Genomic DNA, 144,179 nt, shown 5'->3' with positions numbered 1-144,179 from the left:
TGAAGAACAGAGTTCTTATCAGTGGGTAAGGACACCGACTTAAGGTGGTTTGTCCTCCAACATATCAAAATTAATATGAGAGGTGGTGACATAGGCACAGTACTGCATCGTATCGAACAACGATGGATCCATACTTTGGACACGTTCCTGAATGGGCTCAATATTTCAGTTGAATGGAACGCTCTCATTACAAAAAACTGAGTGAATATACATGGCTCTTTGTATCGTCATCCAAATGGTAGGGGTTGTCATTAGAAAATGCTAAATTGATAAGTCAACAAGTCTAACTAACTCCTATTGGCGACATTTTAAATATTTTCAACAGTGCTTTGACATGCCATTATGTACCATCAGGATGGAATATATAATCTGTAAAGATGTTTGAATAAGTAACACAGCCAACAAATATATTTTATTTAGAGTTGAGTCCCTCTCAATTGTGTAGTGAAGAAGTCGGGAGATCAAAATTAACTAGAATACAGACATGTTATCTAGTAGCGCCTCAAAGACCCTAGGGTGCATGTTGTGCCATATGGGGTGTGAGAGAAGTAAGCTTGAACTGAGTTCCATTTTATATGTCTGTCTTTGGAACTGAAATGTACCGAAAGAAATTTCGCTTTGCGATCCTATTATAGACACACAAGAATAGAAACAAACCCTAGGACATTAATATGTAATTCCTTGAAAACATTACGAAGGTAATGGTGTGCCTTTGCCCATGGCATCTAATAAATATTTCTCACAATTTTTTCACATCTCTCGTGTGGGATCCACTTTGGGGGTTCATTTCGAATCCAACACATAGAGGACTATAGTCCTTCCTTTGTGTTTACTGTGGACGGGAGGCAAATATAAACAAAGTCCTCTGTTTATTGTCACAGAAAAAATAAGGTGCCGACTATAAGCTCTGTGGTGTTCTATAATGAAATAAACACTGATTCGCTCCTCATTACAAATATGCGAGCGCTGAATGTTACACGGCCACTGTAGTGGCCGTTTAGTTATGGTTATATTGCTAATCCCATAGGAACAGCACTTTTTGGGCGGCTTATAACTTTACTCTCCCTGGACGAATCCTCACCAAACTTTGCAAATATGTACATGGCCCACTCTGACTTTTTTTGCAAAGTTTGGTGAGGTTTGGTCCAGGGGGGGAAACTTTATAGGGGGGGTCCCAAAATGTCTTTTTTTCCCATAGACTGAATGGGGAAAATCTTTGTGCACCCCTACAGCCCAAACCGCTGGACTGATTTTCACCAAATTTGCAGCAGGAGCAGCGGCTTAGTCTCAAAAGCGTGCTTTTGTAAATTTGGTGAAAATCTGTCCAGTAGTTCTTTTTAAACCAATCACAAAGTAGGTCTGACAAAATTAGTGACATCTATGTCCGCTTCGCGGACACACTTCCCTGTTAGCTCCGCAGGACAGGACACCGGTTGGCTAAACGGCTCGCGTCATGTCGGCAGACACGCAACGTGTCCGTCGATTGGCTGGAGTGAGGAGTGATGTGTGTCAGATTGTTCCGATGCGCTCGCCGACGGAGTGTTTTGGTGTGCAAGAGTGCTTGGGGAGGTTTGGGGAGTAAGAGATGGGTGAAATACTGTATTTGTTTAGGTGGCAGGTGCTACTGATGTATTTGCCATGCCCGCGCTGTCCGGGATGTTCGTAATTAGTGAAAATGAGGGGTGACCTAAGGATAGTATTCCCGTCCGTGCTGTGCGCAGGGAGGTTGAAACTGTTCTAAGGACACGCGCGGTGTCAGCGGACATAAAAATTGACCATATGCCGCAGTTGAAATGTTTGATTCTATGGGTCTGATAAGCTGCCGTGGTTGTGGCCATGCACACTGGACCGAAGTTATAAGTACTGGAGTTATTAGCCACCATGGGTGTGATATGCTGCGGTGGTTGTGGCCATGGCCTAGAGCCTTGGGTGCATGGCTGTCGGCCATGCAGCCAAGACCGAAGTTATAAGTACTCAAGTTATAAGCCACCATGGGTGTGATATGCTGCGGTGGTTGTGGCCAGGACCTAGAGTGGCCATGCACCCAAGACCGAAGTTATAAACACTGAAGTTATAAGCCAGCATGGGTGTGATATGCTGCGGTGGTTGTGGGTGTGATATGCTGCGGTGGTTGTGGCCAGGGCCTAGAGTCTTGGGTGCATGAGCAAAGGCCATGCACGAAAGACTGAAGTTATATGCACTGAAGTTATAAGCCACCATGGGTGGCTTACAACTTCGCTCTCCCTGGATGAATTCTTACCAATCTTTGCAGAAAGTGTGATATGGGTGGGCCCATATAGACAGGTAAAATGTTTGATTTTATGGGTGTGATCTATGGGTGTGATATGCTGTGGTGGTTGTGGCCAAGGCCTAGAGTCTTCGGTGCATGGACAAAGGCCATGCACACAAGACCAAAGTTATAAGTACTGAAGTTATACGGCACCATGGGTGTGATATGATGCGGTGGTTGTGGGCAGGGCCTAGAGTCTTGGGTGCATGGCCGCAGGCCGTAGGCCTCTGGCCACAACCACTGCAGCATATCACACCCATAGAACACACCCATAGAATCGAATATGTATCAAATGTTTGAAATCTACAGTTTCTGTACTGTTTGATTTGAATAGTTTGTATGTGAAGTTTTGGCTATGCCATGTCATTAAGATAGCAGAGTTTGGTAACAAGCACTGTAGTATAACATATCCATGGAGGTGAACATTTTGTATTGTGGTGTATGGTTAGATGTTTGCTTCAATGGTTCTGTTATGCAGCAGTATTTATGCGTTCTATTAGAATATACTTACTGTTTGATTTTTTGATTTTGGATATATTTTTTTGATGAGTTTGGTAACTTGAGTACATATTCTTTTTCAATTGATGTGATAAAAGAAAAGAGTGTGTTAGTGTATGTATTTTATAAAGACTTATTACATTGCATAATAGACATTTCAGATTTTTTTTTACCCTCATATTTAATAGTTTACAAATCAGTTTCTGTGTTTGTTTTTCAAATCATTGGGTCAGTGGGAAAAATTAATTAAAATTTTCTTTTTGTTATGCTACAGTCTATTTGTTTGTTTGTTCTCAGTGTTCACTTGTTGTTTCTGGCTAATGTTCTATCTGTTGGCTTGTTGCAGATTTTTGGAGCAGTTAGATACCTGTTGGCGTATTCTAACTGTCTATTTTCTGTTATAATTTAGTGGTATCATTTATCTGTTGGTTTGTTATAGAATCTTGGGGCAGTTAGATACCTGTTGGCGTATTCTAACAGTTTATAATTTTTTAATTGAAGTTTTGTTAGGTATGGATACATATATGAAGCGCTCATTAGGGATTTGTTCCTGTGTCACATTGTTGCAGAGAGTGCATGTTTGTTTCTACATGTATGAAATCTGGAAGATTTCATTTATAGGTATGTTTTTGTTTTCCAGTACTTGTAGTAAGTTTACTTAACTGCATCAAAGTTGATTAGAAATAGACCGTCAAGTGTACGTAAACATGATAGTGCTACGTAGCTCATGCCTTCTTTAAAGACTGTGTTACCAATATCTATCAATTCTTTGTCTACGGTAAGACCTTGTGATTAATGAATGTTGACTGCATATGCTAGAGTTAGACGAAATTGTTCTCTGCGTACATACATGTCTTTGAATAGAAGGAATCCAGCTGTTGAGCGCCCTATCCTTTTCACTTCTGAAAGTTTGTCAAAGAGAATATTGACAAACTGAATGTTGTTGTCACGTGGGTATGTTTGAAAGCCAACAACTGTACCCAGTGCTCCATTAACTAGTCCTTGCTCCACATCAAGGTTACGTTTAAGCATTACTCTACAGTTTAAGGATCATTTTAATATTTTCTCCAAACCAGCTGTATTTTCTAAGGTATTTAGTCTTGTTGTGGCTTGTTGACACATGGGTAGTGTCATACCATGTACGTCCAGTTTGTCTGTGGAGCAAATTTTAATTATTGGTTGCATTTCTTTTTTCCACATTGTTTCATTGAATTTGGAACAGCTTGCAAGAGTTGGCATTAAGGACATACAATTGACATTTGTGTGCGCTAATTGTTCCATAACATCAGTAGCACATGGTTTATCGCCATAAAGTGCATGTAGGTGCCAGGTTTTTAATATTTCTTGTGCTTCTTGAGATAGTACACCAACGCTAATACTTTTTAAAATGTTGCCATAAGTGAGGTCTGCAGATTGGCGCATGTTTTCTGTTAATTCTCTGTATTGGAAATGTTGCCAAAGGTTGACATTTCCTATGCTGCCAACAGTTTTACGGCAGAGTTTGCGTCCTAAGTTTTAAAAATAGGTTCACCTTTCACTGGTGTCAATTGAAGAAGATCTCTGAAAATAATAATGTGTTTTCCTCCAAAGATCTCTTCGTAGTTTGTTTTAAGTACTTAAGTAGTTTGGAGACCATGCTCACTTCATCTATTAGTAGCATTTTCATTTGTTTTAACACTCTGTGTAGTTCCATTGCTGCTTCTGTAGAACGTTTGTAATAGTCTAATTTGTTTTGGTGTTCTACTGGAAGGAGTAGTAATCCGTGTAAAGTGACACCGCCTAAGTTGTAGGCAGCTAAACCTGTGGGGGTAGTTAAAATAGCTGACAGTTTGTTGTTTGTCAATTGTTGAAGGAACTTGCTGATGATTTCGATTAAGAATGTTTTGCCTGAACCATCTTCACCACTGACGTATAGTAGTGTAGGTTTGTAATTTTGGCAGGTACATTCCTTATTTTCATGTTGTACACATGTGCAATTTCTTTTGTTACCTCTTGAAAAATGGTGTGCTGCTCTTTGTTCAGTTTTGATTGTAGTACAGTTAAGTCTTCTGAATCTTCTTCATAGTGACACATGGTGTTTTCTACTTCTGTCATAGTTAATTCTGCCTCATTTTCTATTAGTGGTTCTCCCAGTGGTTTTTGTCTTCCTGTTACAGAAGGTTGACTAATGTCAGGTGTGTCCTTATCTAGTTGGGCCTGGAGTTCTTCTTCGTGTTACTGTTCATTTTGCAACACATTGTTTTGTACTGCGTAAAGTTTACATCAGTGATAGTGCTTTCATTTGCTTTGAAAGCGTCTTCATGGGAGTCATAGTTATCTAATATCTCTTCTCCATGGTTTAAAAAGTTGTAGCAGGGACATGTAAGCTCTTTCTGTTGAGGAGTTTTTAATAACAATTTTATATGATTAATTAAGCTTCATTTGGTAAGTTTCACTAAGCTGCCTTCACAATCTGTCACTCTATATCACCTTTTTTTTTCATCAGGTTTTACATTATTTTAGACCCCCTTTTTTAACCCCCCCTCCCACTTCCCTCATTTTGATGGCAGACAGTGCTGCCACTGTAGCTGCTGCTGTAACTTACGCTCTCACCTGGCTGGCCGCTCTCCGTACTGAGCCCTGCCTTCCCATTCAATAGTGGCCATATTTTGACAGTCGTTTCTTTCTGTGAATAAGACGCCGTGATGCAAACCATTCGCGGAAAGAAAATACTTTCAATTAGCCCTGTCCTGCACTTCGGACGGGTGCTAATAGTGTTGACAACCCATTCCAAGAGCTCGAACGGATGGTAACACCCCGGTGCCCTTGTTAAATGCCCCCATCTGTTCCAGCCCTCGGAACTGGTTATCACACCCATCGCCCTTATTGCTTCTCTTCTGGCACACTTGGCCCCATACCCAGTTGTGGTGTTATGTCGTGTGGGATATTTGGCCTAAAGTGTCCTTTGCAAGGACAACTGTCACAGTGTTCCCACTGACTATTTTAATTTAATTTAATTGCACTATATTTTCATACTTTTTAACAGAGACAAATTAGTTTTGTTTGGTCCATTTCTATTGCCTGAATGCACTTTATTTTATAGTTGGTTCTGTTACTGGATTATTTTATTTTATCTTCTTTTCCTTGTATCAGTCCCCCTAGGTGCGATTGAGAGTGCATGGCATCACCTCTTGGCTCATTCCCGTAATTGTTATCAGCCTGCTTCAATTTCAGACTCGCACACGGCTGCCTGCAGAATGTTCTTCAGTTCAATTGCAGCCTGCTTTAGATTGGACATTTCCAGCTTTTAGCTGGCACTTTGTGCGCTCACAGGGATTCTCCTTTGCAAGGGCAGCAGTCATGGTGTTCCTTCTGACTAGTTTAATTTTATTATTTTACTCTCATGTTTTTAAATGAAATTAGTTAGATTTGTTTGGTCCATTTCTATTGCCTGAACACACTTTATTTTATAGTTGTTTCTGTTAGTTAATTGATTTATCTTATCTTCTTTTCCTTGTATCTGCCGCACTAGGTGTGGGTGAGGGGGCCTGGTCCATCCGGTGGAGGATTAGCAATTCTTTTTCAGCGCAGCCTGGTCATGTATCTGACTACCATTTCAGCATAATAGTCAAATAGAGATGCTATTTGTATGTATCAATCTGTCTGCTACTCAAACTGCTTATGTCATGCTAGCTTACCACCCTCTGACTCACAACACAGCTTTTCGCTTTCTATTTTCAGACCTCGCAGTGAATTATAAGCATCTATTATCTGACTTGATCATTCTTGGTGTTTTTAATTTACATTGCAATAAGGTCGCACCTGCCAGAATTGACAGCTTTATGCAATGAATGACTTGGAACTTTTACAACATAGTAAGGGCCCAACCCATAGACAGAGCAATAGGTTGAACTTAATTTTCTCTGCCTCAACTCTGATGATGGTCTTTTGGACAGATCATTTTTTAATTTTTTTTTATTAATGCTTCCATTTCCCAAACTCTTCTGGTTCTGCCATCTGTGCATAAGCACAGATGTTCCTCAGTTCGTCATGCAGTGATTTCAGCAATGCTCAAATCTCTCTACCCTGGATAAAACCTTGAGTTTTCTCAGTTGTCTTTGGCTTTTAATGATATAGCTGATCACCAAGCTCCTCTAAATCCATCTAAGCCCTGAGCTTGCCCTTCAGAGTTGTGGTTCTCCCCCCTCTAGCTGACCTCCGCCTGTGCTGAAGACATGACGAAAGGTAGTGGCACGCTGATTATACTACCTCAGCCAGAATATCTTTTTGGGTGGCAACAAGAGCTTATCAGCAAGTCATATTTGAAACCAAATGCTCCTATTTCTCTGTCCAAATCACACATGCCCTAAATCAACCTAGGGAACTGTTTAAAATTGTAAAATCTATTTTTGTCAGGTCCTCTCCTTCCAACTCTGTTCCATCTGTACAATTTCTGTGGAATCATTTATCTAATTTTATTGATAAATTGATCTTATTTGTCAAACAATGTTGTCTTCTTCTTCTAGTCTTTCTATAAAAAAATATCTCTGATACAGCCTCCACTACTCCTCTCTCATGGTCTACCTTTCTGCCTGTGTTCTCTGCTGATATTATTCAGGCTGCCATTTAACTTAAATCTACCTCCCCTCTTGACCCTCTTGACCCTATACCTCTCAGTTTTGAAAGTAATCATATCTCCCCTGGTCACATCTACTGTTAAACACTCTTATCTTAGGTCATTCCAATTTTGACAAAGGCTTCTCTGGATTCTCTGCTTCCTTCGAACTACCGCCAATCTCTATGCTTTCTTTTCTGATGAAATTTACGGAATCTTTAGTCACTCTTATGCTCAGCTCTTGTGTGGAAAATTAATCTTTTTCCAATCCTTTTCAGACAGGTGTCAGTCAGGGCTGCGTCCTGAGTCAGTTTTGGTGTCTGTCGTGGCTGATCTTGCGAGACTTGTGGGTCTGCGTGGCATGGGCATACTGATTTTATTAGATCTGTCGGCTGCCTTTGCCTCCCTTTCCATGGAAGCACAAGTCAGCTTGATCTGTCAATAGGGCCATTTCAAATGTAGAGTTTTGGCAAACCTCTTCCTTTCCTGTTTTCAGTGCTCCTGTTGTTCCCTCTCCAATCCTGAAGACACTGGATTAATGTAATGTACTATATTTATCTCAGCCTGCCTACTTTCTAGACATGCTGCAAGTGCTACAAAATTCAGCTTCCTGGGTAGTTTCTGAAACATCGATTCATGACAATATAGCTCCTTCATTATGCAGATGTTGGCTCTGCAATGAGTTTAAATATTTATGTTGAGTGCACCAAGCCTGTAATGGCTTGAGCGCAGACTATTTAAAGCTGTTATGTCCCCTCATCGCGACTCCGCTCATCATCTGACTTTTTGATTCAAATTCCCAAAGTTTACTGATCTAGAACTGGCGGGCCGAGCTTTCTCTGTTGCAGCGCCAAACTTTGGAATGAGTTTCCCCTTTCTTTAGGAATGAAGGTTGACCATCTGGCTTTTCAAAGGCACCTCAGGACACTTATATTTAATTAATTCTTCTGTCATTTATGACTGTCGTCCCAGTTTCCTTTGCTTTTTACTTCAGCGCCATGTTGTCTTACGCTGTAAGCTGCTCTATACAAATGTTCTTAACATACAGTGTCTAGATGTTCCCTACCTTGTCCCTGTTTACCTCCTTTTTGCCTAAGGAACTGACTGAAATGTTGCTCCTTGCTTTGTCAGTAATGAAGTAAGCCCAAACATAATTGTATTGATTGATTTTGTTATTTATTTATATAGTGAGCCCAGAAACTTGCCCAAATGTTTAAGGGTGTTAGCTCTACAAAAGCACTAAGACATACAAGACAATCAACCAGTAGGAACAATACACAGAGGCACAGTCACAGGAGACCCATCATATAAAAAACGGTGCATGTCCAATGACGCAATGCCTGTAAGATTCGGTGATAGCACAATCCAAGAAGACAGTGCTCCTGCAAAGAATGCACCTCTGCTTGCCATCATCAATTTGGACCTTGGAACACACAGTACATTCTGATCACTAGATCTCAAGGAACTCTGACTTGACCTCCTTGAAAGCCTTTCTGCCAGGTACTCTGGATTTGTTTCAGACAAACATTTATGAGCAATCGTCAGCAGACGGTGGGATTCCTAGCCTCAACTGGAAGCTACTGCAGGTTTTTCCTTGCTTGAGAGACACGATCATTCTTCTTTAAGCCTTCCACAGATCTCAATTCGCTGTTCTGAATCGCTTACACCTTTGAGCAGTCTCCCTTGATGATGCCAACCAGATGACTGCTGCAATAGTCAATTTCTGTAATAATACTGGCCCTAGCGACAGTGGCACAGTTCTTTATCGACAGATACGGTTGTATCTGTGCCAGCTTCTTTACCCTAGATTGTACAGCGATTTTACATCCCGCTATAGTAAAATGCTGATATTCTGCAACCATTTTACGTATCAAGATGTGAGATCCTACAAAAAACAAACTGCGGTTCTGAACATATGAGTTTATTTCAAAACCATAAGTATTATTATTCAATTAGTTTGCATAGCTTTCGATAAGCAAGAAAGTCTCAAAGGAACGGACAGGAGTGATTGTATCTGGTGGAAATACAAAATAAGTATCAACCTCTTTTGTATTGAGGTATAGAGTTCCACCTATGGGCACGGTGATATATAACAGTTTGAAGAACATATATTTAAACAATAGTGCACCCGGGACATAGGGTGGTCCAGGGCATAGTTCACACGGGGTGTGCACAACATAATCTACAAGACATACACGAAAAAGGGGTTTTGCAGTTGTGTCACTGGGGATCTACACAGGTGTGTTTCGGCCATGAAGGCAGAATTGTGGCCTGGATTGCGTTGGCCTTCCTCAGGATGAGCACCAAATGTGGTGTGGTCCGTATTGTCTGCAAATAGATACGGATTTCTAAGAATCTCAGGATCTAATTGTGTTAGATTCATAAATGTGGGCCTAGTGTTGCCATGTCAAAGGACAGCTTACCTGCTGCTGTGGTGGCAGTGGTGATGCTGTCTAAAGCCCGTCCAAGGATTAGTACAAAAATGCACTTGGGGGAGCTGTGGATTCCTGATGTTTCAATGTCGGTCAGGATCCTATTGGCAAGAGGAGGGCCTAAGAATGTCCCTCGTCTGGAAAAAAACAATGGTGGAAGTAAGTTTGAGGCATCTGCTCAAGCGTCTAGAACTAGGGTGAGGGTGTCGGTGACCCTGCTCTAGTTACCACTGTTGGACATAGGTGCAATGGTGGGTGTCTAGAGCAGACCATAGTGCCTCTACTGGTGCCTGAGGGATAGATCCAGTATTAGGCCCGTATTGTGATCTAGGGCATTTATGTAATGGTGGATACCATAGGTACATAAACACCCCATCGCGTGTGGACAACGTGGTTTAAATTCGCAAATAATTTAAACCGTTGACCGATGTGATCTAGGGCGTTTATGTAATGGTGGGTGCCATTGGTACACAAAAGCCCGATGGCGTGTGGACAACTTGGTGCAAACTCGCAAATGAATTTAAATGTAAACGCTGGCTGGTGTACAGTGCCGTATTGCGAATTGCAGAAGTGCGTCTGGACTGGTAGTGCGTCCGTGGTACTCTGATGAATGGCAGTGTACTAGTGGGGCCAAATTGGAACAAGTTGTGACTGCGCATTTTATTCAAGAGATGGCAGTGTGGATCCAACCAGTGAAGGAGGTAGTTATGCTATTAATGACTTACAGTGAGTAAAATGAATTCATAAAGAGGGCGAAGCTCTGGAAGCGTATCCGCTGGAAGTTTAGACTTACCGTGAGCCGTGAGAACAACGTGCGTCATCGGGCGATCCGCAGCTGGAATGGTAGCTGTGACCTCGGAGTAAAAATATGTCTGCTAATAAGATAGTCACTGTGTGGCAACTGGGCCAATGGCAAGGGGGCGTGAGGTGATTAGACCAATAGGAGTGGTTTCTGAATACAATCCAATCCAAGACAAGCCGCGAATGGAAACTGAAAGCGGTCTCCGTGAAGGACTGGAACTACTAAAAGCGCTAGGGATGCTGGGACATGTAGTGTCAGATCATGGGGAGGCAGAATAGCAATTCGTCTATATGTAGACAGCCATGTCATTGAGATATGCAAGATGTGTGCTTGTTAGACCATGGGGGACACTTAGGGCTGATGCAAAGGGTGCCCAAAATGTGGGTGCTAACAGTTTTGTTTGGAGAAGTCACGAAACTAGTGGACATGGATCAAAACAGTTAAGTGATATCCGAATACACGATTCATGCAAATGGTCAGTATAGTGACATCAAAATATCTCAAAGTATAGACATTGCATGTCGGCAATGTTTCTAAACTGACAGAGGATGAGAGTGTCAGTAATGTTGGACACATCATGGGTACTTAAAAATGCATGTGCTCACAGTTCTTTTCCAGTGATTGTAAAAACAGTCCATATGGGTTCACGCAGTTTAGTGACATCAATGTTCTCAGACCAAACAACGTGCATGTGGGAAAAACTTCTAGGGTCAAGGGAACAATATATGGCATTATTGTGTGTGCGGTTGAACCATGTCGGAGTGCGCAACCTATGTGGGTCCACCTAATGCTCATAGGTGGAGCTTAGACCCAAAAATGTTTCCACTCCACGGTTATGTTAAGGCTGTGGTGGACTGTGTCTAGTCTATGGACCCACTTTTGTTCCAGTTTCATGAGAGCCAGGTCAATATTGCCTCCGCGTTACTGTGGCTGTAGTTGCTGCAGCACAGTCCAGGTGAATTGTTCATGCGTGTGGCCTTTTTTGTTGAAGTGCTCGACCAGAGGTTTATCCTATACTCGATTCTTGATGCAGGATCTATGCTCATTGATCCTCTGTTTGACAGGTCTGATGGTCTTTCCAATGTATATCATGTTGCATGGGCATCTGATGACGTAGATGACATATCTACTTTTGCATTTTGTATGGTTGTTCATGTTCCATGTGAAATCCTTGTAGGTGAATGTTTTGCTGTTGGTCGTGTAGCGGCAGGCCACACAGTGTCCGCAGCTGTAGTGTCCCACGACTGGTGGCAGGTTCCACAATGTCGCTGGTGTTTTTGAGGGTTCCAAAAAGATATGGACCAAAGTGTCCCTTAGGTTTTTGTTCTTTCTGAAAGCGAATAGTGGTTTCTTCACCAGACTTCCTTCATTTTTTGGTGAGGTGCCAGTGTTTCCTGATCGTGGTTTTCATGAGGTTGCTTACTGGGATAGATGTTGTAACGCAGACGGTCCTGTCTACGGGATCCTTGGTTTTGGTGGTGAGACAGATGGAACGGTCTGTGTTCGTTGCTCTTTTTTTGGCCATTTTTATTGATTTTCTCGGATATCCTCTTTGTCCTAGGCGAGTTTGTAGTTGTTTGGCGTGTACGTTGAATTTTTCTTCGTCCGTGCAGTTTCTGCAGATGCGCAGGAATTGTCCGTAGGGAGATTGTACTTCAACCTTTGTGGATGATAGCTCGAGAACGTCCTTGTGGTGTGGGAAGGCAACAAAGAATCACTCTTGAACTTCCACCATTGGCTCAATCTGCAAAACACCCACATCAAGTTCACCATAGAGTGGGATTTCCAGGCCATACATTTCCTTGACCTCCACATCTACCGTTCTGGGAACCTACTAAAAACTGAGTTATTCAGGAAACCAACGGATAGAAACAGTCTCCTCCATTAGCACCGGATCACGCGTTTGGCGGAAGGGTTATTGCCCATTCCCCATTGGGCCCATTCGGGAATTCCTCATTCCCCATTGGACCCAATGGGGAAAATGTGTGATATTACCGCGGGCGGATTTCCCGCCGGCGGTAATCGCGCCGAAAATCAGCAATGTTGCTGCGGATTTTCCCCTAGCTTAGAGCTGGGGGGAAATCCGCCAAAGCCATATTCTGGCAGATCCTTATATTCAGCGGTAATAGCACTACCGCCACATTTCAGGGTTACCGCCAGACTTGTGATGAGGCCCTAAGTACTGTGTTCATATTTCTGTGTTTTGGTGTCCCAATGTGATTGAGGGATGGGTTTTCATGTGTTTGAAGGGGAGCTGCAGCACAATTTTAAATTGCCTTTGCACTGACTTAAATATCATGTAAACTAATGATAAACTTAACAAGACCATTTCTTTATTCAGTAACAAAATGTGCTAATCCAAATGACTTACTGTGTTTATGCTACCTTGTGAAAGACAGTGTATTATATTCATGCTATAATGATCAGCTCCATTGTGTTATACATGCAATGCAGAGTGAACCAATTGAAAACGTTTTCTTTGATTTATGTAATACTTTGCATACTTTCTTTCATCACCATTACGTAAGACAATGATATAATGAGGCAGGTCTTAAGTGTTTGCTTGAAATCAAATGGACTAGCCATTATGAGGTAAGCAAATGTGTTGTTGTAAACATAGATAACATTTGTGAACTTTTATCAGATATCAAAATATAATGATGAAAGTGCTTCATCTGAATTGTGTGCTGAGTCCTGTGGCATATTGGGCCTCATTATAAATTAGCAGGTGCGGAATTAATGTGACCGTATTAATGTATACCGGAACATTTCCACCCTGGCCAACTACAAGTTTACCAGTGAGGTAAAAGCTGGAGGTAATTCAGGCACCTTATCTGCAAAATACTAGTAAAATCCCTCTTGGAGTAGAATGGGACTCCATGGAATAATGATTTACATTCAACACCTTCACTCGTAATCCAGCTGTGTATGTATTTCAATTGACCAGTATCCTGGCAGATCTACCTCCAGGATACTGACCATCCTGAAATGAGCCCCAAAGATTGTTTATTATTGATAAAGATTTATTACACCTGCTTTTAATCATGAAACTGTCCAATTCAAATTCCAAACAGTGCAAATAAATCTTTTATCTGCATTCTACACAGAAGAAGCTAAACACTATGCACACTGATCCAATGTTTTATGCTAAATATTGCTATATCTAATCTATCAAAAGTGTTTGTAAGTCAATTATCTGCAGTTTCAAATTGGGCTTGGCTGTGTTGTAAATCCTGTACTTTGCATACTACCAACAATGCTATGTTATACTGGCAAAAACAACAATTCTGTGCTACATACTGGCAAAATACCACTACATGCTGGCAATAAAAAAATGCCATTACATTTTGATAAAATGCTATACATATCCTTACAGTTCTTAGTGTGTACTGTATAATGTATTGATACTGATATTATTGATCACCTCTTTTCTCTGAATTCATGAGGCTGTAAAAGTACTCCAATGCTTGTCCCTTGGAGCTCGATACAAGGGAATGCATTCTTTTGTCAAAGTTTCTATCCACTTTCTCATTCCAGCTTATTCTCATGGAACTTGCCTTCCAGGCTATATAACTACATATATGGGCTGCTTGTTTACATTCAATCTTTAAATGCAATGGTCACTTAATTCAGAATCTATGACTTCAGAAGCAGAACAACTATTGAAAAGAGACAACAAGGCATACACATAGTATTTTATTGATGAATATCAGGAATGGCAGTGTAAAATTCCTATTTAATTTGATCAAATTCCAGAAAGACCTCAATTGATCCCATTCCCTGCTCTTTCCCTCTTGAAGTTCAACTCCTAGGGGCTTCTACATGCAAATGTGTTGCAGGAGAACTGTGGAGTGTCCTGTGTAACTGTGCTTACTGGCTATTGCTACCTCCAAACTCATTGAACGATTGGCACCTTGTGCAAATGAGGCTCGGGGATTGATTGCTTTGCTGCTGAGTCTCTAGACACTCCACACTTGGGTCTGCCTGTGAAGCCAACCATAAAGCCAAAGGACGTGCCCGTCAGTGCGTGGGTTATGTTGCGGGAGTGCTGTGGAGTGTCCTATGTTTTGTGACGTCTGTGTCTGCCCTGCAAAGCTACAAGGTAAAATCCCCTAGCGCTATAGTGTCCTAAAAATGAAACATAGAATTACTGTGCAGTACAACAGTTTGCCTGTCTCGAACCACCATAAAATATGGCTTAGACTCTATAGGCAGGGCCACTACCAATGACAAGGACAAACCCAAGACATTTAAGCCCTTACAAACTGATATTAAAAACTTTGACACAAAAAAACAGCATCTAATGATCAAAAGACTTTGATCTCCTCGACTGATAAGTCGGATCAATCACTTTCACACACCATTGACAATAACATAATTGATACAAACATGTACAATTCACCGGACCTAGCTGAACTGGCATCACCTTAAAGGCCTAAATGCAATTCTTTCTAAGGTGGAAGCACTATCAATGCTGATTGATATTAAGCAAACACTAGTAAAAGTCGTAGACTTGACCACAACAAACTTAAATAAATTGACACCTGTGACTATTCTATCACAAAATACATTAAAAGCCAAAACAATGAAAGCTCCCAGGACATCATTGGTATTGGTGAGCGTGGGACTGTAAACCAAGAAACCAACCACTTTTAAAAATGTGTTTCGGCCTCCAACGCGCCTCTCTTGTTGGATAAAAGGAGCTGCCGTCACAAGAATGCGACAGACACATAATTGATATGAACATGTACAATTCACCAGACCTAGCTGAACTGGCATCACCCTTAGACTCTTCAAACTCAATTGCAACAAGCAGTGCACGTGAGGCCGAAAGTGCCCTGGACTACGGATCAGAGACCGATACAGACGCCACATTGCCACTTAAAGGCCTAAATGCAATTCTATCTAAGGTGGAAGCACTATCAATGCTGAGAGCTACTATAGCCCAAGATCAGATTGATATTAAGACAACGCTAGTAAAAGTCGTAGACTTGACCACAACAAACTTAAATAAATTGACACCTGTGACTATTCTATCACAAGAAACATTAAAAGCAAAAATAATAAAAGCTGCCAGGACATCATTGGTATTGGTGAGCCTGTGACTGTAACCCAAGAAAAGATTGAGTTAGAAAAATCAGTTAAAACTGTTACATTCGGCTCTAACCGGACACATCAATCGACACAATGAAATACCATAAAGATGCTTATCAAGCAAATTGAGAGCCAAACCCCCACCACACCAACAGGAAGCTCAAAATAAAAAAATAGTAACAAACATACTTGCTGATGTCTCGGTTCAAAGGTTCTTACTAAACAGGCCACTAGACCAACACTCCCACTCGACCTCACATGATATGTTAGAGACCCGACTACACAGACCCACATGCTCATATCAGAACATGGTAACTTGGTGCTACTGCCTAAATCCAGCCAATTACTTTTGGCCAAGCTTCTCGCATGGAAAACAGCTTGAAAAGTCATCTGCTACCACCATGTCTGTGCCTGCCCCAAAAAGCTGAATTAAGGACCAGATGTTCCGCAACTGATAAACCTTTAATCGCCACCAGTGACATTCAAGAAATGGGTAAATGGGTCATCTTGGAAGAACTCAGCCACACTAGCTACAGTTTTTTGAATCGATCTCGCCTTCTGGGTACATTTAACCAGCTGCCACATTTATGTTTGATTGGTTCAACTGATATTATTTGGATCAAATTACTTGGGGTTGGTAGTCCTTCTAATTGGGCCATGATTGAGTTTTCATCATTATTGACTGCAGCATTATTAATAATATATGCCACATCCTTTACAAAACTAGGTCTGCCCTCAAGGAAAATAGTACGATCCTTCTACAAAAGACGCTAAAATCAGAAAGAGCAGCATTTTGTTCACTACAAGTAAATAAAGACCAAGCTGTGATGAATGACCTGGAAGAGGTTCATAGGCTTCCCGAACGCACTACCAATGGGGCAAATAGACTGTATACCGCTGACCATGCCAACAAATTGATATCATGGAACACCCACAGTTATCATTGGTTCCTAGTACATCAAATTGGTTTAGAGACTAATGCATCCAGCAACGTGTTTATTTTACAGGACATCTGGTGCCCCAATCTTTTATCGTACATTTTTTGTAAGATTGCTCATAATCACTCAATCCCTACAAAAAGGGGACGTGCTAGAGGCAGCCGTTCTACTGGGACGAAATAAGAATACTCAATAAAATGCTTCCCGAAAAAAAAACAATCGCTGATGTGCTATTGGTGATCCTCCAGACATTATATGACAAAACAACCCCCATATTGATTATAAACATATAAGTCCCTCGGGAGGTACACAAACTAAATCCATAAGTCTTTAGTTGACGATACTATCATGCAATGGCATGAATTATCCTCGAATGGCTTTATATTTGTTGTGGGTGATCTTAGCGCAAGAAGTTCACACCGCTCTTCATCCTCTTGCTAAATGCCTGTTTGTCCCTGGTCACGCGTTTTAAGAACCCATGATCTAATGCATCTATCATCCAACACACCTACCACAGACACAATGATTTATACTTGGACAAATGGTGTTGGAAAATTACATGTAGGTTATGTTAGGGCTGATTCTGGGCTAATTACAAAGTGTAGCCCTGTTAAAACTCATTCTAACAACTTGAGTGATCACCCAGTCCTAAATTGGACGCTGCCTCTCGATTCTAATTGTGTGAACATGTGAACATGGTCAGACGTCACTTCCGAAATACTAGGAAACCGGCTTTGTTGGACTGCTACGAGCATTAAGGACATGAATGATTTCTTGTGGTGTGACCAAAAAAACATAGAGACTGCCCTGTCAACAGCAAATTGGGATCTTGAGCATATGATCCATTCTATAGCTAAATAAATTTGGAAAAAACGATATATTATGGTGAATCATTACAACATCAAAAGCAAGAGCCCTTTTAATGCTATTGTAGCAGAAAAAAATAGCAGTCATATCGGAAAGCTCAGGCCCTAGTCATTGGCAGCCGTACCATGAGTGCATGCAAGAAAACAACCTGCACAAAAATTCTTGCCTTCCGGTACGGTACGAAAATTGGATAAAACAATATAAATGCTTTACTCACAATTCTAATTGGCTACTTTTGTTTGGATGGCTGAAAATGCATGACACACACAAATGTTGGTCACACTACTGAAAGTATTTGTCGCCTGCTGATCTAAATCCTATATCAGAAGCCACATGGTTAACCCATATTGATGAATTATACAACAAACCCATTTGTAGCTGCCTACAAATGGGTCTGAATAATATAGAATGAGACTTATTTGGATATAGATAAAGCCACAAAATATTATCATTAAATTGAGGCGTTCACGTGCCACTGGCCCAGATGGCATACAAAACGCTGTCATAAAAGCCCATTCAGAACTTTGGGCGAAAATACTAGCAAACATATATAAGCACATAGATCTTACTGGTTATATACCCGCTAGTTGGTGTAAATCTGTCCTGGTGCAGTTCTTCCAAAAGGCAATGAATTGCATCCCTCCAACTATCTCCTTTTGGCCATGATGGACTCCATCCAGAATATCTTTGCGACGGTCCTACTAAGACAACGTACTAGTTGGGCTGAAAAACGAATTTGCTTAGCACTTATCGGAGAGGCTTCAGAAAGGCTCATAACACAGTCACCAACATATGTGCTCTGCAATAGCTAATAGCAGAAACTAGCAGCAAACACAAACCAAGTTTGTATTGCTGCTATGTTGACTTAAGCAAAGCGTTTGTACTTATATCTCAACCTATGCTTTGGAGTAAGCCTATGGCATGGGCGATTAATCCAACATTACCGCAATACATCCAATAGTTGTATACAAACACTTCAATTACAGTCTGTTTGAACTTGGCAGGTGTATATGTGAAATACCATCACACACATTGTGGCCTCAAACAAGGCTTCGTTCTTGCCACAATTCTGTACAACTTATTTACTGCTGACTTGACTCAGTTTTTCAATCAAGCCACAATTTCCCACCTAAAAGTAATGGTAAACACATATCGTAGCTCTCGTATGCTGATGACATTATATTGTTTGATGAAACACTGATCGGCTACAGAATTCGATTGATGCCTTAGTTGACTATGCTACAAAAAATGTTATGGTCATAAACACACTTAAGAAAAAAATTATGTGTTTGGGTAAAATCACCATAAAGAAAGGTACCAATGTGTGGCGATTGAAAGACAACCCTCTGGAAAAAGGAGTTCCCATTAGACTAAATCTGCCACCGTCATATTACGGAGATATGATTATAGAAAACATTAGGTATCAAGATATTACATAGTGCATCGTGGAGGTTACAACGTTGAGAGTATCCTGGAAGCCTACCGCACTTGTATTTAACCTGGCATTTTGTACGCCTTCGCAGTGTTACCATACAGGCAGGTATTGTGGCTTGATTGACTTGAAGGAAAATTCCTTTGTACAGCCATTCATCTTCCTAACTCGGTGCTGTTTGAAGCACTAAGGCTGAATATGGACAAACCTCTTTATTGTGAATTGTATGCAAACAAATCAAAAATCCAATTATTTATTGGAACTGCTGGGCAAGAACATGGATTTTGATGATAAAAACAGCTTTTTCACAGAATTTAAATCTTCATCCATGACACACCTAGAAGCATTAGACGTTGAGGTAGACATTTTTAATATTATGCCTAACTTTGAAATGATAATAAAAAAAGAATCAAGGTGGTGGGACATGGGAAAACATTTTGACACATTGCATGGCAAAAGAAGATAACAAGTATTGACACCAGAGTTTTCACCTGCATAAAATGTGCAGTTATTTGTCTAAGTCCGGTGCAGTCGAGTTAAAACGTGTCATACTATATTTAATGTTGTGATGCATGTCTTTGGAATGCTGGGAAGGGCTGTGGAATGTGGTGGAGTCATGTCCTGATCGCAACGTGTATGTGTTATGTTTTGTACAAACAACCAATTGGAGTTTATGGTGCAGGCTGATGGGTGGGGGTTTGTACTGCTGTATATCTTGGAAACAACATTAAAGACAATTGACACATCTGCAGAAGTGTGTGTCACGTCCTTACACTGGCGATGAGGATTCTACATCAAACCCCCACCAGCAACGCTAGAGTGTCTCCATGCTCTGTCATGGGCACTGAGTAAAATACAAATCCTGCCCATCTGCTGCTGACCAAGGTTGGATTAACTTCTCATTGCGCCGAGCGAACAGCAGAGAAGGGAGACATGTGTGCCTTGGGAGACTTGTGTGCTGCGGTATGGTGCCCGAGCAAAGAGCAGAGAAGGGAGACTTGTATGCCTTGGTACGGTCAGCTGCAGTGCTGCCTTCGATGAGTGCTCTTATGGTCAACCACCAGCCCTACCTCAGGTGAGAGCCTTGCCTGACAGCGTGGAAGAGTAAACAGAGGATGCGCCACAACCCCATCTGGCCTAATAAACTGTGCATCGCGCATGTGCCGGGGATCAGGTGGACGACAGGGACAAGTGAAGGCAAGGTGGAGGTAAAACAGATTCAAGACAGTGCGGCTAGCTGTGAGTTTGCTGCTAGGCAATATCATCCAGCACTGCAGGGCTGTCTATGTGTGTGATGCTTGTGGCAGTGTCGGACTGAAATAAAACAAAGGTTAAAGGGTGAGCCAAGGCTGCAGGGAACTTGCCATTGTGTTATTGGTGTAAACATGCCTGAAAGGTACAACGCAGAGATCAGAGACCAACCCATTGTGAATGCTCTAGTGGGACAATACTCATGCAATAACCCAGCAAAGCCAGCAATAACATTGTAACATTGTTATCAGAAGGGCATCACTCAAGGTGATGAGTTAAATGTGAGAAAGCCTGTGTTAAAGTGAGAAAGAAACTCACAGTGAGAAAAATAAACCTTCACACATGGGAGCAACCATGAACCATAGGAAGGTAAAAATGTACCTAGATAATAAGGAGGGTTGAAGCGTAAAGAATGGTCATGTCAGGAGTACCAGGTCCACCCGTTTTTAGGGCTAACCCAGGTCCAGTGAAGATTAAGTGTAGACACTGGAAGAAAGGCTTCATGCACTATGTGAGATCTGCCTTTGGAAACACAATATCTGCGGAAAGAAAGGTGTCGCTCCTTATTCACTTCTTAGGTTATAAAGATCAAAGGATCTTTGAGTCTTTACCGGACATTCCGGAATTAGATCAGGAAAGTTATATGAATGATTTTGATGTAGCATTGCTTAAACTAGACCTCCATTTTAATATAAAAATCTGTACTGTTCTTGAGGGATTTAACTTTGGCATCAGAGAGCAGGGAGAAGGTGAATCCGTGGAGGAATATTTAACAGCGTTACGGCACTTATCCCTCAATTGCATTATTCCAATGACAAGATAACGGAAGAAATCTGGCTCATGGATAAACCGAGTTTGGATGAGGTTGTGTTAATTGCTAAACTTGTAGAACATACTATGTCATGCGTTGCAAAACTCAACAAAAAGTAGTGTAAAATATGTCTAGTGAGGTATTGAGAGTGGCGGATGTGGGGAAGGAGATTAAGGTACAGAAGAGAAAAAAGGTGTATAAATAAAAAAAACAGAAGGATAGTGTGATAAGGTGAAAGGGGGAAACCCGATGAGCGGTTGTGTTTTAAAATGCAACAGTGCCAATCACTTTGCGAGTTCTCCAATGTGTCGTGGCAGAGGAATAACATGCAGCAAGTGTAAAAGGTGGGTTCATTTTGCTAATTGTTGTAAAAACTAATTATATGAGGGCCTAGAAAAGTAATGTATGTTAATGAAGAAGGACACTAATCTGGTGAGGAGGAAGAACAAATTGAAGTGGTAACTGTGAATATGGTAATGTGCACATAGGATGATTGTGACAGCCCTTTTACTGATGTGTGTGTGGATGGGAAGTCCATGCGCATGATGGTCGACTCAGGGGCAAGGCTTTCACTAATGTCGCAAGATGTATATGAGAATGTGGTAGGTGGTAGATTGTGTAAGTTATTGCCATTGGGTAAGAGTCCTGGAGGCTACAATATGGGTAAAACAGATGTTATAGGATATTTTCTTGCCAACTTAAAATTCAAAGAAAGAGAAACTCAGGGCAAGGTTTATGTGACGAGAACTGGTGAAACATTGTTGGGGTCGAGAGAACAGAAGGAAGCTGAGGATAAGGCTGGATCCCTACCAGGATGAGCAGGTGTTACAGGGCCTAGTTGAACGATATCCCAAGGTGTTTGTCAAGGACATTGGTTGCGTGAAGGGGATGACGCATAAAATTGTATTGAAGGAAGGGAGTATTCCTGTAGTGGCTAAATTACCCCCGGTACTTAAGGATTGAGGGAAAATGTGAAGAATGAGTTGAGAAAGTTGAGGGATGCCGGGATAATAGAACCTGCCGGCAGTGTGGAGTGGATATCACCACTAGTAATTGAAAAGAAGAGCAGTGGAGATTTGAGATTATGCATGGACTTGAGAGAACTAAACAAATCTGTGATCGCGGAAAGACATCTGCTGCCCAATATATCAGAATTGCTAACTATGATTGTGGAGGCAAAGTTGGATATGGCATCTGCGTATCATCAAATGAGGTTGGATGCAGAATCTAAGAAACTAACAGGTTTTATTACCCACAAAGGAATATATCAGTTTTGCAGTATGCCGTTTGGCCTTGTGTCAGCATCGTCTGTGTTTCAGAAAGTCACGGACAGGCTGTTGAAGGATTTACCTAGGGTGCACTGTTTTCAAGATGACATTTTGGTGTGTGGAGAAAACAGGAAAGAAAATGAAGACAATGTGAAAAAGATTGTAGATATTTTGGAGAAGAGAAGGATTACATTGAAAGCTGAGAAGTGTGTCTTTGGTAGGGTAACAGGAGAATATCTTGGTCATGAGATAACCAGAGAGTGATTTAAACGTAAGACAGATCTTGTGGATGGGATTGAAAAAGGTGAAGGTGCCAGAGAATAAAGCAGAGTTAAGATATTTTCTTGGCATGATTTATCAAAAATGTGTATATAATTTTTCAGATAGAATTGTGAGTAGCATGCTTAAGAGGGGTGTGGAATTTATCTGGGATGGTGATTGTAAGAAATAGTTTCAAGTGATAAAAAATGACATTGACATGTGAATCTATTCGCTACGTTTGATACCAGCAGCAGAAGCATCATTGAAGTTGATGCCAGTGATGTGGGCATTGGGGCTGTTTTAACACAGATGGGAGAGGATGGACAGGAAGAGCTTGTGACTCATGCATCAAGGATGTTGAGAGGAGTGGAGATACCTATTTTGTTTTAAAGCAGGAGGCTCTAGCATGTGATTGTGGAGTAGAGAGGTTTAGGAATTGTGTATGGGGTGCTAAATTTGTTATCAGGACTGATCATTGAAGATCATCTTTGAGAAGAAGGGTCTAGAGAAGGCATCTAGGAGAGTTGCATGCTGGGTGGCTAGGTTGCAAGAGCACAGTTTATCATGGAAGTTATTCCCAGAAAGGAAAATGTGTTAGCAAATCATAGTTCATGGCTGGGTGAGTGTGGAAATAGGGACGTGCATTTGGAGAAGTAAGTGTTTACCGATACTGTGTATGTCACCCATGATGGGATTGTTACCTGTGAAGAGTGTTGAGGGAAAATGTTTCGGTCCATGTGATGACGTTTGTTGAGGATGGCTCGCCTGAGAAAAGGTTACTTGATGGTGAGGAGAGGAGTCTATGGGAGTTGAGAGTAGAATTGTGTGTGAGGGAAGGTGTCTTGTAAAGGTGGGAAAGAGCAGTTGTGCGCAGGGGACTTAGTAGTAGGTTGGTGGACGTTGCCCATGAAGGCCATATTGTGGTGATGAAAACTAAAACTGTGTTGAGAAGTGATTATTGGTAGCCAGGATTTGATCAAGATGTGGAGAAGATGGTGGGAGGATGTGTGGAGTGTGAGGCGTCAGCAAAGAATGTGGTTGTGCTTTTGCAACCAATCATAAAGGTAGACACCCCTTTAAAGGTATGCAGTGAAATTGCCCTGGATGTCTTGGGTTCAGCCAACATTGGGAATGGTTGTGGACAATATATTATTGTTCTTGTGGATTGGCTTTCACACTGAAACAGAGTTTGGGTGCTGCGTGAAGTTTCTGATCATGCAGTAGTGGAGTTTTACAGGGTGTGTTCGAGAGGGTTGCCTGATTCAGTTCTGACTGATAATAATAGGCAGTTTATTAGAGGATACTTTTGAAAATAACTCAAACAATGTGGAGTGAAAAATAACAAGACAGCTGTTTATCATCCACAGGACAATGGGATGGTGTAAAGGGTGAATCGTTGTGCGATGAAGGCTGTGCAGATGGCTAAAGCATGTGGGCAATATAGGAAAGTTGTGGTAAGAGATCAATTATATGCCCTAAGTTTGGTTCCACATGCTGCCACGAGAGTAGGTACATTTGAGTTGATGAGGGTGAGAACACCCGGTACGAGAGTGTCTCCCCCTGTTTGGGAAGGGTGAGGGAATCAGACTGCGTTGTGGAGGAATTGAGGGAAAAGATGGATAAGAAGGAGAAGTGGGTGAAGAAGACCAATGAGAAATCGGGGAGGATGAGTTTGTAGGTAGTGTGGGTGACTGAGTGTGTGTAAAGAACGGTGTTGTGAGGAAGAAGGGAGATGTATTATATTCTAATCCTGTCCAGATTGTAGAGTTTTAAGGGGTGCTGTGAGGGTGCGAGGTGATCAGATTTGGAATATGTCAAGGATTGCATGAGTCAAAACCAAGTGAAATGAGCAGAGGCAAAGTGTTTGATTGCACCTTTGCACTTTATACTCTTTTTGCCAAAGTTGAGGCAATGTGTTTGATCGCACCTGCGCACTGTATACTCTTTATGCCAACATTCTTCTTTTGTACATTTCTATTGCCTGAATGCACTTAATTTTATAGTTGGTTCTGTTAGTCACGCCATTAGTAAAAGTTAGTAAAAGCCTCTAGAAAGTTCATAGCAACTGAAATACCAGCAGCACGGGCACAGTTCCTGATGTATCTTGCAATGGTGCAAATACAAGGACAATTCAAGGGAAGACAGCAACATTGAGATGCCCCAAAGGAACATTCCTGTACAAAGATATAAGCCATACAGTACATAACTGACAGACCTGAGAAGGGAGAAATGGAGACTATCACACTGAAGGAACTGCCATGACCTTGGACATGAGTGAAAGAGATAGGAGGATAGACTGGCTGATGGTAAATGCCACAAATAATAGTGTATGGATGAGTGTACACCAACAATGGATGGCAAGATGGAGTGGTGGGAAGCAAGACACTGGCATTAGCCCAGTCGTGGGTGAACAAGGTGCAGAATGGGATGTCAGCATAAAATTGCTGACATGGGTAGAAAATGAAGCTGGATCGATGCCGATAATCCCTCTGAAGACACCAGCTCTGTGCTATTGGAACAATGGTGAAGTTGAAGTTGATGAGAACGTTGGATAAAAAACAATTGAACAACTTGCAGCAATGAGAGAGGGAACAGCAGTGCTGATGGATCACTACTGGGCTTGTGGATCGAAGGCGTAACAGAAGCTGCCACCTGAATGAGGAGGAGTTTGTTCGCTCGTACACATCAACATGCCTTTGTTGGTCGTACCCAAGAAGGATAAGAAGCTTGATGAATTCCCAAAAATGAACAACAATTAGAGAAGGAATTGAGCGTTCGGGTGACACCAACTGCGCAGGCAGAGAAGACAGCGAAACGGGAAGGATTGAGCAGAATGAAGATAGGGGTTAATTACTTCTCGGAGGCATCAGAAATGGCACTGGACAAGATTCCAGCAGAGCACAGATGTTCGTTGCATCAGTAATACCAGGGATACAGACATACAGATATACACGAACACCAAGTGGTTACAGATCACTTGTTGGGAGCTGATGGTAACGATGAACACTACAGTGAATGGGTTCAATGCCATCAAGGAAGAGCTCAGAGCAATAAGGTTGGTGGCCCTACACAATAGATATGTGCCGTATCTCCTCATGACTGTAGAAGGAGGAGTTTACCCAAAGATAGGGAGTTCCTGTTGCACATTCATACCTGCCAATGACAAGGATAATAGAACTCTATCAGATGCAGTGGCACAACTAGCACAGATGCATGCCAAAATGGAAAATGAAGTCAGAGGAACAGTGAAGGACAAGAGCTGGCTAGCAAATATATGGTCATCGATGCCATCATGGCTGTCAGACAGACTGAAGGTGATAGCAGGAGCACTCGTGCTGGGAGCAGCATCCATGTGTGGGATCAAAATCTGCATGGCACGGTGCAGGAAAACAGCAGAAGAGGCTATCAGAATGCAGATCCTGATGGACACAAATATAGGGGGAACAAAAGATGAGATTGCTGCAGAACGGGACAAGCTCCGATCGAAGATCATGGAGTGTGACCTATTTCCAACCAAGTCCATGAAGCTGGACAACCCACACGATCCAAAGTGCTATGAAGCAAAATGGGTTTGGTGCAACTTTGAAGGCGTGTGCTGTTACATTTACTGGTTGATTGAGGACCACACAAACTACTATGGACACCTGGGAAACAGGACTGTCATATAAGGATGTGGTTGAAAAGTTGACCAAAGGGTGGACTGAAGAGGGATGGGGAGCCTACCCCTTCCTCTCCTCCTATGAAATACATGACAAGGAAGAAGACCAGGAAACATCTCAGCCACCCATTCTATTTCAGACAAATTCCCAATGGACTATAGGCCAGGTGTGGTGCAAAACTACCCCCGAGTGGAAGAGGAGTCCCAGGCTGCAACCAAAGACACCTCAATCGACAGTATTGATTAAAGTGCCAAGAAGCCATGTTGCTGATGTCCTTAGAGACACCAGGACTGGGCAGCGATAGACATGAAGAACACGTGCCATCCGCAGTTTGGGACACAAACACTCACTCGAATACACAAAGAACATGAGCGTACAGTTCTATAGCTAGAGGACAGATACATATACATACTGTCATTGCTTTTATTATTTTGCCATTGTTAAATGCAGCAATGCAGAAACCACAAGAAGCAAGGGATCCTGAGCAAAGCTTGCAGATGCTTACATGCAAATAACCTTATGGAACTGCAGGAGCACCGATGGGACCTGACAGAACCAAGTGTGACTAACCTATGGAGAATATAGAATAGCACGAACACTGTAGATGCTGCATTATGGTTTAGGAAAATTGCAGCAGGCCACAGGCCTCTCAGCAAGAGCTGAGCTGAGCTGTATTCAGGCTGAACAGAGAGCAAAATGTGTGAGGCAGGGCCCACTGCCAAGGAGAGAAGATGCAGGTGACATTCTATCACCCTGAATGACAGTATCACCAGCTGCTATACATATGAATAATTCCTCATAATACAGAGCTGAACAGCTCCAAATCATGGTCTCCGAACATGTGACCTGACCGACGCAGACAAAGGACAGCGACTGGTGCTGGGACAGAGAGCTGATCTCACACTACCAGACAGAGGAGCACAACAAAGATGTTACAATGTGAAACAATTGTTGCATGGAGCGAACATGCACTTTCATAGTCTAAGGTGGTACACACATTACAATGCAGACACATAGTCATTCTTATTACCTTGAAAAGGTAAACCAAGAGCTGAGAACATTTGCAGATCCCAGGCCAGCCACCTGACATGGGAGAGCCAGTAGAATAACATATATAGGCAACCGTATAGGTTATTAGGCTCCTGACAGCCAATTCCAGATGTCGATAGGTTTTTGGAGGAAGGCCCGGGTAGTGACGGAGCAGTGAGGTAACTATGTGTCAAACTGGCCTGTGAGCCAGGAGGAGTTCTTCTGTCCCTGTGCTGATCCCTGTTGGTTTTGTCTGTAATAAACCTCAGTTTGAACTTGCCGTTGACTGAGTCCTCCGTTTGTCCTGTGGAAGGTGTTGGGCCTTCCAAGAGACTGCAAACTCCAAGTGGCCCTCTGGCATACCTGGGAGCTTATCCCAACAAGTAAAATGAATTAGCACATGACAATGTAGGTACTGGATTAAGGTTTTTCACTATTTCCACCAGTTTCTAGTTATAAATGTTTAGAGGCATTATGGTGTGTAGAGAACCAGAATCTGCCATCAACTGCATGTAAAGTCCTGCAATTGTCACTTGACACATTGGTATTTCAATCCTCACAAAGGTTTTTGAGCCCTCACCAAGATCCCATGATAGACGTAATTCTTCTCTTTCAGCTTTGAACTTGCTGAGTGTGTCTTCATTTACCCACGCTACTTCCTTTCTCTCAGCTACTGCACTTGTTTCATAAAAGGTGTTCCTACAGGCATTAGTAATGTGACCTGTTCTGCCACACGTCCCAGAGTGGATCCCTGCTTCTATCATTCCTATGCAGGACTACTTCTCCCTTGAATGCCTGGTCTGCAGGCTCTCTAGATCTCCTGGCCCTTCTCTCACTGTGGCCACTATCTACAGGCCCACCCGGCCAGGTCCTCTTTGAGTGGGCGAGCCTCTCCTCCTCCGTCCTCGCCTCTACCTTTCAACTTCTCCTCCTCTGAGACTTTAACATCCACCTGCATGCTACCTGCCCATTTTTAGGACTCTTTTGCAACCTCTACGACACTCTCTCCCTCTATTCTTCCCTCTGGCCCAATCGATCTCCAGGACACACCCTGTATGTTCTGATCTCCTCAGACCTCCCCATCTCCAACCCTCTTACCACTCCTCTCTCCTGAAGTGATCACATACTCCTTTCCTCCAACCTCTCTCCCTCTACCCATCAGGCCAAGCCGACTGCAGCACTGCCACCTACCTCCTTGGTTATCCGACCCATGAAACGTGTGTTGAGTCTTTTGCCGCTACTTTCTCTCCTCTTTCTGCACCTTTGGCTAACTCACATCTTGACACAGCCCTATCTAAACTTCATCTTTCTATCTCTAACACTCTTGATGTACTTGCCCCTGTCATGAGCAACCGCTTGAAGCCCATATCCAAGTTCAAAACTTGGTACGACTCTGACCTCATCGCCCTCCAATGCAAATGCAGGGTGGCTGATAGGAAGTGGAGGGTATCAGGTGCACACTCTGACTAACTGTCCTGCCGCCTGCTCCAGAGGCAACACAGACTCTCTGTCCTCGTCAAGAAGAGAGCCCACATCCAAGCTTGCGTCTCTGCAGCATCTAACAACTCTGCCAAACTCTTTAAAATCTGCAAGAAGCTGTCTAATTCTGCTGTAGTCTCTACCTCTCTTGTTCTCTCCCAGGCCCTCTGTGCGGCCTTGGCTTCTCATTTCATCACTAAAACTCAGGGCATCCTGTCCACCCTCTCTTCCTCTTTCTCCTCATCCTCCTCCAATCCTGGCCCGCCTGTGGCCATCTCTCCTCATCCCTTCTCTTCCTTTCCCTTGTTCACCCCTGACAATGTTTCTAGATAGGTCTGATCTATGAAAGTCTTGTCAAAACAGGTTGTCCCCTTTTCATCCAGAACCATCAAGGACCACATTGACACTCTTGTTCCAGCCTTGGCTGATTTCTGCAATCATTCCTTTACCACTGGAACCTTCCCCTACCCCCTTAAGCACTCCCTTGTGCACCCCCTCCTATAGAAGCCCTCTGCTGATCCTTCCTCTCTGGCTAACTATTGCCCAATCTCCATCACACCTTTTTCTGGGCGAACCCTTGGAAAAGCTGGTAATCTCCCAGCTTAATCTGCACACTGAATCTGTTGGTTATCTCCACGACCACCAGTATAGCTTCAAAGCTGCCAGAAGCATGGACACTGATCTTCTGAACACCTGTGAAGTCCTAATCTCTAACCTTCATTCTAACCTTCTTCTGTTCTCATTCTCCTCAATCTTTCTTTTGCTTTTGATACTGTCAACCATGTCAACCTGCTCAAACCCCTCAGTGATAACTTGGGTATCACTGACCAGGCCCTGGCCTGGCTGACCTCCTTTCTCACTGAATGTCACTCTCAGGTCCAACTGGGGTCTTTCCTCTCTTCTATCTCTATGTCTACCTGTGGTGTTCCCCAGGGATCTATTCGTTCTTCCTGGCTTTTCTACTAATGGCCCCTCTTGCCCACCACATCGCTGCTTTCTGCTCCTACTTTCAGTGTTATGCAAATGACACCCAGCTCACTTTCAAGCTCCCCTCAGATGCCTCTTCTCCTTCTCTCATTCCAGATTGTCTGGTCGCAATTCAGGAATGATGTGCCACCAATGATCTCTATCTTAATGCCAGTAAGACTGAGTTCCTCTTCATCGGAACACCAGCTCTAAGAAGTCAAAACATTTTCTGCATCTCCTCAGGGGAATTATTCCTTTCCTCACTTTAACACATACGCTCACTGTCTCCAGAGCTCTGATCCTCTCTAGGCTGGACTACTCCAACAGCGTCTTACTAAATCTTCCTGCCTCTACTCTTCGAACTCTACAACTTTTCCAGAACAGGAGTGTAAGACTTTTGCTTGGCCTCAAGCCCAGGGATCGTATCTCTCCAGCTCTGAAATCTCTTCATTGGCTCCCAGTGGTGGCATGGATCAAGTTCAAGACCCTCTGTATCGTCGATAAGGCTGTCTGGGTGTGGAAACAGAAAAATTGATATGAGGCCGAGAAGCCCGAAGGAAACACACCAACACAGGTTACAAAGGACATACAAAGCGCTTTATTCAAAGATACAGCAATTACCAAAAGTCAATTGACATACGGATAGCTATTCGGCCCTCAGAGTAACAGAACGAACCATCAACAGTAGTTCGCCGTGTTAGTGTGAGAGACCGTACATTGGGATACTCAGGTTTTTATACTTTTTATCCAGCTTTGGCCAACCCCCTTGCGGGTTAACCATTCTTGGGACCAGGCCTAGGGTTCGTTGCCAGGTCAATCCCATAATGTATGCAATTTGATCAGTTCCGCTGATACAGTTGTTCATTTACACATAGGTCAGGGATAGGACAAGGTCTCAGTTTGCGACCCCAACAAGTGGCCCGCGGGCATATTACTTATTCATGTGTGCGGAGGTCACAACGGCCAGAATCCCACTCGAAATGTCATTCGGCCTCCATTTTGTTGTTCAGGGTGACTTCCACACTGCAAGAGTACCTAAAATGGCGGCTTAATCCAAGATGGCGATTTGCACAATACATTAAGGTCAAGACCTTGCAGCGGAATCTATGTACACAATGTTTTTAGACAACTTGGCATAGGCCAACATACATTCAAACAATGCGTTAGGAGGTACAATATTATTTCGATTTCCACAGACCCTCCTTTTGGCCTATGCCAAGTGCTAAACATCATCCCTAATACTTTCGAAAATGACTCCATGTATTATCATCTATAGGTTCCGCCTCATTGTCTGTAATGTCTATAGCCATAAGGTCGTTCATAAGAACCTCTTGTAACATGAATTCTGTATCTGGGGTATATATTTTATGCCCTATTGCGCTCACTGCTTGAGCACAACACCCCCCTATCATTCCACATATACTTGGGAGGCATTGAAAACAACAACAAAGGAATAACAGAATCCCCAAAATAACCAGAATAACAGAAAGCACCTTCCAACCCCAAGATCGCAAAGAATCCCAAAACCAAGTACTAAGGTTCCAGTCTCCTACAGGGATATGGACTTCAGAACTGAGAGTATGCAAGTTCTGAATTGCTTTAAAAATTGTTGGTGAGGAGTCTGGTACGAAAACACAACAAGCGGACCCCACTAATTTGCATACTCCACCTCGTTCTGCCAAGATGACATCTAATGCCATCCGATTTTGAAATGCTACCAATCTTATCGCCTTTTGCTCTAAGGTCATATTGTAGAGTATGTCCGTGGTCCGGTTGATCGTTCTCTCCAATACCCTTGCTAATCCCCTAATGTTCTCTGAGTTTGCTATTTGTCCCCAAAAGGGCACAACCGATTTAGCTATGTCCCCCAATACTTGCCTAGGGGTATCTCCATTGTTGTCTCGCCGTGGGCGAGCCTTAGAAACCTCCAAGGTACTAGCTACAAATACCCCGGGTAACAATATTCCTAAATAACAGGTTCCCTGCCAATCCTTGGGCAACCAGGGAAATGCTAAACTACCACAAACAAAATAAACAGGCCCTCCTACATACAGAGGCCTGTTTTCCCCAGTCAAATTTACAATATTTTTACAAGTTTCAAAATCTCCCATTGGCCTAGTGCCATTTCTCTGTACACAGAAGGGAACCAAGTCGGGACTATGATTTACAGAATAAGAAGGAGGTACAGCGTCCTTATTGCCTATCAGAGCCATTTTAAAGGAAATGAGAGTTTGAAAAGGAACAGATAGTTTGTCAGACGGCCTAATAGAAGCAACGTTAGGTTTACTTCTATTTGCGAAAAGCGAGCATCCCAGGGGAGTCAATTCACGTTTCTCGAAATCATTTAAATTAGTTCCATCAAAATTCCCTGAGATGCTATCATTCCATCGGCCAAAGAATAGTGCTCTAAGAGAGGCATAGCAAGAAGTTAAAGGTAGAGGATGTATATACCATCCCAGTCCCTTGTTACCATGTTGCGGTAAGTGAGTACAAATCCAACAATTACTCTTATTAAAAATGGCATGAGTAGCATTCATTACTATCATCAGAGTGTTATTATGATACTTCTGTCTATGTTGGGAGTCTCTAGGGGACAGAGTGTGAAGGTGTACAGAGGGAGTCAAAACAGTTGGTACGATCTTGGTCGGTAATAAAGGTTTTAAAGGATAGACTTCTTTGAAATACCAAAGTCCTACAGCAGCAGTTGCAAAAATAACAATAATCATTATCAAAACACAACAGTACGTTTTCGGGGCCCAGGCACATTGTTCATTGTTCGATTTGGTCACCCCCATATCTAAAAGTCCAGTGCGGGGCGCAGCGGTGAAGGTGGCAGGCATCGTAGTTCCTTGATCGATGGCCCCAATGTTCCTTGCTGGCGACACTACGGTTGCGTGATTTCTTAGTCCTTTTCAACCCTAGCCAGCAGAATCCCTTTTTGTTCAACAAAACAAAACAATTTTCCGATCACTTCCTTTTCCAGATGCATGACACTCGTGCCGTAGTTCTATTTCCGTGGTCGAAGGTTGTACCTGATGGTACCCAAATTTGTCTGGTCCAGAAGCAAAGTATCGTCACTTCCTGAGGGAAGCGACGTGTCGGTGGCGACGGAAGTCGCAGAGCTCGAAACAGTGTTTTCCGGAAGTGATTTTTCAAGAGAGTGCGGAGACGAGATGGACTGTTCCCCAAGCTCTTCAGGCTCAGAGACCTTCTCCGACGCACTCACAGCGCTGTTTGCTACTCCAAGATCAGAGACTGTAGCATCAGCGAGGGGTTCTGCTTCTTCTGTAGCGTGTGGAATCGGGTGAGGAAGTTTCTTGACGTGCGTCGCGTGAATCCAGTTCTTCTTTCCAGCCACCCGCACTGCTGTCCTGGCGACCAGTAATACCTGGAGGGGTCCCCGCCAGCGAGGCCCGAGACAGGAAGACCTCTCGTAGGCCTTCACGAGGACCCAACTTCCAGGCCGTATATCGTGTCCTGGGCCCGTGAACCGTACAGGTAAAGCAGAATTCACCTGGTGGTAAATGAAATACAGATTTTTAGTTAACTGGTTACAGTAGTCTACAAGCAATACATTCTCCACCTCCCTCAGGGCTTTCGGTTTAGGGAGGCCCCAAATGTTAGCAGGCCTCCCCATTACTACTTCAAATGGAGAAAGCCAAGTTCTAGTCTGAGGTGTGGTACGCATAGCTAATAACACAATAGGCAAAGCATCTGGCCATTTCAGTTTGGTATCAGCACATGTTTTTGCAAGTTTATTCTTTAAAATACCGTTGTGTCTTTCTACCAACCCAGCACTTTTAGGATGCCTAGCTGAATGAAATCGTTTCTCAATACCCAGGGCTGAACATATTTGCAAAATTACTGCTGCGATTAAGTGAGGACCATTGTCTGACCAGATTATCCTCGGGAGCCCAAATCGAGGAAAGAATTCTTTTACCATAATCTTTGCAGTGGTCATGGCGGTAGCATCTTTGACGGGGAAAGCCTTGACCCATTTATTAAAGGCACAAACAATTACAAGAACATATTTCAGATTATTACATCACTCCATTTTAATAAAATCAAAGTGAATGACCTCAAAAGGGACAGAGGGGGGCCCAAAACCTCCCCTTGGAGTCACTGTCCCCTTTCCCACATTGTGCTGTAGGCAGATCATGCAGTTCTGGACGTGCCTCTTTGCAGTTTCCAGAATTTTGTCATTTACCCAAACCTGTTCTAACATTTTCGTGATCTGCTGGGCACACACATGCGTAGGACCGTGTGACATTGTAACCATCGCCAATACATAAGAATCAGGAAGCAACCATTTCCCTTCGGATGTATCCACCCAACACCCTTCGTCATCCAGTTTCCCCATTCCTTCGGCCCACTTTCTAGATTCTTCCATCGTGGCATCAGTCTGAATATCTCGCACAGACCCAATACCTTCATCCATTATGCAAACGTCTCTCATTTCCCTCGAGCTATACATGTCCGTGCTAAGGTCTGTGGTCGTTTGTCTGGCTATCAAATCTGCAAAAGCGTTCCCTCTGCCCACATCATCTATGACCTTGTGATGTGCTGCACATTTCATGATTGCTAACCGTTTAGGGAGTGAGAGCGCCGAAAGTAATTGCACTATCAAAGGGCCATGCTGAATCTTGGTCCCATGTGAGGTCAGGAACCCTCTTCCCGACCAAAGTTTTCCGAAGTTGTGAGCCACCCAAAATGCGTACTGGCTATCGGTATATATATTTACTCTTCGCCCTTGGGAAAGTTCACAAGCTCGGGTCAACGCTATAATCTCTGCGGCCTTTTTTAGTTTCGACAATTTTGCTCAATGTAGTAACTGCATAAGCAGCTGTAGATGTACCATTCGAAAGTTTGAAGCAGGAGCCATCACAAAACAGTTCCCCTTCTGCATTATCCAAAGGAGTATCTATGAGATCTATCCTGCCCTTCGTTTCTTGCTCGGTGGTATACAGGCAGTCATGTGGTTCTTCGTCACCGCAAACAGTGTTTTGCGGGAAAGGTAAGAGTTCAGCCGGATTGAGAACACAACACCTCTTAATTTGAATATGAGGGGCAAACAGAATTAGTTCATACCTTGTTAACCGTGCAGAGGTGAGGTGTTGCGTTTGGGTTTTGTTCAATAGGATATCAACAGAGTGAGGTACCATCAAAATCAAATCATGGCCTAGGACCATTCCCTCACTCTGTTTTACAGACGCGGCAGCAGCAGCAACAGCGCGCAAACATCTTGGCAAAGCGCATGCGACAGGATCAAGGGCGGAGGAGTAGTAGCCGCACGGCCTATTCTTCCCTCCGTGTTCCTGTGTTAACACAGCCAAAGCACATCCATCACATTCATGCACAAACAACACAAAGGCCTTGTCATAATTTGGAGTACCCAGAACCGGTGCCGAACATAGCGCGGTTTTGAGAAGCTCAAATGATCGTTGATGTTCCGATTCCCATGGCAGTGGCAGAGAAATGCCCTTCTTTCGTCAAAGCCAACATCGGTTTTACCACTAGTGCGAAATTCGGGATCCACAACCTACAGTAGGACGCCATCCCTATCAGGGCTCTGACTTCCTTCTGTGTATTTGGAACAGACATGCCAGAAATGTGTTTTATTCTTTCAGGTGTCAATCTTCTCCCCTCCTTTGACCTCAGATTGAGATTTTGCCTGCCAAGCGCTCTCAGAGGACATAATTTGTGACTGGATGTCAGGTAACAATCCACGTACAAATGTGTCCACGAACAACCTCTTCCCCGACCCTGTACCTAAATCCTGTCCACTGAAGTCAGAAAATACCTGCTCGAATCTATTGAAAAATTTGGTGGCGCCTTCAGTTTTCCCTTGAACACAGGCCGTAAGCTTGTCCCAAATAATCCTTTTTTCTGGAATTATAGTTTTTAGTTTAGCGACAATCCTATCAGGTAAAGTAAGTATTACCTGTGGTGGTTTCTCACCAGCTGGTCTTTCTCCATCAATTCTAATCATATTTGCCCACGTATCTCCCAGCCCTGGCAAATCGTCTATTGTCCGAACCTGTTTCCATACATCTACGGGTAGGAGTACAGGGAATAACAAGTCAATGTCACTCAAGGTGAACACAGAGGACTGTAAAACGGACCCTATTTCTTTATAAAACCCCGTCGGGTTTTTCCTAATATCGGGAACTGATTGTCTAATTGTGTTCACTTCCTGTCGTGAAAACGGAACGTGAACGAATTGAGATACATAATGTGCAGGGATATCCACCGCGGGGGCACCAGTCGCCGCGTTGGCGGGGATCTCAACTTTTGGGACAAAGGTCGGAGGAACCTCTCTCATAGGCAACTGAGATATAGGTACCTCTGGCCGCTTACTAAGCAATAGAGCCAGATCGAGCGCTAAGGCAGCTGTAGAAGTGTCGGGCGAAAAAGCCCTTTTACAAATCCCCAATAATTCTATGGGGCAACTAACCTTCTTCCTTACACATTCCTCTTGCAGGTGCTGTACCATCACCTGAATTACTTTTCTTTGCATCTCTACTGTATACTGACTATACGTGTCATACACTTCGTCTGGCGGTATCGATGAATCTGAGATCCATCGAACCGCATCTTTGGTACAAATTCGTACTTCCTCAGGTGCTGTTCTTCGGCATGGAAGGAACGGTTTCTGTACATATATTCTATCGTCCTGATCATCCGCATCTCGTGATTTTTCAAAGTCTTTCCTAAACTCAAACAATCTTTCAACATGTCCATATACTTTCTGCTCTGTGTCCCTCGAAAGTGCCAAAGCATTCAGATCTCTCACCCCTTGTGGAAGATCCAAATTTTGTAATCTACCCCACATCACACACAAATGAGTCCCCAAACCTTCGATAAAAACATTTTTCTCGGGAAAACTATTCAAATTGGATAATGTAGAAAAACATTAGCTTGATCACCTTTCTCCATGCAATGCTTAGCCCATGCAAACAATTCCTGTTTCCTATCTGCAGAAACAGTACTACGAGTCACAATCTTTGACCCTGCACCTGGATCGACTCCAATCAATACGGGGCCCCTCGGGAGCGGAGGTATAGGTAAATTTAACAAAGCTGCAGGTGCAGGGGGAAGGGGCGGTGCGATAGGCGGAGGAACAACAACCAAAGGACTAGGAACAATAGGCTGTACAGGGGAAACAGGAATAGCAACAGGAACAACAGCAGGTATGGGCAGAGTACCCAAAACAGCATACGGAGGTGGCGCTGAGGCATCGGGCCTGCGTTCATTTAATAATTTCTCAATAAATTCCTCAGACACATGGAAATCTTTAGAGGGATACATTTTCTGGATCCCGAGTGAAAAGGCTCTATCTATATTTTTAACTGATTCTGACCGCTTTTCTTTATCATATAATAATGCTTTTTCAGCGTTTGTTTTATGACGACGTGCATGTTTATCCCCACTTTTAAGCTGCTGTAATGCTTCTTTCTTCCAATTTTTAACACATCAAAGGCTGCTGGTCTAGCCTGTTTCTTTAACAAGATCGATTTTAAGTATTCAATACGGGGGATCTCAAAACTACCATTGATTGGCCACTGAAATTCGGAAGCATGTCTGGTCTGTCTGTGCCAAACATAGAGGGAATTCGTTACCCTAGCATGCACCACATCTAGATGGAATTGTGAATGTTAGCATGTGCACACACAGAGGGAATCCTTTAGCCTAGCATGCACCACATATAGATGGAATTGTGAATGTTAGCATGTGCCTCAGTTAGTTGGAATCCTCAACCTAGCCTGCATCACATCTGGATAGAAAAGCAATTCAATGACCTATATATGACACTCCTGCCAAGCCTGGACCTAGCGTGCATTCATGAATCAATAACCAACCCACCAACAACTTCACTCCTCTGCCTACACCTCTCAAACTCGAACCAAACACAACCACAAGCCTTAACGCAGCAAGCCGCACAAACTTCACTACAATGCAGCAACAAAACAAACCACACATAGACTTGCACAACAGCACACGACGACTACCGACCGTAAAACACCCCAAGCCCAGCCAACGGACCCACCGGGCTGAGGCTGCCAACAGCACATCACTGCTATATTGCACTTCCCCAGCTCATTCCGACTAACTAACCCCCCTCTTCTTTTTCAGAGCTGCCAGAGCACCAGGGGACCACTCCAGTGGTGATAGTGTGCGGTACAAATATCCTTTAACATTAACATTAACATAACAGTAATTACTTTAACTTCAGAATTTCTGAATTGGTGGCTTTTTGTGTCCTTGATGTGGTGCTCCTTTAAAAAGTAAATGAGTTTATAACCTAATCTCGTCAGACCACAAATGCAGGTCCCTTTGTAGCCAACAGTATTATGGCATTGGACACTCTGATTTTCATAATGAGATGCTCCTGAACTACAGAGGTAACGTGTGAAACAGTTTGGCTGTGAAATCCAAAGTAATGCCTTGAATTACTCTCATGTTGAGATGTTGAGCTATGCTTCAAAAAAATGATTTTCTGCAGTGAACATTGATGTGCAAATGCTCAGAGAAAGGCCCTGGAGTCCGACTTGCTGGAGTCCTAAATCTGACAGGCCGTGGTATGGAGCATTTGCTTTCCATCCGATTACATCCCTGTTTATTGCAGACATTTTTTCATCGCTGACCTTAACGTAGAGCTAGCTGTGCTTTAACTGGCTGGCAAAAATTGCAGTGCAGATCACAGGGTCAATAGCAATATATGCATCTTCAGGAACGTCATTTCAATAAAATGCCTGGGGTAGTGGAAGAGACATCACATGACCCTTGACCTCTGATGACATCAAAGAAAGTGATGTCATTTGACCCCACCCCAAAGTGGCATCATGGGAAGCAATGGAACATGGCTGTTTACCCCTTGACAAAACAGGAAGTGGAATCACATAGCATTGATTCTAAGTACAGTATTAAAAATATGGTTACAATATTACTGTAACATGATATACATTTCATACAAGAATGGATCACATTATGTATGGCTGAAAAAAACATGCTATAACTAACTGTAGCTTGTGAAAAGCAAAATACATAGGGCATCTTTACGAGGCGGGCGTTAAGGGATTACCGGCACCGGTAAGGACACCGATGCCGGTAATCCCTTACCACCCTACTACGAGTTCCCTTTGCAGGTCTTCCCTTAACGCCTGGTTTTTCCAGGCGTCATGGACGGGACCCGCAAAGGGACTCTGGAGCTAATAACGGAACCGCAATTTGCGGTACCGTTATTAGCGCCATCCCCATTCCCATTGAGCCCTATGGGGGCTCAAATGGGAATGGGGAAGGGCCCAGGTGAATGGGGAAGTACCGGTCCCGCCAACCTTGGAATGAACCGGTAATTGCTCCATTCACCAGGGCGGAGTCGGAACGAGTTTGGAGGCAGTCATGGTGCTAATAGCGCCATGGCTACCTCCAACCTCGTACTGAGGCCCATAGTCCAAAATAGATGCTTATTCTACTCTAAATGCTTTTCGAAGGATTTGCAAGGGGATGTCGCACCCGCCCCATGGCATATTATCACAATTAACAGTATGGCCACCCCCACTCAGGCAGCGCATATGGCTTGCCTATGGGTGGATACAGACAAGAACAATTTGTCCCCTGGTATGAGCCAGAACAGAGAACACCACCACAAGGTTCACAGCAGCGATTCACACGTCAGAACCACATGGTAAACATACACAGTAACCCATTCGTTACCACGCGAATGGCGCGCCGGTGCCGTTCAGAGGCACAGCAGTGGTGGGAGACAGCATTTTCACACACTCAGGGACAACTAGACACCCAGACTAGGACAGCCCACATAGAGAACTTGCAGGTCCAATCCTATCGACAACCCTTAGCTCAGACGAGGAACCACTGGTGGGGACAGAGATAGGAAACAAACAGTTCATCTTCATGGTTGATTCAGGGGAGGAAAAATCGTGTCTAAAGGAAGACCGGTTTCTGTTCTCAGACTGGAAGTTGGAAACGCAGGAATTCTCTGGGGCGGTGGTCACGGTTCCCTACACTGAAGAATTGGATGTAACAGTGGGGGGAAAAACGGTGTGAGCACCCCTATTGTATCACGAAGAGTCGCCAATAAATTTACTGGGGAGGGATATCGTCAGTAAGCTTAACATGACCATCTCCTTTGCAGAAAGGGGAATGGTGTGTTCAATGCCAGGTATATGTGCCCTGAGAGTAATGATTCTGATAATCACAATTGCCAACGACATAACAGTCCAGGGAGTGCCAATTGACCCAGACATGTACGTACAAGGAATACAAGTCCTAGCAAGAGTAGTGCCAGAAATCACATGACAAGAATGGAGTGCCGTCCAAATTTGTGTTTCACCCTGTAGTTGCCCATGAGGTGGTACCTGGTCAATATTGTCCATAGATCTACAAGGCATGCGGGTATCGTGCAACAAATAGTGGTGATCGTGTTGGACATGCATGGGTGTGAGTGGAGAACAGCGCTATGCATATATGCCAGTATGGCGCTGCATGACCTAACAGACGAGGAGCTATTCACTGACAGTGACACTGATTGGGAAATAATAATGGAAATATGTATTACATGCGACATAATGATCCAGAACAGGCAAGTTACTTACCCCCTCATGGCCATTGTCAGTGCACCACCAGCATTTTCCGATGACGACCTGCAACAGGTGCAAGCCACGCTATGGATGACAAATCCCCATGATGTAGGGCTCCTTGTCAAGAGAAGCAGAGGAGGGGATAAAAGAATCCATACACGCCCTACTGGACCAGTGGATAATTGTACCATCAAACTCACCTTGTAATACAGCAATTTATCCTATCAAAAAAGCAAAGGGCGGAGCTTGGAGGATGATACAGGTCCAACCCCTACTTAATGACGTCATACAGAAAGAATTACCACTTGTCCCAAATCAATTTTATGCAGTATCCCAAAAACAGCAACTTGTTTCACAGTGGTAGATATGAAAAACGCATTTTCTCAGTACCACTGGACCCAGACTCACGGTACCTGACAGCATTTACCCTGGGGGGAAAAAGATATGAGCATTGCAGATTGACCAAGGGATATTGTGAGAGCCCAAGCATTTTCAATAGAATACTGCATAAAAACCTTGGCAACATAGACACAAAAAGCACAATAATACAGTATGTAGAGGACCTTTTAATTTTCAGGGAAAGTGAAGAACAGTGAAGATCAGAGTCAATAACAAAGTTAAAATTGCTAGCCTACAAAGGGTACAAGGTAGACAGACAAAAATTACAGTACTGCCTAAAATAAGTGCTGTATATGGGGGAACTGATATCAAAAGATGGTAAAAAAATACTCCCAGACAGGAAGGCAGCAGTACATGCAACTATCAAACCTCATACAGTGAAGGATATGCAGATGTTTCTCAGCATATGTAACTATTGCCGGGCATAGATACGAGATTATGCAGCATACACCAGACCCCTGTGACAAGCACTAAAAGAGGCACAAAAAGAAAGTTCAGGGATCACATGGACTCCAATAATGAATACAGCATTTGACACATTAAAATACCTCATCTCCACAGTGCTAGTTCTAGCTAACCCTGACTATGACCGCAAGTTGGTCTTATTCTCGCACTGCGATGGAACACTCATGACAGCAGTGTTGACGCAGAAAACATCTCTAGGACACAAGCCACTGGCCTACTACACCGGCACCCTCGATGCGACAATGCAAGGACACTTTGCGTGCAAACAGGCTGTCGCAGCCACTGCGTGCGCCATTAAAAAAAGCGCCATCACTTTAATGGGATGTTCAGAGACGTAGTTTGTGGAACACTCCTTGTTTGTGATTCTTGAACGTCATAATATACACTGACAACACAAAGGTCCACAACACATGAGATAATATTATCCAGTTCCAACATACACAGTGCGTTGTAAAACAGTAAATCCTGCAACATTCATTACAGAAGCATGCACAGTGGAGGACATGCCCAACATGATTATGCCACATATGAAGGGGAAGGTGACGGCATACCCAAAGCAAGTGAGAATGCCCTGGAGGAGGGGGAAGTGTAATTTGTGGATGGGCCAGCATCAATTTGTCCAGAGAAAGGAGAGAAGCATGTAGAAGCAGTGCTAGTATGATTGGAAGACAGAGAATATGAAACAATAGTGCAAAAAAGATTACCATTTAATTTTTCAGCTCAGGCAGCAGACTTAGTAGCATTGATCGAGGCACTTCACGCAGCAAAAGGGTGCGCAGTAACAATTTACACAGACTCAGCGTACATGACGACAAAAGTACATGGAGGGTTGTCAAGGTGGGGGAGGAGAGGATTCAGAAGAGCAGATGGGTCCACAGTACAGCATGCAGAGCTTCTAAAAGAATTAATATATGCACTAGCAGAACCCTCCATAGCAGCTCTAGTGAAATGCCAGGCACACACCAACAACATTAACGTCATCTCATTGTGCAACGCGGCAGCAGATTCTGTCGCGAAAGAAGCCGTCTATTTGAACAAAAATTTAAAAGGAGAATTCATACTAAAAGGAAATGAAGAGGAGGAAAGAGGGACAGGGTACAACTCTATGTCTGTGTCACAGATAATTGACTTGCAGAAAAGAGCATCCATTGAGGAGCAAGAATTGTGGGTGAAAAGAGGATGTACGCAATCAGCAACAGATCTCCTTTGGTGCCACAATTGTACAGGGAATGTGGTAATGCCCCTAGAATTGTTATAAATCGCATTCCAACAATTGCACTTCTCAGCACACACGGCAAAGCAACATGTAGCAACAGATATACAACAAGATTGGTTCGTCCCAGGGTTGCAGGAACACATGGCAAAGCTGACAATAGAGTGACAACATGTCAAACACATAATTCAGGAATGACTCTAAGAACATTGAGAGGAACACTGCTGCACCCCATCGGACCGTTCTGTGAACTGCATATTGACTATCTAGACATGGGAGAGAGGTGCAATGGAGCAAGATATCTCATTGTGGTGTTCTGCCCCTTTTCGCGGTGGATGGAGGCAGTGCCCTGTGCCCACCCGGACGTGAAGTGTGTGGTGAAATCTTTAGTGAGAGAGGTTTTCCCGTGGTGGGGAATATGTGACGTCATACGTCCCAAAACGGAACACATTTTGTAAATGACTTGTTCAAGGCAGTAACATATTTATTGGGCATCAACCACAAATTATGCTCAATTTATCACCTGTAAGTGAATGGAGTTTTAGAAAAGATAAACGGCCTCCTTAAAAGCAGATTGTCCAAATTGTGTCACACCCTCAAGAATAATTGGGTGTACTGTTTGCCCCTAGCGCTATTTCAGCGGAGAACGCAGCCAAGTAAAGACCACCACTTGTCCCCGCACAAGATAGTGGCAGGGAGACACATGCACACTCCGGTATCTCCAATTAGGAGAGCATCAGATGCGCACAAAATGGCCACAATACTGGGAGAGGAATTCCAAGAATATTTAAAACAGCTGACAAAAGCTGTAAGCAGTATAGCCAAACAAATTGCACCACCCTTTACATGAGAAAATGAAACAGACACGGTCACAGTTGCAGCAGACATCCCCAATACACAACTAATGCCTGGATAGATGGTGTATGTGTGCAGTTTCGTGAGATGATGGAATGCTCCACCATTTCATGGCCCATACAAAATAGTGTATTGTACACCAACAGCAGTAAAAGTGAAGGGTTTGAAATACTGGATACATTTTTTTATTTTGTTTTATTGGTTAAACAAACATTTCAACCTTTAACAATTAAGTCAGTATCATTCTCATGCATTCACATTCAGCCCCTCGCTGCGGGAGTGCACACCGCCCTGAGAGTTCTTTCTTGCCCTTGTTATAATCCCTTGAGGTTTGATTCTATGAATTTTAGGGCTTCCACGGTGGGGCCGATTTTTTGTACCGTCAGTATTCTTTCCCTGTAATCCTATTTCGTTGACGTGTTTATATTGGCCATCCACTCTCCCAAGTACTGCTTCCTTTGGATTGCCAATACTGGACATGATAGCAACCAATGTTTAACCAATTCTAAAATATCCAGGTTGTTGCAAAATTGACATCTTGCTTCTTGAGCTGGGATTTGTTTTCTTAAGTATTGTACCTCCCTGGTTGGCAAGATGTTTAGCCTGCATCTCATCAAAAGATCCCTATGTTTAGATGAGGGAAACCTTCGCAAATATGGTGGGGGATCGTTCAGGGCCTTTCGTTCCCAAATGATGTTGTGGCAGTTTTTGTTCTGCCTCTTTAGGATATCCGTTTCCTCCCAATCCTTTTCACAGAGAGTTCTCTTTACTTTATCCGGGTTTTCTTTCAACATGTCGATTTTGATTTTATAATACTCTAAGATTTCTAAACAATTCTGTTTCCATATCTGGAAGTTAGGGTCTGCCTTTCTTACGTCATTATTAGCCAACACTTCAAAGGAAATAGGAGGCTTGTCCAGGACACACTTCCGAAATAACGAAATTGTCTTCCACAATACTATGGATTCCAATGATTGCAACCCCAGATCGTCCATATCGTTGATACTGATAGACAGTTTGGAAGCCTAAGAACCCTTCTCCAGAAAAGCGCCTCAAACACCCGCCCAAGTCCAATGGAGATTTAGTAAAGACTCGGCACCGTAGGTCAAGTTTGCCATGACCTTTTGTTTGTAAAATTAAATTAGTGGCATCATTGAAAAAGTTCCATAGCGCCAAAAAAGGACACGGCTTGGTTTAATAGTTTTAGGAGTCTCTCTCTAATAAAACTCAGTTGTGCCTGTTCATTAATGTTTTTGTTAATTCAAACCCGAAGATAGACAGTTGAATCAACTATTTCCAGAGGATGGTTATCCAAGGACCAAGTGAATGCCTTTTTTTTGTGGCCTTAAGCCCTCAAGCCAATTGCAGTATTAGGATCACTGATTTTTTTACATTGATCTTCATCTGATTTTTATTTAAGTAGGTCTTGAATTCTGCAATACGTCTTTGTAGACCTATAGGGGTTTGGTCTATGAATACAACATCATTGGCATATAGGATCCAGGACAGATTTTTGTCCTGGAACACAGGTGGAAATGCTCGAACTTGTTCCTGGGACTCCTTCATGTCTGCAAGGTACAGGATAAACAGAAAAGGTGCCAAGGCACAGCCTTGCTTTATGCCTTTCGACGTCATCATTTTTACTGTCACATTACCTCATTTAGAGACCAGTATTTGATTGAGGTGTTAGTATAAAGTTCTTCAATGGCCTCAAGCAGATCATCCGGACAGTTCCATTTTTTTTAACTTGGCCCAGAGCAGTTCTCTGCTGATTTCGTCGAAGGCCTGTTTGAGATCAATAAAACCAAGGTATATATTCCTTTTCGTTTCCAGTGCCCGAAGTTTTAGTATGTTCAAGATGAATAAGCTCAGGAATGTGCCAACACCACTCATAAATGCTGTTTGTCGTTTATCTAAAATTCCAGCCCTTATAGCCCATCTTTTTAGATCTCTCAAGAGGATAGAGGAGAACAAATTTCCTATGGAATCAAGAAGGCGAATCGGTCTGTAATTCCTCGGATTTGTGCGGTCCCCTTTCTTATAGATTGGCACAATTAGGGCCTCTTTCCAGGATTGTGGGATTGATCTTGTTTTTAGTATCTGTTGAAATAATACTAGAATGAAGTCTGCCCACTCTTCCCCATTTTCCTTCAACATAGAGTTGGAGATGCCATCCGGCCCAGTGGCTCTTGAAGAGCTCATTTTATTAATCCTTGATAGTATGTCTTCCCTATCAATGTCAATGAGCCACGGGTTTCTGGATCTTTGCTTTGTCTCGATTACATCTTTCTCCTGAAAGAGGTCCGTGTAGAATTTTACCCTTTGCTCCTTTGAGACATGACTTGATGTTAGGGCTGCCTGGATGTCCTCTCCTTTATTAATTATCTCCTATATGGATATTGTATTGGATATACTTATTGTTGCCAGCATTTTTTCGTTGTCTGCTTGTGTTCTCCCCACCCTTGAGGATTTTAACCAATTCTTGTAAGACTGTTTGCATTGCCTTAGGTGTTCCTCTTTATTAGGGTGGGTACTTTTATGCAGGCGTTGCAATGCTGCATGGTGTTCTCTCCTTTTTTCCACCAGATCTTTATTAAACCCATGTTTTCTTTCCACTTCATTGTTTTTCGTTATGCCCCCCTTGACTTCAAACTCCTTCAGTAGTCATCCATACTCTACTGCCTCGTGGTTGTTGTTAAGATTATGGGTGAACCTATCTACTAGTCAGGAATGACTTGCGCTTTCATTTTTATCCTATTTCTTCCCCATGTTAATTCCATTGCGGGGACAGTACGATACTTCGGCTCTTCCGTCTCCAAAGAAGTTCCACTTCTAGTAAGGCATGATCACTGGCTTTCTGAGGGATTACTTTTAGAGAGTTGATCCATGTTAAAGTATTTCTAGCAGCAAAACAGTAATCCAGTCAGGGACTTGTTACGTTCGAGGCCCAAGTCTCAGCCCCTGGTAGATCACCTGTTATTTGGCCATTCAACATCGACATCTCTCTGGTGTCCATTTCTAGTAACCAGCATTTTTCATTGGCTTCCAGGGCAGATCTTCTTTTCAACAGGCCCTTTTTATCCAATAGTTTGATGTTCAAATCACCACAAATGATGATTAGTTGATTCTTGTCCTCTAGCATTGATGCATCAACAGCCTCCATGATATCCGCTAAATATCTTCTGGTTTCTGAGTTTTTAACACTCCAGTATATGTTAATTAGAAGTAATCTACTTTCGTGTCATCCTCTATTTTTCAATATTTTAGTTACCTTTACGAGATGATTCGGAGTCAGATGTTCCAGGACTTGTAGTTGGCAGTCATCTTTGACTAGGGTTACAAGCCCAGCACGTGGTCTCCCTAGGGGTCCTTTCTGCGCCAGGTTTATGTAGACCTGATAACCCTCACAAACAGGGATTGTTCTTATCCAGCTCTCTTGTAAACAGATTAATTCAAATTTTCCCAAAAAGTTGCTTTCTCCCCAGTATAGGTGGCCAAATCCCTGTGTGTTCCATGAGGCCAGGAGAGATTTGTTCCCCTCTCCCCGTACAGCGATCTATTGTCTCTTTTTTTCCATCCTGATGCTGGGTATTCGGGATCGCATTACGCCTTTCTTCTGGGTCTTATCACTCTGGCCTACCACTTTGGTCTTCTGACTCGAGTTGTCAACCGTAAATCTCAACTTTGTTAACATAGTATCTGTCGAATTCTGGTGGCTTTTTATTTTGTTTGCTTGCTCCGTAGTAGGTTTTTCTATTACCTCCTGGTGTTGCTTGGTTTTCATCTTTTGGTTTGACCTCTCGCTCTGCCGGGTCTTGGTAATACTGGATACATCTCTATGATATCCGAAAAGCACATGATAGTTTAACAACTGAGGACGAGCAGCAAGAGGGGCACTAAATGGCTGTACCATGAGGGAATGAAAGATACATAAAAGAAGTATGCTAGAAAATAAAGTGTGAGATCACATGAAGAAGAAATAACAAATGTGATTACAAGCGTGCAAAGTGAAAAGGTGTATATAACTATGTAAATTGATTAATTGCACTCTCTCTCTCTCTCTTTCTTCTTCTCTTTTTCTTTCCCTTTCTTTCTTTCTTTCTTTCTTTCTTTCTTTCTTTCTTTCTTTCTTTCTTTCTTTCTTTCTTTCTTTCTTTCTTTCTTTGTTTTCTCTCTCTCTCGCTCTCTATAGCTTCGCCATTATCCACTTGTTTCAGCCTTGTATGAACTTGGTACTGATATAATTCATGGCAAATTTGAAAACATAGATGATAAAGATGAATGTGTACTTAACCCATTATATCTCACTCTGTAGGTACAAACATGGCTGAAACGAGGGCCCTCAATACCAGAGACACAGCAATAGATAGCAATAGGGGAAATGTTAGTAGTATTAGGGCCTACTCTTATGAGTGTGGCCTATATTTTGTTGCAATTGTTTTTTCTACAATGCTATTGTGCCTTGGGCTTTACTGAGCAATATCTTTTATTTTGATGGGTATAAAATAAGGGGGGAAGGAGTTAAAATGGTACAAGAAGGCACCCACCTAGTGTGGGATTGTTTTAATCTAATTTGTGCCCACAATGTGTCCACAAACCTCACTACACTACACAAAAACAAAACTATCATTTGCCCAATGGTTGAATACTCAGTAATTGACACCCCTGAATGTGATCTCAATGTGCGCGATATGAATAACCCTAACGCTGATGCATTTATGCAGCCACATGTTAATGTTTATACAGCCACACAACCTACCTCAATGGCGATTATATGTATGATGAAGCACAAACCCCCACCAGAGGTCTTGACACCATGTATTGGCAGCAGAATAATAAAAGAAGTGCAAAGCCAGCATCTGGAATATTCCCCATCCGTTACCAAAGGTTACTAAAAGCTCAGACTGGCCTAGGGGGGAGCAGGAGGTGGAAAAGGGAGGCAGGACAGAAAAAGTATGACGCATATCATGGCCTGGGTCTAGATGCAGTAGAAGACCTACCCCACCCAGATCAATGAAATAAGTGATATGTAGAAACATGGCAAAAAAAGCAACTAATGAGAGTTGCTATGTGTGCTCCTTTATATTCCATGCATCAGGGACCCCACAAATGTCATTACCCCAACAGGCACCTATTGATGAGGCTCACTGTCTTATTCATCTTGCACTGTGTAGAATTAAAAGCACCTACCAAGCACACACAGTCTTGTTGCAACTGCTGCAGAATGAAAAATCATGCCACAGCAAGCCACGAGGAGTGATCTGCGTCAAAGAGCCATCTTTGTCATTAAGGGGACACTGTTCGTGAACAATAGATGGCAAGAGGAACAAGTGATGTGCAGAGCAGAAGCATTGCGCGGACTGTAAGAAGAGAAGTTTCAGTGGATCGAGATAACATGCACTCTGGTCTAGTCCCAGCACATTGCCAAATTAATGTGGGTAACAACTCTCGAAAAACCGATCAAGGTGCAACGTGAAAAAGCATATGAACTTTGTTTCCATGGATAAGGGAAGGTGCCCTTGGGCACAAACAAACACTATAATAAGACAGTCATACTGCCTGACATGAAGAAAGGAATGGCAGCGTTAAGGGACACTTACTGTGTGTGCGGCAAACAGGCGTACTTGCACTCCCGCCATAATGGAGAGGCACTTGCGCCCTGGCCAACCTGCACTCGGCCCTAATGGTAATTCCTGAAAGCCACGTCTAAGGGGAGAGAGTGCCCGCTGAGAGGTCCCAGGCACCCCGGACTACAACCGAAGAACCCCCAATATATGATGTAGTGTCAGAGGACAGGACAGGACAGAGTGTCATGAAAATGAAGGGCATCAAATTACATCTCCTCTGAATCTTCAGAACTATTAGCACAAGTTCCTGACAAGTTTAAACTGTTCAATACAACAGAAACCTTTTTGGCATCACTCATACCAATCGTTCAGACTTTGAAAATGCAAAATGGCTCCAGATTGTCCAGTGGGAGCTGATCCAGTTGGCTAATGATACTGAAGAAGGATTCAACGTCATCAAGGTAGAACTTCGAGCCGTGCGCTTGATGACCATGCAGAACAGGTATGTGCTGAACCTATTGACACCAATGGATGGTGGTGTTTGACGAAAAATCAGGAGTGCATGTTGCACATTCGTGCCTTCTGCCGACGCAGACAATGGGCCTCATTACAACTCAGGCGGTAAGGGGTTTACGGCGCCGTAAACAGCGCCGACCCTTACCGCCTGAGTACGAGGTCCCTTAGCGCCATGGAGGTTTTAATACCTGCTTTTAGCAGGTGTTAAAATCCATGGCGCTAAGGGACCATGGAGTTAATTACGCCACCGTAATTTACGGTGGCGTAATTAACACCTTCCCCACTCCCATTATGCCCTATGGCCAAAATGGGAATGGGGAAGGGTAAATGGGAAAATGGGGATTTACCGCCCCGCCAAGGTTGGAATGGGGCGGTAAATCCGCCAACCACCATGGCGTAAACATAGTTTACGCCATGGTGGTAAAGTCACGGCCCAGGCGGTAACTTACCGCCTGGGTCGTAATGAGGCCCAATGGGACCGTGTCCCATGTGATAGCAGCAGTACACAGTCTCGGCTAAAGGATGAAAGAAGAGGGCGATCAAGCACATGTTTTGACAACCTGTTCGATTGGGTCCCATCATGGCTAGGGATGGCCATGAAAATGCTGATACCAATTATCGTCTTTTTTCTACTGATTTTTTGTGTGTGCCAGGTGGGACTCGGATGTTGTGCAAAATCCATTCCTAGCAGTGCAATGATGATGGTGACAATGGGCAAAACAGCAAAGGTGCTTCTGGTTGCACGAGACACCCAGGTCCAAACTGGGGAGAGCCCACAACCGAAATATTGAATGACTGCAGTGTATAACATGGGATACAGGGTAGATGACCTTTACTACACCTCGATAAAAGAACCCTATGAATTAGGATGGTATGAAGAAGTATGAGTGGTTCTCGATGGGGATGGTTTGTGCATTTACATGACCTGCACCCCGGATGAATATGCTCGGAGGGGTGAGAGCCTCAGATCGGTGTGCAAGGCTTGGATGCCAATAAAGGGAACCCCAGCTTGGGATGAAGCAGTGGCTGAGGTGAAAGAACAAAAACATTGGAAAGCCTTAGCGTCTTCGTTACTTTAGTAACGAAGGGGGGAATGTATGGGAGGAAGGTGCAGTTTTGAGCTCCCCTACATTCTAGGCAAAGCATATGTTATGCTCATTCAATTGTTGGCAGTACAACCTCGGCCGAACCCTGATGACGGGTTGGAGGTAGCCATTGAATGACACCTAACCAATGAGTTTTTCACAGGACCCCAGAGACTCCATCTTGTATTTACAGCAACTCCATCTTTTGCTAAGCCTCACATGAAATTCTCAGAGGCAAGCATCTCTCCCACGTCCAGCGCTGTGCACAGCCAGCCCTGACAGCCCCCACTACCTCTCCACTGTTGGCGCTGTGGCTGTCCTGTTCTCAGAGAAGCCTGGGCGCAAATTGATGCAAGCTGACACTGTATCTCTCTTCTTCCTCTGAGATCATTGCCCTGTGTGTGACCAGGCCAGAGCCTGGCCCTTGGAAACAATTTGTCTCCACATAAGTGCCCATGCTCAAACAGCCCCCACCATTAAGAGTTACTCACCTTTTTTATGCAGCAGTGGGGGGACCCCTGACCATGGGCCACCCTTAATTACCCCCATATAACTAATCCAGACATATATTCTCCATTTACTAACAAATCCCGACACCCTTGTTTGATCCTCGAAGCACCTGATAAAATTGCCCCAGAAAAACACACAAGATAAAGTACGCCGACCACCGCACAGCTGTGGCACTTGGGTTTGGGGCAAGAATGCCTACCTTGGTCAACAATTTATCGATGTTGATGTGTTATGATGAACCTTGTGTGCCATACTAAATCGTGCATGCCTATGATTACTGTGAAGTCTAGCTTAGCGAGAATAATAGCTGCATGGACCCAACGTTACCTATCGCCCCTCCCTGATGAGCCAAGCTAACCACACACCTCAAGAAGTAACAAGTTCAGCTCCAGCCAACCAGCACCAGCTATAGTATACATTGTATAATGTCTCATGTTAATTTGTCCAATGAAAAATGTTTGTGTATCCCTTACAGAACACGTCACATATGACGCATTTTGGACTTATAATGTATCTTACCTGTAATGTTGGCAGAGCGTGCCTCATTTTATCTTTATATAAAGAATACCTTTTACTCACTCGCAAGTTCCCCTGGTCTCATCCCCTATGGGGTGTGTCCGTTGGTGTCCATCCAGTCTTGTTTTTTATTAAATCTATGGGAATGGCCACTTTCAGTACCTAAAGCCAAATTATTGTTTTTGACAATTTGTTTCTAAAATGTGCAGTAAACTGCATAATTTGAACCCAATTTTTCCGAAATGTTCTCTGAGGAGACTCCCAAACCCCCCTTGTAGTGTTTAGGCTTGCAGTCACAAATCCGGAGACTAGCATTTGCACCCCACCAAGTCACAGAGTCACCAGCCACCACTGCTGGCCACCCTCTGAACTTGGGCCCCAGTTACTGCATGTCCAGCTGTACCTCACACTACCTCTTGGCTCCCCAGCACTTGTTGTCTGTACCTGCAACTCTACAGTCCCTTCCCTCTGCACTTATGAGCCACCTGTTGGCTGCACTTTCTGATTTACCTGCACTGAGCCACCCACTGGCTGCACCTTTGAGTTACCTGCACTTCTCCTGCCCTGCCCCTCAGCACTTCTCGTCTTCCACTTCCCTTTACTTCTGTGTGATCTGCACAATCTGAATGAAACAAGGCCTAGTAAGATTGTTGTTTTGTTCTCCCTCTGTTTTCAGAATGTGAATAACATCAAGAGAAGGCTCATATCCCTCCCATATTCTCTCTCGTATTTGATCATTTGACTTGTGCACCATTATTTAGTCCCTTAAGACTTCTTTTAGGAATCGTCCAAAATTGGCAATGCCTCTCCACGCTGCCAAGATTTCATCTATGGATTCTCATGGGAATTGATCCCTCATATAAAAAGTGAGCCTATCTAGAATCACACTTTCTCTCCTTTTTATACTGTTTTTCATTCTGGCCACTACCTCTTCAGATACATTTAGCCCATCTCCTTGTGCATCCAATTCTGGTGGTAAATGTCTGCATACCTCTTGCCCCTCATACCCTTAGAGTGTGCATAAATGCTACTCTCTTTATACTTGTTGACAGTCTGTTGCCATCTGTGGCTTTGCAATATATCTTGAATTCAGCCTTCTATCTTTTCCAGGGCATTGGAGGGTGACCTGGATTTTGTCTAAATTAGGCTGAAGTGTATGAGTGTTGCATTGCCATTTCTTTCCTTTTCCCCTCCTTTTTTTCTGTTACTGCATGGCAATGTTGCATTACAACTTTGTCTTGATAGTAGTGTTTTTCTTTTTTTATAGTAAAATAAAATCATAAATAAGGTTGCAATTTCCAAGCTCTGCTGTGTTGGCTTCGCTATCCAGCCATTCCTGTAAACTCTACGGTACAGAGGGTTACCCCATGAACAGTATTGAGAAGCATCAGTTGGCGGCCAGGCAACCAACGGTGGTCCTACGGGAGGTACGCTTCCAACGTCGGAATTCTTGTTACTCTAATACTTAGGCCGGAGTGGCTTACCAGTTAGGTTCAAGCAGTGCTTGAGTGGGCAATCAATATGTAAACTAAGAATGAGCTGGCAAAGTACGTGGAGAAACAATTTAGGAGCTTACACCATTTCGTTACAGATATCCAGGTCAATGTGGCTGCCGAAAACATCAAGCTTTTCGTCAATTATTGTGGTTCCATAATCCTCTTGTAGAAAGGATGAATTTACAGCTGTAGATAGTTCCTTGGGATAAGTTCATAATATGAAATAAATAAATATCAGTTAGGCATTCAGCCACAGTCCACCTCCTCCATCGGCCTTGTGCTTTCTCTCACCTCTTCCATTCTAGAATCCTCAACCTGCCTGCATCGCAAGATTCTAATTCAAGCCGAACACAACAGACATCTTTTGTCAGGCCCATTTACTCAGGGCACCTCATTACCACACACCTTTTATAGTGCTGCAGATGCCTGTGACACCTGTATAGGTGCTGTCCTTCCACAGTTAGGTGATGAAGGCAAGGAACATGCAATATGCTTTAGTGGTCGTCAGCTTAAGGATGGGGAGGTCAGGTGGATGACTGTGGAAAATGAATGTTTTTCCATTCTGTTGGCCCTTCAGAGGTTGCACTTCACTGTGCAAGCTGACCAGAACCCTTTACAGAGGCCAATAAACATGACCATAGGCCTGGTGCACAACATAGTGTAATAAAGAGGGTTCGCACTCTGGTAAGTATTATTATGGTTTCTTTATTGTCTTCAAGTAGAAGCTGGTAACATCAGAGAAAAACACCAGCTTCTCCCACCCGGCAGGCATTCACCAACTGACAACCTCCGAACACACGCACGGCACCCAATTTCACACGAATACATTCCAACATTCAAAACGCGCGTGCACTCCCTTCCATTTATCACCACAAGATACAACACATAACAATGCTGATGGACTGCCCAGAATGTATAACAGACACAGGGGTGGATTAGATACCCCTGTCCATAGCCTGGGGGTTCAGGGAGTGTTAAGAAAGATGAATCTTTAGGCAACTTTCCCTCCATATTCTAGGACTCTATACATTTTGCTTTTGTTTTTGAACCTATCATGACTTTTAACAGAGAAGTGAAAGCTTCCCTGGCCTTTTGCTCATCTTGTTTTGGGGAAACTGATTGTACGCAGCATCTCAGTACAGTGGGGATACATTTGTATCACCCTAGCCTTTTACACTTGGGATTTTTGCTTACCTTTATATGTGCCTAAAAATAAGCTGGTGGTAGCAGATACAGTTTTGCAATGTTTGCATTATTTCTTGTGTGCACATTCGCAATACTGCACATGTCTACAAAACATGACAAGTGCCCTAAAATGGCCGCACCACAAGGTGTTTCACATGTTCTTTGGCCATATTGTTATTTGGCCTTCCTCCTGCATTCTCAGGTCATCACATGCTATATAAGGTAATGCACTTGCCATGGAAAGCTGCTGCTTTCATGGGCTAATGATGCCTTTGTGTGTGTTTAGTCCAGGATCTGGGTGGGACGGACCCACTCCACATCTGTGGTGCTAGAGAGTCAGGGAGTGGATCATGAGTGAAACCCAGAGTTGTCCCTAATTGGACCACTGCTGGCTGTTTGAATGGTGCAGATCCTCCAAAGGCTTTGGCTTGCTTCCAGCCAGGATTTCGGATAAGAGGATGTCTTCAGATCACAACTGGATCCAAGTATCCTTTGTAGAAGAGCCACCAACTGAATATCCCTGGACGACTCCAGAATAGGCTGTGCATTCCTTCCTGCATTTGGCTTGATGAAGCCCTGCTAGAGTACCTGACCAGGAAAGACCCTGAGTGGTGATTCAACCCTTAGACTGGTGGGAACATGAAAATCCAGCTGTCCTGAGCCTTCGGAAGTGTCCCTGGAACACAGGGTGGATAGACCAGCATTCCAGCAGCCTACCTTGCTAGAATTGTTGTTAATTTTTAAATTTTTAAATTTCGCAAAAAAAAAAAAAAAAAAAAAAAAAGGGAGAATGTTTTAAATTTAATTATGCTTTTGGTAAAAATAAAAAAGTGTTCTTGTAAATTTTGTTCATATGTTGAAATGTTTAGTTTAATATGTATGTTGTAAAGATGTTTCATCAACAAAAAAAATATATATAATAATTGTTCCTGTTCTACTTTCGTCACTGGCACTTTGGTGGTCACAAGCTCATGCCACAAGTCACCTTTCTGCCAGGTTTCAGCTTGTCAGCATGATGGGATCCTACTTTGGAAGGTCTTCTTCAAGCACAATGCAACACATTCACCTCCCCCTGTTCTGATTAGAATTCATCTTAGAATACACTTTGGTTATTCCAATCCATCACTTTTTGATCATAGGATATAAAAGCATGTATCTAAAAGATAGGAATATCATTTTACTGACCTGTAACATTGTTGAAAATACTTCTGGAATATTTCCAACATCACAAGACCTCTTCCTACATCTGTCTCGCTCCTAAGAAGGAGCATTGTGAATTTTGGGCACAATGCCCCGTACATTATAGGGATTAGACATATGAAGTTAGGGCATCATTCTTGTGATCTGCTATCATTCTACTTGATCACTACTTTTCTTATTTTAGTTGTCTAAGTTATTGTATGCATTCCTAAAAACCTAAGGTGCCTTCATATATGTTTGATAATTGAGTAATGGGTGATATTACTACCTGCTTGATTCATTTTTCTAATGGTTGTTTTTGGGCCTATAATGAATCGATTATTTTTGTAATTACCTGTCTAAATGTAACTATTGTTTGCTTCACTGCTTGGACTCATTGTGGATCCCTGACCCCACTCACGTTCTCCTAACACTCACCCGTGACCACTCTCCACTCTTACCTTGATTGGGTTTGGCTAACCTGTCAGAGTTCCCATGTTCACTATTACTAGCGTGGTCTCCTAAAATCTGTCTACCAGGCCAGAATGTAGAGATCCATCTTAACACTCATCATTTAATTCATTTTGTTTTCATAGGGCAGGATTTACCTCAGGTTTGGGACCGGTGGTGGTATCCAGGATATATTATAATCACCTTGAATGGTGGCTCCTAATAAACTATGTAGAGCTGAGTGTCAGAAGCAAATATAAATTATCCTTGGTGTATTGGCACATGATGCTACCTTGTATTGACATGTTTAGATTCCATGAATATCTCCTCCCACTACCCAGGTCCCAGTTGGAGTCCCAAATCTTAGACTTCTCAGCCTCATCACACGTAATGCCTGCACAGACATTTAATTAAGATTGACTGAACATGGCCAGACTTTGAGCATCCAGGTACTGCAATTAACTTTTTCTGGGCCTTAGAGCTCTGCTGACAGTGAACCGCTGATTACAACAGTGACACCAATGGCAGGAGTGGAGATATGAGATGAACAATGAAGCCATCTAGCAGCACCCCAGATTCAGAGACAAGGTGATACAATGTTAGGCAGCTGCCAGTAAAGACTGGAGGGCAGTATCTGTACCTCTGCCCTCTATATGGTAGAGTTAGGGCACCCCAGTCAAGGCTCTCATTTTGGTAGAATGGGCAAGCTGCCAGGCTTAAGCTTTCGGGAGGTGATGCAGGCTGGATCATAAGCATAGTGTTTCCCCAAAGCCCCCACAAAGGAATTTCCACACACTATGTTAGGTGATATCACACTTCTTTATATAAAATAAGGTTTGCTACCAAAAATTATATACATACAAATAATAAAACTTTGTTCTTGGAATACTTATTCAAAGGATGGCAAATATATACACTCTATGTGGTACCAAACAATACTTATATTCAGAAATAGATGCACTAACTCCAGACAGTTTTAAATAGGCACGTGAATTGTTAAGTGAGGTGTATCAGCATACAATAGGGAAGAAAGGCAGATTAGTTGTTAACAGTGGCAGAATGCTTTGTTTAGACTAGATATACAATTATGTGTGAAGATCCCCCCACCTAAGCAACCTGTAAGAGAAAGGTTAGGGAGTAGCTTATCTTGTCGTTTATAGCCCAGTCCAATATTGTTCAATAATCTTCTGCTTTCTTTTAAAAGGTTCTACCACCCCAAAGTACCTGAGGGGCCACAGAAGAACAGGATCAAAGATGAATCTGGGACCCCTGGTCGTCTCCTGAAGCTGGAAGATGCTCTTCCTCATCACAGTACCTTTGGTGCCTTGGCAGGCGAAGTGGCAGAGTTCTTAGTTTCACTCGATGATTCCCTTTGGGGATGAACCCCTCTAGGAAGAAGGAGCCACAGGGATGCTGATTCCACAAGAAAAGTGGAACCAAATTCGTTCTGAAGTGCAGCAGTTTTACTCTTTGCTGTGCTCTCCTTTGGTCGACGATTTCTCTGACTGTAGAAGTCCTGTGAAGATGAAACTTGTTGTGGGCTCCTCAACAGCTTGGCAGGTGAGAGTAAGACCCCTGACCCCCTTCGCTGACTTCTGGCAGCATAGGTCACTTTTGGTGTCAGGGTTCAGAATCTTGAGGTTTTCTGACTTTCGTTTCCTTGATGCTGTAGCCGCAGCATGGACCTCTGGACGTCTTCTGGTGATCTGGGCCTGGCCACTGGAGTGCACCATGGACATCACCAATTTTGAACCCTCAGGACATCTTTGTTAGCTTCCGGCTTCAGGAAACCCACTGACGGACCTTCCTCTGCACTCAGCACATCAGGACTCTCGCCAGTGGGAAAAAGTGGTCAGTGATGATTGCAAGGATGTCCCTTAACTGTTCTTTAGCAGTATGGAACTTTCACAGCTCTGGGTGCCCAGCAACACTATGCCGGGTACTCTTTCATCTGGGCGGTAGACAGCACTGGCTTCCAGCGGTCACAAACACACCTCTGAACCCTGCGTTATACCAATGGACTTTTTTGACTGAAGATGTCAGGGAATACTCTTCAGGACCACACAAAGATCCCTTCTCTGGATGGCAGGCACACATGACTGCCTTCCAGGGCACTGTGGATGAAAAGTAGCAGTTTGCACTATGGTTCCTCGTAGCCCAGGAAGAGGTCTCCTTTGCAGGTCCTCTCTGAATCAGTCCTTGAAGGAACATGGCAGCTTTTGGATTACATGAAGCAATGCAGCAGCAGACTTCTCCTCCAGCCTGGTTTCAAGGGACAGCTTATTCTTGCTTCAGCTTCGACTTCAGCTTCAAGAAATGGTTACGCAAGAGGTCCCCAGATATAAACATCTGTTCCGCATTCCCTGTGGCTGAGTCAGGCAACTAATCACGCAGAAGGACATTAATGCAGCCAGGCAGCCAATCAGGCTCACAGGCATTCAGGCCATTCACTCTACACAGACACCCATAGAAAAGAATGTGGATTGGGGTAAGTACCTAGCCTTTCAGCACACTACACTGCATTCATGTCAGTTTCAGTCGGGCTGTCTCATTCATTGTGTCACACACACAGAAACCAGACACCCATAAGACAGAATGTGAGTTCACTTCAGACTCTATTCATAGAGGTCCCAGTCCTAGGGGTGTACTCACAGCACACTGCCTCTGGGAAGGCTCCTGTTAGTCTGACAGGAGGCAGCCACAGAGCCATATATGATATGTCCACCCAACATCGAGTCAGGAGTAAAGGGAACAAAGACATATGTGGTGTTTACACCCAACAGCCACTTAGGAGGAAGGGACAGAGTCAGAGCTTCCCAGGACTTTTGGAAACAAGGTAAAAGCCAATAGAAACCAAGAGGCCACAGTGGCCACCTTGCCTTTGTGTAGGAATCCATTGATTCCTATGGTAGGGCCAGGGTATCCTAAAATGGAGGATACTCAACACCACTGCCAAGTCAGCATGTAGCTGCCACCAGCCCATACCCAGCTCTGTAGGCAGCACACTGGTGCCCCAAAACACACATAAGGGGTACAAGGTTGTAACCCTACCCATTGGTGCCTTAAGGGTATCCAATGGATGTTTCCAATGGATGTTGTTTGCCAAAAGATACAATGAAGAGCTGCACTGCCAGAGGGCCACGCTTGACCTCAGTTGTAAAAAACATAGGGAAAATACACACAGAGAAGTGGTATGTCCCTCCATAAGTCATTTCCAGCATCACAGTGCTGCAGATACCGGGATTTCTATTGTGTTTCTATTGTATTCATTTATATAGCGCTTTCACCAAAGCACTGCACACAATATTTAAACCTTACAATAGGTATGTGCAACAATTTTAAGCGTCACAACATAGTGGTCGGAGGAAAGAGAAATATTTTAAGATTCAAATGAAATGCAGAGATAGAGGAGCAGATTTCAATGTGGAGGGAATTGCATTGTTTATGTGCCAGAACTTGAAGAACTGGAAGTGGGAAGAGGCAGAGGGTGGTTTGGGTGTTGTGAGGCAGAATTAGTCTTGAAAATGGTGTGAGCAGGCAGGGACACGAAGAGCATTAAAAAAAGTGAGATGGGCAGCTAGTCTGTGAATACATTTAAATACAAAGGAAAGAAAAAGTAAAAGTATATAAGATTCAAAGAATAGCCCAGACAATGTGCGAAGAGAAGAATATATGGATGTATGTAAAGAGAGGCAGCATAGGGTGCAAATGGAACAGTTACATATGGAGAAGCTAGGGAGAAATGGTAGACAGGAAGCACAATGAGAAGCCAAAACAGTAGTATAGACGGAAAAGAACCAGTGTTGATATAAGCAGCTTGTTGGCATTGAAAGACATTGCATATATTGTAAAGTTGATAGCATGGACTGTAATCCGGGTTGGACTGGCCTATTGGGAACTCCGGAGGTCTCCCAGTAGGCCTCTGCACCCTGGGCCTCTTTTGTGTGGTGACCTATTTTATTCCTACATTTTTTCACAGGAAAAGGGTTAGGCTTGATGAAAATGTGTAATATGGGGCCACTTTGAAAATGACATCCAGGGCCTCTTTTTTTCCCATTCCATCCCTGTCTGTAATGGAAACATATAGGCGGTAAAAGAAAGACACCAGGATTACAGGTAGAGATAGAAAGACAGATGAGATGGGGAGAAGATGATAGCAGTGGACTGAAGAGGAATTAGTGGAGGGGGAAGGAAAAGAATATCAATTTTACAGGGGTTAAGAGGTTGGAAATTAGCATTCAGCCAATCATGACTTACAGATAATAATAATATCTAGTTTATATAGCGCTTCAAACACACAGGTATCTAAGTGCTGAAATAACAGTAGATATTATTATACCACTTTGTTATACTCAATGTATCAACCTTGAAAGCATGAAAGGCTGAGTTGGCCTCGCTGGGATTCAGACCTGCATCAGCAGGTTGCGCTTAGATTTCAAAAAAAGCGCTCAGCTCACTGTGGCATATGACCAGCTGGACAACTGGAAATGGCTGAATGAAATGAATCAGAGAAAGAAGAGAAGGAAACAAGGAATTGCAAATCATTGGCATGAAAGCACTAGGAAAGACCAAAAGAGGACACACTTGAGGATGGAGGAGAGGTATTGAGTGAAAGGAGTAGACAACCTAGAACAGAGCCCCGAGGGATGCCATGAAGCAATGGAAAGGCGGTAGAACCTTTACTTGCCCTTGAAATAGAGAAAGAATAATTGGCAAGATAGGAATGAAACCAATGGAGAACAGATCCTGTGATGAAAGCCCTGAAGATGAAAGAGTGCAGAGTCTCTAATATCTGCTAGACACTCTAAACTTTCTTCTATTCTCATTCTTTTAGACCTCTCTGCCACGTTAGATACTGTTTATTGCCTCACTCTATTTATAACTACTCAATAGATACATAGAGTGTGGAAATCACCTGCATAGTTTGTGAAAAGGAGTCCAAATCTTTCTAGCTCTGTGCATATGGGGCTTGTACAACCTTCTGTTTCATAATAGTGGTATGTTGGGGTCATTGGGAGCATGAGCAGATGTTTTGAAGTCTGTAGCAAAGTGAATTGAGAGATGTATTTGTGAGTGCATTTAGGAAGGGAAGAAGGTAAGGATAGACCTTCAGGGACTTTAGGTGAAGGCAAGGGATTAAGAGGAGAGGCAGTTGGATTTGCACGAGATAGGAAGAAAACTGTGCCAAAAACAGAGAGGGGGATACAAGTAGAAATAGAGGAGGACAGTTTAGGGGATGAGGGAATAGTAGAGAGGGAGAGATTCTCACTGAATTATTTTGTTAGCAAAGTAATTAACAACATCATTAGTCGAAAGAGAAGAAGATAGTGAAGGATCATGGGTTGGAGGTGGGCAGACATGATTTTGAAGTTGGAATAGACATTGGGGAGGGGAGTGATAACAAATGAGGTCAGAAATATGCCATTTTCTTGCCCGCAAATACAAAGAAACAGTGTAGATCTGATAGGCGGATACGATTGGTGGGTATATGTGCTTTTTTCCAGTGTCTTTCAGCACACCACAACAGTGACCAATGATGGAGAAGATGAGGTGTAACCCATAACTGGGGTGATTTGCGAGAGGGGTGAACGTGACACAAAGGAAGTAAAGTGTTCATGATAGAGTTATGGGTAGAATTGGGCGTAGAAACATTGATTGAAAGAGGATGAAAAAGAGTGGGCTACACATCCTTGGCCTGCCACTATCCTGAGCCAGGCAACATTCAAAGAAATCGTCCAGTCACTGAACCTTAAGAGAAATTGTAGCATTAAGCCAAGCATCTGAACCTGCTAGGTTCAACCACCTTTTTGGCAGTATGCAGCTACAGAGAGAACATTTGCAGCCACTTTCTCGTGTTTCAGTTCATATCACCTCCCTAATTGTCCGGCAGCACACACTAGGCTAGAATCTACTGTAAGGGATGACCATTGCCAGAATAAGGGTGTAGAAAGCTGGACTGGAATGCATTTTTTCATTAGCTTGATACTTGAAATGTTATTTCTGAATCTACTCTCAAAGGATTTCTAGGCAGAACACGGGGGAGGGACAACTACCTCCTGTAGTCACACAGGCCAGCACTCTAAGCACCCACATCATTGTATATAATTGTCCAGTTTTAGGCTAAACGTACATTTTGTGATGAATAATCTCTGTGGTCATTGGCTCACACTCTTTGCTGTCCAACATTCCCCATAAGCATAGAGTGACCGACTGGAGGAAATGCTGGGACAGCGAGCTATGTCCACAGATATTTTAACTGAACTTCAAACTAGTTCTTATTTCAAAATGATCTGGCAAAGGCAGCCTCAATGGAAACACAATGTCATCATGTATATCAGGTTATTTTTGAAAAACAACAAAAATAAACACCTGCTTTATAAGACCACTAAATTATTGTCACACATCAGTGACAGGCAGAGTGATTTGCTTAGGATAGGTATGAGGTCAAGCCAAAGCATTTGCAACACTGTATTGTTATGAGTGAATTAATAATAATTATAATTGGTTATTTATAACTAGCTTAATACCCAGAGGTTTCTAAGCGTAGACGTAGGGATGGAACCTGTATTGCTCTGCATCATGTTGCTTCCAAGGCGAGCTTGTTGCCCTGGAGATAGCCTCTGGAATCTCATTGTTCTGAATCAATCTCTATGATATATGTACTATCACATGTCGCCTATCCTCTCATATATCTTTTTGGCATTTAACTGAAGATCATTTCTAGATTACAAGGGTGTCTTCTGTGAGAAACTGAATAAAACTGCATGGTTAGATATGCAAATCAGTTCACATAAAATAGGCACAAATCAGCATTGGCGGCACCTGAGGACGAAATGAGTCCCCGTGTTCATGGGTCTCCATGTTTGATCAAACAGAGCAAAGAAAAGCACCAACGTGTAAACATTATAAACTGAAAGCCCAGCACATGATGGAGGGAGGAGATATGGCTGAAAGCCCAGCACATGATGGGGGGAGGAGATATGGCTGGAACCCCAGCACATGATGGAGGGAGGAGATATGGCTGAAAGCCCAGCACATGATGGGGGGAGGAGATATGGCTGAAAGCCCAGCACATGATGGGGGGAGGAGAAATGGCTGAAAGCCCAGCACATGATTGGAGGAGGAGATATGGTAAGTAGATTTCAAGGCACTTTATCCGTTCGTGACTGACTGGCTTTGAGCAGTGTTTAACTTACAGGCAGGAGAGACAGACGAAAGAGACAATCAGAATAAGTAAAATGGCCTCCCGTTCAGCCAAGTGTGTGCAATTTGAAGAACATTATACAGCAGAACATGTTTTTGCAACATATCACCATGAAGACTCTGAGTTTCTGGAAGATACCCAGGTGCTATTGAATGAGCTGTTTGGGTTCTTCTCTTCGGGTATGTATAGCTCAGGTTTGCATTTTTCGCTATTTGGTTATTTCATAAGTGCTACAAAGACATTCTTTTAATTAACTTTGAATTTTACACAGTACTATTGCAATGTTATATGTATTCATGCATTGTCACCTTCGCATCCATAACGAGTGGAAAAACAATATTTATATCCAATAACTTTGTTAAAACAAATGTCTCACACATTTTATTTTAACATTGTGAAGGAGAGGGAAAGGGCAGGCATCAAGCTGTGCACTGTGCTGGGATGGTAGGAGTTGACTGTCGAGAGCAGGAATGCATGTGTCTGAAAGAATTCCTGTTCCAAGCACTCCCTGTGCTGCACAATGACGTGTTCCTTTGTCTTTAATTATAACATTTCAGAAGTGTATTCCCTTCTCAGGCTTCTTGGAAACAGAAGCCAGCTTCTGCATTGGTACTGTGACCCACTGAGTTAGATATTGCCTGGTTTTTGCAAACTCTTTATGTCACATTTGCCTAGAAATAATCTCACTTGATGGAATGTCTTCATCTGCATTTCCTATGAAGCCTGCACTGCCTTGTTTGCTTGCCAGATTCCCAGAGGAGTCCTTTTGATCAAAAGGTACGTGCAGGGCTATGCAGGAGTTGGTGATGCCCAGGGCAAAACGTGGGGTGACGTTCCCTTGCTATTTTCTGTCCTGTGCCAGTGGCACCACAAATAGGAGATACGAAAAGATGTACCAGGGGACCTCTGTCCAAAAAGTAATCACAGTAAAGAAAAAGGAATCCAAACAAGGAGCGTCCACCAAGCAAGAAATAGTGCAGATGTATTGTACCCACACAGCTGGGAATTATGGTTCAGACAGCCACATGGAACTGAAGTGAATGAAATGAGCTTGACGCCACCAACAGCGGCTGAACATTGTATACACAAATTACAGAATTGCCATACAACATTTTAGTTACATTTTTAGGGCAGGTTACACACACACTGATTGGTGGAACTATATCAGAAATCTATATTATTCTGTATCGTAAGTGACCTCAATTGGATAAAAACCCTTTTTGCCCAAAACCACATTAAAACCTCTTGTTATGTCACAAACCTTCCCACGCTGCCCCAAAATGACATAATGTGCTCATCCGTCAAAAGCATGTGTTTGCCATTGGTTGACATTGCCCAATTTAAAATGGATAAACTGCTTCATACTGATTGGGTCTAACATCTGGAGATGGCTGGAGTAAGACATTTCTGACCAATTATGTGCCCTGCGGACATCGGCAAGGACACTTTACAATGTTGCACCCTAGGCACATCAAAACCTCTCTCCATTGATTGGCTCCCTGTCGCACATTCCATAACCCCTACCCTATTGTTCTGCCCCTTCCCCATGTCCATTATCTCACCTCCCTGCAAACTGTAATGTGAAGACGTTATACCACACTGTGGCTGGATTTTAATTAACTGAATTTTAGTTTATATTTTCTGACAATTCATTTCATGCCCCCTAGGTGCCTAGCTCAAGGGCCTCAAAAGTATCTCTTAGAATGCCTTCGAAGGGACTGTCTTCTCCTGGCAAACCAATTTCTTACAACATTTCCCCGCACAGCTTTCTGCTGAATATTCAAAACTCATGCTGCTGTCACTACAGCCTGCAGCTGTTTTATTATGAGCTGACTGTGAAAATACGTTGCTAACATGGGCCTACAGCAAAATGGCTTCTCTACTCTTGGCATATTGCTCAAAATCCCCCCTAAGGCATCCACCCTAAGGCACCTTGCACCCCCATCCTGCACCAGAGTGTCAGGGGGGAAATTCTGCCGGGGTCGGCCGGGCCGTCCGCAGACCTCCGGACAGGGAGGCCCCAACTCCTCCCGTATATCCCAAAAGAGATAGAGTATGAGACACACGCAAGAAGCAAGGTGACTCTGCTGTTTATTAGACAAAACGGCAGGGATGGGTCAAGGAGCGTACGCGTCCGTCCTGACACACACACAATCGCGGGGCTCGCAGGTCCTTTTTACCTTAGTATGACGCGCTACTTGCGTCACTTGGAAAGTTTTCGCAAAAAACCTATCTCCACTCTGGATTGGTTACTCGAGTGGTAGGGTTAGTATAGCGCACATATAGAGGACGGTGTTATTGGCTGAGAGTTAGTCAGGTGGTATACCTGGGCTGTCCCTTCAATTTGATACATGAAAATTGTAACATGAAGACCTCTGAGGATTGGTCAATGTGAATGGCGTCAGTGATAAAAACCCCAAGTTCTAATTGGTCCGCTCGCGAGCCTCCCAGTCTGGGACTATCGCTGGTCCCAGCTCGCGGTGCACCTGTCATTTGCAACAATGTTTTAATATGGGTAGGTGTAAACAATGTGAGGATTTATTCATATGTTGGGAGGTCGAATACTCCCACTGCTGCAGATGTCCAAATGAGTCTTTTAATTGTATCTGCCTGTGTCTCGAAACGTGGGATTCAGGTGTCTCCTTCCTCCTGGGCTTGGCATCTTGTCAGGTTTGACTTTGTCACGTGAGGTGGGACCGTGTTTGAGGCAAAATTCAACACAATTAATATTGTTTTTCCTGCTGTGTGCCTGGTTTATCTTGCAGGTGCGACCTTGGCGTTGGCTTGCAGCGTGTGAGATTGCAACATCGTGACCTTGGCGGTGTGCTTTCACCGGGCTCATTTTGCAGGGTCAGCAACCCAGTTCTTGCTCATTCAATGTTCATGGAAGCTTTTGCCTGCGGCCTACTTGGGCCTGGTGCATAGGTGGGACCGTTTGATGCAGAGCGCTTTAGGTTACGGTATCATATTGCTTTGTCCTCAGTATCGTGTCCCCGTTATATTTTTCATTATGGTACATGGCTCTTAGAAGAAGCGTGAGCAAGCCTTTTTTATATAAGTTCATGATGCGTCTTGCGTTTCTGCATTTTGAAAGCCTATGTGGAAAATAATAAAGATGTACGTCCGTGAGTATGCCTGTCGCCTACGTCATAGCACTGAGTATATTCTTCGTGTGGATTGGTGCGGGAGTGTCCGGTGTGTATATTTGCACAGGTGTGCTGACCGTTGGCTAGGTCGTCATGGCATCTCTAACGACGTGTAGGTTTAGTCGAGTTGGTCCGTGCCGCAGGTGTCGGCATGGACAGGGCGGGCTGTTGGGCAGGTAGATGGGCACATCCGTATGTTCCTGTACCAGGGTATTTGGTCGTCCGGTAGATAGGCAAACTCCTCTCGTGGCGGGTGTCTGGGCCGTGATCCTCTAGGCCAAGCGCGAGAGGGGAAGGGCGGGAGCCTATTCTTCCATTCTCCCACTTCAAGAGCTGGTGACCTATCCCATTTACTTACAATAGACCACTCACCCCTCATTGTATTCCTCCTGCTCTGTTTCCTATGCACTCGTCACGTTCAGTGATGTCCCCACCCCTGATGTCACCCTGCTACTTATGTAGCTGGTACATGCAATCCCCTACTTCTGTAGCTGGTACGTGCAATCCCCTAATTATGTAGCTGGTATGTGCACCCCCTTTGCCAACATAGAACCGGATCTTCCTTTTAGGTTTGTGTTGAGGGCATAGATATTTTGATGTGGCCCTCTGGATGTAGCTTGGCTCAGCTACAAAATAGCTGTTAGTACATCGAACGACCATTAAAATGATTGCAGGGTAAATCTTGAGACTGAGCACAGCACTGTGCAAAGTTCATGTCACGGTGATCCAACATATGTCATCTTCCGCTAGTGTCTAAGTTCACGCTGAAGGTATTTTGGACTCAGGCCCCAGAAAGCCTTGTGGACAATGCAGAGGGTTTTAAATGTAATAATTGCATCCACTGAGAGCCAGTGAAGGGATTTCAGAGCTGCAGAGATATGATTTGAGGGTTTGAGGCCAAGGACAATTCTTACAGTCCTGTTCTGAATTAGTTGTAAAGGGCGGAGAGTGGAGGCAGGAAGAGGCTCTTAGAGTAGTCCAACCTAGAGAGATCCAGAGCTTGGGAGACAGTGAGCTTCTAGGGTAAGGAGAGGAAAGGCTGAGTACCTCTGAGGAGGTGCAGTAAGAAATTTGACTTTTTAGAGACATCAGAGATGTGGGCGGAGAAGGAAAGTGTGGAGTCAAAGATGACCCCAAGGTTCTGAGCCTCAAAGCTAGGGGTATGTGGAGGGCCATGGGAGGCTGGCCAGATAGTGAGGGGGAAGGATGCAGAGGGAGTACCAATCAGGAGGATCTCAGTCTTGTTGGCATTTAGACAAAGATCATTGGCGGCACACCAATTTTGAATAGCAGTTAGGCAATCAGAGATGAGAGAAGGAGAGGAAGTGGCTGAGGAAAGCCTGAAAATGAGTTGAATGTCATCAGCATAGCATTGGAAATTTGAGTAGAAGATGGCAATGCAGCGGGCAAGAGTTGCCAGGTATTGGTTGAAAAGCCAGGGCGAGAGGTTAGACCCCTGTGGAACACTACAGGTAGAGAGGGAGAAGGATGATAAAAAAGACCCAAGTTGAACCTGGGAGGGTCGATCAGAGAGAAAAAAGGTCAGCCAGGCCACAACCTGATTAATGATACCCAGGTTATCACGGAGACTGTTGAGCAGGGTGATATGGTTGACCGAGTCAAAGGCAGAGGAGAGATCAAGTAAGATGAGGACAGAGGGAATGTTAGAGTCAAGGCTGGAGAGCAGGACTTCATGGATGTTCAGGAGAGCGGATTCCATGCTTCTGGCAGCTCTGAATCTGGATTGATGGCCATGAAGTGAACCACCAGAATCGGAGTGAAGGTTAGCTCAGAGATGGCCAGCTTTTCCAGGAGTTTACCCACAAAGGGAGTAATTGAAATTGGGTGATAGTTAGCAGGACAAGAGGGGTAAGCTGTTGGTTTCTTGAGGAGAGGATGCACACAGAAGTGCTCTAGAGGGGAGGGAAAGGATCCTGAAGGCAAAGGAGAGGTTGCAAAAATCGGCAAGGGCCGGAGCAAGGGTATCAATGTGGTCCTCAAAGGTTTTAGAGGAACAAGGATAAACCTGTTCTGATGAAGCTTTCATAGATCAGACTTGTCTAGCGAACACATCAGGGGAAAAAAGAGGAAAGGATGAGAAGGAGGGTGGTGGAAGCTGTAGGAGGGACAACATGCAGAGATGGAGAGGATGGAGGAGGGTGAGGGGTGGGGAGGGTGGACAGGATATCCTCGGTTTTAGAGATAAAGGGCCTCATTACGACCCAGGCGGTAAGTTACCGCCTGGGTCGTACCTTTACCACCATGGCGTAAACTACGTTTACTCCATGGTGGTTGGCGGACTTACCGCCCCATTCCGAGGTGAGTGGGGCGGTAAGTCCCCATTAACCCATTTACCCTTCCCCATTCCCATTTTTGCCCCATAGGGCATAATGGGAGTGGGAAAGGCGTTAATTACGCCACCGTAAATTACGGTGGCGTAATTAACAACAAGGTCCCTTAGCGCCATGGATTTTAACACCTGCTAAAAGCAGGTGTTAAAACCTCCATGGCGCTAAGGGACCTCGGAATCAGGCGGTAAGGGTCGGCGCCGCCGTAAACCCCTTACCACCTGGGTCCTAATGAGGCCCAAAGTGAGAGGCAAGGGCATTGCAAACAGCCTGGGAGGCAAAAGGAGGGGTAGAGACTGCAGCAAGCTTGGCCAGTTCCTGGCAGATTTTTAAGAGTTCAGCGGAGTTGTTAGATGCCGCGGAGACACAGGCTTGAATGAAGCTTCTTTTCTTGGTTCAGACGGAGAATCGGTATTGCCTTTGGAGCAAGCAACAGGACAGTGTGTCAGAGGATGAGCAAGAAGCCATTCATTTTCTCTCAGCTGCCCTACAGTTGCGTTTAAGTGTAGCCAGATCAGAGTCATACCAAGAATTGCACTTGGATTTGGACTTCAAATGGAATCTCATGACAGGGGCAAGAGCATCAAGAGTGGCAGAGATAGAGGAGTAGAGAAGGTACAGGGCTGTGCCAGGGTGTGAGTTAGCCCGGCGTGGTGGGGGAAAGAAGGTGGTAGCAAAAGCCACAACTGACATACGCTTCATGGGCCAGATGTCCGAGAAGGTAGGTAGCAATCTTGGGGTAGGCTTGGCTTAAAGGGAGGAGAGGGAGAGATGAGAGGAAAGGAGGCAGTGATCACTTCAGGAGAGAGGTGTGGTCAGAGGAATAGAAAGGGGAGGCCAGAGGAGATCAAGACATCAAGTGTGTGACCTGCAGAATGAATCGGGCTGAAGCAGAGGCTAGAGAGGGAGAGGGAAAGCACAGACGAGGAGCAGGAAGAATCGAGATGGATATTAAGGTCACCAAGGAGGGCGAGTTTAGTGGTTGAGGCCAGGAGGGAGGAAGAGAGGTCTGCCCATTCGGAGAGAAAAGAGGTGATTTGACCAGAGGGTTAGTAGAGAGTAGCAACAGTGAGTGGCTAGGAGAGAGAGAGAGAGCCTGCAAACAAAGCATTTGAAAGAGGAGTAAGTTTAAGTGGGGATGATAGAGGTAGGAATCCACTCAGGAAAGATCAGGGCTACATAGCCTTTGGACTGGGTAGATCTGAGCGTGGAGAGGATCTTATAGCCATCAGGGAGGAGGGTGTCAAAACTTGGAACAGAGCTGGCCATGACCATGTCTCGACAAGACCAATGTCAAATTCTTCCAGAAGGTGGCCGATGACTGAGGATTGTTTGACAGACGAGCAAGCATTGAGGGTGGCAAGATTAAGAATGTTGCTAGTCTTAAAGCCCTTCCGGGTAGAGGTACAAATCAGAGGTGCCCTCTGCAGAGGTGTGGAGGGAGCCAGGGATGGGGCAGAGGAGTAGGGAAGAAAGGGCAAGAAAGAAAGTTGATGAGGAGAGGGAACCACCTATCGAAGAGGAGGAGATTGTCCTGTCGGCCTTGGACCATGACAGTGCCATTTAGGTAGACATTAACAATGTCTCTGGAGGAGTCGAAAGAAGCCATGAGGACTTGCCAGTGGGTGCCACCATTTATCGGAGAGAAAGAGACAGGACAGAGCACAGCGATTACATGAGGGTCCCTAGATCTGCCGAGGGAACTACAAAAAGGATGTCATTGAAGGTCTGTCTGGAAGAGGCGCTGGAATAGGTATCAGCAATGGTGAGAACTGGGTTTGAGGCTAGGATATCCTATTTAAATCTCTTCTTCACAGACTTAGTGAGAAGGGAAGGATAGTTTATAGAGAAACAGTTGGAAGAGATAGGAGAAACAGATAGCGCCATGGGTGGGTAGAGAGAGGTGGCAGTGGAAGAAGTATGCAGCACAGTGGTATGGAACAGTCACTGGGCTAGCAGGTTACAATAATGGCAAAAGTTAAATAAGAAAAATACCCAAATTTGACTTTCAAAGTTAAATGACCAACCACCCAAATTTGCCTTTTTCAAAGAAAAATAACAAACACACCAAATTTGACTTTCAAAGTAAATGACCAACCACCCAAATTTGACTTTTAAAGTAAATGTCCAACCACCCGAATTTGACTTTCAAAGTTAAAAAGTCTAACACACCTAGATTTGACTTTCAAAGTGAAATGACAAACACACCCAAATTTGACTTTCAAAGTAAATGAACAACCACCCGAATTTGACTTTCAAAGTAAATGACTAACACATACAAATTTGACTTTCAAAGTAAATGAACAACCACCCAGATTTAACTTTTAAAGTTAAAAAGACTAACACGCCCAGATTTGACTTTCAAAGTGAAATGACAAACACACCCAAATTTGACTTTCAAAGAAAATGACCAACCACTCAAATTTGACTTTCAAAGTAAATTGACAAACACACCCACATTTGACTTTCAAAGCGAAATGACAAAGACACCCGAATTTGACTTTCAAAGTAAATGACTAACACATACAAATTTGACTTTCAAAGTAAATGAACAACCACCCAGACTTAACTTTTAAAGTTAAAAAGACTAACACGCCCAGATTTGACTTTCAAAGTGAAATGACAAACACACCCAAATTTGACTTTCAAAGTAAATGACCAACCACCCAAATTTTACTTTCAAAGTTAAATGACAAACACACCCAAATGTGACTTTCGAAATACATGACCAACTGCTTGAATTTGACTTTCAAAGTAAAAAAGCCTAACATGTCCAGATTTGACTTTCAAAGTGAAATGAAAACACACCGAAAGTAAATGACCAACCACCCAAATTTGACTTTCTAAGTAAATTGACAAACACACCAAATTTGACTTTCAAAGTAAATGACCAACCACCCGAATTTGACTTTCAAAGTAAATGAACAACCACCTAGATGTGACTTTCAAAGTGAAATGCTAAGGTACTGTAGCTAAAGAAATTAGGTAAGAATCAGAGGTTAGAGGTGAGTGTTGAAACAAGTGAATTGGAGAGTATGACAGGGAGACCTGTTAGAAAAAGCAGAGAACTGAGTAAAGGTCAAGAAGGGAAAGAAGGGGCAAACAAAGGAGGGATCTAACCCATGATGAGGGAAGTAAGAACGTTTTGGTAGTCCAGTTTTGTAGCTGAGTGTGGTAGCTGCATCAGGGAGGATCAGAATGTGGCAATAGTCTCATGTAGCTTGCTGGTAGCAGACAGGGAGTAGAAAGAGCCCTTAGAAATTGACCTTTTAAACAATGGGCCAGCTAAATCCTGCTAGTCCCTCATTGGTGCTGAAAAGCAACTCCCTCACCAATCACTAATCTGGATGGAGGCAGATGGCAAAAACAACATTGACTCACAAGGAAAAAATGTTGAAAGCACCGCATGGTGCAAGTTTTGCAGGCAGAAGGAACCCAAACACAGCTTTTTCAGGTGCAATGAAGCAGGAGCATTTCATCAAAAATCTGCCCAGTAGCGCAATGATGACCGATATATATCCAGGCAAAAATGAACCCAAAAAATATATTTTGCATATTTCAACATTTTCCCCAATTTCTTTGGAAGTGCAGGGGTGCAGGAATAATTGCAACTACCCAACATGCAGGCTGAAAGCTGCACTGTTTACTCACAGGATCTCTGGGGATGAAAGGAAGGTGAGATAGTAAGTTGCAGGACCACGCGCTCCATCGCATTTTGGAAAGGGAAAACAATCTAAGTAGGAGAGGGCCCGCTAAGCCTGTCACTCCCTCTTTGGTGCTGAAAGACAACTATACCACCAATCACTAATCAGGATGCAGGCAGATGGCAAAAACAACACTGCCTCACAAGGAGAAAAGACCCAGGCGGCCATGTTGAAAGCACTGCATGGTGCAAGTTTTGCAGGCAGAAGAAACCCAAACACAGCTTTTTCAGGTGCAATGGAGCAGGAACATTTCAGTAAAAGCTGCCCAGAAGCACAATCATAAGCACTATAAATCTAGGCAAAAACAAACCAAAAAAATGTATTTAGCATATTTCAAAATGTTTACCCCAAAAAAGTGCCCACAATTTCTTTGAAAGTGCAAGGGTGCAGGAACAACTGCACCTACCTGACCTGGAGGCTGAAAGCCTCACTATTACTCACAAGAGCTCTGGGGATGAAAGGAAGGGGAGATAGTTAGTTGCAGGACCACACGCTCCGTCGTGTTTTGGAAATTGAAGCCATTGGTGAAGGATAAAGACTATGGTTTGTGGCCTGTCAGTGTTTTACAATATATAGTGCACATGGCTGAAGGTTGTGGCCAATGTCCATGACTGAAGGCCATGATTTGTGTGATGATCTGGGCCATGATTTGTGCCCATTTATGTACTAAAATTAAAATATATTTAGCAATGCACACTTACCATGGCTGAAGGCCATGTTTAGTGCTGGATACTGTTGTAATGTAATTAGTGACATCATCAGTGATGCCATCTTTGAGGTCATCATTGTGGTCATAGGCTGCACAACAGGTGGTGCAAAGTTAAGGTGGCTTTAGTTGATTTTCAGGGGTTTTGTTGCATTAAGTTCTTACCATAACGTCCCTGCAAATAGCGTTTTTCCTTAAATGTCAAGTTTTTATTTGCAATGTATTATTCATCTTAACATCCATTTCAAGGGATTTGTTATTCCATAGATTTCTTCTGTACATAGTCAGTAGCCATGGCCTGTGGCTCTGCCGACTGTATATTTTAGAACACTACCAGACTACTAGCCATGGGCTTTTCAGCCATGGACAAACAATACCAGACCACTAGCCATGGCCTTTGGCCATGCCCACTGTCCATTTTACAAAACCAAATGCTTGTGGTCTTGTGAGTAAGGGTCTGTACTGGGAACATGACAACCTGAGTAAAATGCTGGTAGCCAAATACTTGAGCAAGCTTGTCAACCTCAAAAAACCCAAGGGGTTGCAGCCGCCCTCTGAAAAAAAGTAACGCTGTCCACTCACCGTGTCTTGTTCTTGTGCCATGAAAATCAGCCACAATCAGGGTACCAAAACTGCAACAGTGTCCAGGATAGCAAACTCTCTTGTCACATTGTGGGCAAATAGCCATCATATCCCCTCCTCACCCCCATAACTGGCTTTCAACAATATTCTGCTTTATAAAAATAACTTGAAAAGTAAACAGAATGTCACTCAAATATATAAACCCTTATAGAAATATATTAGGCAAAAAAGTGTACAATGGTGGCCTTATTCCCCTTATCTTGACTCGGAGAAAAAATACCAGAATGCAATTCAGCAAAAGGCAAAACAATGGTCTCTTTGTGAAAACATTCTATGACTGATGGTAGCACAGTTTTTAAAAATGTGGTTTCCATTTGTTATGAGATGTTTAAAAACTAAAAAAAACACAGCATTCAGGACTGTCGACTGTCTCCCATCCCTTCATTAACGGGAGCAGACTCTGCTTAGCTTCAATGCAAAGAGTGATTGAGCCCCCCCCCCCCCAGGCCATCTTGCTCTAAGTGGTATTTTATCGTGGGCTCCTTTATTATGCAAACTGGCATGAGGGGGCTAGCCCCTTCCTCACTTTGATGCTAAGCAGAGTCGGCCACATTACTGCATGGATGGGAAGCCCAAGGTAACTGTAAACATATCTCTTTTTTGTATTATTTATAACTGTTTTTAGGCAATGCGCTATGAGATTACATTATTTGCAGAGGATCACACACTTTGGTTAAGCAGCGTGCTACAAGAACCTTGTTTTATGGCCAGTCTCTTGGTGACTGTTGTGATACATTTGATGACCCCAATTAACCGCATTTAAGCAGCACGGAAAAGGGAAAAAAATGACCAGCTGCATGAATAACATATGCCTGCATACTTTTGGCCCCATCGCAAAAATTGAAAGCTGGCACGCATAAATATGCGCACAGTAATTGAACATATATCTTAAAGTGAAATATACAAATGTCGTTCAATAGACCTTCTCCTTAGAAGAAAGTGCACAAGACAAAATAGCATAGGACTTTTAAAAATAAGTTTTACAAAAAGCTTTTTAAAAAAAAGTAATGAGCACCAAAAATCATTTATTGAGAGAGGAAATCTTCCAATTAATATGCTGTCAATGTATAAAATGTGCTCACCTTTTAAACCCAGAAATCTGTCCCGAAATATTCCCTGGAAAATAATGGGCCATGGTTGGTAGCCAGGTCTGCATGACTGGGTGGTCTGTGTTGTTGGTGAGGATTTGGAATTCGGTCTTGGAAGGGTTGAGCTTCATGTATGCACTGGACATCCAAGACTGGATCAGCGAGAGACAGATTTTTAGCCTATGGATGTCCTTGATGGAGTCGATCTTGAGGTATAGCTGTGTATTATCGACTTATTGGTGGACGTGGATATTGTGTGTGGCTAGGAGGGGTCTCCAACCAGCTCCATATATAGATTAAAGATCACTGGAAAGAGGATTGAACGTAGCAGAACTCCACTGGTGATGGGTAGCATTGGCGATCTAGAAGAGTCCATCGGAAAAAAAACTGCTGGTAGTTGGCCAGATAGGACTTGAACCAGTGTAGGACAAGGTTGCAGATCCCCATGCAGTGATGTAGGGTGCATTGTGGCCTACTGTGTTTTGATTTCTCTGGTTAACATGCATATGAAACACACCTGCATTAAAGGAGATTTAATCTAGCATTTAACACAACCTACACTTTTCATCATAACAATACAGATACAATACATTTTAAAGGGTTACAGAGTCATAGATGACATTTTCCATACAGTGTTACATTTGGATTGGTGGGGATTGGGTCCTAGTATGGAACTGTAGGGGCAGGCTCCACGATATTGGCTGGCAGCTTGGCGGGCTGGTAGGCGTTAGGTGGGTCAACTGGGATGGTCCGTGCGAGGTGAAGGTCAGTTTGGGTCCAGGACAGGCGGCTGGTGCTGTCTAACTAATCTACATGGTGTCACAGGACATGCAGTGAATAATAACCCATAAACTACACCTTTGGTATTTAGGAGAGGCCTATACATTGTACACACTTATTTACATGAATCCGCCTCAGATCGTTGGAGAGGTGAAGGGTGTGGGGGTCTTGCCCTCCAGTGGCTTACTGGGGGGTGAGATTTAACAGTTGTCGGTTCTGGTACTTCAGAGTTGGTTTAAGGCAGAATATATGACAACATGAGATTAGTTATATTCGGGCACACTAGGGTGGTCCACAGGGAAGGGTCACACTACTGTTACATCAAAAGAAGACTGGAGGGGAACAGGGTTGAACAGGCAGTAACTTTGCAACAGTGGGGGTGAGAGGTGCAGGAGCGGGCTTGTGGTGACTGATGGGCCATAAGTCATGATTCCACCCGGTCACACGCAGGGCAGTGATCTCAGAGGAAGGATGAAAAGAATACACTGTTTGCTTGCAACAATTCACGCCACAGCATCTGTGAGAAATGGGCTTGGGTGGCACAGTGGCGGGAGGAGGAGGTGGGCACTGTCAGTGTTCGCTGTGCGCAGCACTGCAGAGGGGGGAGAAGGCTTGACAGATACCATAATGTGGCCTAGTTCAAAGTAGTAGAGTCTGGGGTACACAAAATGTAGTCCAAATGTATCTTGCAGTAGCCCTGCTTCTGTAGGTGCCAGGGATTCATCCAATGGGAACAGGGAAGGGCAAGTAAGGCATCCCCCCAATGCTGCAAGAGCAGGTGGTCCCTTTCGTATGGTATCTACAGGGAGGGGGGACAAACAATCCCCATCCTTCCTTATAATATACGGAAAGAAAAAGTGGGCAGAGAAGAAAAGAGAAAAAATCAAAACGGTATGAGAGAGATATACAGTTCTTTTAACTTTCAAAATTGAAACACAATCATAATGTACTTTGGAAATGTAATCAAATGAAAAATGATTCTTATAAAGAACATTTCACAGGTATCAAGCACACCAATATTGGTAGTAATTTTGTTTTGACAATTAGTACAAATGTATAACTTCACTCATTTTAAACATCCTGTGTTTACATTGCGATAAAAAGAATGAGATATACTGGGTTTGATTTATAAAAATAATGAGAGTCATGAAAATATACAAATAGAAAGTCATATATAAGTAAAATAAATAAGATAAATAAATAAGATAATTCGAGAGCGACCAGACATAAGGAGAGCAAAAGGAAGGTGGAAAGAGAGAGAAATACATACAAAGAGTAATAAAGACAGAAATGTATCTTGAGAAATACAAAAAAATGATATAGTAAGAAAACGAAAGGCAGAGACAGGAGGCAAACGATTATTGAAAGGGAGAAAGAAAAATTATTTCTGATTGTGGATTGACATAAAAAGAAATATTCAACTAAGTAGACTTTAATATATAGAGCTACATGGAGTACATAAGGAAGGAGGGAGAAACAGAGAGATATGACAAGAGAAAAAGAGAGTAAGAGGGACATAAATACAGATAGAGTGATATATAAAGTAAGAGAAGAGTGACATTTTGACTGATGTAAACAGAGATATTATGGAAAATAGAGAGAAATTAATAGAAATAGACTTAGGGTTCGAGGGGAAATTATCTAGACAGAAAGAAAATATGGCAGAGCTAGCAATATTGAAAAGTCAGGCAGAGAGAGAGACACAGAGAGAAGAAGAGAAACAAAAATATATACAGAAGAGAGAAAAAGAGATAAGGTAAGAAATATTAATAAAAATAGACATTTGGTCATTGATAGTATGACAATTTAAAAGATAGAGAAAAACAAGTTACAGTAACAAAAATGAAAAAAACCGAGACACAAGGCGAGTTAGAGAGACAGAAACATATACAGACATATGAAGAAGCAGGTGGACAGACAAGGAGAGTTCTGTACGAAAGGGGAGAGATTATCAATGTGAGCCCCCAGTGATTCTCTTTTAGCTGTATTCCAGTGCTATGGATGATCCAGATTGGTAATAGGGAAGCTGTGTCCATCCATTCATGTTGGTGGTGTAGTGTGGGAGTGCACCTGTTGAACCATGCTAGATGGCATACACTAGCGAGGGACAGGGAGCAGTTCCCCAGCACCAGGTAAGAAAGAACCCCCCACATTTAACGTGATGCTAAGCAGTGTAGGGCACTGAATGTGGGTGGTCAGAAACAGAGAATAGTGAGTATCAGAAGGAAGAAAGAAAGTATGAATTTGATCCTTAGATCCAGGTGGTATATGCAAGATAGAATAATGAGGAACATATTCCAGACTGGGCATACAGGAGAAGAAGAACAAGGGTACACACCCATGTCAGACTGCAGACCACAAGAACGATAAGTGCAGAGCAGAGCTCAGCAGTGAATCCCCTCAGGTAAAAGAGGTTTTGACAAACTGAGACCTGTGCATGCACTGTTTTTTTATGAAGCAGTGGCCAATAGCGGACATGTACCGATATGTCAGTTGTCCATTGCAACGGACAGCGCTGCCTGAACTGCGCATGTGCCGAAAGCAGAGACACCCTCCCCCTCCCTGGCTCTCATTTCACCTTCCATGTTACTTTGCTCCTAAGGCTGAGGCCTATTGCAAATCTCAGTCTAACTTGCTCACAACTTATATCAATTGGGGCCTGGTGGGCCTTTTGACCATTTGGAAAAAAGCAGCATTCGTCAGAGGCAGTCGTGGCAGTTGTGACAGGGACAAAAAACCCTGTTTACTTTTCCTGATGTAACTTTGCCAAGAATGGGTTAAGTGGACCATGAAAAACAAGAAGGTTCATTCACACAGCTCACCCTGATCTTCAGTTGGTTCCAGCGATTTCTCAAATTAAATTTACCAATGGCTCCCTGCAAGTCATCCCAGATTTTTGCCAAGTTGCATTTGATCATTTTGAAAATTTCGAGAAGGTAGAACATGTGTTTTGGCTTGAGCAATATCCACCGATCCTGCAATGTGGTGTATTCTGATTCAGATGTGGTGGTGGTGACTTTCTCCTCACTGCCCAAGGGGCTATCAGGGTCTTTGCCCATGTGATCAATCAATGCAGAAGATGCCTCCACAATCTCTGTGTATTATTTCAAGTCCACAGCATCAGTAGTAGAGTTGTTGAACATTGTGACGCATGAATGAAGTTTATTGAAAAACATTGATAACTTGAATAGTGAGTTTATTTTCATTTCATGTGATTTCCGATATTGCAATATCGGTAAATATATATATATCTTCTAACCACGGACAAGGATACAAAATAATTTGCTATCTAACCTTCACAAAAACTGCACAATATGACAACAATTATTATAGAAATATATTGAGTAATCTAGCAGGTAATCATCACAGGAGAATTGTGTCAGGAAGCTATAGGGATAGTGAGAATAATATACATACAGTAACTATTGGTTTACTTGGACTTGCCTGAATTTGTGTGATAAAACAGCATTGAAACAGCATTGGCAAGTAACTTACAAGTCATTGGGCGGTGACCTTTTTTAGTGAAATTGGAAGATTTATACATATCTGTGAGGCGTACATGTTGCACCAGCATAAGCGATTACAGTTTGCATCCTCCAATAGGTACTTTACTTGGCTGTCAACCTGAGAATCTGGGAAGCCACAGTTGAGCAACCATACTCCTATCAATGACATGTCTTTTTGGAAAATATTGGGCACTGTACCAGGAGTTTTAGCATGGATGAATACAGACAGTGTTTGCTGCACAAAAAGATCTAAAATTAAATATAATGGCATAATGAAGATTTTGAATAATTTTCCCTTTCCTGAGACACAGGAGTGAAGGTGGGAATAGTGGCATTTTTTAATTGTATCAAGCTGAAGCCTTTGGAACCAGAATGGAATGTGAATGGCAGAGCGAGGGTAGGGCTGCGCCCATCCTAATGGACAAATCCATGGGAACCAGTTCAAAGGTCTCGAGCTGTCAAAATGCTTGGTTTTGATTCAGGGAACTAGTGCCCTCTGGGAAAATGACTGTTCCATTTAAACTGCCAAGCAGCTGGAAAATAGAGTTCATAAATCCGTTAGAATTGGTCCGATTGATGTGGTCCTCAAAAGCGCATTGAGGTGTAAAACGGGTGGGCAATTGATAAGAAAGAGCGAGGAACAGAGCATCTTGTGATTTTCAATATGAAGAGAAATAGGTGATGCCAACACATCTGGCCCAAAGCTGGGGAGGCATGCCTGGGATGCCTACATTTATAGTATTAGGAGGAGCACACTATTATTTCAAAGGGGTAATTTGACCTCAAAATTGTCCACTGAGATCATGCTAATGGCCAGGTGCAAACCATGTAACTTGGCCGATGGGGTGGGTAACATTCCAGGCAACTCGCAAATCCAGTAGCTGGGAACCAAGGTGATGGAATAGTGGAACCATATGTTAGAGGTTAGGGGTAGATTAGGATGCTGTCAATCGGTCAAGGGACAAAAGGGAACTTGTAGTATATTACTTGGCCTGCATTAGCGGCCCAGTAGTTATGGTTAAGTTGCTAAGCCCTTAGGAAGACCAGTTTTTGGCTGGCTTATATCTTTGCTCCCCCTGGACAAATATTCACCAAACTTGGCAAGGTTGGTGAGGTTTCATCCAGGGCGGCAATGTTATAGGGTGGGTCCCACATTTTATTTCTCCATAGACAAAAACTTTGCACACGTGTACATCCAAAACTGCTGGACGGATTTCCACCAAATTTGCGGCTGGAGTGGCGGCTTGGTCCCGGAAGCGCTCTTTTGTAAATTTTGTGAAAATCTAGCCAGTTGTTTTTTAAAAAACAAGTGAAATGTAGCATTTTTTTTGCTATCTGGCTCTGCTCTGCTGTCCCATTTCCCTCTGCAGCCAGAACTCCGACTGGCCCGGAGGATGGTGTGATGTCAGCGGACATACGGTGCACCCGCTGATTGGCTGGAAAGAAGCGTGATGTGCATCATAACTTTCTGAAACACCCGCCATGTTGTATCCGAGAATAGTGCGGCAGTGATAGGGGTTAGAAAACATGCTTTGAGGCATCTGGTGGTGGGAAGAGGGGCTGGAAAGGGTGGGGGAGTGAACAATTGTTCATATGATGTATTTGTTTAGGTAGAAGAAGACTGTGGTGTGTGTGTGGTGTCAGTGAATACTACGGCAGTTCCCGGGTAGCTCCTCAGGTGAGTAGCTTTTGTGGGGACTGTAGGCAGCCTTCATTAGGGTAGGATAGGTCTTGAGGTGAGCCGTTTATGGGGTGACTGCAGGCAGGCTTAATTAGGGAAGGGGAGTTGATTGCAGATGATATGAGGATGTTTGTATAGAATTTATCATGCTGAGTTGTGTGTGGTAAGCCCCTAGACAGAGGCCATGCACCCAACAGTCTGCCCACCGGTTTCAAGTAGGTATCAGGTTGTTGGCTTATGTATGTGGTTTGTGACCAGTGTACAGATTGTTGGGTGCACGGGTATGTTATATTGTGGTGATTGTGACCACGTACTACAGTGTTGGGTGCATGGCTTGAGGTAATGGCATCAACAGTCCAGGAGTGTGTCCACTGGGTGAAGTGTTGGAATACTATGTGTACAGAAGTGGACAGGGATTTAGTTGGATGGTTTAGGTGTTTGGGTTATGTCCACTGGCCAGATTATTGGGTAGTTTAGTGTATTATGATGTATTGGTTGTGGGCAGTTAATAGAGTCTTGGGTGCAGAGGCCATGCATTGAAGAGTTTGTGCTTTGGTTGGAAGTACTATAATAGTATGAGAACTGAAGTGGGTAGGTCTGCAGGTGGCAGTGTTATGTTTGTGGGTTGTGGTAACTGGACAGATGTTTGCATGCATGGCCGGAGGCCGTAGGCCATAGTCCGTGCACCCAAGACTCTATGCCCCTGGCCACAACCACTGCAATATAATACAGCCATGCATTCAAATGTTGTGATACTGGTATATGGATTCGACAAATATGTGTACAGAGTGAAATTTTATTGTACCAATCATTTGGGTAAGTCGTTATAACCATATGTTGATAGATTGTAAACAGTTTTCCTATGCATTTTACTTAGGGTGGACAACTTTACAGAATGGTTCCGCAGGACATTTTAGGTGTGGTAGTGCATCGGAAATGGCCTGCAGTACACGCAGTTCCATATGGTGTAATTTGTGCCCATTGTTCCCCATTAGGGAGTAAAATAAGAGAATTTGGGATTAAATGGTTTGCCGCAGATCACACACTTTTGTTAGGGAGTGAAATAGACACTGTGAGATTAAATGATTTGCCCAGGATCGCACGCTTTGGTTATGGAGTGAAAATCGGATGTGGGCCATTTAAGCAGTTGGGCACATATATTTCAAGGTTTATTTGATATACATATTTATAAGGCTTTGGTTATAGAAATGCCTTGGAAAAAACACATACAACATAAAACAACGAGCATCTCACAATAAACTAACCTTACAGTATGTAACTCATCATAGAGATATGTTCAACAAAATGAGCATGACATTAGCTTTATTTTCCGTATCCTGCATGAAAGGTCACAGCAGCACTAGGCATACTAGTCTGATACAAAACATTCTCACTTGACTTTCAAAATCATAGTCTTATTTCAAACAGAGCATGCTGCACTGCCACTTCTGAATTCACATTTCTTGAGGGACAAACGTCCCTGCTAATATCCCCCTGGCCCCTATTGATGTCTAATTGCTACCATTGTAATGCTTTGTTGACACAGAGCAACATGTTAACAAGCCGCACACCCTGGGAGAGCTGCACTTCTGCCCTTCTGTCCTGAGCTTCAACTATCACACAGAAGTGTGAGCTAGGGCAGAAAAGGCTTTAATCAGGCATGGGGTCAAGGACAAGAGGGTGCCTGCAAATCGCGGGACAAAACCAATCAATGCGGGTAAGTCCCACAAAATACGGGATTGTTGGCCATCCTAATCTTACCTTAGTTTTACTCACTTTTACAGATGTAAAAAGAACATGTTTGGTGTGGCCATCTTGTGCTAATCTTATGCGTGGATTGATTGCCCTAAATTTAAGTGATGGCGCCCCAATAAATGAAAATACCCGCCCCTGAAGCTGACATTAGTTGTCCCAGCGATAAGCTCCAGCTTTTATGTTTACGATCGTGGCCAGAGTACCCCAACTGTCATGTCATCACCCAGGTCTGGGCAAACAGGAAAATAAACACAAGATAAAACAGACCTGCTCACACAGAGCGTACCATCTGTGTCTTGCCATAAATAGTATGTGCTTAGTGATTATTTCAAGAATACATAAATAATAATTTCATTGAGCGTGGGGAAATAAAAGTAAACAGGCTGAGTTAGTGGATGGAGAAAGCGTTGGACGCCTCTTACCTGAGTTACTAGTAGGGGTGCCGCAAAATGTGCTAGGTTGGTAAACGGCAGGCATTAGGCAATTCCAGGTAGAACAGGGAAAGACAGGGCCCTTAGTCTCAGCGCTTGGGTATAGGCCCAGTGTCGCCTCCCGGCTCCATCGGGATGGTCGATTTGTTGCATCAGGCAGCCAATCAGGATGCTGCTTTCCCCAGTGTGCCTCTCCAGGCAGGCAGAGGGGGTCAGGCAGACCGAAAATGCTGTAGGTCATCTTAATGGTGGTTCCTGGCCACTACAATTTATGCAGGTACGGTCTGGATGTCGACACTGTGCCCCGTTGGATTGGGGGCACATCCTTCTGGATTCACCAATAGATTGAAAGACAGGGCCCTTAGACTTGGCCGTTGGGTATGGGCTTGGCATCGCCTATATGAATATATGTGTTTTTGGTTTCCACTCAACCTGTTCTTGAAAGCCTGGAAAATGGCAAATTCAGCACACCAAACCATTTGTTACTAGTTCTTACAAGGAAAAAAACACAGGCTTCTTTGTAAATCATTTTATTGGCATTTTCTAAAAAACCCAACATGTTATCCCTTTTTGGTTATTATCTCTCACCCCCCTAGAGCAAACTAGTATTCCTTGGTGTCATTACGAATGCCTACATGTGGGAAAAAAGAGTCAAATTTGGCCGAGTTATCTCTTGTAACAAAAAAGTTGCAAGGCATTGAATGGCGACATACCGAAATCACCAAAAACGGCATTGACACTGGAAGAAAAACCCCTGGCAGATAAGTGGTTATGTTTTTAAGATACAATGCAGATGGAAGCAGAAACAACTGCAAGCTTACTAGCTTCACACACGGACAAGTATCCGTGTGTGACCTTCACAACAGTAGCCATAATCTACCACACAGGCGACACAACGAGTGCAGGCCAGAATACTGCATATATTAAAAAGCAATGTGCATGGCTTTAATGCAATGATACTTCCATTAATCTAAAGTAGAGATTACCAGCAGATCTTGCAAATGCCTACTTAATATTCTTGAAACCAAAATGTACTCATTGATCTACAAAATTAGAATACGCTACTCCACAACATCCTGCATAATTGCAACAAAGCTTACCTTCTTCTCTGGGGAACTGGAACAACTTAGCATACAGCAACTATCCAACAAATACATAATTGTTCATGCTATATACTTATTTGCCAATGATCCAATGATTGCAGTGACAAAAACAATAAGAGTAGAAAAATCACACTTATATTGTTTCCAGAATAGTACTTAAAAAAAGTACTAAGTATGAGGGTTTAAAACTGTCCTCAGTAACCTCTAAAACCACCAACAACTAGAATAACGCAACAACTGTCTAACAATGCCCATACCAATGCAAGAAATACGCAGATATTATTAAGTACACTCATAGTGCTGCAACAGCACGTCAGAATATGAAAAATGTAAATGTACCAACAAAACTGTACGAGCCTCTAAACATACACTGCAAAAATGAGAAACTGTAAACAGTTAGACTACGCCAACTGGTATCTTACTGCAACCATAATACTTCAATATACCTTGCAGCATTCAAACTGCCAAACTCAACCTTCAGCAAACACCGTGCTACAAACATACCATCAACAATTTTCAAACTATCAACAGTTACAATACGCCAACAGGTATCTAACTCCCCCCACAATTCTGCAATATCACAGTACAATGCCACAATACTTACAAAACATCAGCAACAACCAAACGCATAAAGAAATACTGATAAAAAGAGGGAACAGATACACAGTTAGAATACGCCAACTAGTATCTAACTGTAACCATACTGCCACCATACTACCACCACTTCCAAAAGACAAATGATACACAATTTTAATTCCTGTTACTGCAACAGTGCACCTTAAACATTGCTGTAACTAGTGCACATGTCACTAAAACAGACTATGCAACGTAATAAAAAATATAGAATGTAGAAAGGTTTTTATTAAATCCTGCATGGATTTTTCTTTTTAATAGATCCAATGATTATGCAAAGAAACACAGGAACTGCACACATCGCACAGTACACTTGTTTAAAGCATGGTACTTATGAAGTACCAATTATGAGAGTCCACAAAGTATACAAATATCTGTAATGCTACTCTTTTATCACAGAGAATGAAATGATTACTCCTACATGTCCACATAACATGCACAAAAACTGAATAGGTCCTCAACAATACAAACAGTAAGTATACAATTATTGGTGTCATACTTCTTTATAATCTCCAAATTGCAATCTGCGCACGTATTTCTGCAATCCACATACCAGAATCACAATTTTGAATGCATAGGTATATTATACGGTGGTGCTTGTACCCACGGCCTAAACTCTTGAGTGCATAGCCTACAGTCTACGGCCTCCATCCATGCACTCAATTCTCTATACCCTGGCCACAACCATGACAGCATAATACAGTCATGCATGCAAACATCTACCTGCTTACCACAAACCATAAACATAACACAGCCACCTAACCCCTATCTGCTACATTTCACATTGTATTGTAGTACTTCCAGCCAACGGACAAACTCTTTGATGAATGGCTCTGTACCCAAGGCTATAATACCTGCCCACAACCAGTATATCATAATACAGTAAACTACTGAAAAATATGGCCAGTGGCCCCAACCCAAACAAACAATGCATCCATATCTAGTACATAACTGTACTGTTTTCTGTAAGATTTGTCTCCTCGCATGCCAGTGGCTTCGTTTAGCCCATGACTTGATCTTTCTTCGCATGTAGGCCATTTGACTGTAATGGGTAGAAGACAGAATGAACTGGACCACAAGGTGCAGGACTCGGGCAAACATATTTTAACTCTACTCTACTCTTTAAAGTGTTAAATTTCTGCTTTACTCTTTTGATAACAACTGATGTCAGCTTCGGGTGCTGCTGTTTTCATGTATTGCTGTGCCTTCACTTCAATTTACGGTGATCGATCCATGCATAAGATTAGCACAAGATGTCCATACCCAACCCATTCTTTTCACATCTGTAAAAGTGAGGAAAATTAAGGTATGATGCATATGAAAAATGTTTTTGATCGATCAACATAGGGTTATAACGACTTGCCCAAATGATCTGTACAATAAAATGGCACTCTGTACAGAAATTTGCTAATCCATATACCAGTATCACAATGTTCGTATGCATAGCTGTAATAGGTTGCAGTGGTTGTGGCCAGCGCCTACACTCTTGGTAGCATGGCCTATGGCCTCTGGCCTCCGCCATGCACCCAAGAGTCTAGGCCCTGGCCACAACCCCTGCAACATAATATAGCCATGCAAGCATATATTTGTCAAATCCATATACCAGTATCACAACATTTGAATGCATGGCTTTATTACATTGCAGTGGTTGTGACCATGGCATAGAGTCTTGGGTGCAGGGCCTATGGCCTACGGCCTCCGGCCATGCATGCAAACATCTATCCAGTTACCACAACCCACAAACATAACACAGCCACCTGTGACCCTACCCACTTCAGTTCACATAATATTATAGTACTTCCAACCAATGCACAAACTCTTCAATACATGGCCTCTGCACCCAAGACTCTATTAACTGCCTGCAACCAAAACATCATAATACAATACACTACCCAAGAATCTGCTCAGTGGCCACAACTCAAACACATAAATGATCCGTCGTTGGGGACTTGGATCAGAAACCGCCAGATGAGACACGCGGATGCTTCGTATCACAGCCGCTGCTTCCTTCAATCTATGCGATCAGTTTTCTTTAAAGTCTATCCTTCACTTTCACAACTAATGGATAACTAAACAGAAAAACTCTCATAAGGAGTATTATTAAGGAGCTGCAAGCCTGAGGTACGAGCCAGTCTGCAGCAGTCCACATCGTTGTGTTGTGTTGAAGGTGCAGGAAGTACCTATTTCTACCCTGTGACACCGCACATCGGTCAGCGGAGCTGCGAGCCTGAGGTACGAGCCAGTCTGCAGCAGTCCACATCGTTGTGTTGAAGGTGCAGGAATTACCTATTTCTACCCTGTGACACCGCAGAGCGGTGAGCAGAGCTGCGAGCCTGAGGTACGAGCCAGTCTGCAGCAGTCCACATCATTGTGTTGAAGGTGCAGGAAGTACCTATTTCTACCCTGTGACACTGCAGAGCGGTGAGCAGAGCTGCGAGCCTGAGGTACGAGCCTGTCTGCAGCAGTCCGCTGCAGACGCGAAGCCGTAGCAGAATGGAGCCAGAGGTACGTCCTCCGAAAGCTCAGAAAAGTGTAAAAACCCTCCTGAAGGATTTACAGTCAACCAAAACACTAAAGTCGGGGGGGAAAATGAGCCCGGGTCAAAGGGGGAGGAGTAAGTATGACTCGGCACAAAGGCCAATTGCGACCCCCTCTATCCTTGAACTGTTATCATCAACCCCCAAAACCCCGGAGCGTACACATGTACAGGTCCAACCACACGGACCTGTGAGTAAGAACGGAGCAGGCAATATTGACTTATCTGAACGACAAGTTTTCCGCCCGCTGACGCCGTTCCAGACAATCCCTATGAGCGGGTCTTTGAGAGAGGACCGATCAGATGAGCAGCAGCATTTGACGGTTCGGAAAGACCGAGGGCCGGTAGAGCCGAGCACGCCCCCGCAGAGGGCGCAGGGGCACAGAACAAGTCCGCTACCACAATTCGTAACGTGGCTGGGCGCGGCTGGCGAGTGGAGTCCACCTGGCAGTTGGCCAGAGGGAACGATGAAAACCCGGACGTGTCTCCCCGCATAAACCAGAAACAGATACTGAAGTTCGGCGGAGCAGCTCCAGAAATCCCACACATACCAACAGGGATGTACGGGCGGTACAGAAATCCCACACATACCAACAGGGATGTACGGGCGGTACAGGTGATTGAAGAGGGAGTTATTCCAAGGGAACCTGCCGAAACAATCGAAATATCCCCTCACCGAATACCAAGTGAAGGGGAGAAGAAAACCACTGACGCAGAAAGAGAAGTGCCGACAAACCCGCGACTCCTGATAGAAAAGGGCGATGGTGTGCCGAAGGTGATCTTCATTCAAGCCATGTTCCATGAGTCAGATCGCGATAGCGGGGAAACCCACGCAAGATGTGAGAAAATCTTTGGCTAGGGACCCTAAGTCTTTGAGAGCTCCCAATGAAAGAGTGATAGTAACCAACCCCGTTCAAGACGCCAAATCAGACGAAGAGGGGCTAGAGAGCGACAATCAAATGGAAGAAGAGCTCGAGGACTCGAACAAGGAAACGGATGGTGAGCAATTGAAAACGGGAGCTGGAGCCAAAAGGAAAAAGAGAAACAAAACCAATAACCCGGCAAAAGCAAGGAGCCAAGGTTTAAAAAAGACGGCGAATATGAGATCGCTAAAGAAGCCCATACTGGGGGAACAAAAAGCAAGAAAAGGCATCAAAAGAGGCGGCCAAATGGCTAAAGGGCTGCCCAACCCCTTGCTATCATGCTCACTAAAGGCGTTCTTCACGCAGCAACATAAAAGAAAACAGAGCATTGAGACAGAAATTTCAGACACTGAAATGCTAGAAATAGCAATTGAAACACAGCCCGCTCAAAAACAGAGGAGAACTGACCCACCGTCAGCAGGTAATGAGAAAAAGGGACTGTGCAACATCTCACCACAGGAAAAAGCTGCGATACTTACAAATGATCCACATAAGAATATCGAAAAACCAAAGGTGGCAGAGAGCCCAGCATCCGGCCAATTGAAACCCAACGGCCATCCTAGGACTAGATTCGAGAGTTCTCAGGCGCAAAGCGCCCCCAATGGGGTTCCTTTCTACATAGAGGAGATAGTTGTTTTGGAAGACGACCGAGAGGAAGAGGGGACAAAGGGGGTCCAATCTGATAGGGACCCAAATCGATCGGCGCAGGTACTGCAGCCCAGAGAAGACCGTCTGGCCTGGACAAAGCCCCATTTGTCCACGGGACAATCCACAGTCATGCCCCTGTTTAAAGGCGACCAGTCAAAACTGAATAAGGAAAACCCGCATTCGAAAATCGAATCACCAAGAAGGGCTGTGAATATTGACAGAAATTCAAGATCCATAGAGGAATGCCAGGCACTGGACTCATCAGCCACATTGAGAAGATCAGATAAAATCCAAGCCTCTCCAAAAAAGAGATGACTCAGTGAAATTGCGGTGGCGCTACAAAGCAAATCGCCCAATAAGAAACCAGAAATTATCGCTATCATGTCAGCAATGACCATCGTGTTAGCACCATTCTGTAAACTTTACAAATCAATCAAAGATAACGTACAAGATAACTCAGCAATTCTATCAAATATGATGGAGAAATTGGCCCAGATGGAGAGCCTCTCACCAGCAAATACTGAAAACGCGCCTGTACATAAAACACAGTGGGAAAGGAAAATCGAAGCTGTAGAGAAAAAGATCACAAATATAGAAACCATGACCAGGACCCTACTAGTAAGATCCATTGAGCCGGAAGGGCCTCAGACCGATGTTATTCAGAAACCCGACTGGGAAAGAAAAATAGAAGCGTTGGAAAAAAAGATTGAAACCTTGGAAACTCTGTACAGAAAGGCTCTTACAAAGATATCAGTCCGCGAAGAACCAAGGGATGAGCCCGGAGAACGGACAAATGGGAAAAGAAAACCCTGTTGTTATTGCCACAAGAAAAAACGAAAGAGGCGAAATCGTCTAGAGGACAAAAGACGCAGCCACCCACAATTGTCCTGACGGAAAGGAAGTCTAATCTCATAAAGGTTACCGCAGTACTGGCTAAATCCAACGTGAGGGGTCTCGGCCTGGGCGAACCACAAGCCAATAATAATCGACAAAAGCCAAGCTCACGATCAGAGGAAACCGCCACCCTGAGATCGCTGAGAACAGTAGATGAATTCCTAGGATGTACAGACCTAATGGACATCTCTACATACTCAGAAAAGGGCTCGAAGGAGTGAAGCCCCCCTGGTATACAAGGCAAGGCAAAAAAGCGCGGTCCTGAACAGGTTGTGAATCAAACAGCAAAGGCCAAGATGGACAAGGAGGGTCCAATCCACATGGATAGCAACAAAACTAATCCGAGGGCCGTACAGAGAGTTTCGGTTGAAGCGCCTGAGGATAATGAGAAAATCTACAGCCACGCACCCAGACAAAGAAGAAGCCCATCCAAACTCTGAGACGCTCAACAAGCAGACGACAATCGAAGAAGTCAGCGAAAGTATCGGGCAGAAAAAAGTAAATTGGAAAACAAAAAAAAAGCAAATGAAGAGATACGAGTTTTCAAGCTTGAACAAAGGGAAATAGACAAAAACTTCCTAATTTTAAACCGACCGACAATACTCCAAATAACGAATAGAATGAAATCTTTGAAGAAGATCAGAACGGATGACCTGGTGCTGGTGGAACCCGGCCATAGGGAAAATAAGGCAAAAGCATTTCTCCATTTAAAATCAGCCGCCATCCGACATATGGATGAGTCAGCCTATGAAGAATTTGACCAAATGGGCTTTCGTTTGACGGAGCAAAAAAGGAAGATGAGCAGGCAAGAGCTGGGTGAAGAAAAGCTGTATAACCCAAAAACCCATTATCACTACATATCCAAAACAGAGGACCTATACAGCCAAGGCCGAGGGTACAAGCCCCGGGAGGGGCATGAAACGTATAGACAAGCACAATATCAATTTAGGGGCGGCAAAGGGACCAGGGAAATGATGGAGATTGGTGACTCAATTTCAATGCCACAGCGAGGCGCAAAGGACCAGGTGGTCTGGGCTCGGAACCAAACGAGAAACAACAGAGAAGAACAGATTCAAGCCGTCGCTCGCAGCAATCCAGAGCGAAAACAGCCAGATGACAGGAAAAAGAACCATGCAACCCATAAGGCAAAAATGGAAGATGAAAGACAACCGAAAGGGCCATGGAAGTGGCTAATGTTGAGCTGGAATAATAATAATGGTAAATAGCAGCGACCAGGGTCCGATTGCTTAGACGACAACACCTGCGAAAAAAGTAGCGACCGACCCATAAAGGAAACGTACATTCTGGGCTCATGGAACACAAGAGGCCATTCGCACCTGACGTTACGGGGAGATGTCGATCTTGGTCTATAAGACATCCTATGCCTACAAGAAACCTGGCTTGTCAACCAACCAACAATGGACGGTTTCTCAGTTGTGACCTCTCCGGCAGTCAAAGGCTTGCTGGGGAGACCGTTGTCGGGTCTTTTGACTGCCATAAAAACAGGAACAGGTCTGAGCGAACCACAAAAGTGGAAACAGTCATATGAAATGCTGGTCACGCTGACCTCGCAAATCCAGGGCAAAGCAAAGATGGAAAACGGCTGGCAGAGGCAGGTAGCCATTTTGAATTGCTACTGGAATCCTCAGCTAATGTCAATAAAAACCTTTGCGACAACATGTCAGAAACAATTGACCAGCTATATGCGGAAATCGTTAATATCGAGCTCATCATCTGTGGCGACTTGAATGCAAAGTGTACGGAGGTCCATGCAGCACACCAATGCTCCAGCGCTCAACGGGGAAGTGTTGACTCCACCATAGTGAGAGGAAAGGCCTGGAACGTAGTAATCAGCTCAAGAAGCATCCAGAATGTGGCCTCTTTGTTCCCCAATGAAACGAATATTCCAACGTGGGAACGCAACGGGTCTAAAGCCACGCTGGACTATATCTTTGTTTCAAATGGTCTCACTAAAGGTTTGACGGGTTTCAAGGTCCAAAAAACCATCCACAGTGACCACAACCTACTCTGCTGTACGTGGCATACCACAAGCCTGAACTTAAGAACGTATGATTGGGCGATCGAGACAAATGCTCAACGGACTCGTCTACGGCTAACTGAACAAGACATTGTGAGAATCAAACGAACTTGGGAAAAGAGAGCCACCAAGCATGCCCGGAAGGACAGGAAAGAAAGACCAAACTACCTGCCCTTATTACTATCCTTCCACGTAAAGGGCTCAAAGAAACCGAGAAAACCTGTCTACACGAACCATACGTATGACAAGGATTTGGTGGTAAAAAGAAAAGTGGGCCGCAGACTGCTAAGAATAGCAAAGAAATCAAACGCCTTAGAGGACTGGACAAATTGGCGCCTAGAAGCTAAAAGCTACAAAACTGGCTTAAATAGCTCAGAGCCATACAATATCAAAATGACGCTGAAGTCATGATGCAGAAATTACAAACTAAAAAATCAAGCGAATTCTGGAACTTGATAAAAGAGTCCAACTCCACTCAGACTGGCCCGCTGTCTAATGCAGTGGCCGAAGAAAGGTGGATCCAATACTTCACCACAGAATTTGAAGGTACTACTATGGATACCCAATGGACAAAGCAGATGTCGGTCACACCATGGGTTGATATCTCTAATGCTGAAGACATTGAAGCATCCATACGAAAATTGAAAACATCAAGAGCCCGGGGTCCTGACGGACTAACAAACATGGACTTAAAAATGTGCCCAGGTAAATGGGCGGAATTGAGCAGTAAGATATTCTCCGAATGCGGCTGAACAAATATGGTGCCTGAAACCTGGCTGCAAGCAGTGATAGTCCCTATTTATAAAAAGGGCCCGAGACACGAACCAGCGAGCTACAGACCGATTGCTCTGCTAGACATATTGAGAAAATTATACGCAACTCGCATGCTGGAGCATTTTCGTGTATGGGCAAAAGACAGTCAGTCCAAAGACCATCTCCAAACGGGCTTTCAAATAAACAGATCCACCTCCATCAATCTAATGCTACTGAACATCTTGAAAGCAAAAGTCAAAAAGGGCACGCCAAAGGTGTATTTGGCCTTCATGGACCTCTCAAAGGCGTTTGATAAGATAGACCGACCCAGTCTATGGTCAAAGCTACAAAGGTGGAAGTGTCCATCGGAAATACTGGACCCCATAATAGCTCTCCACACGCATACAAAAATCAGAGTCAAGCTAAATCACCAGGGTGCCTTGTCGGAGGAGATAAGTGTGAACCGAGAAGTTAAGCAAGGCTGCCCCCTATCGCCGGCTCTGTTTACAGCATTTTTTGGTGACTACCAACTCTCAGAATCCAAAATTCGCTCTTTTCCGCAAAAAATAGGGAAAATGGAGTTTCCATGCCTACTGTTTGCAGACAATGTCATCTTGATCGACCAAACGAAAGTGGGCCTTCAAAGAAAACTACACAATCTGGAGTCCTATATTGTTGAAAACCATCTCGAACTGAATAAATCGAAGACAAAAATCATGATCTTTGAAAAAGTCTGTAGTAAAACAACGAACAAAATAGAACTGTTCCTCGAAAACACCAAAATTGAAATAGTTAACAGCTTCAAATACTTGGGGATGCAAATGGATAGTTCCAGATCAGAAAAGAGTCTCCAAAACCAACTATGTGAAAAAGCGAAACGCCTGACTGCCCAAATAAGAGCAGTCGATCGGAAGTTCGTAAAATTCTCTCTGGTACCGGCAATAACATTCTATAAAGCCAAAGTTGTCCTGGCATTGACCTATGGCGTGGAGGCCTCTCTATACTTCCCGCGTAACTTCTGGCGCAAACTTGAAGGCCATGTTTGGAAAATGGTATTAGGCCTACCGAAATCTACTGCCATGCCGGCTATCAGGAGAGAGTTGGGGTTGGTGTCCTTATCGTCAATGGTAGATCAAAGTGCCATGCGCCTGTACAGAAGAATTATCATGTCAGACACCGTCCCCATCTTCAACATCATACGTGTGGAAACTGAAACAGGCAAATGCAAGGCCCTTAAAAACTGGGACAAAGCCAGAAAGGATACCTGGCAAAAATCAAATGCAGCAAAAAAGACCTGAAAGAAAATCCTGATGATCGAATTAAAAGAAAAACTGAAGACCTAGACTGTATTCTGACAATAGAGAAAGCAGTAGGAAACAAACTTCTAAAACACCTACCTCCAACATTCAATAAGGTGAAAAAACCACTGAAATACTCTGCCAAGTTTCCAGATAAGAAGCTGAGAAATTCGATCATGAGAGCAAGGTTAAACCTGTTGCCAACCAGAGAAATCATAACAATCAGAGAAGCTGGTGCCGAGAAGCGATGTCGATTATGTAAGAAGGAATTATCCATCGAGACTTTGAAGCACCTTGTGATAGAATGTCCGAACACGAATGAAAACAGAAACATATACCTCCCTTTGCTGGCCGAAAACCTGTGGATATTCCAAACAGATGAGTTATGGAATAGATACATTTCTGGTGAGAACACCAGATGGACTCAAGCCTTGGGCAAACTGATAGAACTATCGTTTGACCAGATCAACCACCTACGGCCCGATGGCCGATCTGTACTAGATCAAGAAGCAGCTTAAATAAAAATCACACTGTGACCCTTCAAGGAACTAGCCCTCCGGCGAGTTAGAAGATCTGGCCAGCAAGTAGAGGAGGCGTTCGAACGTCCCTTTCTGAACTGCTTCTGTAGATAGGGAAGGTCTTTGACAAAACTTAGTTGTTACTGAGTAAAGTTCAAATAAATAAAAAATAAAAAAATAAAAAATAAAAATTAATGATCTACATTAAGCCCTGTCCACTTCTGTACACATAGTATTGCAACACTTCATGCAGTGGGCACACTCGCAGACTGTTGACTACATCAACTCCAGCCATGCACCCACCACTGTAGTAGCTGGAAACAATCACCATAACACACCCAGGGACCAAACAATCTGTACACTAGTCAAAAACCACACACATAAGCCAACAACCTGAAACCCTGTCCACTTTGATACACATATTATTCCATTATGTACAACCAGTCACCCCACTCTTCACTCCAATAAACCAGCCACCAAAACCCCTGTATGCTTTTCTACACATACTATAGACCCCCAACAATACAAATAGTCAGTATACCATTATTGGTATCTTATTTCTTTGTAATCTGCAATTTCATTCTGTACACATATTTGTGCATTCCATACAACACTATCACAATGTTGACAACATGGCTATATTATGTTGCAGTGGTTGTGGCCAGGGCCTAGACTATTGGGTGCATGGCTTGCAGCCTCCAGCCATGCACCTGACAATCTGTGCATTGCCCACAACCCGACAGACATAAACCAGCAACCAGAAGCCCTATCCACTTCTGTACACATATTATTACAGTACTTGCAATCAATTGACAGACATTTGGGTCCAATGAGCCAGCCTCCTGAAGCCTTTTCCACTTCTGTGCACATTCCATTGCAGTACTTGCAACCAGTGCACAGACACTTGAGTGCATGGCTGCTGTCACCCAAGAGTCTAGGGGCTTAACACACACAACACAGCATAATATATCCTATACAAACATCCTCATATCATCTGCAGTCCACTCCCCTTGCCTAATTAAGCCCGCCTGCAGTCACCACATAAACTGCTCACCTCAGGACCTATCCTACCCTAATGAAGGCTGCCTGCAGTCACCACAGAAGTGGCTCACCTGGGGAGCTACCCGCAAACTGCCATAGTATTCACAGACACTGCGCACACACCACAGTCTTCTTCTACCTAAACAAATACATCATATGAACCATATTTCATACTCCTACCCTTTCCAGCCCCTCTTCCCACCACCAGGTGCCTCAAAGCATGTTTTGAAGCCCCTTTCACTGCCACACTATTCTTGGCTACAACATGTCGGCGTTTCCGAAAATGATGACGCACATCACACTCCCCTCCAACCAATCATCATGTGTGTCGTATGTCCGGGGATCATCACGCCATCCTCTGGGTCAATCAGAGTTCTGCCCATGGAGCGAACAGTGAAATAGGACAGTGGAGCAGACCCAGATATAACTAATTTTTGGGGACCTACATTTTACCTGTTTTTAAAAAACTACTGGATGGATTTTCACCAAAATTACAAAAAGCACACTTTTGGGACCAAGCTGCCACCCCTGCCGCAGATTTGGGGAAAATCTTTTCAGCGGTTTGGGGTGTACACGAGTGTTAAGTTTTTCTCCATTCAGTCTATGGAAGAACAACAATGTGGGACCCCCCTATAACGGTTCCATGTAATAATGTCCCACAAAAATCTCGCCATGCAAAGATATCGCCGAAAAATGGTCGTTTTTTGTGGCGACATTATTGCATGGAACATGCGGGGGACACCCCCGCAACCCCCAAACTTTTTTTGCCCCTGTCTCCATATATATGGTCACCCAAATAATATCGCCACAACATTTTCCCGGCGATATTATTTACGGCAACCATATATATGGCAATATTATTACCTGATACCCCTATAACTTCACTCCCCCCTGGACGAAACTTGACCAAACTTGCCCAAAAAATTCAGAGCAGGCCATTTTTTCAAATGTTTGGTGAGGATTCGTCCAGGGAGAGCGAAGTTATAAGCTGCCCAAAAAGTTGTCTTCCTATGGGTTTCGCAACTTAACCATAACTACTGGGCCACTAGCGCAGGCCTATTAATTTGTTAGCCAGTGAGCGTGGGGGATTAACTCGATATATTGTTGACAGCATGATTGATGTTTTCTTGCCTTAAAACCTTGCACTTGCTTTGGACTAACAGAAAGTTCCATACCAGTTCAGTTCTACAGGACCTTCTGATACCTTTTTCTTTTTTGTATACAAAATAAATCTTGTTTTCCTTGCAAAGTGGTGCTCAAAGACCTTTTTGCTATAGGAGTGTTTTTATTGTCAGGTTGTCTAGAGGTATTACCTTACAGGAGCCACCCCCTTTGGAACTAAGGAGGTGCACCCACAAAGCGTATCACCCTCTAGAGGACAGGGCATGTGGGTTCCAATTGGGGTGACCCCCCTTGAAGGACAGGCAATGTCTACACAGTGGTGTATGTTACTCTTCCTTGTCTCAGGAAACTGATCATCTGTGGGTAATATGGGAGTTAAACTGTATAATGACTTACCAAGTCTTACACCAATAGCTGGTATGGGTTGTGAACATTTTCGCGCATATTCCACACCTCAGAAGAGAGAATGGAGAATATGCCCACTCCTGGTTGTGTGGAAGATAAAGACCAAATCAGCATTGCAGAGGTAGAGAGGGCTCTGCTCATGAGGTGTGGCAAGGAGAAGCCAGCACATGCCCAGCTTGGTGGATCAAACCACGGTCATGCCTGTAGAACACTCTGCAACCCTGCCAAGACATGAGAGACCCAAGCAGTAGAGATCACCAATGTGCCGATTAAGCGGTGTAACAAGGAACCGATGAGGAAGACAGTAGATATGGAGTACCAGCTGTATAAGACATGAAACAGTGGAAAGGAGCCAGCACAGAAAAGCAGAGTCAGTCTACTGGAACATCAGCTTGGAGGTGCACCACATAGAGACATAAGGTACAAAGTAACTCAAGGAAACCAGGAGGAGGATGGAAAGGGCCAACCAGACCCCAATATGGCGTGAGAGACTAGAAACCACGAGAAGTGGAAAGTGCAACAAAGAAGGCTGGGTAAAAGAGAGATACCCAAGAGTCCAAGTTGGGTTAAGCAAATTGAAACCCCAAGTTGAGGTGAGGGAAAGCCTACCCTAAGGCATGGTGAGAGAAACCAATGCCCAAGATGGTGTGAGAGTCATCCGATCTCAGTGGAGGGTAACAGAAACCGGACCCCAAGGCATGGTGAGAAAAATCTGTCCTCAAGTTATTGTGGTGAAAGAAAAACCCAACTCCAAGATGGTGTGAGAGAAAGCAGACCCCAAGGTGGGTTGAGATCAACCAAGCCCCATGGTGGGGTGAGAGAAAGGCAGGGTGTGTGCAATGAGCCCCCAATGTGGGCTGCTGGAATCAGACTCCAAGGTCAGGAAATTTGAATCTGACCCCAAGACGGGGTGAAAGAAATAAAATCCCAATTTGGGCTGATAGACACCATACCCCAAAGTGTATTGCCAGACCTGAGGCCTCCGAAGGGATAAAACCCATGAGGTAATACACTGGAGAGAGGATCATGAAGTTCCTTGTTGGAAAAACCAAGAAGGATACCTTGTGTGGACTTAGGAACCAATCAGCCCCCAAGGCTAGAAGGAAACCAAAGACTGAAACAAGTTGCCTGGCAAAATCCAAGGAGAAAGAAAATAAGCTAAGACTGACCACACCCCAAGGAAGGGACATTTGAAGAGACATTTGGTGATTTCAACTGAGCCAGGGGTAAAGGAGCCCCTTTGTTTTCATCAAGTTAAATCTTGCTGGGGACGGACACCAGTCACCATTCTTTTCTTTTGGGCAGAGAGCCTTATTTGCTGTTAAAGTTAGGCATGTTTTGTTTACAATGGTAGTGACAATAATCAGGTTAGAGAAGATGTTATGGACAGTGTACTTTGTAGGGTGAAGAATTTTAGGGACATCTTAGATTTTGGGTGTTCTATTAAAGAACATTTTAACTCAAAATGACACCTTGTCCATCTTCTGATTCTTATTTACCATAGACAACTTTGAGTTGTACATGGTGTTCTGCACCTTGTAAGTGGAAGGCCATCCACCAAAATTGTAACGCTCACCTGATTCTCGCAGAGGCGCCGGTCTTGACTGGGCGACTACCGTATCTTCAAAGGTGATGTGTAGCACCCGGTTGGCTCTTTGGGCTGGACCTCTGTGCACTGTATGCCTGACTTCAAGAGTAAGATGTCTGCAGACAGAAAATATGGGATTAATGAACTGGGGTTATTGGGTTGTCCCTATCTCTTCCCTTTTTTGCTCTCCTGTAGACCCCCAAAGGTTAACGCTCTCACCTTAGGTAAGTGAATGCCGAGCTCTCCATCTGCCTCGGGGCAGGGTGCTGTAACCAGTTTCTTCACTGGATCGGTAGCGCAGGCCTCTTGACTTCAGAGGACTGCTGTCCGTCGTTTACTGCACGAACTGTAAGTTTCGAGTAATTCTATTGTCTTTAAAGTCTTTAGCAATGATGCCTCTTGTTTTGCAGGTTCCGGCGATGGCGGATAACGGGCTGAAGTGAGTTGAAGATGGAGTCCGTATGATGAATAGAAGCGCCTGGAAGCACGTAAGTAAGCGCTTGTTGCCTGCTTCACGATGCGCTCTAACTGTCTTTTATTTTGCAGGTACGAGTTCGGAGCGGCTGCAGGGTGCCGGAATACCCACTGGGGTTGATGTGGAAAGGAGTAATGGCACGTGAGTATTAAAATTCCCCAATGTCTTTAAACGCACCTTGTTTTGTCTTTCAGATGCAGGATGCAGCGCCGAAGGCCTCCGGAGCGTGCGAAGAGTCGGTAAACTTTTGTCTTTCAGATGCCGGAATGCAGTGTGAAGACCTCCGGAGCGCACGAAGAGTAGGTAAGCCTTTGTCTTTCAGATGCCGGAATGCTAACCTGTTCTTTCTTGTCTTTATAGGTGTTGCCGAAGACTGGATTCAGGATGGTAAGCCTTTTTCCTTAGGCCCAGGATCCGATGCAGAAGACACGATGAGCGTTCTGCTGCAGAGGATGCAGAATAACGCAAAGCAAGATTCATCCACCGGGTGTGGTTTAAATAGCCTCCTGTAGTGCTTAGGTGTCTCCTTCCACAGCCACGCCTAGGTAAGAAAAGAGTTCTTGCTTTCCAGAAGAGTTCCAGTGTTCTGAATCTAGGGAGTGGCTCCTGCCCCACCCAACAGGAAAAGTAGTTCCAAACAGAAGAGGATCAGAGGCTCAGCTGGCAGGCAAGTAAGCAGCATGGTCTGCGGCAGGTAAGTCCACCCAAGCATTATGAGCCCGGCGCTTCCAGCGCTGGGACTGGGCACATTTATGAGCCTGGTGCCACTGGCGCCAGGACTGGGTCCAAAAGGTCCCATTTGGGACTGGTTGGCCCTCGGAACCTAGGTTATGGATCTGCTTCCAAGGGAGTTGGGAAAACCCTGACCTTTTGGAAGCAGAGATCATGACAAAAATTGTGAGAGCAGGAACTGCCTCTGATATAGGAGTGGGGGTTCAGGACAAAGTCAGCAGAAAAAATACATGTCTGTGAGAATTCTGACATACATATGTTGAATGCATGGGCAGGGTCTTCAAAGGAAGGTCCGGAGACACTGTGTCTGGGATGGGATGGCCATATGGCCAAAGGACATTGGGAGTAAGACGCCTTTGAGTTGTACATTGTGTTCAGCACCTAGATTGTGCTGGACCACCCACCCCCATTGTGACCACAGGTCAAACATTGGAACTACCTCTCATAACAGAGTGGGGGTCAGGATGAAGTCAGCAGAGAATGTCCACACCTGCTTGAATGGTGAAAATATCTTCTTTGTCGGGACAGAACCTTCAATTGAAAGTCTAGAGACACCTTTCTGCGGTGGCCATGTGGTGAGTTGTACCTTGTGTTCATGAGAGCAGGGCCAAAGTGAGATCAGGCTTTGATGAAGTCAGCAGAAAAGGCCCACGCCTTCGAAACAGGACCTGTGACCTGTGATTCAGATTATTGAGCACCAATTTGTTTTACACACTGCATATATGTGCTATGATTTTGGTGACTTAGACAACAACTATCATTTGGTTTTTATTTTTATTAGAACATTACTTCCTTTAGAAAAACCAAAAAAAGGGTCATGTTTGATCCCTTGCTCTTATTTTACCAAATCTTTAAGTGTTCATAAAGGTGACCCCTGGAAATGTACAGTACGTGATGCCAAGAAAGTCTATGACAAGCAAGGTTATGAAGAAGCATTGTGAACGCTTATGAGGTGGATTTCATTAGTGTTTGTCCTGTCACATGTCTATTTATACTTTTGTGTATGATGTGAAACACAACAAAACAACATACATATGTTCATGTGGGTTCATATTAACACATTCATTTGGAAGAAAAACAGGAATATCAAAGACTGAGAAACTACATAATTTAAAGTTATTACATGTATAACACATTTATTCAATTTTTAAGGTTGTCAGAAGCCTTACTTCAAAAAGAATAATCGAATAATACTAAACTCTATCAGTAATATAGATTCAGATTTAGCATTAACTGTACAAATCCAAAGTATTCCACAGAATCACATGGAAATTCCTCTCAGATGGCATACAACACAGGCAGGAATGACTTGAAAAACTCTGAGCGTCATTCTTACATGAATCCACCATGTAGGCCACAAGCCTGCACCATCTGTGTGAATAAGAGAAAGTAGCTTGTTGAACTAATTGGAAAACTATATTGTACGTTTTTTGCATAACTAAATAATAAAAAAGTAGATAGAAAAGTCAAAACATGTAAGTGGTTTAAAGGAGTTCAATGACAAATAGTTTGTCAGTCAGTCAATACAACCTTATTTGGATATATATATCCGTAAAAGTAACAACAATCACAAAATATTAAACACAGCTAGCTTACAATCAGACACGTAAAGACATTAAAATATTAAAACTTGAACAAACCCCCTCACATGGGGCCATAACATAAAACTCAGAAACTCTGGCCACCTCGCTAGCGGGCAGCAACACAGTAGTACATTACTGACAGGCTTCTTTTTCCTATAATATTCTCTGATGCATTGTCAAAACCCTACATATAAAAGTCGACATTAACACTTTCTGGTTTTACTGCTGCTTTTTTGCTACTTCACTTTCCCTTTATATACTCATATTTGTATGTGTTGTTCTGTCTTTGTGTTTTGTATGTAATAATGAAATTATGTAGTAAGTGGGTTTTGTTAGATACTTATTACATGTTGCATAGTACGCACAACTCTAATAAGAAAGCATTTATCATTTCACCATTGAACATGGGAGGATTATGAATATTGCACCTCCATCATGTATGCTGCACACAATGCTTATGTTCATACATTAGTAGTTTACTATACTTATACTTCAAATACGTTCTTACAATAATTCACTTAGGGTCCACTCACAGCGTATAAAACTATTTATATCAATGCACTACATAGCTCATGATATTTATTCCAATGATCCTTGACTCTTTTTTGTCAATAGTATACTAAGAATCCTTTGTACAGACTTTTCAAGAAAAGTAAATGAACATGTGATGTCATCAATGAAATTTGTGATGTCATCTTTGATGTCCCTATGTGAATTATTGTATGAACATATTTGAAGATTGTCTACAAATATAGTAATTTTTTCAATTTTTTGTTCCTAACTATTACTGGCCAAGATATATCACTAAAGGAAAAAAGAGCAAGTCAGATATGTGATGTCATCAGTGATGTCATCAATGACATTTGTGATGTCCTGGGAGTTAGTCTTAGCAATGCACGGTGGTGGCGCGAGTTATGGTTGCTTAGCTTACCATATCTAGCGAATCGCAGTGGTTTTTTGGTTTTACTTTGAACCATAACATCCCTTTAACAACTTTTTTTTTACTGAATTTCATAGGTTTTTAGTAGCGCAACTTAACTATAACGTCCCTTTAACAACGTTTTTTTACTGAATTTCATAGGTTTTTAGATGCGCAACTTAACCATAACGTCCCTTTAACAAAGTTTTTTACTGAATTTCAAAGGTTTTTAATAGCGCAACTTGACCATAACCTCCCTTTATCAAATTTTATTTTACTGAATATACATATTCATAGTGTGAATTTGATAGCTGTTTACTAGTATTCCCTTACTTTATATACATGTAACATAGAACATACTGAACCCCCCTCAGGTAACTTTGATGTTTGCGGACTGTGTGTATGTCCGCGAATGGACGTGGATAACATCAACACTACCCAAAAACTCAGGGGGTATCTTAAATTGTTCTATCATGCTATATAAACACTGCACAAGTTCGAAAAGCAGCACATAAACACATTAAATGTAATAATAAATAAGAAGTGAAACCTATATATCTAACACATCAACCATCCATTTAAATACCATATGTACAAAAATGGAATATACCAAAACAAAAAAAGATATGTTTCCTACATAATTACCTCACAGAAACTGCACAACTAGGAGCAACAGCAGACCTAGAGAACAGTAAGAACACAAATTACCAGAAACTAGTAAGTAAACTTTATTTTTCTTATATATTTCTAAACTTTCTGTATTAGGTACATTAAAAGTAATATATTTTTTTTTTAAAGACAGAAATGTCCAGTACTTTGGAATGGCTTGAGGAAAATTTCCCACGTGAGGAAATGTCTGAAGATAGTGATACTAATGGTAGACACTTATCTATATAACCAAATTAATAATCATTACTTTATATGCACTTAACATATACATTTCTTTTTAACAGACCAACAAACATTGAAAATAATACACCAAAAGAGACATTAGAAAATACTCTGTAGCATATGGATAAAAAATGGACATGCTCATGGAAAATTTCAATCTTTTGAAACATTTTGTGGAGGACCACATAAAAGAAAAAATTAACTATCACTGTCCCACATGTACCTGTTCCCCTTCTCCATATCCCAGTTGACTATCCCCAAACCCTCAACACCAAGAAAAATGTTATGATGAGACTTCCATCCCTTCATCTCCTCCCATCCATCCTCTCCAAACCTCCAATTCCCCTGTGTTTGTGTCAGTTTCTGCTTCCCCATGTCTTTCATACATTTTATATCTGCAGGCTATATGAAACTGTTCTTAGAACACACTGGGTGTCCTGAATGTCTGAAATTAACCAAAATGGAGGTGTCCTAAGGACACTATACCTGTCCGTACTTTCCGCAGGCATAGTGAAACTGTTCTAAGAACACGGGTGGTGTCGGGATGTCCGTAATTGCCCAAAATGGGGGTGTTCTAAGGACACTATACCTGTCCGTACTGTCTGCTGGCAAGGTGAAACTGTTCTTAGAACACACTCAGTGTCCGGGATGTCCAAAATTAAACAAAATGGAGGTGTCCTAAGGACACTATACCTGTCCGTGCTCTACGCAAGCAAAATAAAACTGTTCTTCGAACATGTGCGGTGTCCGGGATGTCCGTAATTATCCATTGGGGGTGCCCTAACGACACTATACCTGTCCGTACTGTCCGCAGGCAAGATGAAACTGTTCTTAGAACACACGCGGTGTCCAGGATGCCCGTAATTAAACAAAATGGAGGTGTCCTAAGAACACTATACCTGTCAGTGCTGTACGCAAGCAAAATAAAACTGTTCTAAGAACACGGGTTGTGTCCGGGATGTCCGTAATTGCCCAAAATGGGGGTGTCCTAAGGACACTATACCTGTCTGTACTGTCCGCAGGCAAGATGAAACTGTTCTTAGAACACACTAGGTGTCCGGAATGTTCACAATTAACCAACATTGAGGTGTCCTAAGGACACTATACCTGTCCGTGCGGTACGCAAGTAAAATAAAACTGTTCTTAGAACACGTGCGGTGTCCGGGATGTCCGTAATTATCCAAAATGAGGGTGTCCTAAGGACACTATACCTGTACGTACTGTCAGCAGGCAAGGTGAAACTGTTCTAAGAACACGGGTGGTGTCCGGGATGTCCATAATTGCCCAAAATGGGGTGTTCTAAGGACACTATACCTGTCCGTACTGTCCGCTGGCAAGGTGAAACTGTTCTTAGAACACACTCGGTGTCCGGGATGTTCACAATTAACCAACATTGAGGTGTCCTAAGGACACTATACCTGTCCGTGCGGTACGCAAGTAAAATAAAACTGTTCTTAGAACACGTGCGGTGTCCGGGATGTCCGTAATTATCCAAAAGGAGGGTGTCCTAAGGACACTATACCTGTACGTACTGTCAGCAGGCAAGGTGAAACTGTTCTAAGAACACGGGTGGTGTCCGGGATGTCCATAATTGCCCAAAATGGGGTGTTCTAAGGACACTATACCTGTCCGTCCTGTCTGCTGGCAAGGTGAAACTGTTCTTAGAACACACTCAGTGTCCGGGATGTCCAAAATTAAACAAAATGGAGGTGTCCTAAGGACACTATACCTGTCCGTGTTCTACGCAAGCAAAATAAAACTGTTCTTCGAACATGCGCGGTGTCCGGGATGTCCGTAATTATCCATTGGGGGTGCCCTAACAACACTATACCTGTCCGTACTGTCCGCAGGCAAGATGAAACTGTTCTTAGAACACACGCGGTGTCCAGGATGTCCTTAATTAAACAAAATGGAGGTGTCCTAAGAACACTATACCTGTCAGTGCTGTACGCAAGCAAAATAAAACTGTTCTAAGAACACGGGTTGTGTCCGGGATGTCCGTAATTGCCCAAAATGGGGGTGTCCTAAGGACACTATACCTGTTTGTACTGTCCGCAGGCAAGATGAAACTGTTCTTAGAACACACTAGATGTCCGGAATGTTCACAATTAACCAACATTGAGGTGTCCTAAGGACACTATACCTGTCTGTGCGGTACGCAAGTAAAATAAAACTGTTCTTAGAACACGTGCGGTGTCCGGGATGTCCGTAATTATCCAAAATGAGGGTGTCCTAAGGACACTATACCTGTACGTACTGTCAGCAGGCAAGGTGAAACTGTTCTAAGAACACGGGTGGTGTCCGGGATGTCCATAATTGCCCAAAATGGGGTGTTCTAAGGACACTATACCTGTCCGTACTGTCCGCTGGCAAGGTGAAACTGTTCTTAGAACACACTCGGTGTCCGGGATGTCCAAAATTAAACAAAAAGGAGGTGTCCTAAGGACACTATACCTGTCCGTGCTGTACGCAAGCAAAATAAAACTGTTCTAAGAACACGGGTGGTGTCCGGGATGTCCGTAATTGCCCAAAATGGGGGTGTCCTAAGGACACTATACCTGTCTGTACTGTCCGCAGGCAAGATGAAACTGTTCTTAGAACACACTAGGTGTCAGAAATGTTCGCAATTCACCAAAATGGAGGTGTCCTAAGGACACTATACCTGTCTGTACGGTACGCAAGTAAAATAAAACTGTTCTTAGAACATGTGCAGTGTCCGGGATGTCCGTAATTATCCAAAATGAGGGTGTGCTAAGGACACTAAACCTGTCCGTACTGACTGTAGAAGATCTACGCACATGCGCACCACACCCATAAATCCTACGAACATCGCGCCTGTCCCTAACTGTCTGTCTCACTTTTAATTCATTTCAGGACCCGAACACTGTCCGTAGAACACCCATGCACATGACCGTTCCTGTGCATTTGGTGTCCTGCGGACACCCGTTCCCTTCCGGATGTGTTTGCAACATCATCATGTGACTGCACCCACGCTGAGCGTGTGTCCTGAATTGCGGACACTGTCTAGGTCCCCGAACATTTTAAAAGTACTTTTTCAGACAATCCAAAGTTTTTTACAGTAATAATTCACCATTGCACATGTCCCAGACAATGACCCTAACTTTCTTCTTACTTTTTGGAACTTTTTGAGCCTTTTTGGGGTGTTCGAACTGCCCGCGGACAGCGTGGGTGTCCGTGGAGCACGCACCTGCACCCCTAGAAAAGGCCAGACCCCAGAGCTCATCCTCATTGTGCTTCTGGCTATCTGACAGAGCATTGTCTACTTTGGCTGCTAATCTTCCAGATTTTGCTGCTCTTGCTGCGTTCCATCAGACCTGATGGCATCTATGCTTGCTTCTCCAGCTGGTGCTACATCTGCCTCAGCACACCCCCTCCACCACCACACCTCCCCAAGGGCCTGAAGAGGGGAACAGGGGTGATGATGTAGAGGAGGATGAAGAGGATGAAGAGGATGAAGAGGATGAGGTAGTGGAAGTCCCTACTACCAGCAATCGCCCTGAGTCTTGGGTGTGGCGGTTATTTACCATTCATGGTGACGTACCAAAAGCATGTGCGAACAAGGTCACCTGCAACCAGTGCAAAATGGTGCTGAGTCGTGGGAGGCCTGGTTCATACAGCTTTGATACGACATCTATGAAGCGTCACCTAAGGTCGTTCCACGGTGGGACCATTCGCAAGGTTGTACCTTGTGATCAACATAGTAGGTTGAGTTCCTCTACCACATTCTTCGTTTCTGCCCCTGTCACAACAAGAGACACTCCTGTGGGACAGCGCATCCCTTCAGCTGCCTCACAGGCCATCCATGATGCTGTTGAACCCTTACCTTTCGAGGGTCACAGTTTTGTGTATGTACTGCGATGCAGTACTCTGCAGGGGAGAGTCTTCGGAGTTCTTTGAGACTGTAGTCTCTACTTTGGACTGTAGTCTCAAAGAACTCCGAAGACTCTCCCCTGCAGAGTACTGCATCGCAGTACATACACAAAACTGTGACCCTCGAAAGGTAAGGGTTCAACAGCATCATGGATGGCCTGTGAGGCAGCTGAAGGGATGCGCTGTCCCACAGGAGTGTCTCTTGTTGTGACAGGGGCAGAAACGAAGAATGTGGTAGAGGAACTCAACCTACTATGTTGATCACAAGGTACAACCTTGCAAATGGTCAAGGAGCATGAGAAGTTCTGCCCACTACCTAAACAAGGCCCACTCTACATCTTCCTCTCTCCACCTGCCCTTTCTTATCCCCATGGTTGGTGTCCCTTCCTTACCCTCCTTTCCCCTCCTCTCCTAGTGTGTTGTGTGTAAAAATAAAACAGAAAATATAAAACAACACAAATAACCCAAAAAAAGGCTCTTTTCAGAGCCGCCTTTCACAGTTTAAAAGTAGAAGTGGCAAATAAATGGAGCAGGATCCTGTGCATCTTTTTAGAAGTCCGCAGTCAGTCTGCAGACATCTAAAAGTTTGGGGTGCTGCCCTATCAAAACCATTGCACTTTTCTCTGGGAGGAAGTGGTGTCTCTGAAAAGAGCCTTTTGGTGGTGTTTATTTGTGTTTGAAAAACTTGAAATGGTTAACACCTACTACAAAATGGATGGCTGTAATTCCAAAAAAGGTTGCAATGTATTTTTTCTCAGAAAAATCTGATTACCAGCATAAGTAAGATGGACTCCATCTCTGCGAAAAATGTATGTGCTATGAAACATAATATTTTCATTGTGAAAAGAGGACATGCCATCATCTCTTATTGCTCCTCGCTTTCTCCATTTGTGGACCAAATGAAGAAGAACGCAGCCACATTTGTCTCTGCGCAATACGGGAAAAAATTACTTGGGAATTTGGAAACATGTCCATGACCTACCCAAGTACTTCTTTCATTGCAAATTGCAAAGAAATTCCAGACACATGTCCTAAACTGTTCCCTCCACAATAAATTATAATTATGTCTGGATGATACTGTCTCCAAACTAGCACAGAGAGGTACCAAGTCCAGCCACTTCATTCCACGCACTCCATGCCAGTGCACTTCCACATGAGGGAATCCAAGATCTGCAGCTACTCCACAGCGCTCTGCATGCACCTCCAACCAATGTATCCATGAGTCTCCCAAAATCCAGATAATCTGTTTTCTGGAACACACAGCCATAGCTATCTGTTCTTCTCTCAGGAAAAATAATTTCTGACAAACTCTCTCTTTACACAACACACCCAGTAAACCTTATTCACTAATCCCTTGCTCTGCTCAGTCTCATTTGCATTAATCTCAACCCCAAAATCCCTGTATGTAATACATGTTGTCCGCTGACAAATTGAAAAATCTGAGCGTGGGGAATGAAAATTTAAATAGAGTCCCCCATTTACGCTTTGAGGTTGGCTCTGAAAAGAGCTTTTTTTGGGGTTTTTTGTAGATGCTTCAGAAACATCTTTAATTTTGCATTTTTTTGTTTTAGTTTTTCTTATTTTCCTCCAGAATTCTTCACAGTAGCTTCTCCAAAGCAACTGTTATGTTCCAAAACATCATGGCATTTCCCATACAAGAAAGAAATAACATTTTCTTTAAAATAAACAGCATTACTGGAATCAATGTTCTCATTATTACAAAAGAACATATTAGCTCTAAGCATGGAAGCAAACATGCCTCGGTTGATTGCACACCTAGCAATGTTTTGCTGAGGACAAAAAACAGAACTGTTGTCCCATATTGCTCTAGGTAGTAAACCAGAAAAAATAACTTTGGCATTTGGAAGGACTTTGATTACTGCTTGAACCAAGTGTTCCAAATCTGCCAACAAAGTAGGGGCACTAACATAGCCCAAATGAAAAGAACCACAGTGCAAAACTACCACATGGGGACTCTTCACCCTGCCCATATCTTCACAAACGTGTACAATTCTCTGCATATTGGAATCAAGCACAGTGCTCCACACCACCTCCACTCCTTTAACATCAAAATTGTTTGCCATATTCCTGCTTTTAGCATACTGCTCCAAACCATGCGAAAACATATCTCCAACCACCAACACCCTGACTTTCTCCACCTCTGCCATCTTCACTACACACAGCCTCTTTCAAAACAAATCCACAACCTCAACACCTGATAGGCTAATCCAGTACTATTTCCATGCCAAATATGTTCAGAAGTCCTGTATGTTTCATGTTCTGTCGCGGACAGTCACAGTGCTTGGAGAATGTAACTCTTTGGCCCACACGCTCGCCTGCAACACGTATTCATGGAATCCAATAGGGCAAACCAGCGCACAGTCAAACCAGCGCACAGGCCCAAACACGTCCGCCACAAGAAAGCAGGCGGTAGTGTCCCTGCCCCTGAAATAAATGTGCGCCAAAATGTGCGCCAACAAAAAGCACCTACATACAGCTATGATGAATGTCACATACTGTGGCCCTCTAAGACAAATGATGTGCAAAGGGGTACGTGACAAACACAGACACCCGCTGTGTGAAAAATAGCGTGTGCGTGTATTCTGTGCTGCGCGGAAAGTCCCACACGCGATTTGCCTGGGTACGTGTATTCTGGGGTGCGCGGAAAGTCCCACACGCGATTTGCCTGGGTACGTGTATTCCGGGGGTGCGCGGGAGTCCCGCACGTGATTGGCTGGGTACATGTATTCCGGTGTGCGCGGGAAATTTCACACGCGAATTGCCTGGGTCCGTGTATTCCAGGGTGTGCGGGACGTCCCACATGCAAATTGCCTGGGTCTGTGTATTCCGGGGTGCGCGGGAAGTCCCACACGCGATTGGCCTGGGTACGTGTATTCCGGGGTGCGCGGGAAGTTCCACATGCTAATTCTGCAGGGTACATGTATTCCGGGGTGCGCGTGAAGTTTCACACGCTAATTCTGCAGGGTACGTGGATACTGGGGTGCGCGGGAAGTTCCACACGCTATTCCTGCAGGGTACGTGTATTCCAGGGTGCGCAGGAAGTTCCACACGCGATTTCAGCAGGGTACGTGTATTTCGGGGGTGCCGTGAATTGACTGAGTGGGTCCTCCCAGGTGTTCCCTCTACACCCTCCACGGCCCCTGCAGCCAGCCCACAACACAGGGGACTACCCTGCACCCCTGCTCATGTCCCGCAGGCAGCCCATCCACCATGGCCATGCCCCCCAGCCAACCCACATGTCACCTTGCACTACTGATCACCAACGCATGTCCCCCTGCACCCCCACCCCCCCAGCATCCAGGGGCACCCTCCACCAGGCCCCCACTCATGTCCCCCTGCACCCCCACCCCCCAGCAGTGCAGGGCACCCTCCACCAGGCCCCCACTCATGTCTCCCAGCACCCCCACCCCCCAGCATCCAGGGGCACCCTCCACCAGGCCCCCACTCATGTCCAACTCATGTCCCCCTGCACCCACACCCCCCAGCAGTCAGGGGCACCCTCCACCAGGCCCCCACACATGTCTCCCATCACCCCCACCCCCCAGCAGTGCAGGGCACCCTCCACCAGGCCCCCACTCATGTCCCCCTGCACCCCCACCCCCCAGCTGCCAAGGGCACCCTCCACCAGGCCCCCACACATGTCTCCCACCACCCCCACCCCCCAGCAGTCATGGGCACCCTCCACCAGGCCCCCACACATGTCTCCCTGCACCCCCACCCCCCAGCAGTCAGGGGCAGCCTCCATCAGGCCCCCACTCATGTCCAACTCATGTCCCCCTGCACCCCCACCCCCAGCAGTGCAGGGCACCCTCCACCAGGCCCCCACACATGTCTCCCACCACCCCCACCCCCCAGCAGTCAGGGGCACCCTCAACCAGGCCCCCACTCATGTCCAATTCATGTCCCCCTGCACCCCACCCCCCAGCAGTCAGGGGCACCCTCCACCAGGCCCCCACACATGTCTCCCATCACCCCCACCCCCCAGCAGTGCAGGGTATCCTCCACCAGGCCCCCACTCATGTCCCCCTGCACCCCCACCCCCCAGCAGTCAGAGGCACCCTCCACCAGGCCCCCACTCATGTCCCCCTGCACCCCCACCCCCCAGCAGTGCAGGGCACTGTCCACCAGGCCCCCACACGTTTCTCCCACCACCCCCACCCCCAGCAGTCAGGGGCACCCTCCACCAGGCCCCCACACATGTCTCCCTGCACCCCCCCCACCCCCCAACAGTCAGGGGCAGCCTCCACCAGGCCCCCACACATGTCTCCCATCACCCCCACCCCCCAGCAGTGCAGGGCACCCTCCACCAGGCCCCCACTCATGTCCCCCTGAACCCCCACCCACCAGCATCCAGGGGCACCCTCCAACAGGCCCCCACACATGTCTCCCATCACCCCCACTCCCAGCAGTGCAGGGCACCCTCCACCAGGCCCCCACTCATGTCCCCCTGCACCCCCACCCCCCAGCAGCCAGGGGCACCCTACACCAGGCCCCCACTCATGTCCCCCTGCACCCCCACCCACCAGCATCCAGGGGCACCCTCCACCAGGCCTCCACACATGTCTCCCACCACCCCCACCCCCCAGCAGTCAGGGGCACCCTCCACCAGGCCCCCACACATGTCTCCCACCACCCCCACCCCCCAGCAGTCAGGGGCACCCTCCACCAGGCCCCCACACATATCTCCCTGCACCCCCACCCCCCAGCAGTCAGGGGCAGCCTCCACCAGGCCCCACTCATGTCCAACTCATGTCCCCCTGCACCCCTACCCCCCAGCATTGCAGGGCACCCTCCACCAGGCCCCCACACATGTCTCCCACCACCCCCACCCCCCAGCAGTCAGGGGCACGCTCCACCAGGCCCCCACTCATGCCCAACTTATGTCCCCCTGCACCCCAACCCCCCCAGCAGTCAGGGGCACAATCCACCAGGCCCCCTCATGTCCCCCTGCACCCCCACCCCCCAGCAGTCAGGGGCAGCCTCCATCAGGCCCCCACTCATGTCCAACTCATGTCCCCCTGCACCCCCACCCCCAGCAGTGCAGGGCACCCTCCACCAGGCCCCCACACATGTCTCCCACCACCCCCACCCCCCAGCAGTCAGGGGCACCCTCAACCAGGCCCCCACTCATGTCCAATTCATGTCCCCCTGCACCCCCACCCCCCAGCAGTCAGGGGCACCCTCCACCAGGCCCCCACACATGTCCCCCTGCACCCCCACCCCCCAGCAGTCAGAGGCACCCTCCACCAGGCCCCCACTCATGTCCCCCTGCACCCCCACCCCCCAGCAGTGCAGGGCACTGTCCACCAGGCCCCCACACGTTTCTCCCACCACCCCCACCCCCAGCAGTCAGGGGCACCCTCCACCAGGCCCCCACACATGTCTCCCTGCACCCCCCCCACCCCCAGCAGTCAGGGGCAGCCTCCACCAGGCCCCCACTCATGTCCAACTCATGTCCCCCTGCACCCCCACTCCCCCAACAGTCAGGGGCAGCCTCCACCAGGCCCCCACACATGTCTCCCATCACCCCCACCCCCCAGCAGTGCAGGGCACCCTCCACCAGGCCCCCACTCATGTCCCCCTGAACCCCCACCCACCAGCATCCAGGGGCACCCTCCAACAGGCCCCCACACATGTCTCCCATCACCCCCACTCCCAGCAGTGCAGGGCACCCTCCACCAGGCCCCCACTCATGTCCCCCTGCACCCCCACCCCCCAGCAGCCAGGGGCACCCTCCACCAGGCCCCCACTCATGTCCCCCTGCACCCCCACCCACCAGCATCCAGGGGCACCCTCCACCAGGCCTCCACACATGTCTCCCACCACCCCCACCCTGCAGCAGTCAGGGGCACCCTCCACCAGGCCCCCACACATGTCTCCCACCACCCCAACCCCCCAGCAGTCAGGGGCACCCTCCACCAGGCCCCCACACATATCTCCCTGCACCCCCACCCCCCAGCAGTCAGGGGCAGCCTCCACCAGGCCCCACTCATGTCCAACTCATGTCCCCCTGCACCCCTACCCCCCAGCATTGCAGGGCACCCTCCACCAGGCCCCCACACATGTCTCCCACCACCCCCACCCCCCAGCAGTCAGGGGCACCCTCCACCAGGCCCCCACTCATGCCCAACTTATGTCCCCCTGCACCCCAACCCCCCCAGCAGTCAGGGGCACAATCCACCAGGCCCCCTCATGTCCCCCTGCACCCCCACCCCCCAGCAGCCAGGGGAACCCTCCACAAGGCCCCCACTCATGTCCCCCTGCACCCCCACCCACCAGCAGTGCAGGGCACCCTCCACCAGGCCCCCACTCATGTCCAACTCATGTCCCCCTGCACCCCCACCCCCTAGCAGTCAGGGACACCCTCCACCAGGCCCCCACTCATGTCCCCCTGCACCCCCACCCCCCAGCAGTGCAGGGCACTGTCCACCAGGCCCCCACACGTTTCTCCCACCACCCCCACCCCCAGCAGTCAGGGGCACCCTCCACCAGGCCCCCACACATGTCTCCCTGCACCCCCCACCCCCCAGCAGTCAGGGGCAGCCTCCACCAGGCCCCCACTCATGTCCCCCTGAACCCCCACCCACCAGCATCCAGGGGCACCCTCCAACAGGCCCCCACACATGTCTCCCATCACCCCCACTCCCAGCAGTGCAGGGCACCCTCCACCAGGCCCCCACTCATGTCCCCCTGCACCCCCACCCCCCAGCAGCCAGGGGCACCCTCCACCAGGCCCCCACTCATGTCCCCCTGCACCCCCACCCACCAGCATCCAGGGGCACCCTCCACCAGGCCTCCACACATGTCTCCCACCACCCCCACCCTGCAGCAGTCAGGGGCACCCTCCACCAGGCCCCCACAACTGTCTCCCACCACCCCAACCCCCCAGCAGTCAGGGGCACCCTCCACCAGGCCCCCACACATATCTCCCTGCACCCCCACCCCCCAGCAGTCAGGGGCAGCCTCCACCAGGCCCCACTCATGTCCAACTCATGTCCCCCTGCACCCCTACCCCCCAGCATTGCAGGGCACCCTCCACCAGGCCCCCACACATGTCTCCCACCACCCCCACCCCCCAGCAGTCAGGGGCACCCTCCACCAGGCCCCCACTCATGCCCAACTTATGTCCCCCTGCACCCCAACCCCCCCAGCAGTCAGGGGCACAATCCACCAGGCCCCCTCATGTCCCCCTGCACCCCCACCCCCCAGCAGCCAGGGGAACCCTCCACAAGGCCCCCACTCATGTCCCCCTGCACCCCCACCCACCAGCAGTGCAGGGCACCCTCCACCAGGCCCCCACTCATGTCCAACTCATGTCCCCCTGCACCCCCACCCCCTAGCAGTCAGGGACACCCTCCACCAGGCCCCCACTCATGTCCCCCTGCACCCCCACCCCCCAGCAGTGCAGGGCACTGTCCACCAGGCCCCCACACGTTTCTCCCACCACCCCCACCCCCAGCAGTCAGGGGCACCCTCCACCAGGCCCCCACACATGTCTCCCTGCACCCCCCACCCCCCAGCAGTCAGGGGCAGCCTCCACCAGGCCCCCACTCATGTCCAACTCATGTCCCCCTGCACCCCCACTCCCCCAACAGTCAGGGGCAGCCTCCACCAGGCCCCCACACATGTCTCCCATCACCCCCACTCCCAGCAGTGCAGGGCACCCTCCACCAGGCCCCCACTCATGTCCCCCTGCACCCCCACCCCCCAGCAGCCAGGGGCACCCTCCACCAGGCCCCCACTCATGTCCCCCTGCACCCCCACCCACCAGCATCCAGGGGCACCCTCCACCAGGCCTCCACACATGTCTCCCACCACCCCCACCCCCCAGCAGTCAGGGGCACCCTCCACCAGGCCCCCACACATGTCTCCCACCACCCCCACCCCCCAGCAGTCAGGGGCACCCTCCACCAGGCCCCCACACATATCTCCCTGCACCCCCACCCCCCAGCAGTCAGGGGCAGCCTCCACCAGGCCCCACTCATGTCCAACTCATGTCCCCCTGCACCCCTACCCCCCAGCATTGCAGGGCACCCTCCACCAGGCCCCCACACATGTCTCCCACCACCCCCACCCCCCAGCAGTCAGGGGCACCCTCCACCAGGCCCCCACTCATGCCCAACTTATGTCCCCCTGCACCCCAACCCCCCCAGCAGTCAGGGGCACAATCCACCAGGCCCCCTCATGTCCCCCTGCACCCCCACCCCCCAGCAGCCAGGGGCACCCTCCACAAGGCCCCCACTCATGTCCCCCTGCACCCCCACCCACCAGCAGTGCAGGGCACCCTCCACCAGGCCCCCACTCATGTCTCTCACCACCCCCACGCCCCAGCAGTGCAGGGCACCCTCCACCAGGCCCCCACACATGTCCACCACCACCCCCACCCCCCAGCAGTCAGGGACACCCTCCATCAAGCCCCCACACATGTCTCCCTGCACCCCCACCCCCCAGCAGTCAGGGGCAGCCTCCACCAGGCCCCCACTCATGCCCAACTCATGTCCCCCTGCACCCCCACCCCCCAGCAGTCAGGGACACCCTCCACCAGGCCCCCACTCATGTCCACCTGCACCCCCACCCCCCAGCAGTGCAGGGCACCCTCCACCAGGCCCCCACTCATGTCTCCCAGCACCCCCACCCCCCAGCAGTCAGGGGCACCCTCCACCAGGCCCCCACTCATGTCCCCCTGCACCCCCACCCCCAGCAGTGCAGGGCACCCTCCACCAGGCCCCCACACATGTCTCCCTGCACCCCCACCCCCCAGCAGTGCAGGGTATCCTCCACCAGGCCCCCACTCATGTCCCCCTGCACCCCCACCCCCCAGCAGTCAGAGGCACCCTCCACCAGGCCCCCACTCATGTCCCCCTGCACCCCCACCCCCCAGCAGTGCAGGGCACTCTCCACCAGACCCCCACACATGTCTCCCACCACCCCCACCCCCAGCAGTCAGGGGCACCCTCCACCAGGCCCCCACACATGTCTCCCTGCTCCCCCCACCCCCCAGCAGTCAGGGGTAGCCTCCACCAGGCCCCCACTCATGTCCAACTCATGTCCCCCTGCACCCCCACTCCCCCAACAGTCAGGGGCAGCCTCCACCAGGCCCCCACACATGTCTCCCATCATCCCCACCCCCCAGCAGTGCAGGGCACCCTCCACCAGGCCCCCACTCATGTCTCCCTGCACCCCCACCCCCCAGCAGCCAGGGGCACCCTCCACCAGGCCCCCACTCATGTCCCCCTGAACCCCCACCCACCAGCATCTAGGGGCACCCTCCACCAGGCCCCCACACATGTCTCCCATCACCCCCACTCCCAGCAGTGCAGGGCACCCTCCACCAGGCCCCCACTCATGTCCCCCTGCACCCCCACCCCCCAGCAGCCAGGGGCACCCTCCACCAGGCCCCCACTCATGTCCCCCTGCACCCCCACCCACCAGCAGTCAGGGGCACCCTCCACCAGGCCTCCACACATGTCTCCCACCACCCCCACCCCCCAGCAGTCAGGGGCACCCTCCACCAGGCCCCCACACATGTCTCCCACCACCCCCACCCCCCAGCAGTCAGGGGCACCCTCCACCAGGCCCCCACACATATCTCCCTGCACCCCCACCCTCCAGCAGTCAGGGGCAGCCTCCACCAGGCCCCACTCATGTCCAACTCATGTCCCCCTGCACCCCTACCCCCCAGCATTGCAGGGCACCCTCCACCAGGCCCCCACACATGTCTCCCACCACCCCCACCCCCCAGCAGTCAGGGGCACCCTCCACCAGGCCCCCACTCATGCCCAACTTATGTCCCCCTGCACCCCAACCCCCCCAGCAGTCAGGGGCACAATCCACCAGGCCCCCTCATGTCCCCCTGCACCCCCACCCCCCAGCAGCCAGGGGCACCCTCCACAAGGCCCCCACTCATGTCCCCCTGCACCCCCACCCACCAGCAGTGCAGGGCACCCTCCACCAGGCCCCCACTCATGTCTCTCACCACCCCCACGCCCCAGCAGTGCAGGGCACCCTCCACCAGGCCCCCACACATGTCCACCACCACCCCCACCCCCCAGCAGTCAGGGACACCCTCCATCAAGCCCCCACACATGTCTCCCTGCACCCCCACCCCCCAGCAGTCAGGGGCAGCCTCCACCAGGCCCCCACTCATGTCCAACTCATGTCCCCCTGCACCCCCACCCCCCAGCAGTCAGGGACACCCTCCACCAGGCCCCCACTCATGTCCACCTGCACCCCCACCCCCCAGCAGTGCAGGGCACCCTCCACCAGGCCCCCACTCATGTCTCCCAGCACCCCCACCCCCCAGCAGTCAGGGGCACCCTCCACCAGGCCCCCACTCATGTCCCCCTGCACCCCCACCCCCAGCAGTGCAGGGCACCCTCCACCAGGCCCCCACACATGTCTCCCTGCACCCCCACCCCCCAGCAGTGCAGGGTATCCTCCACCAGGCCCCCACTCATGTCCCCCTGCACCCCCACCCCCCAGCAGTCAGAGGCACCCTCCACCAGGCCCCCACTCATGTCCCCCTGCACCCCCACCCCCCAGCAGTGCAGGGCACTCTCCACCAGGCCCCCACACATGTCTCCCACCACCCCCACCCCCAGCAGTCAGGGGCACCCTCCACCAGGCCCCCACACATGTCTCCCTGCTCCCCCCACCCCCCAGCAGTCAGGGGCAGCCTCCACCAGGCCCCCACTCATGTCCAACTCATGTCCCCCTGCACCCCCACTCCCCCAACAGTCAGGGGCAGCCTCCACCAGGCCCCCACACATGTCTCCCATCACCCCCACCCACCAGCAGTGCAGGGCACCCTCCACCAGGCCCCCACTCATGTCTCCCTGCACCCCCACCCCCCAGCAGCCAGGGGCACCCTCCACCAGGCCCCCACTCATGTCCCCCTGAACCCCCACCCACCAGCATCTAGGGGCACCCTCCACCAGGCCCCCACACATGTCTCCCATCACCCCCACTCCCAGCAGTGCAGGGCACCCTCCACCAGGCCCCCACTCATGTCCCCCTGCACCCCCACCCCCCAGCAGCCAGGGGCACCCTCCACCAGGCCCCCACTCATGTCCCCCTGCACCCCCACCCACCAGCATCCAGGGGCACCCTCCACCAGGCCTCCACACATGTCTCCCACCACCCCCACCCCCCAGCAGTCAGGGGCACCCTCCACCAGGCCCCCACACATGTCTCCCACCACCCCCACCCCCCAGCAGTCAGGGGCACCCTCCACCAGGCCCCCACACATATCTCCCTGCACCCCCACCCTCCAGCAGTCAGGGGCAGCCTCCACCAGGCCCCACTCATGTCCAACTCATGTCCCCCTGCACCCCTACCCCCCAGCATTGCAGGGCACCCTCCACCAGGCCCCCACACATGTCTCCCACCACCCCCACCCCCCAGCAGTCAGGGGCACCCTCCACCAGGCCCCCACTCATGCCCAACTTATGTCCCCCTGCACCCCAACCCCCCCAGCAGTCAGGGGCACAATCCACCAGGCCCCCTCATGTCCCCCTGCACCCCCACCCCCCAGCAGCCAGGGGCACCCTCCACAAGGCCCCCACTCATGTCCCCCTGCACCCCCACCCACCAGCAGTGCAGGGCACCCTCCACCAGGCCCCCACTCATGTCTCTCACCACCCCCACGCCCCAGCAGTGCAGGGCACCCTCCACCAGGCCCCCACACATGTCTACCACCACCCCCACCCCCCAGCAGTCAGGGACACCCTCCATCAAGCCCCACACATGTCTCCCTGCACCCCCACCCCCCAGCAGTCAGGGGCAGCCTCCACCAGGCCCCCACTCATGTCCAACTCATGTCCCCCTGCACCCCCACCCCCTAGCAGTCAGGGACACCCTCCACCAGGCCCCCACTCATGTCCACCTGCACCCCCACCCCCCAGCAGTGCAGGGCACCCTCCACCAGGCCCCCACTCATGTCTCCCAGCACCCCCACCCCCCAGCAGTCAGGGGCACCCTCCACCAGGCCCCCACTCATGTTCCCCTGGACCCCCACCCCCAGCAGTGCAGGGCACCCTCCACCAGGCCCCCACACATGTCTCCCACCACCCCCACCCCCCAGCAGTCAGGGGCACCCTCCACCAGGCCCCCACACATGTCTCCCTGCACCCCCCAGAAGTCAGGGGCAGCCTCCACCAGGCCCCCACTCATGTCCAACTAATGTCCCCCTGCACCCCCACCCCCCAGCAGTCAGGGGCACCCCCACCAGGCCCCCACACGTCTCCCATCGCCTCCACCCCCCAGCAGTGCAGGGCACCCTCCACCAGGCCCCCACTCATGTCCCCCTGCACCCCCACCCCCCAGCAGCCAGGGGCACCCTCCACCAGGCCCCCACTCATGTCCCCCTGAACCCCCACCCACCAGCATCCAGGGGCACCCTCCACCAGGCCTCCACACATGTCTCCCATCACCCCCACCCCCAGCAGTGCAGGGTACCCTCCACCAGGCCCCCACTCATGTCCCCCTGCACCCCCACCCCCCAGCAGCCAGGGAACCCTCCACTAGGCCCCCACTCATGTCCCCCTGCACCCCCACCCACCAGCATCCAGGGGCACCCTCCACCAGGCCCCCACACATGTCTCCCATCACCCCCAGCAGTGCAGGGTACCCTCCACCAGGCCCCCACTCATGTCTCCCTGCACCCCCAGCCCCCAGCAGCCAGGGTACCCTCCACCAGGCCCCCACTCAAGTCCCCCTGAACCCCCACCCACCAGCATCCAGGGGCACTATTCCACCAGGCCTCCACACATGTCTCCCACCACCCCCAACCCCCAGCAGTCAGGGGCACCCTCCACCAGGCCCCCACACATGTCTCCCTGCACCCCCCACCCCCCAAAAGTCAGGGGCAGCCTCCACCAGGCCCCCACTCATGTCCAACTCATGTCCCCCTTTCGCCTCCACCCCCCAGCAGTGCAGGGCACCCTCCACCAGGCCCCCACACATGTCTCCCATCACCCCCATCCCCCAGCAGTGCAGGGCACCCTCCACCAGGCCCCCACTCATGTCCCCCTGCACCCCCACCCCCCAGCAGCCAGGGGCACCCTCCACCAGGCCCCCACTCATGCCCCCCTGAACCTCCACCCACCAGCATCCAGGGGCACCCTACACCAGGCCCCCACACATGTCTCCCATCACCCCCACCCTCAGCAGTGCAGGGCACCCTCCACCAGGCCCCCACTCATGTGCCCCTGCACCCCCACCCTCCAGCAGCCAGGGGCCCCCTCCACCAGGCCCCCACTCATGTCCCCCTGCACCCCCACCCACCAGCATCCAGGGGCACCCTCCACCAGGCCTCCACACATGTCTCCCACCACCCCCACCCCCCAGCAGTCAGGGGCACCCTCCACCAGGCCCCCACACATGTCTCCCACCACCCCCACCCCCCAGCAGTCAGGGGCACCCTCCACCAGGCCCCCTTACACATATCTCCCTGCACCCCCACCCCCCAGAAGTCAGGGGCAACCTCCACCAGGCCCCCACTTATGTCCACCTGCACCCCCACCCCCAGCAGTGCAGGGCACCCTCCACCAGGCCCCCACTCATGTCTCCCAGTACCCCCACCCCCCAGCATCCAGGGGGACCCTCCACCAGGCCCCCACACATGTCTCCCACCACCCCCACCCCCCAGCAGTCAGGGGCACCCTCCACCAGGCCCCCACACATATCTCCCTGCACCCCCACCCTCCAGCAGTCAGGGGCAGCCTCCACCAGGCCCCACTCATGTCCAACTCATGTCCCCCTGCACCCCTACCCCCCAGCATTGCAGGGCACCCTCCACCAGGCCCCCACACATGTCTCCCACCACCCCCACCCCCCAGCAGTCAGGGGCACCCTCCACCAGGCCCCCACTCATGCCCAACTTATGTCCCCCTGCACCCCAACCCCCCCAGCAGTCAGGGGCACAATCCACCAGGCCCCCTCATGTCCCCCTGCACCCCCACCCCCCAGCAGCCAGGGGCACCCTCCACAAGGCCCCCACTCATGTCCCCCTGCACCCCCACCCACCAGCAGTGCAGGGCACCCTCCACCAGGCCCCCACTCATGTCTCTCACCACCCCCACGCCCCAGCAGTGCAGGGCACCCTCCACCAGGCCCCCACACATGTCTACCACCACCCCCACCCCCCAGCAGTCAGGGACACCCTCCATCAAGCCCCACACATGTCTCCCTGCACCCCCACCCCCCAGCAGTCAGGGGTAGCCTCCACCAGGCCCCCACTCATGTCCAACTCATGTCCCCCTGCACCCCCACCCCCTAGCAGTCAGGAACACCCTCCACCAGGCCCCCACTCATGTCCACCTGCACCCCCACCCCCCAGCAGTGCAGGGCACCCTCCACCAGGCCCCCACTCATGTCTCCCAGCACCCCCACCCCCCAGCAGTCAGGGGCACCCTCCACCAGGCCCCCACTCATGTCCCCCTGGACCCCCACCCCCAGCAGTGCAGGGCACCCTCCACCAGGCCCCCACACATGTCTCCCACCACCCCCACCCCCCAGCAGTCAGGGGCACCCTCCACCAGGCCCCCACACATGTCTCCCTGCACCCCCCAGAAGTCAGGGGCAGCCTCCACCAGGCCCCCACTCATGTCCAACTAATGTCCCCCTGCACCCCCACCCCCCAGCAGTCAGGGGCACCCCCACCAGGCCCCCACACGTCTCCCATCGCCTCCACCCCCCAGCAGTGCAGGGCACCCTCCACCAGGCCCCCACTCATGTCCCCCTGCACCCCCACCCCCCAGCAGCCAGGGGCACCCTCCACCAGGCCCCCACTCATGTCCCCCTGAACCCCCACCCACCAGCATCCAGGGGCACCCTCCACCAGGCCTCCACACATGTCTACCATCACCCCCACCCCCAGCAGTGCAGGGTACCCTCCACCAGGCCCCCACTCATGTCCCCCTGCACCCCCACCCCCCAGCAGCCAGGGAACCCTCCACTAGGCCCCCACTCATGTCCCCCTGCACCCCCACCCACCAGCATCCAGGGGCACCCTCCACCAGGCCCCCACACATGTCTCCCATCACCCCCAGCAGTGCAGGGTACCCTCCACCAGGCCCCCACTCATGTCTCCCTGCACCCCCAGCCCCCAGCAGCCAGGGTACCCTCCACCAGGCCCCCACTCAAGTCCCCCTGAACCCCCACCCACCAGCATCCAGGGGCACTATTCCACCAGGCCTCCACACATGTCTCCCACCACCCCCAACCCCCAGCAGTCAGGGGCACCCTCCACCAGGCCCCCACACATGTCTCCCTGCACCCCCCACCCCCCAAAAGTCAGGGGCAGCCTCCACCAGGCCCCCACTCATGTCCAACTCATGTCCCCCTGCACCCCCACCCCCCCAACAGTCAGGGGCACCCTCCACCAGGCCCCCACACATGTCTCCCATCACCCCCATCCCCCAGCAGTGCAGGGCACCCTCCACCAGGCCCCCACTCATGTCCCCCTGCACCCCCACCCCCCAGCAGCCAGGGGCACCCTCCACCAGGCCCCCACTCATGCCCCCCTGAACCTCCACCCACCAGCATCCAGGGGCACCCTACACCAGGCCCCCACACATGTCTCCCATCACCCCCACCCTCAGCAGTGCAGGGCACCCTCCACCAGGCCCCCACTCATGTGCCCTTGCACCCCCACCCCCCAGCAGCCAGGGGCCCCCTCCACCAGGCCCCCACTCATGTCCCCCTGCACCCCCACCCACCAGCATCCAGGGGCACCCTCCACCAGGCCTCCACACATGTCTCCCACCACCCCCACCCCCCAGCAGTCAGGGGCACCCTCCACCAGGCCCCCACACATGTCTCCCACCACCCCCACCCCCCAGCAGTCAGGGGCACCCTCCACCAGGCCCCCTTACACATATCTCCCTGCACCCCCACCCCCCAGAAGTCAGGGGCAACCTCCACCAGGCCCCCACTTATGTCCACCTGCACCCCCACCCCCAGCAGTGCAGGGCACCCTCCACCAGGCCCCCACTCATGTCTCCCAGTACCCCCACCCCCCAGCATCCAGGGGGACCCTCCACCAGGCCCCCACTCATGTCCAACTCATGTCCCCCTGCACCCCCACCCCCCAGCAGTCAGGGGCACCCTCCAGCAGGCCCCCACACATGTCTCCCATCACCCCCACCCCCCAGCTGTGCAGGGCACCCTCCACCAGGCCCCCACTCATGTCCCCCTGCACCCCCACCCCCCAGCAGTCAGGGGCACCCTCCACCAGGCCCCCACTCATGTCCCCCTGCACCCCACCCCCCAGCAGTGCAGGGCACCCTCCACCAGGCCCCCACACATGTCTCCCACCACCCCCACCCCCAGCAGTCAGGGGCAGCCTCCACCAGGCCCCCACACATGTCTCCCTGCACCCCCACCCCCCAGAAGTCAGGTGCAGCCTCCACCAGGCCCCCACTCATGTCCAACTCATGTCCCCCTGCACCCCCACCCCCCAGCAGTCAGGGGCACCCTCCACCAGGCCCCCACACATGTCTCCCATCGCCCCCACCCCCCAGCAGTGCAGGGCACCCTCCACCAGGCCCCCACTCATGTCCCCCTGCACCCCCACCCCCCAGCAGCCAGGGGCACCCTCCACCAGGCCCCCACTCATGCCCCCCTGAACCCCCACCCACCAGCATCCAGGGCCACCCTCCACCAGGCCCCCACACATGTCTCCCATCACCCCCACCCCCAGCAGTGCAGGGTACCCTCCACCAGGCCCCCACTCATGTCCCCCTGCACCCCCACCCCCCAGCAGCCAGGGTACCCTCCACCAGGCCCCCACTCATGTCCCCCTGCACCCCCACCCACCAGCATCCAGGGGCACCCTCCACCAGGCCTCCACACATGTCTCCCACCACCCCCACCCCCCAGCAGTCAGGTGCACCCTCCACCAGGCCTCCACATATGTCTCCCACCACCCCCACCCCCCAGCAGTCAGGGGCACCCTCCAACAGGCCCCCACATATATCGCCCGGCATCCCCACCCCCAAACAGTCAGGGGAAGCCTCCACCAGGCCCCACTCATGTCCCCCTGCACCCCCACCCACCAGCATCCAGGGGCACCCTCCACTAGGCCTCCACACATGTCTCCCACCACCCCCACCCCCCAGCAGTCAGGTGCACCCTCCACCAGGCCCCCACATATGTCTCCCACCACCCCCACCCCCCAGCAGTCAGGGGCACCCTCCACCAGGCCCCCACACATAATGCCCTGCACCCCTACCCCCAGCAGTGCAGGGCACCCTCCACCAGGCCCCCACACATGTCTCCCACCACCCCCACCCCCCAGCAGTCAGGGGCACCCTCCACCAGGCCCCCACTCATGCCCAACTCATGTCCCCCTGCACCCCCACCCCCCAGCAGTCAGGGGCACCCTCCACCAGGCCCCCACTCATGTCCCCCTGCACCCCCACCCGCCAGCAGCCAAGGGCACCCTCCACCAGGCCCCCACTCATGTCCCCCTGCATCCCCACGCCCCAGCAGTGCAGGGCACCCTCCACCAGGCCCCCACACAAGTCTCCCACCACCCCCACCCCCCAGCAATCAGAGGCACCCTCCACCAGGCTCCCACACATGTCTCCCTGCACCCCCACCCCACAGCAGTCAGGGGCACCCTCCACCAGGCCCCCACTCATGTCCCCCTGCACCCCACCCCCCAGCAGTGCAGGGCACCCTCCACCAGGCCCCCACTCATGTCTCCCAGCACCCCCACCCCCCAGCATCCAGGGGCACCCTCCACCAGGCCCCCACACATGTCTCCCATCACCCCCACCCCCCAGCAGTGCAGGGCAACCTCCACCAGGCCCCCACTCATGTCCCCCTGTACCCCCACCCCCGAGCAGCCAGGGGCACCCTCCAGCCCTTCACCAGGCCCCCACTCATGTCCCCCTGCACCCCCACCCACCAGCATCCAGGGGCACCCTCCACCAGGCCCCTACACATGTCTCCCACCACCCCCTCCCCCCAGCAGTCAGGGGCACCCTCCACCAGGCCCTCACACATGTCTCCCACCCCCCCCACCCCCCAGCAGTCAGGGGCAGCTTCCACCAGGCCCCCACTCATGTCCAACTCATGTCCCCCAGCACCCCCAGCCCCCAGCAGTCAGGGGCACCCTCCACCAGGCCCCCACACATGTCTCCCATCACCCCCACCCCCCAGCAGTGCAGGGCACCCTCCACCAGGCCCCCACTCATGTCCCCCTGCACCCCCACCCCCAGTAGCCAGGGGCACCCTCCACCAGGCCCCCACTCATGTCCCCCTGCACCCCCACCCACCAGCATCCAGGGGCACCCTCCACCAAGCCCCCACACATGTCTCCCACTACCCCCACCCCCAGCAGTCAGGGGTACCCTCCACCAGGCCCCCACACATGTCTCCCACCACCCCCACCCCCCAGCAGTAGGGGCACCCTCCACCAGGCCCCCACACAGGTCTCCCTGCACCCCCACCCCCTAGCAGCCAGAGACACCCTCCACCAGGCTCCCACTCATGTCCCCCTGCACCTCCACCCCCCAGCATCCAGGGGCACCCTCCACCAGGCCCCCACTCATGTCCCCCAGCCAACACGTCATCACAATCCAGATCCCAGGCTCCTATGCCCACCCAAATCCCACCCCACGCCACCCTAGTCCAAACACCCAACCAAGCTTTACATCCATTCAAAATGGAAATACCCATTACATGATAGATAACAAATAAGCAGTATGCGCATGAGTACAAGTCCGTCAGACCCACACAATGGCAACACATAACTGTGAAAACCCACATTCTGACAGGCATGAAACCAATGAGAGAAGTCCACACATTGAAGTAAGAAACAAAAATGTATTACAGTGTAAATGAAGTGAATGAAATATAAACAAACAATAATGGCAACAAATATCAAAAAGCAGCATGTCCACAAAAATAATAAATAACGAAAATGCGACTCCAAAATAACCGTAAAGAAATTGTGTCCAAAGTCACTGTCCAACAAAGCAAATCCAAAGGGAAAGTAAAGTGAAAATCCATTGCTCCATGGTGAAAAAAATAATAAAAGATGAAGGCCACAAATCCACTGTCAAACTATGTACAAAGAGCAAATCCAGGGTCCATGATCCCAACGATGTAAATGAAACCTACAATAAAACCTACCTAACTAATAACTATATACAAAAAAGTGGGGCATAGTCCAAGCGCCCCAAATTAAAAAAAGAAATAAAACCTAACACTAATTAACTATGTACAAAGGTGGCGGGCTAGTCCAGCGGCTCACTCCGTGGTGTCCGGGCCAGGGCATCATCAAACTCCTGTTCGATATCCCGGAGGCGGTCCTGTTCCATTGCCCCGAGGGTCCGCAGGGACGCCGACATGTCCTCTTCCAACTCCCTGCGGATTCCCTCGAGGCACTCGGCCTGCCTCAGGGCCCTCCGCATGGAGTTCTCCGCCCTGACCATCGTGAGCCACGCCTCTTCCACCCGCCGCCGCTCCGCACCTATCTGCTGGCCCAACCGCTGCCACACGGAAGACACTTCCCGTCCTGGGTCCTCCTGCACTCCGGCCGATGCCTGCCCCTCCGATGTAGATTGCCCCGAGTCATGATACCTCCCACCTTGACTCCGCTGCTGCCTCCGACGCAACTGCCTCTGCCAGCACGACGGCATCCAGGCTGATGGAATCCACCGACGCCGTCGTGCACGTGCCCTGCCCAATGATGCCGGCACATCCTCCATCTCCTGGGGTCCTGTTGCTTTGGTGTCCACCCCTGCTGGACATCCGACTCGCGACTGTGGCAGGGATGGGATCCCCACCAAGCTGGCTGCGTTGGTCAGGCCAGGTCCACAGGGGGCCCTGGTGGCATCTGGGCCGGAAGACGGCATGGAGAACAACTGGCGTATAGTCTCCACAGAGGAGGAGAGGGCCGCCAGATTGGTCGACACATGTATGAAACCCCCGACCACGGCTGATCCCAACTGGGCCACGTTGGCACGGTGCTCTTCGTGATGACGTGCAAGCTCCTCCCGGGAAGCATGCACGTCATCACGAATGACACCCGTGCGCAACGCGACACCAATCAGGACCTTCTCCATACGGCCATGGGTCCCGTCGTCCACAGGTGGAGGGGAGTCAGATGACATGGACATCCCCCCTACCTGCGGATGGGCCCGGGATGGGGCATTCCTGCTGGTGCATGGTGGTGCAGTCACAGTGTCAGGGACAGTGACATGCACAGCCCCCTCCACGGCGACCTGTGCTGCCTCCTGCCCCTGCCCCTGGACTGCACCACTTGCACCAGCAGGGATGCCCCCACCAGGCCCCATGTGTGCCTCAGTAGCGGCCTCCTCCTCCTCTATGGAAACCACCAACCTGGATGGCTCCACACCGTCTTCCGCCATTGCAAGCCCCTGTGGGGGCTCACCCACCCCTTCCGCTGCAGCCGTGGGGGCATCCCCGCCGCTTTGCTCCACAGCGCCGTCCCCGCCCTCTTCTTCACTTGCCGCTGTGTAGAGGGAGACATAAAACACAAGCATCAGGGTACTGTACAATGGTCCCCTAGACAGGAAGCAATAGCAGATGAGTGGCACTGTCAAAGATCACTTCCATCATGTCCCTCCACAACACATGGGTCAGTGCAGGCAAAACACACGCAGTAACAGGCATGGCACATGCTATGGACATTTGCATAAATGTCCAAGGGACTCTCCAAACATACAATGTTGTTATGGAACACACATGCATCATGGGTCATGCCTATCACATGCACACACATCAACGTAATTTCATCCATCTGGCCTTGTACACCCCAGACACAGTGGATACAAGGATAACTAGGAAGCATCTGTGAATCTGTACATTGTCACAGACATGTATCATGCATCCATGGCATTCACAAGTTACAGACACGCAGGTCAGACACACAGACATGGATACCATACATGTACATGGCATCAGCACCCATCCCTCAACCCCACCCATGTCCAGGAACATAGGCTCTCATGTGTCCAATCCGCATAGGGCTCCCCATGATGCATTTAAACACATGCACCAACCGTGTTGTTCACACATTACTGGTCTCACATGCATGAACATGATGTCCCTGCACATATACATGCGTACATGGCCTATGTCACACATACAGGCAAGCATCAGACAACCAGCACACTGCAACATGCCCTGTCTCACACAGCAATGCTTGCCCACTTACCGCTCAACTCCAGGCGGGTCGGCCTCGCAAGGATCTGGGAGTGGAGCGCTGGGTCTACACGTTCCAGGACCCTCACCTGGATGATACTCATGCGGCCCCGGCCCCCCTCCACGAGGCGCCGTGCCTTCAAGAGGGTCCTGGACCTCAAGTCATCCCAGCGCTTCTTGACTTTCTGGATGTTGCGGGTTGCCACCCCCTCCGCGTTGATGGCAACCACCAAGTCGTCCCAGATCCTGTCCTGTCCTTCCTTGTTGGCGCGTGACGATCCGAAGAGGGCATCATACTGCCCCAGGACTTGCTCCACCAGGACACCAACTTCGGTGGCAGTGAAGCTGGTGCTCCTCTGCCTCTCTGGCCGGGGGTTGCCACCGGTGCCAGATGTTGCAGTGCCCAACATAGCAACCCCACAGCTGGGCTGTGGAGCGATGGTATACCAGTTGGGAGTCTTCTTTTCCAGCAGGGGTGGACACAGCAACTGGACCCCTGCAGATGGCAGATGTGCAGGCACAAAATGGCAGGGCACGGTGGCAGCAGGCAGGCAGGCAGCAGCAGATGGCTCGTGGGAGGCTGCTCGGGGCTCTGGGGGACAGTAATTCGGCCTTCTGAGCAGGAGCGTGGTCTTCCGTGTGCTTACTCATGGCCAGCTTGATACGGAGTGAATTGGCACGTAAAAATCCTGCAAGTCAATGTGAAATTCGAGGAAAGGGCCTTAGGCGTAAGCGCGTCAGCACGCATACGCAAATCCATTGGACCAAAGACCCTCAGCGCGTAAGCGCGTCTGTGACGTGAGCGCGCGTGTGTTTCCCTCATAGCATGTGATGACAGAGCACACGTGGAAACACTGCACGTCAGAGTATCATTGCGTGAAATTGGATGAAAGTGCGCGTACACGCAATTGGCCTGAGTACGTGTATTGCAGGGGTTCACAGGAATTCTCACACGCGATTTGCTTGGGTACGTGTATTACAGGGGTGCGTGGGAATTCTCACATGCGATTTGCTTGGGTACTTGTATTACAGGGGTGCGCGGGAATCCTCACACGCGATTTGCTTGGGTACGTGTATTACAGGGGTGCGCGGGAATTCTCACACGCGATTTGCTTGGGTACGTGTATTACAGGGGTGTGCGGGAATCCTCACACGCGATTTGCTTGGGTACGTGTATTACAGGGTTGCGCGGGATGTTTTACACGCTTGCCAACAACACGTATCCCTGGAATTGAACGGGGCTAAGGTATGCGCACAAAAAAATGTGCTAATCCGGAAACACATACGCCAGCAGGAAGCAGGCGTACGTCGACCCGCGCAGCATAAAAGTGCACGCAAACAACAAACAAGCTCAGATGCCAGGATGAATATACCGTTCCTAGCAGCAGTGGCCGTGGGTTACCAAAGGAGGAGGAGGAGGAGAATAGTGAGGGCCCGAATTTTCACACCCAGAACCAGCCTTTTTGGGATGCCTGATGACCAGGTGTATGGGTGGTACAGGTTTCCACCTCACATAATACTGGACCTGGTGAGTGAGTGGGAGGATGACCTCACATCACCCACCCTGTGCTCCCAAGCACTCAGCCCCCTGGAGAAGGTCCTTAATGTACTGCACTTCTTGGCCACTGGATCATTTCAGCGCACAAGTGCCATAGTGGGTGGGGTGTCACAGGCCACGCAGTCACACTGCCTACAAAAGGTCTTGAACATCATCACTGCACACCCATCAGTCCGCAGGCACATATACCTTCCCAGAACACCTGCAGAAAGGCAGGCTGCCGCCCTGGATTTCTACGGTGTGGCACAATTCCCCAAAGTGCTAGGTGCCATTGACTGCACCCATGTGGCACTACGTCCCCCCAGGGCATCTGAGCACATCTATAGGAACCGCAAGCACTGGCATTCCATCAACGTGCAGGTAGTATGTAATGCCAAGGGAATCATCACCTCAGTATATGCCAACTATCCAGGGTCCACCCACGACAGCTTCATTTACCGAATGTCTACCCTAAGCCGGGACCTAGAAGCTGGGCGGCATGGCGATACATGGCTGCTTGGTGAGTATGAATGCCACTGCACATGCATGCATGTCAGATGCAGAGTCATGTCACTACCCCACTAATGATACCCATCACCTCCTCACCAGGGGACAGTGCCTACCCTCTGATCACCCACATGATGACGCCAATTTAGAACCCCATCATGCCTCCCGAGGTAAGATACAACACAGCCCATATTGCAACCCGGGGCATAGTGGAGCGCACATTCGGAGTGCTCAAGTCACGCTTTCGCTCCCTTGACCGTTCTGGCGGGCAGCTGTTATATGCGCCCCCAGTAGGGTGCAGGATCAGAGTGGCAGCATGTGTCCTGCACAATGTTGCAACACGCCGGAGCCTGGCTGTGGACATGGTGGTGCCCCCACATCCCCAACCACATGCACGCCCGCTGCGCATGGGAGGGGAAAGGGCACGGGGTGAGGCAGCCCGTACGCAGCTGGTGGCTAATTACTTCACATTGAAATCATACCCCTGTGGAGTGCACACAGCCCTGGCACATACCATCTGATAATCAATGATGACTCGACCTGACAATTATGACGAACAAAGGGACAGTCAACTGTCAGAACCATAGCAGCCTGAGATTGTTCATGTGGAAGTGTCAAAATGTGTGCATCCCTACCTACACAAACACCACCAATGCAGTGTCATCAAAAGACACACTTCCATGCAGCAGAAATGAATACCCACTTGCAAAATACTATATGAGAACAGTGCCATGTCACCCAACCCCTCCCCGGCACGGCCACACAACACAACATGGCATGTCATGCAATGTGAGAGCAAACAAATTAATCCCCACAACATGCCCCAAGTGTCACCAACTACAGTGTCCCTAATGGAAACTGGCCACACATGAAATGTTCACAGTAATGCAGGACCTACAACACACATTACCAAATACTTACCAAGAATACCAATCACCTAGACAACCTCCAACCTACCTTAAACATGACAGTACAGAGTAGACTCACTACCTGATAATGCCAGCACTTCGAACACTTCCAAGTATGCAGTGTTAGCGCCACACAAAAGTGTAGGTGCACTGCTTACAACATGGTCTCCAGTTCCAAAGTAGACCGCCTTGTGAAGCCATGAGAAATGGACCTGCAAATTAGGAGGATGAGGTGTATGCAGAGGCACATATCAATACAGCATGCAGTGTACAATACAACAACAATATGCACTAGGAATGTATACACAGTATTGACTACAGACTGCCCACACATCAAATGGGAGTCCAACGTCACTGTGTACATCAATGTCACTTGGGCACACCCTTTGCAAGCCCATGGAAACGGGAATCAGAAGGGGTGTGTGTCACACAAACCCAAGCATCTGACCCAAATTCATGACAAGCCTGCATGTGCCCAGCCACAATACAGCGTATGCCCACGGGAGCCACACAAGGCTGTCCAAAAAATCAAAAGTTTAAAAAATAAAAAAATAAAAAATAAAAAAAATAAAAAATGGCCATTCATGGGCCCGGGGGTGTGGGGGAGGCCACCCAGGAGGTCCGAGGACAGGGTGCACACCAAAACCCACCTGTGTGGATCTTGCGGAAAAAAAAAACACCTCCATGGGCTCATGGCCTGCACGGCTACCCTATTGTGGGAGAATCGCTGCTGTTGCTCTCCTCACCCTCTGCAGCTGCCTCAGGAGGTGGTGGCACTATGGGAGGCAGCCCACGCAAAGCCCTAGTCTGGTCCTCCATGGCAGCAAGCATGCGGGTCTGGAAGGTCTGGTTCTGGAGGATAATCATGCGGAGGTCCCCATGCAATAACTCATGGGATGACCGGACCTCCTCACGAGTTGCTTGCATCTCAGCTGAGAGCTTACGTGTGAGACGCTCCAGCTGCTGTTCTGTCCTTGTGTTTGTTGAAGCCTCAAGCTCAACAAGAGTCGACCTGAGGTGACAGAGTTCCACCCTCAGGGCTTCCCTGTGGCCCTGGGACTCTATGGAAATGGCTTCCCGCAGAGTCGCCAGTGCCGCCCGCCTGTCCCTGTCGGACGCCAACATGTCCTCCCTGTGTGACTGGCAGATAGAGTCTGTTGCCTGCTGTAGTCGCTCCATCAGCCTTTCTGGGGGGACAATGGAAGTGGCCACCCTATCCATGGCCTGATCCATCATCTCTGATGATGCTGCCTGTTGGGTTGCCATACCGTATATGGATTGCTCCCATGCAGTATTGCCAGGTGGCATATGGCCACCACGTCGGCGGGCACCACACCTGTCTGGGGCAAGGCGAACTGCGCCTTGCTGTGCCGGCACTGCCTGAGGCTGCAGGACTGCATTCCCCCTCTGATCTGCTGGCCCAGGAACAGGATCCGATGTTGCGGAGTGTGACCCTGCATCCGTAACCACCAAAGGCGTACCTGCCAACACTGACATCCCCATTTAGGGTTCTAACCCTGGTGCAGGTCGGTCGGACAGAACAGAATCCCTCCCAGGAACACTCACCTGCGACGGCACATAGGTCTCATCATCCAAATCGACACCTGAATACAGTTCGGGGGAGGTACACCCAGAGACACCCCTTGAGAGCACGACCTGCAGCAGTTGTGGGTTCTCACCCACCACCACACCACGTCCCTCACTGGTGGTCGGTCGGCACTGAGACCCCTCCTGGGTCTGCACCATCTCCACAACCCCAGCAGTATCAAGTGCGTCATCCCCTGCAAAGACATAAAAGAAAAGACATGGAAACAGGCATTAGCACCATGGCACACAATTAGGGCTGAGAATCTACAGAAACAGTACTTGATTGACACATGTCCCACATGACTAAAACCCTCCCATGCATGCACCGTCACCGCGTGTGAAGGGGAGGCAGATGGCACACATTGATGACACCAAGATGGAAGATGAACACATTTGCTGCATGCTGCCTAGCAGTGGCATCACACATTGGCCTGTGATTGGCAGGTCAAATACACATGCCATCACACAGATGGCATGCACCCTAGCCATAAAGTGAAGAGGGAGAGGAGGGCACCAATTGTTCATTCAGTCTAGTTTGCTCATGAAATTGATGTTCTCATTGAAATGGTTCAAATGTTTAACCTGGAGCTGCCAGTCCAAAATGGTCCTATAGCACAGGGACATGTCTAAACAAATGATATCCAGGAAACAAAGTCAGTCCACTTTACCATAGCCATGTCAGACATTTGACAATAGGACTGAGAAATGCCTAGTAAAAGTGGTGGAATGCAAACAATCTGCCTGAATAAACAGAGAAAAATAAGCAACAATGTTGTGGCAAGATGACACTTCAAGGGCAACTGGCGTGGTGTTGGGCTAGATGTCTACTGTTGGCAGAAGGGATACTGATATACCCAAATGCAGGTGCGCAGAATGTATTGGATGAGGCACATGGCTGACCCAAACCACTCAGGCACACACACCCTTACCTGGCACCCAAACAGAAGCCCTCACACACACACCATGCACATGGATGACACACACATGCATGTGCACTCACCTGACGATGCCTTGTAATCTGCCAGTTCTCCCACGCCTTGGATCTGTTCCTCCGTGACATAGGTCCCAGCAACATGCTCATGTGGAGTGAGTTCTATGTCCTCTGCTGGAGACCCACCTCCAGTCACTAGAGTAGCGGCATGACTTGAGGCCAGCCTATTCTTTGCCCTGCGCTGAAGGTCATTCCAGCGCTTGTAGCATTCAGTAGCTGTGCGCCTCACGATTCCAAGGGCACTTATGATGTCCGCGATGGTCTGCCAGTGTGCCAGACGTTGTGCAGGTGTGGTCTTGGATCCTGCAACAATCACCATTTCGTGGTCATGTGCGGACACATACTCTACAAGTGCATTCAGTTCGGCCTCATTGAAGCTGGGCTTCCTTGACGGGCCGGACTGTGTAGCCGTGTCTGGGGCATCAGCCTCTACTGGACGAGCACTCTTCCTCTTCCGCTTGGAAGGTGGTGGGGATCTTGAGTGTCCTACTCCGCTCTGGACACTAGGGGCAGGAGCCCCGGTGGACTCTGTACTAGGAGTGTGGGATTGCACACTCAGCATGGGAGTTGGTGCAGGCATTAGCTCAAGTGTGTTGGTGTCAGGGGGAATGTCAGCAGGATGGACTAGGACCGACACTGTCCTGGCTGGGTGTGTGAGAGGTAGGGTGGATGGAGCCGCAGCTGCCCCTGCAGCCTCCCCAGCCTGCCTACGCGGGGCAGCAGATGACCTAGCTGCCCCTGATCCACGTGGCCTGATGACACCAACGTGCACCGGCGCACGTGGCCTAGACCTGCTGACCTGGAAGTCAGCCATGGAGTCACCCTGTGCCAGGTCTGGTTCCACAGTGGGCTGGTCCAACAAGGGCTGAGCATGGATGGTGTCAGCCACGTTACCCTCAACCAGGGGGGGGGGGCATGGGTGTCCCTGACTGGTGTGCCACACATGGGGGGCTAGGGGCACCCTGCAAGTCACAGCCACGTCTCCTACCGGATCCACCACGGCCACCACTTGGGGCTCGGCCACCTTTGCCACCCTTACGGCTTGTTCGCCTCCCAGCCATGGCACTGATGTTATTGTGCGTATGGGAGTCACTGGGAACTATTGTCCTGGGCAATTGGGGGTCAAAGGGGTTGGGTACCAGATGGTAATCGTACCCTAGTGCTCTAGCAAGGCTGTATGTTACCCCTGGGGAAAGATGATGGGTCACGCAACGCACAGGCAACCCAAAAAAGGGACGTAAGGTGCACGCAACCCCTCCTAGACCACCTGTGTGGAAAAATAAACCTGCACTACGCTGTGGCACCCAGAAACACAAGAATGAACGTATGCATGTCACAAGCAGCCTAGAATGACCTCTGAAGGGGTACGCAACACACGGGGCAAGCACAGATGTTAAATACGTGCGCGACTCACCGTCTGCCAGGAAAAAAGCATGAATAAGAGGCGTGTGCGGGTTGGTAACACCCCCGCCAAAAGAAGAATTGTACGCTGTCTGAGGAGACAGGACAACAGTAGAAGGGAACGCTGTTTGAGGAAACAGGCCCAGGAAAAAGAGGAAAAGAGAAAAAGCTGTCAGCGGTAACAGGGAGTACGAACTTGAAACGCTGTGAAGTAAATCACGTGTGAACCAACAAGAAGTACAGATTTTACCCACTCGCTCTCCACGAAAAGCACGTACAAGGAAATGGTGTTCTACACGTACCTTTTATGCACACGTCACAGACGCGCATACGCGCTGAGGCCATTTCCACCAATTACACGCTTTGACACTCGGACGTGTATTTTTTTTTTACACGTGCCATTCTCTACGGCCATGCGTGTGACATCATAGACGCGCCTGGGGACCTTTGGGCCAATGAATTAACGTACATGTGCTGACGAGCTTACGCGCTAAAGACCTTTCCTCGAATTACACGCAGACATGCTGGAATTTCACGTGCCAAATCACTCCGTATCAAGCTGGCCACGCCTAAGCACACGGAAGACCACGCTCCTGCCCAGAAGGCCGAATTACTGCCCCCCAGAGCCCTGAGCATACTCCCACCTGCCATCTGCTGCAGCCTGACTGCCTGCTGCCACGTGTCCTGCCATTTGCTGCCTGCACATCAGCCAGGGGTGCTGTTGCTGTGACCACCCCTGCTGGAACCGAAGACTCCCGACTGGGATACCATCGCTCCACAGCCCAGCACCAGGACCCAGTTGCCCACCCACTCCTTCCTCTGGGGTTGCCATGTCGGGCACTGCAACATCTGGCACCAGTGGCAACCCCCGGCCAGAGAGGCAGAGGGGCACCAGCTTCACTGCCACCGAAGTTGGTGTCCTGGTGGAGCATGTCCTGGGGCAGTATGATGCCCTCTTTGGAAGGTTGCATGCCGACAATGAAGGACGGACTCAGATCTGGACGGACATCGTGACTGCCATCAACGAGGAGGGGGTGGCAGTCCGACTATTCCATCATGTAAAGAAGCGCTGGGAGGACTTCAGGTCCAGGACCCTCAAGAAGGCCCGGCGCCTCCTGAAAGCAGCGGATGCTAAGGGGCGCCGGGGCCACTTGTCGGAAGATCAGATGAGGGTCCTGGAACGCATATAACCAGCGCTCCACGTCCAGGTCCTTGAGAGGCAGACCCGTCTGGAGTCGAGCGGTAAGTGTACATGCATACTGATTGTAAGCTGTGCATGTGGTGGTGTGGCAGGAGTGTGCAGGTTGCACATGTGGTTTCATGTGGCCAAGTATGGGGGGGTACAGGGCCGTGAGGCTGACACATGCGAGGGCTCTCATGTGTGACACATGGATGGTGCTTGTGTGTGTAGGCTTGCATGGCAAAGGATGTGGAAGAATGATTGGCAGGTGTGACATGGATGCTGATCTGAACACTGCGACAGTTGGCGGAGGTGTACACATGCATGCAAGTGTGGTGGTGTGTGTGCATGTGTAGTGCACTCCCTGTGTCACATGTGATGTCTGGCTCACCTTTGCCTGCTCATGCTGTTGTATGTGTATGGATGGTGCTGGCTGTTGCGATATGGTGTTGCGATATGGCTGTGGTATAGCTCACGTGTGCAAGTTGAAATGACATGTGTGTTGGGGATTGTGATGGCATGTCTGAGGTTTGCCAATGCCACTCATGTACAACTGTCATGTGTTTATGAGTCCATTATACAGTGCCCTGATGCCTGTGTTTTATTTCTCCCTGTCTGCAGCGTCAACTGTTGAAGAGGGCGGAGAAGGTGCTGTGGAGCACAGCAGCAGGGGTCGCACCACCAGCCGTTGACGCAAGGCCAAGCTCCCCTCCCAGGTTGTGATCTCGTCGGGGAGTGAGGAGTCCGGTGCCGCGTCCGAGGCCGCAGCTGCCAAGGGGAGGTCCAGGAGGTGGAGGTTGGAGTTGGACTCCTCGGCAGCAGAAGGGGCAGCTGGGACCCCACAGGGCCCAACGGAGGAAGATGGCACAGAGTCATCCAGGTTGGTGGGGGTTTGGTGGAGGAGGAGGCTGTGCAAGCAACAGAGGCGGGGTCTGGAGGTGGGGATTCCACTGGTGCTAGTGGTGCAGTGCAGGACCAGGGACAGGTGGCAGCACAGGCCGCCGCGGAGGTGCCTGTGTGCAATCCTGTCCCTGCTCCTGTCTCTGCATCATCTTGCACCAGCAGGGATGCCTACCTCCAGACCCGTTCTCAGGGAGGGGATTGGCTTACACCAACTGGCCTTCCTCTCCCTGTGGATGTGGCTATCCTGCAACAAGTTGAGCCTGTCCAGGGTGGGGTGGTGTTGCGTCAACGGGACATGAGAGCTGACCTGCAGTCTTTCCATGATGAGACTGCAGGTCTTCTCGCATGGCTCGTTGACCGCGTTGACCCACTGGGACAGCTCACCATTGGCGGATTCCTCCGTTTCCTGGACCTTGTTCCGACCCCCTCCTCAACAGAACCCCCTATGCCCCAGTCGTTCTCCATGCCATCTTCCCACCCATGTATCACCTGGTGCCCTGTGGAGCTGCCTCTGACTGTGCAGCCAGGCTGGTGGACAACAGATCCCTGCCACAGTCGGGAGTCGGACGTCCAGCAGGGGTGGCCACATCAACAACTACACCCCAGCTGGAGGAGGATGTGCAGGCACCATCGGACAGGGCACATGGACAGCAGCAGCAGCAGCAGGAGGCTGTAGGTGGGAGCCATGATGGCTCGGGGCCTTCGACATCGGAGGGGCAGGCATCGGCCGGAGGGCAGGAGGACCCAGGACATGAAGAGTCTTCCGTGTGGCAGCGGTTGGGCCACGCCATAGATGTGGAGTGGCAGCGGGCAGAAGAGGCACGGCTCATGATGGTCAGGGCGGAGAACTCCATGCAGAGGGCCCTGAGGCGGGCCGAGTGCCTCGAGGCAATCCACAGGGAGTTGGAAGAGAACATGTCGTCGTCCCTGCGGACCCTCGGGGCCATGGAACAGGACCGCCTCCGGGACATTGAGCAGGAGTTCGATGATGCCCTTGCCTGCAACATCCAGAAGTGAGCCGTTGGACTAGCCCGCTGCCATTGTATATAGTTAATTAGTGTTAGGTTTTATTTTTTTATTTTTATTTGGGGCACTTGGACTATGCCCCACTTTTTTGTATATGGTTATTAGTTAGGTGGGTTTTATTGTAGGTTTCATTTACATAGTTGGGAACATGGACCCTGGATTTGCTCTTTGTACATAGTTTGACAGTAGATTTGTGGCCTTCATCTTTTATTATTTTTTCACCATGGAGCAATGGATTTTCATTTTACTTTCCCTTTGGATTTGCTTTGTTGGACGGTGACTTTGGACACAATTTCATTACGGTTATTTTGGATTCCCATTTTCATTATTTATTATTTTGGTGGACATGCAGCATTTTGATTTTTGTTGCCATTATTGTTTCTTTTGATTTCATTCACTTCATTTACACTGTAATACATTTTTGCTTCTTACTTCAATGTGTGGACTTCTCTCATTGGTTTCATACCTGCCACAATGTGGGTTTTCACAGTCATGTGTTGCCATTGTGTGGGTCTGACGGACTTGTACTCATGCCCATACTGCTTATTTGTTATCTATCATGTAATGGGTATTTCCATTTTGATGTATGTAAAGCTTGGTTGGGTGTTTGGACTGAGGTGGTGTGGGGTCTGATTTGGGTGGGCATAGGAGCCTGGGATCTGGATTGTGATGACGTGTTGGCTGGGGGACATGTGTGGGGGCCTGGTGGAGGGTGCCCCTGGATGCTGGGGGGTGGGGGTGCAGGGGGACATGAGTGGGGGCCTGGTGGAGGGTGCCCCTGGCTGCTGGCGGGTGGGGGTGCAGGAGGACATGAGTGGGGGCCTGGTGGAGGGTGACCCTGGATGCTGGGGGGTGGGGGTGCTGGGAGACATGAGTGGGGGCCTGGTGGAGGGTGCCCCTGGATTCTGGGGGGTGGGGGTGCAGGGGGACATGTGTGGGGGCCTGGTGGAGGGTGCCCCTGGATGCTGGGGGGTGGGGGTGCAGGGGGACATGAGTGGGGGCCTGGTGGAGGGTGCCCCTGGATGCTGGGGTGTGGGGGTGCTGGGAGACATGAGTGGGGGCCTGGTGGAGGGTGCCCTGCACTGCTGAGGGGTGGGGGTGCTGGAGACATGAGTTGGACATGAGTGGGGGCCTGGTGGAGGGTGCCCCTGGATGCTGGGGGGTGGGAGTGCTGGGAGACATGAGTGGGGGCCTGGTGGAGGGTGCCCCTGGATGATGGGTGTGAGGGTGCAGGGGGACATGAGTGGTGGCCTGGTGGAGGGTGCCCTGGATGCTGGGGGGTGGGAGTGCTGGGAGCCATGAGTGGGGGCCTGGTGGAGGGTGCCCCTGGATGCTGGGGGGTGGGAGTGCTGGGAGACATGAGTGGGGGCCTGGTGGAGGGTGCCCTGCACTGCTGGGGGGTGGGGGTGATGGGAGACATGAGTTGGACATGAGTGGGGGGCCTGGTGGAGGGTGCCCCTGGATGCTCGGGGGTAGGGGTGCAGGGGGACATGAGTGGGGCCTGGTGGAGGGTGCCCTGCACTGCTCGGGGGTGGGGTGATGGGAGACATGAGTGGGGGCCTGGTGGAGGGTGCCCTGCACTGCTGGGGGGTGGGGTGCTGGGAGACATGAGTTGGACATGAGTGGGGGCCTGGTGGAGGGTGCCCCTGGATGCTGGGGGGTGGGGGTGCAGGGGGACATGAGTGGGGGCCTGGTGGAGGGTGCCCTGCACTGCTGGGGGGTGGGGGTGCAGGGGGACATGAGTGGGGGCCTGGTGGAGGGTGCCCTGCACTGCTGGGGGGTGGGGGTGCTGGGAGACATGAGTTGGACATGAGTGGGGGCCTGGTGGAGGGTGCCCCTGGATGCTGGGGGTGGGGGTGCAGGGGGACATGAGTGGGGGCCTGGTGGAGGGTGCCCCTGGCTGCTGGTGGGTGGGGGTGCAGGGGGGCATGAGTGGGAGCCTGGTGGAGGGTGCCCCTGGATGCTGGGGGGTGGGGGTGCTGGGAGACATGAGTGTGGGCCTGGTGGAGGGTGCCCTGCACTGCTGGGGGTGGGGGTGATGTGAGACATGAGTGGGGGCCTGGTGGAGGGTGCCCTGCACTGTTGGGGGGTGGGAGTGCAGGGGGACATGAGTGGGGGCCTGGTGGAGGGTGTCCCTGGATGCTGGGGGGTGGGGGTGCTGGGAGACATGAGTGGGGGCCTGGTGGAGGGTGCCCCTGGATGATGGGGTGGGGGTACAGGGGGACATCAGTGGGGGCCTGGTGGGGGGTGCCCTGCACTGCTGGGGGGTGGGGGTGATGGGAGACATGAGTTGGACATGAGTGGGGGCCTGGTGGAGGGTGCCCCTGGATGATGGGGGGTGGGGGTACAGGGGGACATTAGTGGGGGCCTGGTGGAGGGTGCCCTGCACTGCTGGGGGGTGGGGGTGATGGTAGACATGAGTTGGACATAGTGGGGGCCTGGTGGAGGGTGCCCCTGGATGCTGGGGGGTGGGGGTGATGGGAGACATGAGTGGGGGCCTGGTGGGGGGTGCCCTGCACTGCTGGGGGGTGGGAGTGCAGGGGGACATGAGTGGGGGCCTGGTGGAGGGTGCCCCTGGATGCTGGGGGATGGGGGTGCTGGGAGACATGAGTGGGGGCCTGGTGGAGGGTGCCCTGTACTGCTGGGGGGTGGGGGTGCTGGGAGACATGAGTTGGACATGAGTGGGGGCCTGGTGGAGGGTGCCCGTGGATGCTGGGGTGGTGGGGGTGCTGGGAGACATGAGTTGGACATGAGTGGGGGCCTGGTGGAGGGTGCCCCGGGATGATGGGGGGTCGGGGTGCAGGGGGACATGAGTGGGGGCCTGGTGGAGGGTGCCCTGGATGCTGGGGGGTGGGGGTGCTGGGAGACATGAGTGGGGGCCTGGTGGAGGGTGCCCTGCACTGCTGGGGGGTGGGGGTGATGGGAGACATGAGTGGGGGCCTGGTGGAGGGTGCCCTGCACTGCTGGGGGGTGGGGGTGATGGGAGTCATGAGTGGGGGTCTGGTGGATTGTGCCCTGCACTGCTGGTGGCTGGGAGTGCAGGGGGACATGAGTGGGGGCCTGTTGGAGGGTGCCCCTGGATGCTGGGGGTTGGGGGTGCTGGGAGACATAAGTGAGGGTCTGGTGGAGGGTGCCCTGCACTGCTGGGGGTTGGGGTGATGGGAGACATGAGTGGGGGCCTGGTGGAGGGTGCTCTGCACTGCTGGGGCATGGGGGCGATGAGAGACATGAGTGGGGGCCTGGTGGAGGGTGCCCTGCACTGCTGGGGGGTGGGGGTGCTGGGAGACATGAGTTGGACATGAGTGGGGGCCTGGTGGAGGGTGCCCCTGGATGCTGGGGGGTGGGGGTGCATGGGGACATGAGTGGGGGCCTGGAGGAGGGTGCCCCAGGCTGCTGGTGGATGGGGTGCAGGGGGACATGAGTGGGGGCCTGGTGGAGGGTGCCCCTGGATGCTTGGGGGTGGGGGTGCTGGGAGACATGAGTGGGGGCCTGGGAGAGGGTGCTCTGCACTGCTGGGGGGTGGGGGTGATGGGAGACATGAGTGGGGGCCTGGTGGAGGGTGCCCTGCACTGCTGGGGGGTGGGAGTGCAGGGGGACATGAGTGGGGGCCTGGTGGAGGGTGCCCCTGGATTCTGGGGGCTGGGGGTGCTGGGAGACATGAGTGGGGGCCTGGTGGAGGGTGCCCTGTACTGCTTGGGGGTGGGGGTGCTGGGAGACATGAGTTGGACATGAGTGGGGGCCTGGTGGAGGGTACCCCTGGATGCTGGGGGTGGGGGTGCTGGGAGACATGAGTTGGACATGAGTGGGGGCCTGGTGGAGGGTGCCCCTGGATGATGGGGGGTGGGGGTGCAGGGGGACATGAGTGGGGGCCTGGTGGAGGGTGCACCTGGATGCTGGGGGGTGGGGGTGCTGGGAGACATGAGTGGGGGCCTGGTGGAGGGTACCCTGCACTGCTGGGGGCGTGGGGGTGATGGGAGATGTGAGTGGGGACCTGTTGGAGGGTGCCCTGCACTGCTGGGGGGTGGGGTGATGGAAGACATGAGTGGGGGCCTGTTGAAGGGTGCCCTGCACTGCTGGGGGGTGGGAGTGCCGGGGGACATGAGTGGGGGCCTGGTGTAGGGTGCCCCTGGATGCTGGGGGGTGGGGGTGCTGGGAGACATGAGTGGGGGCCTGGTGGAGGGTGCCCTGCACTGCTGGGGGGTGGGGGTGATGGGAGACATGAGTGGGGGCCTGGTGGAGGGTGAACCTGCACTGCTGGGGGGTGGGGGCGATGGGAGACATGAGTGGGGGCCTGGTGGAGGGTGCCCTGCACTGCTGGGGGGTGGGGGTGCTGGGAGACATGAGTTGGACATGAGTGGGGGCCTGGTGCAGGGGGACCCTGGATGCTGGGGGGTGGAGGTGCAGGGGGACATGAGTGGGGCCTGGTGGAGGGTGCCCCTGGATGCTGGGGGGTGGGGGTGCTGGGAGACATGAGTGGGGGCCTGGTGGAGGGTGCCCTGCACTGCTGGGGGGTGGGGGTGATGGGAGACATGCATGGGGGCCTGGTGGAGGGTGCCCTGCACTGCTGGGGGGTGGGGGTGCTGGGAGACATGAGTTGGACATGAGTGGGTGCCTGGTGGAGGGTGCCCCTGGATGCTGGGTAGGTGGGGGTGCTGGGAGACATGAGTGGGGGCCTGGTGGAGGGTGCCCTGCACTGCTGGGGGGTGGGGGTGCTGGGAGACATGAGTTGGGCATGAGTGGGGGCCTGGTGGAGGGTGCACTGCACTGCTGGGGGGTGGGGGTGCAGGGGGACATGCGTTGGTGGGCAGTATTGCAAGGTGACATGTGGGTTGGCTGGGGGGCATGGGCATGGTGGATGGGCTGCCTGCGGGACATGTGCAGGGAAGTCCCCTGTGGTGTGGGCCGCCTGCAGGGGCCGTGGAGTGTGTAGAGGGAACACCTGGGAGGACCCACACGGGCAATTCACGTGTGGTGCTCCCTGCGCACCCCTGGAATACACGTACCCTGATGGAATAGCGTGTGATACTTCCCACGCACCCCTGAAATACACGTACCCTGCTGCTTTTGCGTGTGAAACTTCCCGCGCACCCCTGGAATACACGTACCCTGATGGAATCGCGTGTGATACTTCTCGCGCACCCCTGAAATACACGTACCCTGCTGCTTTTGCGTGTGATACTTCCTGCGCACCCCTGGAATACACGTACCCTACTGCTTTTGCGTGTGATACTTCCCGCGCACCCCTGGAATACACGTGCCCTGATGGAATTGCGTGTGTTACTTCCCGCGCACCCCTGATGTACACGTACCCAGGACAATCGCGTGTGAAAGTTCCCGAGAACCACTGAAATACACATTCCCCGCTTGGCGTTTGCTGTTTGGCAGCGCTGTGAACTGGTCCAGGGTTAGCGCAGCCCTTTGCAATGATTTGGGAATTTTGAAGGCTTTTCCTTGCGCGAGGGCGTTCTTGGGGGCGTAACTGGCGCTGCTGCAGGGTCGCTGCGCCACTCTGCGCCACGGCTGGTTTTGGAGGCTAAAATCCATGAATACGCTGTGCGATAAAAAGGATTTTTTCGCACGCGGCTGGCGCTATGTATCGCACGGGGACACTGTGCGCCAGCCGTGTGTGCCACTTTTGTGCGAATTTCTATGAATTACCCTCAAAGTCTTCTGGTCTCTATCCAGTCTGTCAAATACATTTTTTTTGTGCTCTTTCTGGATTCGAAAGAAGAAGGTCAATTGTAATGTCTGCGGTGGCTAAAAGGCTACAGGCATTTCTTATCCAATCTCTAGCGAATGCATGATTGGAGAAAAACGTATATACAGACAACATTTTTAAGAGGGTTCTGGTGTTGTCCGAAATGAGGCACTTTCTAAATAAGGCGCAAATGCACTGATGATATGATGCACTCAGGTATATTAATCCCAGCTCATATCGCAACCATGATACAGGTCCACACTGCAGCAGTTGTAGGACCTGTCTTCAATATCTCACTTCTAGTTGGTCAAAAAAGTTATTTGGTAGTAATTTCATGGTTTCCATCCCATAAAACAAGACAGGGGTGCATTTTCTGTGTATAAAAGGTCCAAGCAGGTAGTATAGAGAATTTGCTGTATTTCTTGAGGATGATTTTTGTTTGAGATACAGCTGTTGCTATTTTCTGCTCCAATTTTTGCAAATGACACTTATTCGGGGGTTCTATGTCTATACTAATTCCCAAGTAAGTGTATTGGCAAACCACCTCTATATT

This window comes from Ambystoma mexicanum, chromosome 7q, assembly GCF_040938575.1.
Source record: "Ambystoma mexicanum isolate Mex_15411 chromosome 7q, UKY_AmexF1_1, whole genome shotgun sequence".
NCBI classification, from domain to species: Eukaryota; Metazoa; Chordata; class Amphibia; order Caudata; family Ambystomatidae; genus Ambystoma; species Ambystoma mexicanum.
This window is presented reverse-complemented; position numbering follows the sequence as displayed.